This window comes from Scyliorhinus canicula, chromosome 6 (genome assembly GCF_902713615.1).
Source record: "Scyliorhinus canicula chromosome 6, sScyCan1.1, whole genome shotgun sequence".
Taxonomy (NCBI): domain Eukaryota; kingdom Metazoa; phylum Chordata; class Chondrichthyes; order Carcharhiniformes; family Scyliorhinidae; genus Scyliorhinus; species Scyliorhinus canicula.
The window spans coordinates 100298210-100442388 of NC_052151.1; the positions used below are offsets into that span (position 1 = coordinate 100298210).

The 144179-nt window shown below is 46.6% G+C and overlaps 2 protein-coding genes and 1 pseudogene across 5 annotated transcripts; 1 reads left to right on the forward strand and 2 right to left on the reverse strand.

Annotated features, from left to right (window-relative positions):
* Positions 1–1568: 1568 nt before the first annotated feature.
* Positions 1569–61122, forward strand: tpd52l1 (tpd52 like 1). 4 transcript variants are annotated; one of them, XM_038799735.1, is made up of 8 exons: positions 1569–1782; positions 35758–35858; positions 38458–38606; positions 44139–44240; positions 45686–45718; positions 53190–53228; positions 54783–54843; positions 60276–61122. In XM_038799735.1, the coding sequence occupies exons 1-8, from the start codon at positions 1764–1766 to the stop codon at positions 60399–60401; spliced, it is 630 nt and encodes a 209-aa protein (XP_038655663.1). In that variant the 5' UTR covers positions 1569–1763; the 3' UTR covers positions 60402–61122. The 4 variants fall into 4 exon arrangements, with proteins under 4 accessions (XP_038655663.1, XP_038655665.1, XP_038655664.1 ...); XM_038799737.1 differs by lacking the exon at positions 53190–53228; XM_038799736.1 differs by lacking the exon at positions 45686–45718.
* Positions 61123–67846: 6724 nt separating this feature from the next.
* Positions 67847–69632, reverse strand: LOC119967343 (annotated as a pseudogene).
* Positions 69633–69755: 123 nt separating this feature from the next.
* On the reverse strand, positions 69756–89821 carry hddc2 (HD domain containing 2). Its single transcript, XM_038799740.1, has 6 exons — positions 89673–89821; positions 80385–80506; positions 78719–78821; positions 75802–75870; positions 71653–71791; positions 69756–71116 (listed from the first exon to the last, which is right to left on the reverse strand). The coding sequence occupies exons 1-6, from the start codon at positions 89742–89744 to the stop codon at positions 70971–70973; spliced, it is 651 nt and encodes a 216-aa protein (XP_038655668.1). The 5' UTR covers positions 89745–89821; the 3' UTR covers positions 69756–70970.
* Positions 89822–144179: the final 54358 nt, after the last annotated feature.

The following is a 144179-nucleotide window of genomic DNA, read 5'->3' on the forward strand; positions in this document are numbered from 1 at the left end:
CGGGTGCTCCGGTTTCCTCTCACAGTCCAAAGATGTGCGGGTTAGGTGGATTGGCCATGTTAAATTGCCCGTAGTGTCCTAAAAAAAGTAAAGTTAATGGGGGGGGGGGGTTGTTGGGTTACGTTACGGGTATAGGGTGGATACGTGGGTTTGAGTAGGGTGATCATGGCTCGGCACAACATCGAGGGCCGAAGGGCCTGTTCTGTGCTGTACTGTTCTATGTTCTATAACACAATTTCTGTCTCTGTAAATAGTTACGGGCCAGTGGCCAGCCGCCGTTCGAGAGGAGTGTAGTACCATATCACTAGTCATACTACCAGTAAGCTATCCCACCCGCACGGACTGTCAGTCATGGCTGGACGGCCGAGCAGCCCCCCCCCCCCCCATCAACAGGGGGTGAATGTGGTAGTATGACTAGAGGTACTACGGTACCTGGGAGTGCTGAGCCACCATTGGTGGAGAAGGCTCGCTGCTCATTGGCCCAGTGGTTTGTATTTCATTGATCAGAATGTGAGGTAGCTCCGCCCAGTGAGGCAGAGTATAAGAGCCCATGTTTCCCAGCAGCCGGCCTTTTCTGTACTCGAGCTGCTGGAGAAACATCTTGTTGATTAAAGCCTTCAATTCGGACTACATCCTCGTTTCAGTAGTTATTGATTGCGCATCATAAATAAACTTTTTTAAATTACCATTCATCAAATTGATTGAAAGATTTTTATTCAGCAAAAGATGTAAAGGGTTATGGAAGGAAGATGGGCAGATGGAGTTGAGAACAGATCAGTCATGATCCAATTGAATGGCAGAACAGGTTCAGAGTACGAATCAAAAACCGAAAATACTGGACCATCTTAACAGGTCTGAGAGAACTAACGTTTTGAAACTAGATGACTCTGTCAAAGCTCGAGAGAACTGGAAGGTTCAGATTTATACTGGGGGGGGAGTGATGGGGCTGGATAGAGGGCCAGCAAGAGATGGAGATAGACAAGGATGGGGAGGACAGAAGATAAAATGAATATAAATGGCGGTGATTAAGGCTAAGAAGGGTGCCAATAGTGGCACATCAAAATATTAAAACGTGTGAATGGCAGAACAAAGATGAGCAGAACAAAGAGTACAAATGGTCTATTCCTTGTTCCTATATTCCCATCTCAATTATGACCCATGTCAAGAATTGCAGTTACCTGCGTCAACCGCCCAGTGTCGTCGCTGGTGTGTCCATTCAGCGTGCTAGTCCTCCAACCGGCAGCGGCGCTGCCGTGTCCATTCAGAGTGTTAGTCCTCCAACCGGCAGCGGCGCTGCTGCGTCGAATGAGAGTGCAAGTCCTCCAACCGGCAGCGGCGCTGCAGTGTCCATTCAGCGTGCTAGTCCTCCAACCGGCAGCAGTGTCCGTTCAAAGTGCTAGTCCTCCAACCGGCAGCGGCGCTGCTGTGACAACGCAGAGTGCCGGTCCTCCAACCGGCAGTGGCGCTGCTGTGACAACGCAGAGTGCCGGTCCTCCAACCGGCAGTGGCGCTGCTGTGACAACGCAGAATGCCGGTCCTCCAACTGGCAGCGGCGCTGCTGTGACAACGCAGAATGCCGGTCCTCCAACTGGCAGCGGCGCTGCTGCGTCGAATGAAAGTGCGAGTCCTCCAACCGGTGCTGAGAATGAGAATACTCCGACGCTGAACGCTGAAGCTTTGCTGGGACGGAGCGCGGTCTGTTGTGAAGAAGTCTGGTCGAAGCGGGGAAGTAGGATCCGTTCCTCTAACAGGGAGGGAGGCTGATGGAGCCCGTTGAGCATGGTAAGGGTGTGTGTGTGTGTGTCGAAGCTGAATCCCTTCTCGATGGGCCCCCAGAAGTTAGCAGGGACGAGGAGAGAAGAACGAGGTTAAAAGTCTCAAACTGACATGATCATGACATAATCCGTTAAATTCTCCAATTTTAAAAAAATCTTCCCAAAGCCTCTTGTTGCAGTGGACATGTTTTTTGGACAGGGTTTCCAGCTGAGCTGGTTGTGTCACCTCAGCATTAACTCAGGTTGTTCAGCAACTAAAGGTGATGTCTGAGTAAGGTTGTGCATCTCAAAACACCATTAATCTGGAGTCGCTACTCAATTTAAGATTGATCAGTTTTCAATTTGGAGTTGGTTGCATTCATTGCACAGACTTGTACCCCATGGTGGATCGCCACCAATATTAAACTAAACTGGGTCTTGCTGTTGTACCAGGGCTATGTGTTGCCTTGGAGTTACAGATTTCTCGTGTGCCTGTTTTCCCTCCCCACGCCAAGTATTAACGGCTTGGACATAGATGAGTACTGAATCGACTGCTTTAAATCCATGACAGATGTTTGGAAGAATGGGAAATGTAGCACCAGACGTAAGCACCTAATTCAAGGTTACCTTCTTCCTCCACTCCAGAGGCACTTTGGGGGGGGGGGGCAGAAAAACTTGAACTTGGTGTTTTCAAAAGAAGGATCTTGTATTTGGAAATTATCTGAAGCTAGTCACTCCTCTTCAAGGAAAAATATTATAAATGTACCCTATACAAGGCATGACTTCCTCACAACTTCCCTTTAATTTCTTTTGACTTATTTAAGTAACATATCTAGGAACGTATATTTCCAGTGACACTGTGCCCACAATAAATTCTGTTCTTGAGATGAGGGGGGTGCTTAGTGTTCGGCAACAGAACAGTTTTTCAACTTTACATCCCAATATTAAAACTGAACATCTCCTGAAGTGTTTGGGAATCGGTGTGGTTCAGATCAGAAGAGGCAAAACATTTTTGGCTGCCTCAACCTTGTGCCTTAACTCCAACCTCAAAAGAAATGTCAGCAGTATCGCAATCAGCTGCCACTATCCAAGCATGACTGTAAATTGCTTATGTAAATATAGTGCAATTGTTTACATAAATCTAGCAGGAGACTTAGGTGGAAAAATAAAGAGTCTTTTGGTTTAAACACAAGTCTGGCTCCTGGTTGTCTGCCAGTACATTTAAAACATGTGTAATTACTGGTCTAAATATGGTAATCACAAGAAAGGACTGATTCTTGTATTTTCTTGAGTGTATCAACTGCACTTCTAAAATTTGAAAAACAGATTATTTTTTTCTGTTTTAATGTTTAAATTCATTTCTGTTTCTCGTTACTATTTATGTTTCAGTTACAGTGCAATAAACAATAAATGTATTCTTTCCTGTATTACGTGCAAAAACAAATGGGGACATCTTCTAAAAGTTCACAAGAAGTTTCTGCTTCAGTATATTTCTTTGTTCAGTGGATCATTTGGCCTCACAATTTTGCTGATGTGCATGGGTTCAGCTGCTGGGTTTTTAATTTTGAAATTCTATTCATAGAATTTAAAGCGAAGGAGGAGGCTATTTGACCCATCATGTCTACTAGCTCTCCATAAGAGCAACTCGCCCCATTTTGTTTCCCCCATAGCCCTGCAATTTATTTCTGTTCAGATAATTATCAAATTCCCTTTTGGAATTCCCCATTGAATCTGCCTCCAACACACTCTCAGGTAATGCATACAAAAGCTTTTCATCATGCCATTGCTTCTTTGGTCAGTCCTCAGATTCTCAATTCTTTCCTCCAGTGGGAACAGTTTCATCCAGATCTACTCTGTATGGACCCCACATGTTTTTGGATAGCGCTATCAAATCTCTCAACCTGCTCTTCTCCAAGGAAAAGGCTTCTCCAATCTATCTACATGACTGAAATTCCTCAGCCCTGGAACCATTCTCGTGAATCTTTTCTGAATCCTCTCTTAATTCTTTCAAATCCTTCCTAAAGTGTGGGGCCCAGAACTGGACACAGAACTCCAGTTGAGGCTGAACCAGTGTTTTGTGCAGGTTTATTGTACCTTCACTGCTTTTCAACTCTATATCCTGTCTATAAAGCATGGAATCCCATATGCTTTATTAACTGCTGTCGCAACCTGCCCTGCCACCTTCAATGATGTGCACATAAAGTTCCAAGTCCCTTTTGCTCCTGCACTCTCATTAGAATAGAACCCTTTATATTTTATATTGCCTTTCTTTCTTCCGACCAAATTGAAACACTTCACATTTTTCTGCATGAATTTTTATCTGCTGGGCAGCACGGTGGTTAGCACTGGTGCCTCTTGGCGCCGAGAACCCAGCCCTGGGTCACGGTCCATGTGGAGTTTGCACGTTCTCCAACTCAAAAAGAAGTGCAGGGAAGGTGGATTGACCATGCTAAATTGCCCCTTAATTGGGGGGGGGGGGGTGGGGGGAATCACAGATATCTGCCTATTTCACCAATCTGTCTCTGTCCTCTTGAAGCTTATCGATTTCCTCCTCACAGTTCACATCCTTCCAAATTATTTATTGTCTGCAAATTTTGAAATTGTTTTTAATATAGCAGGAAAAGGACGGGGCCTAACACAACTCCGAGGAGGCCCACTATGTACCTTCTTCCAATATGAAAATAACCATTCACCACTAGTATCAGGTTCCTGTCACTGAGCCAATTTTGTATATATGCTTCGACTGTTCCTTTTATTCCATGTGCTCTAACTTTGCTCACAAGCCGATTATATGACACTCGATTAAATGCTTTTTGGAAGTCCATGTACACCATATCAATTACGTTACCTTCATCAATCCTCTCTGTGACCTCTTCAAAAAAAACTCCAGCAAGTTAGCTCAACACATTTCTCACGGTGACTGCTAATTTTATCCCAGGTTATCATTTTTAAAAACCTTCCTTGACACCAAGGTTAAAATATTTGGCCTGCAGTTACTGGGTTTATCCTTGTACCCTTTATTGTACCAAAGTGTAATATTTACAGTCCTCCAGTCTTCTGGATGTTCCTTTGTACTAAGGAGGCATGGAAGATTGTAGTCAGTGCCTCTGCAATTTCCGCCCTTACTTCTCTCTGTATTCTTGGATGCGTTTCATCTGATGCTGGTTGAAGGAGGGGGGGGGTTCAGCGATGGTACCTCTTAAAGCTGAATCATTAGCATGCCATTAGAAAAGTTTTACATAAGTTATTTTATTAAGGATTGAGATGAACTATAGGACTGAGTAATCATTATTAACCATTAAACATGTATTTTTAGGACATAGCAGTAATAAGTAGTCAAATGGGATTTAGGATAGCTAACTTGATCAAAAGGACATTCCTTCTGACATCTTGGCCGGGATTCTCCCGCAATTGGAGGGACGGCCCGACGCGGGCGGCAGGAGCGGCGTGGACCACATGGGCGTCGGGCCACCTGGAAGTTGTGGAATCCTCCGCACTTCCGGGGGCTAGGCCGGCGCCGGCGGGGTTGATGCCGCGCCAACCGGTGGCGAAGGGGCGGTGTGAGTTGGCGCATGCGCAGAACCGCCGCCGTGTTTCCTGCGCATGTGCAGGGGGTTTCTTCTCCGTTCCAGCCTTGGCGGAGCCTTACAGAGGCCGACGCGGAGGGAAAGAGTGCCCCCACGGCACAGGCCCACCCGCAGATTCCCCCCCCCCCAGTGATTCTCAGACCCGGTGGGGGATCGGAGAATCCCGCCCAATTGTCTTTGTGAAATAATTCAAGGTGCTGGTTCTGTTGTTCTGCATCTCACAGCAGCACAGGCTGCACACAGCTGTCAGGATGAGGATCAATCATGTGCTACTTGCAATTCTATTGGGTGAAGTTTAAACACTGCGTGCGATTCTATTGGATAAGTTTAAAAGTAGCAACTTCAGGGATTGGATCGCGTCCAACTTGGGTGGGCTATTGATTTTTGAACATTGTATAAGTACTGTGTTCTGGTCTTTGTTCGGCAGAAAAGGTCTTGGCCGATATCCAGTCTGTTCTCCGTGTATACGTAACAAGCTTGTTTAAATAAGCCATCTATATCCAAGTTGTCATATTTGTTCCTCTCTGTACTGAGCTGAGCCACAGGGAATAACTCCACGTGGAAGCTGACTCAATACACAGGTCTTGAAACCGCTTCTACATCACTGGTGACTTATCAACTTTTAGTGCAGCCACCCTATCTAATACCTCTTTTGTCCATCCATTGTTTCAAGCACCTCACCTTTCTCAATGACTTAAGCAGCTTCTTCATGGTAAAGCCAGATGCAAAATATTATTCAGCACTTCAGCCATGTTCCCTGCCTCCATGCGTAAATCCCCTTTGTGGGCCCACCCCTCCTTTTACAGTTCTCTTACTATTTATATGCCAATAGAATATTTTTAAGTTCTTGTCTCTGTTAGCTACCAGTCTTTTCTCATATGCTTCGTTTCTTACATTTCTTATGTTAAGTCATAAATAATTAAAAATATCTGCATGATCGAATGGCTTGCAGATTGTTAACTTCACAGTGCTCAGCAAAGGTTTATACCAACAAAAAGGAAGGAAAGAGGGAAAATCGACCGTGGATATCTAAGGAAATAAGGGAGAGTATCAAATTGAAGGAAAAAGAATATAAAGTGGCAAAGATTGGTGGGAGACTAGAGGACTGGGAAATCTTTAGGGGGCAACAGAAAGCTACTAAAAAAGCTATAAAGAAGAGTAAGATAGAGTATGAGAGTAAACTTGCTCAGAATATAAAAACAGATAGTAAAAGTTTCTACAAATATATAAAACAAAAAAAGAGTGGCTAAGGTAAATATTGGTCCTTTAGAGGATGAGAAGGGAGTTTTAATAATGGGGGATGAGGAAATGGCTGAGGAACTGAACAGGTTTTTTGGGTCGGTCCTCACAGTGGAAGACACAAATAATATGCCAGTGACTGATAGAAATTAGGCTATGACAGGTGAGGACCTTGAGAGGATTGTTATCACTAAGGAGGTAGTGATGGGCAAGCTAATGGGGTTAAAGGTAGACAAGTCTCCTGGCCCTGATGGAATGCATCCCAGAGTGCTAAAAGAGGTGGCTAGGGAAATTGCAGATGCACTGGTGATAATTTACCAAAATTCACTAGACTCTGGGGTGGTCCCGGTGGATTGGAAATTAGCAAAGGTGACACTACTGTTTTAAAAAGGAGGTAGGCAGAGAGCGGGTAATTATAGGCCAGTGAGCTTAACTTTGGTAGTAGGGAAGATGCTGGAATCTATCAACAAGGAAGAAATAGCGAGGCATCTGAATAGAACTTGTCCCATTGGGCAGACGCAGCATGGGTTCATAAAAGGCAGGTCGTGCCTAACTAATTTAGTGGAATTTTTTGAGGACATTACCAGAGTGGTAAATAACGGGGAGCCAATGGATGTGGTATATCTGGATTTCCAGAAAGCCTTTGACAAGGTGCCACACAAAAGGTTGCTGCATAAGATAAAGATGCATGGCATTAAGGGTAAAGTAGTAGCATGGATAGAGGATTGGTTAATTAATAGAAAGCAAAGAGTGGGGATTAATGGGTGTTTCTCAGGTTGGCCATCAGTAGCTAGTTGTGTCCCTCAGGGATCAGTGTTGGGCCCACAATTGTTCACAATTTACATAGATGATTTGGAGTTGGGGACCAAGGGAAATGTGTCCAAGTTTGCAGATGACACTAAGATGAGTGGTAAAGCAAAAAGTGCAGAGGATCCTGGAAGTCTGCAGAGGGATTTGGATAGGTTAAGTGAATGGGCTAGGGTCTGGCAGATGGAATACAATGTTGACAAATGTGAGGTTATCCATTTTGGTAGGATTAACAGCAAAAGGGATTATTATTTAAATGATAAATATTAAAGCATGCTGCTGTGCAGAGAGACCTGAGTGTGCTAGTGCATGAGTCGCAAAATGTTGGTTTACAGATGCAACAGGTGATTAAGAAGGCAAATGGAATTTTGTCCTTCATTGCTAGAGGGATGGAGTTTAAGATTAGGAAGATTAGGGAGGTTATGCTGCAATTGCATAAGGTGTTGGTGAGGCCACACCTGGAGTATTGTGTTCAGTTTTGGTCTCCTAACTTGAGAAAGGACGTACTGGCACTGGAGGGTGTGCAGAGGCGATTCACTAGGTTAATCCCAGAGCTGAAGGGGTTGGATTATGAGGAGAGGTTGAGTAGACTGGGACTGTACTCGTTAGAATTTAGAAGGATGAGGGGGGATCTTATAGAAACATTAAAATTGTGAAGGGAATAGATAGAACAGATGCGGGCAGGTTGTTTCAACTGGCGGGTGAAAGCAGAACTAGGGGACATAGCCTCAAAATAAGGGGAAGTAGATTTAGGTCTGAGTTTAGGAGGAACTTCTTCACCAAAAGGGTTGTGAATCTATATAATTCCTTGCCCAGTGAAGCAGTAGAGGGTCCTCCATTAAATGTTTTTAAGATAAAGATAGATAGTTTTTTGAAGAATAAAGGGATTAAGGGTTATGGTGTTCAGGCCGGAAAGTGGAGCTGAGTCCACAAAAGATCAGCCATGATCTCATTGAATGGCGGAGCAGGCTCGAAGGGCCAAATGGCCTACTCCTGTTCCTAGTTCTTATGTTCAGTTTGTTTTGACTTCAGTGCTGAGGCAAGGAAATTATTAGAATAATACTACATACCAATACATTGTATTTACAACCTAACAGGGCCATGCCTTTATGTTCCTCATGAACGTCCTTCAACCTTTCTTCATCTGACCCCATCCTTCCTGTATTTATTTAGCTTCCCCTTAAATACTCTTAAGTTTGCTGTCTCCTTATGATTCCATGCTGAAATAGCTACTGGTAATAGTTTTTTATTTGTGGCTTCTAGTTATTCTTGTAAGGTGTTGGATACTGCTCAGTAGGTTTTTATGAAGTCTTTGTAGTCTTAATAGGTTAACTGTATGTATTTATTAACTACAATAACCATGTATGTATATATAGTAAAGGGTGCAAGTTAGGAGCTATCTCCATGCTTGCTTCTACACACAGCCTTGTTCAACATTACACTGATCCCTGGATGCAGGTCACATGTTGTCTTGCATCACTGTGTGGGAGTGCTGTACTCAGCTCCACATTAACCCTATGCAAACCCCACCTCCTCCTTATCGGTTTTATATCCTTCTAGTGTCTGAATACCTCATAATTCACCATGGCCAGGGTAGCATCTTCTTTGACAAAGACGTATGTAAAGTATTCATTTAATACTTCCACAATGCCCCTACCTTCATGTGTAAATCCTCGCTTTGGTCCCTCATCAGCCCTACTTCTCTTTACCACCCGTTATTATTTATATACCTGTAGGAGACTTTGGGATTCCTTTTTATATTAGCAGTCAGTCTACTCTCTTTTCCCTTTTTCACTTCCTCTCCGAACCTTCTATGTTCAGCCTGGTTCACCATTGTGTTGTCATGAGCACACTTTTTATTTGCCATCTTATTCTCCATCTCTTTTGTCTTTCATGAACTCTGGGTTTGTTTGCCCACCTTTCCCTTTTGTGGGAATATATCTTGACTGTCTGAATTACCTATTCTTTGAAGGCAGTTACCATTTTTCCTGCCAACCTTTGGTTCCAATTCATTTGGCCCAGATCTGTTCTTACCCCATAATGTTTAGTTATGACATGTTACTTTGTTTAACTCCAGCAAGGTGACCTGTCGATATGGTGACTCATTGTTTTGTATTATTCTGCAATGACAATTTGTACAGATTTAATTATATGAATCTGATATTAAGTGTTGTCCTCTGTGTTCATTCGTTATCTGATAAATAAAACTATTTAAAGCTTCATTGTGGCAATGCCTAAACATAAATGTCATAGGATCAAATTATTGTAGTGATTGGTGTTATTCAACAGAGAAGCTATCTTCAGATCTTAATTTATTACAACCACCTCCTTACATTGTGCTAGAAAACTTGCACCCTATTAAAATTACTATTTAAAAGAACTTCTCATGTTTTATTATAGCTTGCCGAAAGCATCTGACATTACATCTGTTGCAATCGAACTATTACCTGCATTTTCTGCACCTCTTAGGAACAAACAGACTTACTTTTCTCATTCTGTCTTCGAGGCACCACACAACAGCTGGAAGATGTTGTGACAGGACAAGTTGCAGGGGTGGGGGAAGCTAGAAATTGCAACCTCTTGCAGTTTAGAAGAAGGAAATCATGCAAGTCTTGGGGAGGAAAGCAACAGAGGAAGCTACAACTATATAAATAGTAAAGGGTGGTAAAAGAGGTAGGGCTGATTAGGGACCAAAGCGAGGATTTACACATGAAGATGATGAAATAAGATACGTCAACTGCTTGTTTATCATGGCATACAGTTTAATTTCATATTCCATCCTATGTTAATTTTAGATCCTGGCTCTAGGTCACTGTCCGTGTGGAGTTTGCACATTCTCCCCGTGTTTGCGTGGGTTTCGCCCCCTCAACCCAAAGATGTGCAGGCTAGGGAGATTGGCCACGCTAAATTGCCCCTTAATTGGAAAAAATGAATTGGGTGCTCTAAATTTATTAAATTAAAAAAAATTACTGTCACAAGTAGGCTCACATTAACACTGCAATGAAGTTATTCTGAAAATTCCCCTGGTCGCCACACTCCAACGCCTGTTCGGGTACACAGAGGGAGAATTCAGAATGTCCAAATTATCTAACAGTGGTTAGCACTGCTGTCTCATGGCGCCGAGGTCCCTGGTTTGATCCCGGCTCTGGGTCACTGTCTGTGTGGAGTTTGCATATTCTCCCCGTGTTTGCATGGGTTTCACATCCACAACCAAAGATGTGCAGGATAGGTGGATTGGGCACGTTAAATTGCCCCTTGGTGATCAAGGGTGTGCTGGTTCGGTGGGGTTACAGGGATAGAGTGGGGGAATGGGCTACGGTCAGGTGCTTTTTTTTGGAGGATTGGTGCAACTTCGATGGGCCAAATGTCCTCCTTCTGCACTGTAAGTATTCCATGTGCTATGTATCCTTTTTTGGTTCAAAATAAATAACATCCTGCTTGCTTACATTGAAATCCATCTGCCATAGTTTTGCTCATTCACCTAGTGTATCAATGTCACTTTGTAATTTTATGCCGTCATCTACACCGTCTACAATTCCACGAACTTTGTGTCATCAGCAAATTTGCATCTGTGCCTTTCTTGCCATTATCCAAGTTGCTAATGAACAATTGAGGCCTGAACAAAGATCCCTATAGGACACCACTGGATTCAGAGGTTTACAGCATGAAAACAGTCCCTTCGGTCCAACTTGTCCATGATGCCCAGTTTTTACCACTAAGCTAGTCCCAATTTCCCGCCTTTGGCCCATATCCCTCTATACCCAGCTTTCCCATATAACTGTCAAAATGCTTTTTAAAAGACAAAATTGTACCTGCCTCCATTTCTGCCTCTGGCAGCTCGTTTCAGACACTTACCACCCTCTGTGTGAATAAATTGCCCCTCTGGACCTTTTGTAGCTCTCCCCTCTCATCTTAAACGTACGCCCTCTGGTTTTAGATTCCCCTACCTTTGGGAAAAGATGTTGACTATCTACCTTATCTATGCCCCTCATTATTTTATCGACCACTAAAAGACCACCCCTCAGCCTCCTACGTTCCTGGGAAAAAAGTCCCAAACTATCCAGCCTCTCCTTATAACTCAAACCATCAAGTCCAGGTAGCGTCCTGGTGAATCTTTTCCGCATTCTTTCTAGTTTAATAATATCCTTTCTTTAATAGGGTGGCCAGACCTGTACGCAATTTTCCACGTGTGGCCTTATTAATATCTTGTACAACTTAGCAAGACGTCCCAACTCCTGTATTCAATGTTCTAACCAATGAAAGCAAGCATGCCGAATGCTTTCTTCACCAAACTGTCTACCTGTGACTCCACTTTCAAGGAACTGTGAACCTGTACTTCTAGATCTCTTTCTTCTATAAACTCTCCCCAACTCCCTACCATTAACTGAACACGTCCTGCTCCGATTCGATCCACCCAAATGCATCACCTCAAATTTATCTAAATTAAACTCCATCTGCCATTCAATGGCCCAATTGATCAAGATCCCATTGCAATCCTAGATAACCGTCTTCACTCCACTATACCACCAATCTTGGTGTCACGTGCAAACTTACTAACCATGCCTCCTAAATTCTCATCCAAATCATTAATATAAATAACAAATAAAGCGGACCCAACACTGAATCCTGAGGCACACCCGCTGGTCACAGGCCTCCAGTTTGTAAAACAACCCTCCAGAACCACCCTTTGTCTTCTGTCGTCAAGCCAATTTTGTATCCAATTGGCTACCTCACCCTGGATCTTGTGAAATTTAACCTTATGCAACAACTTACCATGCGGTACCTTGTCAAAGGCCTTGCTAAAGTCCATGTAGACCATGTTGACTCCACTGCCCTCATCTACTTTCTTGGTTACCCATTCAAAAAACAAAATCAAATTCATGAGACATGATTTTCCACTCAGAAAGCCATGTTGACTGTCTCTAATCAGCCCTTGCCTCTCTAAATGCCTGTAGATCCTGTTTCTCAGAATACCTTCTAACAACTTACTCACCACAGACGTTAGGCTCACCGGTCTGTAGTTCCCAGGCTTTTCCCTACGGCCCTTCTTAAATAAAGACACAACATTTGCTACCCTCCAATATTCAGGCACCTCACCTGTGCTGGTCGATGTTTCAAATATCTCTGCTAGTGGACCCGCAATTTCCTCCCTAGCCTCCCACAGCGTCCTGGGATACATTTAATCAGATCCCGGGGATTTATCTACCTTGATATGCTTTAAGACTTCCAGCACCACCTTCTCTGTAATATGTACACATCTTAAGACATCACTATTTATTTCCTCAAGTTCCCTAACATCCATTCCTTTCTCAACAGAAAATACCAATGAGAAATATTCATTTAGGATTTCCCCCATCTCTTGTGGAACCACACATAGATGACCTTGCAGATCCTAAATGGCCCTACTCTTTCCCTTGTTACTCTTTTGCCCATTATGTATTTGTAGAAATGTTTTGGATTCTCCTTTGCCTTATATGCCAAAGCTATCTCATGTCCCCTTTTTGCCCTCCTGATTTCTCTCTTAATTCTACTCCAACAACCTCTATACTCTTCAAGGGATCCACTTGATCCCAGCTGCCGATGCATGTCATATGCCTCCTTTTTGGCCAAGGCCTCAATATCCCGAGTCATCCAGGGTTCCTTACTTCTACCAGTCTTGCCCTTCATTCTAAAAGGAATGTGCTTACCCTGAATCCTGGTTAACACTTTTGAAAGCTTCCCACTCACCAGCCACCCCGTTGCCCGCCAACAGACTCCCCCAATGAAGTTTTGAAAGTTCCTGTCTAATACCATCAAAATTGGCCTTCCCCCAATTTAGAATTTTAAAACTTTTGGGCCAGACCTATCATTCTCCACAGCAATCTTAAAACTAATGGAAGTATGGTCACTGGTCCCAAAGTGATCCCTCACTATCACTTCTGTCACCTGCCCTTCCTTATTTCCCACGTGGATGTCAAGTTTTGCCCCCTCGCTAGTTGGACCATCCACATACTGAATGAGAAATTTCTCCTGATTGCACTCAACAAATTTCTCTCCATCCAAACCCCTAATGCTTTGTTGGGAAAGTTAAAGTCCCCAACTATTAACACCTTAATTTTCTTGCAGCTATCTATAATCTCCTTACATGTTTGCTCCTCAATTTCCAGCTGACTATTTGGGGGCCTATAGTACAGTCCTATCAAAGTGATCTCTCCATTCTTATTTTTCAGTTCTACCCATATAGACTCAGTGGGCGAACGCTCGGATATATCCCCTCTCAGTACTGCTGTGATATTCTCTCTAATCAAAAATGCAACTCCCCCTCCTCTCTTATCGCCTTTTATATCTTTCCTATAGCATCTGTACCCTGGAACATTGAGCTACCGGTCCTGCACTCCACTTAGCCATATTGCAGCAATAGCTATAATATCCCAGTCCTATGTACCCATCTGTGCATGAGTTCATCTGCCTTGTCCGTCAGGCCTCTTGCATTGAAAAAATGCAATTTAATCTAGACGTCCCTTGCTCTCTGCCCTGCTTTCTCAGACCATCTGTCCGGTCATGATTTGTACACTCTCCCTGTGCTTTATTTCTCTTAGCCTTACTGGACCCATTCACTGAGTTCTCTACTGTCAACTGAGTTCTCTACTGATTTTTGACTTTGGTTTCTCTGCTTTTCACCTTTTTCCCTTACTGCCTTATTTTCTGTCCCCACTTTACTTCCCTCCGACCTCCTGTGTTGGTTCCCATCCCCCTGCCACATTAGTTTAAACTCTCCCCAACAACACTAGCAAACACTCCTCCTATGATATTGGTTCCAGTCCTGTCCAGGTGTAGACCGTCTGGTAATGGTCTCATCTCCCCCAGAACTGGTTCCAGTGTCCCATAAATTTGATTCCCTCCTTCTTGCAATATCTCTGAAGCCACGTGTTCATCTTATCTATCCTGACATTCCTACTCTGACTTGAAAGTGGCACTGGTAGAAATGCTGAGATTACTATCTTTGAGGTCCTACTTTTTAGTTTAACTCCTAACTCCCTAAATTCAACTTGTAGGACCTCATCACATTTTGTACCTACACCGTTGGTGCCATTATGCACCACAACAGCTGGCTGTTCACCCTCCCCCTCCAGAATGCCCTGCAGCTACTTCCTTGACCCTTGCACCAGGGAGGCAACATACCATCCTGGACTCTCCTTTGCGTCCACAGAAATTCCTGTCTATTCTGCTTACCATTGCGTCCCCTATCACTATAGCTCTGCCACTCTTTTTCCTGCCCTCCTGTGCAGCAGAGCCAGCCAAGGTGCCATGAACCTGGCTGTTGCCACCTTCCCCTAGTGACCAATATCCCCCAACGGTATCCAAAATGGTATATCTGTTTTGGAGGGAGATGACCGCACGGGACCCCTGCACTGTCTTCCTACTCTTCCGCTGCTGATCACCCATTTCCTATCTCCCTCAGTAATTTTTAACATGTGACCAATTCACTGAATGTGCTATCCACAACTTCCTCAGCATCATAGATGCTCCAAAGTGAATCCATTCGCAGCTCCAGAGCCATCAAGTGGTCTAACGGGATTGCAGTGGGGCTCACTTCTTGCACATGAAGGAGCCAGGGACACCGGATGGGTCCCTGAATTCCCACATCGCACAAGAGGAACAAGACAAGGGTCTGAGATCTCCTGCCATGACATAATCCTTAAGTTAATTTACAACAATAACTACAATGCCAAGAGAACAAAGAAAATAAAAACTACTTACCAGTCGCCAGTCAATCAATTACCTACTGGTCGAAGTGACTGAGTTGACGTTCCCGGAATTTTTCCACAATCGTGCTTGTCCTGGGCGAAGAATGCTTTATGTTTTCTTTGGACCTCTTTAATCGTCTTATCTGTACTAATGGCTTGCGGATCAAACCAATAGTCGCCTACTGAGCAGATTTTATGTTCGTAGTCTCCCAGTGTGAGCGTGGCGGGGGCTCTTGCTGTTCTGGCCATTTTCCATACACACTTATTCACGGGATCAAAGGAAAGGTTGTGTGAGCTCATGAAGTCGATTCCTAAAATGTGCTCTGCTGTTTGGGGCAAGTCCACTAAAACAGCGGGGTGCTTGGTGTTTATGTTTCCAATTTGAATATCTACGGGTATCCCTGCTGTACATGTCCTGTAAATCCACTAAGAGTGATGGTGTCTGTCGTGGGCCATTTGTCGCGCTGAAACATTGTGGAGGAGTTTAAAGTGGTGCGGGACCCTCATGTGTCCCAAAGGAACTCTACTCGGTGTTCCCGGACTGTGCCTGACTACTGGTCTGCTTGATTTGTCCCAGTGTGTGTTGCAGACCCAAGTTGGGGAATCCGAACACCGTCAATCTGTGCTATCAATCGCTGCATTATCTGATCGGGCGCTAATGTATGGGCCTAACATTGTTCCTAGGTGGGGCGTTCGATTGCTGGTCCCGTTGCTGGTTCGGGGGACATTGCATTCGCAGGCGTAATGCCCCTTTTGTCCACAATTATAGCAACCTCATGGTGCCTGTGCTCTGGGGTACTGACCTTCATTTCTGCCCTCATTTACCCTTGCGGGTCCTGAGTAGTCCTGACTGGGTTCATATTCGCTTCTGCCTTCTCCTGATCTGCCTTTCTATGTAGGGATTTTCCCAAGCTCTGGAGAGTCACTTTAAAACCCAAACTTCATTATGTGTGGCGTCTGCAGGGTCGTAATTTACACAGGCTTTTTGACCTGCTTCTGTGGCGTTGGAGACTAAAGTATGAGCCCATTTAGTTGTGTTGTCGTTATCTAAGTTTGTGTGGTTCAATTCCACAAATACCGCTTTAAAATGGATCCAAAGGCGTCCTGCGTATGCAGTCGGATGCTCTTCCTTCTTTTGTCTACATCGGTTCATACCTTCTATGGGATCTCCTCTGTTGTATCCAATTGCGTCTAAAATAGCTGCCTTCGTCTCCTGGAGGCTACCTCCTCCTACATTCTGGGGTTCTGGTAAAGCTGAGCTAACGGATGGGTCAAGGCGGCACATGACTATAAACTTAACTTCCTCCGGTTCGTCTAGACCGTACATAACTGTTTGCTGTCGTACTCTCTCAAAGAAATTATGCGGGTCTGCTGTGGGTTCAAATGGTTCAAATTTGGCGCAGGCATCTCTCAATTGGGTGATGATTAGTGGGGTGGTGTAAACAAAATCGGGCTCCTCGCGGTCCGGTGACGTGCGCTGTGTGGTTAGATAGAGATAGAGAAATACAGCACAGAACAGGCCCTTCGGCCCACGATGTTGCGCCAAACCTTTGTCCTAGGTTAATCAAAGAATTTTGGACAATTTTTCATGGCCAATCCACCCAACCTGCACATCTTTGGACTGTGGGAGGAAACCGGAGTACCCGGAGGAAACCCACGCAGTCACGGGGAGGATGTGCAGACTCCACACAGACAGTGACCCAAGTCGAAATCGAACTTGGGACCCTGGAGCTGTGAAGCAATTGTGCTATCCACAATGCTACCGTGCTGCCCTGAATGGATGTCCCTATAGGAGTGCTGCCCTTAAGAAGTTAACCTACACTCCATTATTCTACCCTAATCCATGTACCTATCCAATAGCCGCTTGAAGGTCCCTAACGTTTCCGACTCAACTACTTCCACAGGCAGTGCATTCCATGCCCCCACTACTCTCTGGGTAAAGAACCTACCTCTGACATCCCCTCTATATCTTCCACCATTTATCTTAAATTTATGTCCCCTTGTAATGGTGTGTTCCACCCGGGGAAAAGGTCTCTGACTGTCTACTCTATCTATTCCCCTAATCATCTTATAAACCTCTATCAAGTTGCCCCTCATCCTTCTCCGTTCTAATGAGTAAAGGCCTAGCACCCTCAACCTTTCCTCGTATGACCTACTCTCCATTCCAGGCAACATCCTGGTAAATCTCCTTTGCACCTTTTCCAAAGCTTCCACATCCTTCCTAAAATGAGGCGACCAGAACTGCACACAGTACTCCAAATGTGGCCTGACCAAGGTTTTGTACAGCTGCATCATCACCTCACGGCTCTTAAATTCAATCCCTCTGCTAATGAACGCTAGCACACCATAGGCCTTCTTCACAGCTCTATCCACTTGAGTGGCAACTTTCAAAGATCTATGAACATAGACCCCAAGATCTCTTTGCTCCTCCACATTGCCAAGAACCCTACCGTTAACCCTGTATTCCGCATTCATATTTGTCCTTCCAAAATGGACAACCTCACGCTTGTCAGGGTTAAACTCCATCTGCCACTTCTCAGCCCAGCTCTGCATTCTATCTATGTCTCTTTGAAGCCGACAACAGCCCTCCTCACTATCCACAACTCCACCAATCTTCGTATCATCTGCAAATTTACTGACCCACCCTTCAACTCCCTCATCCAAGTCGTTAATGAAAATCACAAACAGCAGAGGACCCAGAACTGATCCCTGTGGTACACCAGTGATAACTGGGCTCCAGGCTGAATATTTGCCATGGTGACTGGATTCATGGGGGTGTGTGCTGCCTATGCAGTCGGTGGTGCGGATGCTTTCCTTTTTGGGGCCTTGGGGGGCTCTATTCTGATTTTCTGTATCCTTCACATATCTATGGGCGATTTCATTTAGTTCTTGCCAACTGGGGCCATTCTCCTGATCTAAATTCGGTCCAAAGGTTTCTCTGAAGCTGTTTTGCACTGAAAGCAGTGACTCTGACTATTATTTGTTGCCTCATTTGGCGTGATCTACTGTACTCTGTTCTGTTGTGGAACTATGGAGCGCTCGTAAAGCTGCCTTCAAATCTGCGCATTGTTTCTTTAGCTATTTTACCTGCTGTTCCGTCTCTTCTACCAAAATTGCGCGCTGTGTATCTTGGTAGGCCTTATCGTACTGGGTCTGAAAGCTGCTAAGGTGAACTATACAAGATTGGTGTGCCCATTTGACATCAGCCATCTCTTTATCTTTAGCTGCCAACTGTTCCCGGAGTTGCTCATTAATTTTCTCACATTCACTAAAGTTTCCCTCATTCTTCTCCTCTTTCTCAACTAGCTGCCTGCGGAGCGTCCTCACGACCTCTTCTGTGCCTCGCAATTGTGCCAAACAGGACGCAATTGCCATCGGCTTACGAACTTTCACTGCATTCTTTTTATGTACCTCGGTTATGTTGCCCACCAGTTTTGTCCTATGCTTCCTGGACCTGACTCTTCATTTGAACAAAACTCAGACCAAAGGGGCCATCCTTTCCCCATCAAATACTTTCTCAATTCCTCTTCCCATATGGGGCACTGCTCTGCTCTACTGGTCGCTGTGACCTTGGGTTCCTGCGGGTTCATTAGGCGTTCCATTGCCTTTGCTGCTATTGCTTCTATTATCTCTCTTCCTACCGTTAATTTGGGACAGGGGGAATAAGGCGGCGATTTGAACAGCGGGTATGGCCCAGGCTATTTTCCAGTTCACAATACTCCCGATACTTTTACGCAACTAAATCTAACTAAATCTTATAGCCCTGTTAGTACGCATGCAAGTTAATACACACTTCCGAATCTTGGAGATTTGATCGATACGGGCCTTACACTTGAAAATGAAAAAATGAAAATCGCTTATTGTCACGAGTAGGCTTCAATGAAGTTACTGTGAAAAGCCCCTAGTCGCCACATTCCGGCGCCTGTCCGGGGAGGCTGGTACGGGAATCGAACCGTGCTGCTGGCCTGCTTGGTCTGCTTTAAAAGCCAGCGAGTTAGCCTGGTGAGCTAAACCAGCCACTTGTGGTTTCTTTCACTTTTCTCAATTGGGTTTCCAATTTGTGGGTTCTCTCGGAGTGACAGAATAACTTCTAGGTCGAGTCCCGTCAGATGTCGCCAATAATGTTGCCAGTTTGCACCGGAGACGCCAATAATGTTGCTCTTTTTAACTGGATATTGATATGACCGTTATTAATGATGATATTGCTTTTCAGAGTCGCCAGGTATTAAATGATACCACCACAAGGTTTTACCGGATATCGATCAAAGACCAAACAACCAGTTAGTTAGTTCAAGTTTAATGATAGTTTATTTACACACAAGAATTATTTCGACATGCAACATAAAACACTACAAGCTAAATTACACCTAACACTACAACAATCTGTACTTAACGTCAGGCACCCGGCTTTATGCAGAGGAACAAGGCCTTTGTTCGGATCTTGCGTGGCTGGGTCTGAAGAAGTGTACCCAATTATTTTTTCCAATTAAGGGGCAATTTAGTGTGGCCAATCCACCTATCCTGCACATCTTTTGGGTTGTGGGGGCGAAACCCACGCAGACACAGGGAGAATGTGGGTTCTGAAGAAGTGACTTTGTTTCTGCTGGGCTCATCCGTCTGGTAGCGATCGTTGGTCTTGAACTTGTCTTCTGGTTGTGATGTTGCATTTGGTTTTAGGCGTAGGTCGGGGCCAAAAGACACCGAGCGCCGGGACCAAGAGAGACTGAACACATGGTAGTGTCTCTCTTTATCTTTCTGGGGTTTCGTGCTCTTTGTGGCAGTCCTTAGCTTTGGACCCAATAATTCAGCAGACTTCGATTACTACCTTCGATTTTGGCCAATAAAGGGGCGGGTGCCTTGATGGTGGGGCATGTCCTCAGTGGTCATTGACCTTGGCTTTTTGGGCTCCCTGAGCAAAGGGAGTGGCCCCGATCAGTCTGTTTCTAAATCTGTTACCTGAGAACAGGTCTTTTGTTCTGGGGAAATGGGCCATTAGAATGCAAAGTAGCTGGGGGTTTCGATAGCGTCTAGTTATCTGAGTTGCCAATATACATAAGCTCTGAGCGTCTGAGTCCTGGGTTGACCATATTTCCCATGGTCCTTTGTAGGTGGCCATATTTCCCAGGATCCTTTGTAAGTGGCCATCCTAGATGGCTATACACTGTGAAGCACTGTGCTATCGTGCTGCCCATCTGCATATTACATAAATATTATTTTCTTCAATGTTCATATATCCCACTAGTTTGTTCCCTTCGTCCTTAACTACTGTCATGAAAATGTCTCTTTAAGAAATGTTTGGCTGCTCATGTTACTGCAGTGATGGCTCTGCTTTTTAGTTTCACTTGAGAAAAGCTTGGGTGTGTCTGTTTTTTTTGTTTTGTTTCAGTGTTGGAGCTGAAGCCAGACAAAGCAGGTGTACTGTTGTTCTCTCTGCCATGAAGGCTATCTCTTGAGCATTTGGTGAATTCAGAATTATAAATGTTCTCAGTAGTGACTAAAAGCAGACTGTAACATTTGGCAAAAACATTGCAGTTAACATTACCTGACAAAATGTGAAAAGGTGAGGTAATTATGGCGGTGGCTAAGCATTTAAAATTGCCTGAGATACAGTTTGACTCATTGAAAATGGCAAAAATTCAGTTACAACTTAAACAAATGGAACATGAGGAAGAATTAAAGCAGCTTGAATACGAAAGAGATGGAGAGCAAAAAGAGAGAAGAAAGAAGAAAAGAAAGAATAGCCCTAGCAGAACAAAAAAGAGAAAGGGAGATACAGATCAGGGAAAAAGATAGAGAGTTTCAATTTCAGAAAATGGCCATGAAACATGACAGTCAGTTAAACTTGGCAGGCATAAAGGGAAACGTACAGTTGGATGATACAGTAGTCCCCCTTTATAATGCGGGTGTTGGGGTCCAAGACCCCCACCCGCGTTGTAACCGAGCCCCGGATATCCATGATGGGGGTTTTAAATTTATTTTAAAATCTATGCTAGCGCTTCCCATTGTGAGTCTACGGGGGGCGGGGGGAGAGGTCAGACCCCCGTAGACTCACAATGGGAAGCGCTAGCATAGATTTTTAAATAAATTTAAAACCGCCATCGTGGATCCAATTAAAATTTCAGCGGCCGGCTCACTTTGATCCGGAGAGAAGCTGCTCTCAGTGAAATAATCAGCCGGCCGCTGAAATTGACACTGCCCGCTGCTCTCTCCCTCCAATCCAACTTTTAAGTTTTAATGTTTCTGATTGGAGGGAGAGAAGCAGCCGGCAGTGTCAATTTTTTTTTTCCTCCGGCTTGCCACATCCTCCCCCCACATCCTCCAACTAGACCCCTCTCCCCCCACACCCTCCGACTCGCCCCCTCTCCCCCCCCAACACCCTCCGGCTCGCCCCCTCTCTCCCCACACCCTCCGGCTCGCCCCCTCTCCCCCCACACCCTCCGGATCGCCCCCTCTCCCCCCACACCCTCCGGCTCGCCCCCTCTCCCCCCACACCCTCCGGCTCGCCCCCTCTACCCCCCCCAACACCCTCCGGCTCGCCCCCTCTCCCCCCCCCCCCCCCAACACCCTCCGCTCGCCCCCTCTCCCCCCACACCCTCCGGTTCGCCCCCACATCCTCCAACTAGACCCCTCTCCGCCCCACACCCTCCGGCTCGCCCCCTCTCCCCCAACACCCACTGGGCTCTGCCTCCTCCTCTCCCCTCCCCCCCACCCCACCCACCTCACCCTCCGGCTCGCCCCCTCCCCCCCCCTCTCCTCCCCCGTCCCCCACCTCACCCTCCGGCTCGCCCCCTCCCCCCCCCTCTCCTCCCCCGTCCCCCAACACCCGCAGGGCCCTCCTCTCTCCCCCAACACCCGCAGGGGGGTCTCCCCCACACCCGCAGGGGGGTCTCCCCCACACCCGCAGGGGGGTCTCCCCCACACCCGCAGGGGGGTCCCCCCACACCCGCAGGGGGTCCCCCACACCCGCAGGGGGGTCCCCCCACACCCGCCCCCACACCCGCAGGGGGGGTCCCCCCACACCCGCAGGGGGGGTCCCCCCACACCCGCCCCCCCTCCTCTCCCCCCCAACACCCGCCCCCCCTCCTCTCCCCCAACACCCGCCCCCCTCCTCTCCCCCCCCAACACCTGCCCCCCCTCCTCTTCCCCCCCCAACACCCGCCCCCCTCTTCTCCCCCAACACCCGCCCCCCTCTTCTCCCCCCCAACACCCGCCCCCCCTCTTCTCTCCCCCCCAACACCCGCCCCCCCTCTTCTCCCCCCCAACACCCGCCCCCCTCTTCTCCCCCCCAACACCCGCCCCCCCCTCTTCTCCCCCCCCAACACCCGCCCCCCCTCCTCTCCCCCCCCACACCCCCCCCCCCTCCTCTCCCCCCCAACACCCCCCCCCCCCCCTCTCCCCCCAACACCCCCCCCCCCCTCTTCTCCCCCCCAACCCCCGCCCCCCCTCTTCTCCCCCCCAACACCCGCCCCCCCTCTTCTCCCCCCCCAACACCCGCCCCCCCTCTTCTCCCCCCAACACCCCGCCCCCCTCTTCTCCCCCCCAACACCCCGCCCCCCTCTTCTCCCCCCCCAACACCCGCCCCCCCTCTTCTCCCCCCCCAACACCCGCCCCCCCTCTTCTCCCCCCCCAACACCCGCCCCCCTCTTCTCCCCCCCAACACCCGCCCCCCTCTTCTCCCCCCAACACCCCCCCCCCTCTTCTCCCCCCCAACACCCGCCCCCCCTCCTCCCCCCCCAACACCCGCCCCCCCCCCTCTCCCCCCCAACACCCTCCCCCCCTCTTCTCCCCCCAACACCCGCCCCCCCTCTTCTCCCCCCCAACACCCGCCCCCCCTCTCCCCCCCCAACACCCGCCCCCCCTCTTCTCCCCCCCAACACCCGCCCCCCTCTTCTCCCCCCCAACACCCGCCCCCCCTCTTCCTCCCCCCCAACACCCGCCCCCCCTCTTCTCCCCCCCCCAACACCCGCCCCCCTCTTCTCCCCCCCAACACCCGCCCCCCCTCCTCCCCCCCCAACACCCGCCCCCCCCAACACCCCCCCCCAACACCCGCCCCCCCCAACACCCGCCCCCCCCAACACCCGCCCACCCCTCTTCTCCCCCCCCCCCCAACACCCGCCCCCCTCTTCTCCCCCCCCCCCCCCAACACCCGCCCCCCCTCGGCAGTGTCAATTTCAGCGGCCAGCTGATTGTTTCAGTGAGAGCAGCTTCCCTCTCTGGATCAAAGTGAGCCGGCCGCTGAAATTGACACTGCCCGCTGCTCTCTCCCTCCAATCCAACTTTTAAGTTTTAATGTTTCTGATTGGAGGGAGAGAGCAGCCGGCTGTGTCAATTTCAGCGGCCGGCTCACTTTGATCCGGAGAGGGAAGCTGCTCTCACTGAAACAATCAGCTGGCCGCTGAAATTGACACTGCCGGCTGCTCTCTCCCTCCAATCGGAAACATTAAAACTTAAAAGTTGGATTGGAGGGAGAGAGCAGCCGGCAGTGTCAATTTCAGCGGCCGGCTGATTATTTCAGAGAGCAGCTTCCCTCTCCGGAGCCGGCCGCTGAAATTGACACAACTGACAGTTGGGGTCCATCAGCCCCCCCCCCCGCGGCATATCGCGAACCGCGGTATTGCGGAGCGCGGTATAACGGGGGACTACTGTAGTGATGAGGATAGTGAGAAAGAGAGTCATAGTCGAAGGCTTGGTGGACATCTATTTAAATATGTCCAAGCATCGCCAAGGTTTGATGAGAAGGAGGTGAAAGCCTTTTTCATTTCATTTGAGAAGGTAGCTAAACAAATGAAATGGCAACAGGACATGTGGGTATTACTGATTCAAACAAAGCTGGTAGGTAGGGCTAGTGAAGTGTTTGCATCACTACCGGAGGAGGTATCTGGGACGTATGAGGAGGTGAAAAAATCCATCTTGCATGCATATGAACTAGTGCCTTAAGCCTACAGACAAAGGTTTAGAAATTTAAGGAAAGAATTTGGTCAAACATACATGGAGTTTGAAAGGCTCAAACAGAGTAATTTTGATAGATGGATAAGGGCTTTGAAAATAGACCAAACGTATGATGCTCTCAGAGAAGTTATATTTTTGGAGGAGTTTAAAAAATTAAATTCCTGATGTAGTGAGAGCTCATGTGGGAGAGCAGAGGGTTAAAACTGTGAGATTGTCAGCCGAAATGGCAGATGATTATGAATTAGTTCATAAATCAAAGTTTGATTTCCGACATCAGTTTCAACCCGTGAAGGATAGAAACTTGTGACATGAGAAATACTGAAGTGGTACAGGTGATCTGATGGGTGATAATAAGGGGAGTGAGTGTACCTCAGACGAAAAAATAAATGCAGGAGGGTGGAAAAGAAATGAAAAGTTTCAAATATTTTCACAGCAATAAACTCGGCCATGTAAAGTCACAGTGTTGGTGGTTGAAGAAAAGCACTGGGAAGGCTGATGTGGTAAAACAGGATAATACAGTGGGGTTTGTTAAAGTGGTAAAGGAAAGTTCAAGTGAGTGAAGGAGGTGCAAAAGATTGTACAGCCTGATCAAGAAGTGATTGATAAGAAGGTGCCAGATCTCTTTAAAGAATTTACTTGCGTGAGTAAAGTTATTCATGTGTATCAGGAGGAGCAGGTAAAGAAGTCACAATTTTAAGAGATACGAGAGCTAGTCAATCTTTAATGGTAGAGGCTGAGGAATTATGTAGTTTGGGAAGAATATTGCCAGAAAAGATGGTAATATGTGGAATTCAGGGTGAGAGGAGTAAAGTTCCATTATATAAGGTATGGTTGGAAAGTCCAGTGAAGAGTGGTGAAGTGGTAGTAGGAGTAATAAAGAAACTATCTTGTCCAGGAATACAGTTTATCTTGGGTAATGATATAGCTGGATCGCAGGTGGAGTGATGCCTACTGTGGTTGATAAGCCAGTGAAAAATCAGACAACTGAAGTGTTGAAGGATGAATATCCTGGGATTTTTCTGGATTGTGTAGTAACAAGGTCGCAAAGTCACAGGTTAAGATAAGAGGAGAAATCAAAGAATGAAGATAAAGGTGAAGTGCACCTTTATCAGAAACAATTTTTGATCAGATGGTTGAAACATAACAAGAACAGGTGGAGGATGAGGCGGATATTTTTAGTTCAGGAAAAATTGCCGGAGTTACAACAGAAAGATGTAGAAATAAAACGGATGTTACGGATGTATCAGAAAGCATATAAGGAAGAGGAATCTGACTGTATACCAGAGTATTATTACCGTTAAAGTGATGTCTTGATGAGAAAATGGAGACGTTTACATATGTAGGCGGATGAAAAGTGGGCAGAAGTTCATCAAGTAGTATTGCCAGTAGGGTATAGAAAGGAAGTGTTGCGAGTTGCACATAAGGTACCAGTGGGAGGTCATTTGGGAATAAGGAAAACTCAAGCTAAAATCCCAAAACAGTTATATTGGCCTGGACTACATAAAGATGTAGTTAAATTTTGTCGAACATGTTACACACGTCAAGTGATAGGGGAATCTCAAGTAATGACAAAACCAGCACCCGTAATACCCATTCCAGCATTTGAAGAACTTTTACAAGGGCCCTAATTTATTGCGTAGGATCACTTCCTAAAACCCATCGTGGGAATCAATATCTTTTTTTTCGATAATGGATGTGTCTTCTAGGTCTCCAGAGGCCATTCCAGTACGTAATATTACAGCTAAAAAGATTGTGGAGGAGTTATTTAAATTCTTTACTAGATATGGACTACCCACAGAAATACAATCGGATCAGGGATCGAATTTTACCTCAAGGTTATTCAAAGAAGTTATGGATAGCTTAGGAATAAAACAATTTAAATCAACTGCGTACCACCATCCAGAATCGCAGGGAGTGTTAGAAAGGTGGCATCAGACATTAAAGACAATGTTGAGGGCTTATTGTCACGGTTATCCAGAGGATTGGGATAAAGGAATTCCATTCGTACTATTTGCAATTAGATATGCATATAATGAGTCAACCAAATTCAGTCCTTTTGAACTAATTTTTTGTCATGAGGTAAGAGGACCGCTTACATTGATTAAGGAAAAATTGGTGAGTGAGAAATCAGAACTTACATTATTGGATTACGTATCAAATTTTAGGGAATGATTAAATAGAGCAGGTGAATTGGCTGGGCAACATTTAAAAGTTGCACAAAATGTGATGAAACGGGTAGCGGACAAGAAATCCAAAGTTCGTAGTTTTGCCAATGGAGATAAAGTTTTAGTATTGTTATCAGTGGGAGGTGAACTCCATGATACCCTTTGGGGTTCTCTAAACCCTGGCCCATAACACTACTGTAACCCACCCATTTAATTAATAGACACTCCCCTTGAGCCCTTCTAGCATTTGAGATCATTTTCAATCATCCCATGTTGAGAATCTGCACTAAGAGGTGTTCCTCATGGATTTCCTATATCTAACAGCAACCTCTGATTGCCTGTTTGAGTAACAGACTACAGTGACTATGGTGCACTTAAAATCACCATATTGTTGGGTCAGTACGGCAATGTAGCAATTCCCATTATTATGGCCATGTATGTGGAAGGGAGCAAGTAAAATCAGGCAACCCTATTGCTGACACTGTTGCTAGGACTTGCCTAACACTGGTGAATGTGACCTCGCACTTCTCTATCCTGTCTTTAACAGCTTCTCACTGAAAGACCCTCCCCCGCTCCTTCACTGGATTTTAAATCAGGCCGACTATTGCTGCAAAATTGAAACTGTGTTTAACAGTGCCGCCTCCCAACGACTGGGACCTGGGTTCCACTCCAGCCTTGGGTGAACGTTTGTGGGGAGTTTGTACTTTCTCCCCGTGCATGCGTGGGTTTCCTTCCACAGCCCAAAGATGTGCAGAGTAGGTGTAGTGGCCATGGTCAATTGTCCCGTAGTGTCCAAGGATGTGTAGGTTAGGTGGGTATGTGGGGATAGAGTGAGGAGTGGGCCTGGGTAGGACGTTCTTTCAGAGGGTTGGTGCTGACCCGATAGGCCAAATGGCCTCTTTCTGACTGTTGTGAATCTATGATGTTAGGATTCTATGAAATAAATTCACAAATTCCTGAAGCTACTGCAAATCTTGTTCCACTTGCAGTTACCTGTAAAGTAAAACACAAAAGATCCATTCCGCTTGGGGCAAAGATGGTTAAGTAGTCTGAACATATCTGACAATTCAAACTTAAAATTCCTGTAAAAATTAAATACATCTTCAGCTGTTAACAGTAAAGGGTTAATTCGCTGCTGGTTTGAAAAGGGGTGGAGTAAAAGTTTTCAACTGGATGTCATTTCGTCACCACCCCTCTTTGTTTCTACCTAACCAGAAACACAATGAGGGACCACTTTCTTTAATATTCTCTATTTTACACCTTTTTTTTCAATCTCCGGTTTTTTTTTTCTGTCTTTCTTTCTCTTGATTAGAATAGGGATAAAGGGGTCTTTTTCAGGATGGCAGTCGGTGACTAATGGTGTGTCACAAGGTTGGTGCTAGGACCACAAGTTGCTGATGATTAAAAGAGATGCAAAGGGACAGGTAGTGTTGAGGAAGTGGGGGTGGGGGTGGGGGGGGGGGGGGGGTGCGCTGCAGAAGAACTTGGACAGGCTAGAAGAGTCGGCAAAGAAGTGACAGATGGAGTACATAGAACATAGAACAGTACAGCACAGAACAGGCCCTTTGGCCCTCAATGTTGTGCCGAGCCATGATCACCCTACTCAAACCCACGTATCCACCCTATACCCGTAACCCAACAACCCCCCCCCCTTAACCTTACTTATATTAGGACACTACGGGCAATTTAGCATGGCCAATCCACCTAACCCGCACATCTTTGGACTGTGGGAGGAAACCGGAGCACCCGGAGGAAACCCACGCACACAGGGGGAGGACGTGCAGACTCCACACAGACAGTGACCCAGCCGGGAATCGAACCTGGGACCCTGGAGCTGTGAAGCATTTATGCTAACCACCATGCTACCCTGCTGCCCAAACCTGCTACAATGTGGAGAAGTGTGAGGTTGTGCACTTTGGAGGGAGGAATGGGGGCATAGACTATTTTCTAAATGGGGAAATGCTTAGGAAATCAGAAGCATAAAGGGACTTGGGAGTCCTTGTTCAAGATTCTCTTACGGTTAACGTGCAGGTTCAGTTGGCAGTTAGGAAAGCAAATGCAATTTTAGCATTCATGTTGACAGGGCTAGAATACAAGAGGGAGGGGTATGCTTCTGAGGCTGTGAGAGGCTCAGTCAGACCCCATTTGGAGTATTGTGAGCAGTTTTGGGCCCCTTATCTAAGGAAGGATGTGCTGGCCTTGGAAAGGATTCAGAGGAGGTTCACAAGAAAGCTCCCTGGAATGAAAAGCTTGTCATATGAGGAACGGTTGAGGATTCTGGGTCTATATTTGTTGGAGTTTAGAAGGATGAGGGGGGATCTTATTGAAACGTACAGGATACTGCAAGGCCTGGATAGAGTGGACATCGAGAGAATATTTCCACTAGTAGGAAAATCTAGAACCAGAGAGCACAACCTCAGGCTGAAGGGACGGTCCCTTAAAGTTGAGATGAGGAGGAATTTCTTCAGCCAGAGGGTGGTGAATCTGTGGAACTCTTTGCCACAGAAGGCTGTGAAGGCTTGATCACCGTGTGTCTTATAAGACAGAGATAGATAAGTTCTTGAATAATATGGGATCCGGGGTTATGGGGACAAGGCAGGACAGTGAGGATGAAAAAAGTATCAGCCATGATTGAATGGCTTAGCAGACTCGATGGACTGAGTGGCCTAATTCTGCTCCGATATTTTATGGTTGTACAAGTCAGTTGTGTCTTTTATTGAACCTGACAAGTTTTAACACGAGATCAATCTAACACAGGATTGTCCATAGTCATTTTTGATATCCAAACTCCAATAAATCCTATTGAATTAAAAGTATCTCATTCTTGCTTATGTTAATTTGTATCCGGACTTAAATTCCCACATGTTTATCAAAAATACCCTGGAATCATGCCTCTGGCCAGAAAAACACGACTCCAGGCTTTGTCAGCTGTTTGACTGTCACTTAAACTAGGATCTTAAAGATTACAATTTGAGACAGAAAACATCAATGCTTGAAACAGATGTGCACTAATATCATTTATATACAAGCAGCGAAACATATCAAGTGCTTTAAAACACCAATAAGCAAAATGAATTAACTCAGAGTCCTTGTGATTCTGTTGTAAAGTTCCAGAGTGTCTGTAATTAAAAACTCCAGGCAAGGTTAATTGCCCAGAACACCAATATATAAACATTTTCATAAAACTTAAGAAACAAGCCGATTCCTCTGTTTGTAAAGTTTAAATAGTTAATCATCAGCCTTGTCTCGCTGCTGCAGATTCTTAAAGAGACAAAGGACTGCTAGCTCACACTTTTTTGGCTAAAATAATAAACAAGATACTCCATTCTGCTGTATGATACAACTTGAATTTGTTATTTGATCCTCTTCTATTTCGGCCGATCTCTAACAAATGATTCCAACGGCATCATCTATTCTTCGTTAAATTCAAATCTCAAAGACATTTTCACCCCAACACATTATGACCTACAAATCCCTTGTTCGCTAATGGGAGTGATGTGATAGCATAATAAAATTCTCACATTTGTTTCTAATTCCTCGAGAGTGGACTTAAAATTTCTGCTTTTTAACTGCTGTCATTGAGTTCCTGTAAATCGACAAGAAATCAATTTATATCGAGTAATTTAGACACATACGGTTCTGGGCAATTTAAAAACCAATAAATTGCCTGCTGAAATAGTTAACTTTTGTACTCCAATTTATTTTCCTATATCCTTTATTTTTCCTTCAAACCAACTTCAATTTTGTTACTGAACCAAATTTGAAAGAAATCTTACCATTTCATTTTTAACTTGTTTTGAAGAATTCACATTGGATCACAGCCAAACTGCAAGTTTATAATCTGACCTTGATTCAGAACAATGTATTTCATCTACAACCCAACTAATTCTTTATTTGATCAATTTTGTTATGGCATTTTTCTCTCCACAGTAGCAAAAGGCATTGGGCGCGATTCTCCGCTCCCCACGCGGCATGGGAGAATCGCGGGAGGGCCCCCTGACAAAATTCATGCCCCCCCCCCCCCCCCCCCCGCGATCCCCCCCGCCCCCGGCTCGGAAGAATCGCCGCTCGCCGTTTTTCACAACGAACGGCGATTCTCCGACACGGATGGGCCGAGCGGCCTGCCGTTCGCGGCCGTTTCACGACGGCGGCAAACATACCTGGTCGCTGCCGTCGTGAAACGGGAGTGAGAAGCCCGTTTGGGGCTTGTAGCTGGCCTAGTAAGGAAAGAGCACCACGACTGTGCTCGGGAGGGGACAGGCCCGCGATCGGTCCCCACCGATCGTCGGGCCGGCGTCCAAATTGGACGCACTAATTCCCCTCCACCGCCACACAAGATCAAGCCGCCACGTCTTGCGGGGCGGCGGAGGGGAAAGACGGCCACCGCGCATGCGCGGGTTCCTGCCGTCAGCGTCATGACGTCAGCCGCGCATGCGCGGGTTGGAGCCGGCCAACCTGCGCATGCGCAGCTGACGTCATTAGGCGGGCCTGCCGCGTCATTCTCGGTGCGTCGCCCCTGCGGCCGAGATTTACGGAGCGCTGCTCCTAGCCCCGCCAGGAGGGGAGAATAGGGGGCGAGGAGCGGCCTCCAAGGCTGTCGTGAAACTCGGCCGAGTTCACGATGGCCCTCCTGATTTTTCCCGGGAGCGGAGAATTCTGCCCATTGTTTCGACATTCCTTGTCTGAATATGTTCACGCAGTAATTTCAGTTGGTCCTTCATATTGGCCGTTTTCCCCCAGACTCTCTTAGTATCTTCCAAGGACCATTGTCCCTTGCAGGCACCATATTCTTTGCTCAATCTCGGTACAGGTTTTGCTGCTCTATACTTTTAATTGCCAAAGGATCTTATCTTCCGAGATGTCCGGCAGGGCTTGCCTGCCTTTGACGGTGGTAGGCAAGTGTTTGTTCTTTTCCTCTGCCATAATACCTATTCTTATTGGGGGTCTCGAGCTGTGGGGCGTTTTAGCCGGATAGGTATATTATACCACCAAATTTCAGGCGTCTGTTAAGGGCTTGAGCCGACTACTGGACCAGAGGGGTCCAAGGTCGTGTAAGAGGGTTACTGAGTCTAAACAACGGGCAAGGACTTTTTTCGAATAAAGAGGTGGCCTTGCCTCTGGGGGCTGATATGGGTCCAATGTCGAGATCTCCGGTTCTTTTTCCTCCAGCGACCCTGCTACCAGCGGCACGGTGTAGGATCTCTTATTTTCTAATAAGAGTCAAAATCTGGTAGTCGGTTTAGATTGAGTTTATTGCAAAACCAGTACAAATTCAGATGTAAAAACAAAAGCACAAAGAAGCAAAAGAAAAGGAACAAAGAAAAGAACCATACGCTTTCTTATGCACGATTTTGGGAACATCCCTTCTTTGTCTCCCATTGGCTTATTAATCCTGAGTTGTGACTCCTGATTGGCACTCCATCGCAACATTTTATTCCAGCATTTTGTACCATGCATTTACACTTGTATCTAGTTTGCTGGCTGCGCTTACATTGTTACATTGTTGTATTTGTGATTTGGATTCTGAAAAGCTGATGTGTCACTCTGAAGATTCCCATAGTATATTTTCCCACAGTTCAATATTTCCCCACAGTTGGTGTCTCGCCAAATTTCAAGCAGGTAGGCGAGACCACCTGATACCTTAAGTCCACCCGCTTTCAGCACCACAGCTGCTATTAGGGTTTTTGATTCATTTACAGGATGTGACATTGCTGCCTGTACCAGTATTTTTTGCCCATCCCAAAATGCCCTTGCGAAAGTGATAGTGAGCTGCCTTCTTGAATGCTGCAGTCCATGAAGGTGTGGGTATACTCAGTGTTGTTAGGGAGGGAGTTTCAGGATTTTGCGATCCTAGCATTCTTTCCCCCTCCATACAAACGACATGATTAATTTGTCCAGTGAATTAAAAAAGGCCTTGGGGATATAGATCGGGATTTATCTTAGTCGGAAGAGATACTTGGGCAGTACGTTCATTTTGATCGTCTGTATTATTCCCGCGATGGAGAGTGAGTGTGTGTTCCATCTCTGCAGGTCCTTTTTGACTTCCTCTGTCAGACTGGTCAGGTTCCATTTGTGGATTCCCATCCAGTCATGAGCGATTTGGAACCCCAGGTAGCGGAATTTGTGTTGGGCTTGTTTAAACGGCAGTCCCACCAGCGCTGCCCCTCCCCCTTGCGGGTTCACCGGGAAAAATCTCGCCTTTGCTCATATTGAGTTTGTAGCCCAAGAAGGCACAAAACTCTTTCAGGAGTGCGATGATTTGTTCCATGCTGCTTTGTGGGTCCAAGTTGTAGATGAGCAGTTCATCTGCATAGAGTGAGACTCTGTGCTCTCTGCCTCCTCTTTGGATCCCACTCCAGTTCTTTGCTGTTCTGAGCGCAATCGCTAATGTTTCAATCGCTAGGGCGAACAGCGGCGTGGCAGCGGGCATCCCTGCCTGGTGCCACTGTGCAGCTGGAAGTACTGGGAGCTGGTGTTGTTTGTCTGTACGCTCACCGTGGGAGCATTGTGCAGAAGCATCACCCATGAGCTTGATCCTGTTCCGAGCCCGAACAGCTCCAGTACCTCTATGAGGTACTTCCACTCAACTCTGTCAAAGGCCTTTTCTGCGTCCAGGGAGATGATCACCTCAAGTGCTCTCTCCCTCGATGGGGTCATGATCACATTTAGCTGGCGCCTGATGTTCGATGTTAGCTGTCTACCTTTGACAAAGCTGTTTGATCCTCTGCGCCCTCCTCTGGTACGAAGTCTTCCAGCCTTTTGGCTCAGATATTGGCCAATATTTTGGCGTCTATGTTTAGTAGCGAGATGGGTCTCTACGAACCGCATTCAGTCGGGTCTTTGTCTTTCTTGTGTATTAGCGAGATTGAGGCTTGTTCTAACGTGGATGGCAGCGTGTCCCTCGCCAGCGAGTCTGTGAACATCTCTTGCAGGCGCGGGGCCAATGCTGTCCCAAATCTTTTGTAGAAGTCCTCCGGGAACCCGTCTGGTCCCAGTGCCTTCCCCGCCTGCATGGAGTTTATACTTTCCATGATGTCTTTCAGTTCTAGCGGTGCTCCCAGACCCTGTTTTCTGTCCTCCCCCACGGTTGGCATGCCCAGTCCATCGAGGACCTGTTTCATCCCTGAGTCCACTGTTGGGGGCTCTGAGGTGTACAGTCCCGGTAGACGTTTTTGTTAACCTTGTCTGGGTCTGTTCTAGCATGCCTCTGTTGTCCCTAATTTGTACGATCTCTCTGGTGACTACCTGCTTTCTCAGCTGGTGCGCCAAATGGTGGCTGGCTTTGTCCCCGTGCCTTCTGCCTTGATCCCCTGGCTTGATAATGGCAGAGTGGGGGATACGCCGAGCCATGATGTTACAGATTGTAGATTAGTACAATTCTGCTGCTGCTGGTGGCCTATAGCGCCTCATGGTTGCCCATAGAATTTAAAGAAAATCTTCACTGTTGAATATTATGTGCAGCATTGAAAGTTTTTCGGAACCTTTTTTTCACTTCTAAAATTCATTTATCACTGCAGAAAATGTGAAAAATAGGTTCTGTACAGACTGCATTTGATACTTAAAGGTTAGTACACCTATCTCATAACAGACATGGTCCATGTAGGAGTGGTGCTGGTTCTATTAATCTGATGAATACAATTGTGTAGAACTTTGAGATAATGAATTTCCCTTCAGTACACATCCTTGAATTATAGACTGAACATTACTACTGTTACTTCAATCGTAATTGTAGTTTCAAAGCAAGGCTGCCAACCAATTTTTTGAAAAATATGATCAATCTTGTCATTAAAAATGTAATTGTGGTTAATCTGTGGTTTAATTGCTTTATATACCATAAAATCCTGTTTTTCTATTTCTGAATTCGTAGAAATCTTCTGTCCAGCTAACAATTAAGGGGCAATTTAGTGTGCCCAATCAATTTACCCTGCACATCTTTGGGTTGTGGGAGTGAGACCCACACAGATACGGGGAGAATGTACAAACTCCACGCAGACATTGACCCGGGGCTGGGATTGAACCCAGGTCCTCGGCAGCAGTGCTAACCATTGTCCCACCATGCCGCCACTAGTAATCGGCATATAATCTACATCCTCGCATTCATTTGTGATGGATATTAGTTCACAGTACCATAACGAGTTAGCAGCTAATTTTGCCGAGGCCTTGAAGTTACACATTTGAATGGTATTGAAAAGCCTTCTTTAAACAGGCTTGAATTAGAAATTCCACAGAGAACCCACGTGGAAAATATTCAAGATTCCAACTTTAATTAAAGCAACCACAAATCCTCAACCCGCCAGTAGATCCAGAGCACTAGTCAGATGCAGGAGGCCTGCAAAATAAATGGAAGCTCCAACTAGACCCAGACACAGGTCCTCATTCAGAATGCAACTGAGAACCTGTACCCGCTGAGGTCTGGCAGTGAGATTTCTACTCACCTCCAATATGAGCCATGTCATCTAGGCAGGTGAGGCAAGGGTATGGATTTCCCACACACTGTTGCCCAGCGATCTAAATCCTGGAATGAATCTGTATCAGTACCCTGATAATTATTTGTGTAGAAGTGTAACATTTATTCAATTAGATTTTTAAAATAATCTCCTATCTCTCCTAAGAGTGATAGTTTCAGCCCGGTAGCATAGGACAGCACTATGGTTTCACAGCACCAGGGTCCCAGGTTCAATTCCCGCATGGGTCACTGTCTGTGCGGAGTCTGCACGTTCTCCCAGTGTCTGCGTGAGTTTCCTCCAGGTGCTTCATTTTCCTCCTACAAGTCCCAAAAGACGTGCTGTTAGGTAATTTGGACATTCTGAATTCTCCCTCTGTGTACCCGAACAGGCGCTGGAATGTGGCGAGTAGAGGCTTTTCACAGTAACTTATTTGCAGTGCTAATGTAAGCCTACTTGTGACAATAAAGGTTATTTATAGGGGCTGGTTAACCTAACAAGCACGTCTTTCTGGACTTGTGGGAGAAAAGCAGAGCACCCGGAGGAAACCCACGCAGACACTGGGAGAATGTGCTGACTCCACAAGATAATGACCCAAGCTGGGAATCGAACCCAGGTCCCTGGTGTTGTGAAGCAACAGTGCTAACCACTGTGCTACTGTGCCGCCAGTTACTTCAAATGCAGTGGCTGGTTTAGCCCAGTGGGCTAAAGAGCTGGCTTGTAATGCAGAACAAGTCCAGCAGCGCGGGTTCAATTCCCGTACCGACCTTCCCAAACAGGCGCCGGTGTGTGGCGACTAGGGGCTTTTCACAGTAACTTCATTGAGGCCTACTTGTGACAATAAGCGATTATTATTATTATTACTATTATTATTATTCAGTGTTTAGCTCTATTTACAACTCTTCCAATAATGAGGCAATACATTCCAGTCTACAGCATGGCCTGTTCAGTACCAGTTAATTTTCAGATAGCTACTGACCTAGGTACTGAGTGATTCTTTAGCCCAAAAATGACCATGTAATTCAAATCCTGACCTTTGTCAGAAGATGGAAACAGGTTATAACAATATGCTTATATTTTCACAGACTCTCTTGAAACAAGGCGTTTTAGTGATCTGGATGCTGATGTTGACCTAGGCACACTCTCAGAGGAAGACAAAGAAGACCTTGGTGTGGAATTGGCCAAGGTAATCTTAGATTAATTGCATATTTGTGTGTATAAAAGTATTGTCATTACATTGTCATCTGTTTTGAGAAGACTAGTGATATAAATCAACTTTAGAGTATTTCAACAAAACTACAAGGTAATACTTATAATCATTTGGCATGGAGAGTAACCACCCTGAAACATGTTGGGGAAAATATCGAAAAGGACTTGTATTACCACATCTTTTCTTCATGAGAGTACTGGGTTATTAAAGTACATTGTGAACAATAACAAAATATTAAAAATAATCACCTTTAAATTCAATTGAATTTTTTAAATTATTCCATGAGATGTGGGCATCTCTGGCAGTGCCAGCATTTGTCCATCCCGAATTCCCCTTGAACTTAATGGGTTCTTGGGCCATTTCAGAGTCAACACGTTGCTGTGGATCACGTTGCCCAGGCTGATTAATTATGACATATTTCCTTTCCTAAAGGACAATAATGAACTTTTTAAAACAATCGATAGTTTCATGGTCACCTTGTGAGACTACCTTTATACTCCAGATTTGTTAATTGAATTTAAATTCCACCAGCTGCCATGATGAACAATCAAAACAAAATAAAATCATTAACTTTGAAATAACATTTATTTAAAATCTCTAGACTTTCCCAATGTGTTTAGAGTTTATCCAATGATGCGCTGAACCACATGGATTTGCAAGATGATGGGTTGGATTCCTAGTTTGTGCTTAGTTCCTTCACCTTTGCCTGGATGATTGTAAAAGCTATTTCAGGAGAGGTATTTGCCGATGATTCCACCGTATTCTGCTCGATTTGCAATGCTTCTGATGATGGGGTCCATACCAGCCTACTGCTGGACGTGGATAATATTCCAGCTCTGCCCAACAAGTGACAGATAGCATATGCAACATGCAAGTGCTAAGTAATGCTATAATCTCAAATGCAGAATGTTCAGTCATCTTGTGCTGACCTTGAATAGGATTACTTTCTCCACATCTTTTGCTACCCTTACTTTGAGGGTCATCATTGATCAGAAGCTTAACTGACCCAATCGTAGCAGCAATGTGAATATGTAGAGTGGTCTGTGATGAGTGGGTCACTATTTTGACACCGGGCATGTTGATGGAAGGGTTCACCATTCACCTGAATAATTGGAACTGCAGAAAGACTTGACAACATCCAGGACAGAGCAGTTTGCTTGATTAGTGTCTGCCTTTGGACTTGAACTTCATTTCATCTGTTACTGCCACACTGACTGCAGGATGCATGAACTTACAGGATGTACTCCATTCGACTGGAAACATTAACTGTTTTTCTCTCTCTACAGATGCTGCCAGACTTGCTGAGTTTTTCCAGCACTTTGTTTTTATTTTGGATCTCCAGAATCCACAATATTTTTCTTTTACTGCAGCAAGTCTACTTGGTTACTTGGACAGTATCTTCATCCCCTATTTCCCCAACTAATGAGGACAAGAGCAGCAATGTCATGAGAGCATTCTCATCTCCGTGTTCTCCCTTTCTCCCTGAACCAGGTCACACATAAACCAGAATTGGAAACTCATCACTGTTGCTTCAATGTCACTGTGCCAGCATCCAGAAATTCTCTATCTACCACCATTGTAGGAACAAATCACCAGAATGGTCGAAGGAAAACATAAGTTGCTCAGCACATTCAGTGATAGATAATAATTGTGGTATTCCAATATCTGGGGATTTTCACAGTAACTTCATTGCAGTGTTAATATAAGCCTATGTGTGACAATAATAAAGATTATTATACCACCCACGTCCTGAGAGAAAAATATTCTTAACCTGTATCATGATGCTGGCATTTTTTAATGTTTTTCCCCTCTGTGACAAGATTAAGCCACCCCTCCTCATCCTTCTTAACATGTCTGCAGCCTTTGGCATGGTTGACCACGCTATTCTCCTTTAATGCCTCTCCACTGTTGTCTAACTGCGTGGAATTCTACTTGTGTGGTTCCTTAGCTATCTAATTATATACAGGAATCTCTGCAATGGCTTCTCTTACCATTCCTGCATTTTTACCTCCAGGATCTATCCTTCACACCCTCTTCATTGTCATCCACCTGCTGCCTCTCAGTCACATCATCCAAAAACAGTGTTAGTATTTGCGTGTATGCTGACAATACTTGACGGTACCTCATCACCACTTCTCTCGACTTCTCCAAGGTTGCTAAATTATCTATTTGCTTATTCGGCAGCCAAAACTGGATAACAGAAATTTCCTCCAATGAAATATTGGGAGCAGAGGCCAGCAGATGAGAAGTATCAAACCAGGCTGTCTTTTCCTCCACAGGAATTGCATAGCCTGCCAAGAATTCCAGAAAGAAAAAATGATTTTATAACAATATTTTAAAAAGTCAAAATTGCAACTTAAACATTCACATGGCTCTGCGATAATGTTTGTGTGGTTAGAACTTATAGATTTGTAAACTGAGTGCATTCAGTACTGCTATAATTTCACGTAGTGACTTACCTGAGCAAGATACCCACTTGGCTAGAGGGTGGTTATGCTTTTAGATTGTAATATGTATTACTGAAATATCTATTTAGAATGTGTATGTGAAGAATTAAGTATGATTTTACTGTCAGCTAGAAGATGAAATCTCCACACTGCGACAAGTTCTGATTGCCAAGGAGAAGCATCTGGTTGAAATAAAGCAGAAGATGGGCATCACCCCACTGAATGAAATAAGAAACAACTTAAGCAAAGGCTGGCACGATATGCAGACTTCTGTGATGTAAGTCTTTGAGTGAATGAGTTTGCTGCAATTTCGTTGGACCATGTGTACTTTATTCCTGTTGTTGTATGCCGGTGCTTTGTTGTGATTGACCCAACTGTTTCTTTACTTAATACAAAATATACTTTTGAATGCTGGTTAATTTTTAATCGAACCGATAGAAGTACCTGTTTAAAAACTAAAATAAACAATTTCCCCATTATACTAATGGAGTAAATGATCTGGGGTTATCAAGATCAAAAGTTGAAAACTGCACATGTAGACATTGGCAAGGATTGAATTGGGCTGAGCTGCATTTGGATGCTTTGCAGTTACTCATCTATTTTCAAGCTTAGGCTGCCAGTATCCACAGAGCTTTATATCAGAATCAGAATAGGGAAACATTTATATTAATAAATAGTTTATTTAATAAGTACTAGCATGTTGAGTAAGTATTTCATAGGAAATCTGTTTGCCACGGAAGCAAAAGAAATTCGGTATGTCTGCATCGACTCTCACAAACTTGTACAGAGAGGATCCTATCCGGCATGACAGCTTGGTGTATGGCAATTGCTCGGCCCAAGATTGCAAGAAACTGCAGAGTGTGGTTTACTCAGCCCAACGCATCACACAAGCTTGCCACCCGCACAATGATTCTGTCTACACCTCCCGCTGCCTCAGGAAGGCAGACATCATTATCAGAGACCCCTCCCACCCAGGTTTTGCCTTCTTCCAGACCCGTCCATCAGGCAGAAGAGACAGAGGTCTGAAGACCCCCACATCCAGACATAGGAACAGCTTCTTCCCCACAGCTACAAGACTCCTCAACGACTCCCCCTCGGACTGATCAGTTCCCTGTAAGAACACTATTCACAACGTCCTATGCTGCTCTTGCTCATGTATTTGCTTTGTTTGGCCCTTGTTCCACACTGTAACCAATCACTGTTTGTCAATGTACCATTTGTCAATGTACCCTGTCGATTATTCTTTTTTTTGTCTACAGTGTACGTACTGTGCACGTTCTCTTGGCCGCAGAAAAACACTTTTCACTGTACTCCGGTACATGTGACAATAAATCAAATCAATAAATTTGAAGAACCTGGAAGAGCTCATGGCTGATAAAATGTAGACTGTACAAAACTCCAGACTACCTTTCTATGCTGTTTTCATTTTGGCCATTGTAAGTGGGTGGGGAAAAAATTACAACTTCAGCAAAAGAAATGTCCTTTTGAAGTCATTTTATACTGATAAAATAAATGCCACATACTGCGATTTAGATTTACCCGCTTTACTCTTTGCGCCATGAAAGAGCTTTTTTTCACCTTAATGTTTTATTCAAAATAGGTACAGGAATAGAAAAGTTCATCATAAAATCAACAACTGGATATAAAGATTAGCACTGTAGTGAAGCCTGAAATGTGCCCGCTCAATAATACAAACATTATCCTGAATTTCAGTTTCATATTGACTGGTTACAGTTATAACTTTCATGAAAGGAGCAATATGATGACAACAATGTTTAAAATCAGTGCCGTTTATGTTTCTAAAAGTAAATCATACTTGAATAGTTACCTTGATTGCACATCATGCTGATGAAATTTTAGTCATTGGATTTGAGTTGAGAGTTGACTATACAATAATAATAATAGCTTATTGTCACAAGTAGGCTTCAATGAAGTTACTGTGAAAAGCCCCTAGTCGCCACATTCCGGCGCCTGTTCGGGGAGGCCGGTACGGGAATTGAACCCGCGCTGCTGGCATTGTTCTGCATTGCAAGCCAGCTATTTAGCCCACTGTGCTAAACGAGCCCCAGTACAGTTATCAAGCCTTCACCTCAGAGGCAATAGGTCCAGTAGGAACAATCAATGATTGTCCTTATTAAATGCTCTGGTCTTGTTTGCATCCCTAATGTTAGATTACATTTGCAAGCATTGTACTCTGTATAAAAAATGATTAAATTGGAAAATACTTCCAATTTTCTTTTTGATCATGGAATGTGAGCATCGCTGGCAAGACTAGCATTTGTTGCCCATCTCTAATTACCCTTGAAACGATAGTGGTGAGCTGCTTTCCTGAACTGCAGTCTTTGGTTTGTAAGTACACCCACATGGCTGTTAGAAAGGGAGTTCCAAGACTTTGACCCAGCATGCTGAAGGAATGACGATATAGTTCCAAGTCAGGGCAGCATGTGTCTTGGAGGGGAATTTGCAGGTGGTGGTGTTTTCATGCATCTACTGCACTTGTCTTTCTAGGTGGTAAAGGTTACAGGTTTGGAAGAGACTGTGAAAGGAGACTCACCAAGTTGTTGCAGTTGAACTAATATGCGATGCACCCTGCTGACACTGTGCACTTATGATGGATGGAGGGAATGAATGTTTAAGGGTTTGGATGTGGTGCTGATCAAGTGGGCTGCTTTAACCTTGATGGTATCGATTTCATGAGTGTTGTTGGCGCTCCACTCATCCAAGCAAAGGAATCACACCCCTGACTTGCGCCTTGTAGATGGTGGACAGTCTTTCAGACATCAGGAACTCAGTTACTCATCACAGGATTTCTAGCTACGTTGTTTATATGGCTGGTTCAGTTAGATTTTTGGTGAATGGTAATTCACAGGATGTTGATAATGGGGGGATTCAGAGTTGGCAATGGGGAGATAGTTAGATTATCTCTTGTTGCCATGGCTCTAGTCTGGCACTTATGTGGCACAACTATTGCTTGCCACTTCTCAGCCTAAGCCTGATGTTGTCCAGGTCTTGCTCGATGCAGATGCAGACTGCTGCAATATTTGAAGAATTGCAAATGGTATTAAACACCAAAATCATCAGCGAACATTCTCACTTCTCATTGATGAAGTAGCTGAAGATGGTTGAACCTGCAGCATGTCTTGAGGCTGAGATGATTGGCCTCCAACTACCGCAACCATCTTCCTTTGTGCTAGGTATGATTCCAACCAGTGAAGAATTTCCCCCCCATTCCCATTGACTTCAATTTTACCACGTCTGCTCGATGCTACACTCGGTCAAGTGCTACCTTCATGTCAAGGGCAATGTTTTTCACCTGAACTCTTGAATTCAGCTCTTTTGACAATGTTTGGCTGTAATGGGATATGGAGCCAAGTGGCCCTTCCAAAACCCAAAGTGAGAATCGGTGATCAAGTAACTGGTGAGTAAGTGCTGCTTGTTAGTGCTGTCACTGACGCGTTCCACATCTTTGCTGATGATTGAGAGTAAACTAGTGGAACAGTAATTGGGCGCATTGGATTTGCCCAGCTTTTTGTTGACAGACACACCCTGGGACTATCCCTCATTGTTGTGTAAATGCAGTGTTGTAGCTATTGACTGATGGAGCTGTAGGTCAGTGGGCAATATCTCTTGTACTGCAAAGGAGTAAGACAGGAATTTACATGATGATTCTTTTTTTTTCGCCACTTTATGTCTCATTCTGGTATTGTTATGCTGGGTTGGTACATACTTTGGATTCACCTTCAATATTCTCTCAGATTCTTGGGTAATAGTCGCTCCCATAAGCACCGCTTATGTTCACAAGTCTTCTCAATATCAAGTCATGCAATAATGTAACTTGTGGGTAAAACAGGAGACTCCCTTGTCCTTGAATTTGGTAATGTGAATTTTGCATAGATTTCTTCAATCTTCTGGATAGCAGATTAGTTAACATTTTAGTGAGATGAAGTCCGATAGAAATTGTTTAGCTCCTTTACTTTGTGAGCAACTGAAAATGAACAGCAACAGTTCTAGCAGTTCATACTTCAGAAACCCAGGGTAATGGTCTGGGGACCCAGGTTCAAATCCCACCCTGGCAAATGATGAAATTTGAATTCAATAAAAATCTGGAAATAAATGTTTAATGATGACCACAAAACCATTGTTGATTGTTATAAAAACCCATCTGGTTCAATAATGTCCTTCAGAGAATGAAATCTGCTACTCTTGCCTTGTCGGGCCTACATGTGACTCCAGACCCACAGCACCCGGGTTGACTCTTGAATGCCATCTGAAATGGCCGAGCAAACCACTCAGTTCAAGGGCAATCAGGGATGAGCAATAAATGCTGGCCCAGCCAGTGATGTCCACATCCCCTGTACGAATAAATCAAAACTTCAAATTAACCTGCAGATCATCTCCATAAATGGTAAAAAATGCACCATTTTCTCCCAATTAGTGGGCTAAGTAACACTTGTTTTTGAACAACCATGTCACTAATTCAGGCCAAGGCTGAATTATTTTTAAGTTAGACTGCTGAGGCCATACCTGCCTATCTCTCTAGGCATGGAAAGATGGGCACACTCATCCCTAGATTTTAGTTTTTCTGGGATATTTATCACGATATTTAATCTGATTTCTGTATCTAGAGCATGTGACTGTCTTGTGAATTTAAGTCTTTGAAAGAAAGCTTTAACTTAAAAGCACATTTTAATATCAATTATGCTGAACTCCTCTACAAAGCTGAAATGTTGAAAATCCCTAAACACAACAATGATAAAATGGAATATTAAATATTCATTTACATTTGTTTGAATTCTGAAAATTTTGGTTTATCAACCCTATTTAGAATTGAATCTTATCGTTTTTCAGTATGGGCATTTAATGATGGGTAGCTGTTTTTATTACTTTTTTTCCAAAATAGTAAACCACCTGCACTTCATGTGGTGCCATATTCAGCCACACCTTGGGTTCATCCATAACACAGTATGAGTGTTATTTGTCCCTGCGTAACTCATTGTTGCCATGGAGAGGCATTCGCATGTGAGAAGGCATATTAATGTCAGTAAACTTGAGATGTAAGAGCAGAGAAAGGCAGATCAAGTTTAATAATTGATCCCTCAATAGTTTTGTGATTAGCTTACTGCTATGCTCTGGGTACTTTATTGATTTCATTAAAACATTTAAATTGTTGAGGATTTTTCCCCTCTACGTAATGACTGACCAATTGTCTTAAAAATTGTTTTACATTTTTGTAAGGCATGATTATCCACAATATAATTTAAAAAAAGAAACTAGCTGTGGGCTATAACAGTGCATAACTGTAACCAGGTTGTTGAATTTGGGATACGTTTCTGGCCTTTGCAGTGGGTGCAGATTCACTGCAATCATTCACAAGGAAGCTGGATGAGTTCTTGGCAGCACCTGATACTCTTGCATACATAAATTAAGTGGGATATTCGTAAATATATTTTATGGTCACTGTTGCGTCCTGGAGCTTGTTTAGGATTACTGGGAGATGCAGAGGAATTTTCCAGAATGATTTTTTTCCCACGTTGTTGTAGGTTTTTTAACATGTTTCTGCTTCTCCAGGAAATTACATTAACTGCTGGTGGGTGGGGGGCATTGGAGGATCGTTGTTGAGTAATTACATAGAAAAATCCTCAACAATTTAAATGTAGATGAATCAGCTAGATATTTTATGCCCTTTTTTCATATGTTCATTTGTAACATTCAAAGCTATATTCTTTGTTAAAACATAATTGTACAAAATTCTCACCACTCTTTCAGTAGGTACTCTTCAATGGCTAAATTGTTTAATTTATTTCGATAGCTACAAAAAAACACAGGAGACTCTCAATACCACGGGACAAAAGGCATCAGCTGCTTTGAATAATGTAAGCACTACACTTAACAAGAAACTAGGAGAGATGAAGTAAGTGAAAATGAATTCCGTTCTGACGTGGTAATTTTGAATGCAGTTTGTTATCAATACTTTTTCACTACACATACACTAGACCTGTTATTATTTCTACAACGTTCAGTTTTAAATGATTATTACAGAACCCATGCAACAAATACAAGTTTGTAAGATTCTTATGTTTTGAGATAGGCTCTTTAAGGTAAAATGGAGGAATGAAAGGTGCCATGTGACCTGCTCTGAATTCTATCTAACAACAAGCCTGAGTGGCTTAGTTGCTTTGAGGACAAAAGGGGCTCAAGTCAAGAGACTTGCTGAGAAGATGCCAGATATTCACATCTGTGGACAATGGCAAAGTACTGACTTTGGGTAGACTATTAGTCTCCAGGTCTCATGGAAGGGTTAAGGAGTTTCAGAGTTTGTACCAGTTATATGTTTAATTGTCTATTAAATTCCAATATAAAAATGAGTTGGAAGTCTAGAAGATAGCTAATTAATGTGTCTACGTGAATACAAGGTCCACGTGGTTCACGTTGTCAGGGAGATGGGATTCAAAAAAAACCATTGTATCATGTTGCAGGGTTTTCTAAGATATCACTCAGCTTGACAGAAATGAGTCTGTTTACAGGAATCTGAGAGAAAGAGTATAGAAAAATGGAAGTATCCAGTCCTGAAGTAGGGAAAAGGCTTTCCCTATTTTCCACAACGTAGAACGCAGGTGGGAATTTGTGCGGAGATTGAACCAGCCAGATTTGTGAGGATGTAAATGAAGATTTTCTTAGCTTGGGCTAGAGAGAAGGAATCTCCGATTTACCCCTCACAGTGAAAGTCAATTCTGAGATTTGAATTTACTGGCTGGGAAAGTAAAAAGGAAGCAGGCCATTGGGATTGGAGAATAGTTTTGGACTGGTTCTAGGAGAATAAAATGTCCGCTTAAGGGACAAGCTAAAATATAACCATGCTGGTGGATTTTTGGTCATTTTAAAATTTAAATGGGGAAACCTCTCTGTAGTTTAGAGTATAAGCTGCCTACAAAGATAGTGTTGGTCAATCTTGCTTTGAGTTTGTTTATTAAAACTTTTATAACTTGAAATTGTGTGACCTCTTCAGTCGATCGCTGGAATTAAGTACCTTTTTAAAAGTTGTCAGTCTCTGTGGGGATCAGAACAAATATCTTTTTTATCATGGGCTGGATTCTCCCTTTTCCCCCATCCAGACTTCTGGTTCAGCACGCCAGTGGGATGCTCCGTTTCGCCGGATGGTCAATGGGGTTTCCCATTGTGGGGCAGCCCCACGCCGCCGAGGAAACCACTGGGCTACCCTCGGGCTGCCGGCAAAATGGAGCATCCTGACGGTGGAGAATCCAGTCCCACATGTTTAGTAATGTATTATTCCACTGACTTGCTAGTGTATTATCTGTGCTGCTTGATATCTATAACTGACCAACTGTTTTGCTGTAGCTTATATTACTTCAGACGTCTACTCCCAAACAGGTGAGATTAAAATAGTTTTGATATTTGAGTGGTCTTTTAAGATACCAACATGGAACTGCATGTGTGACACATAATTCCACATTCTCATCCTGTTTAATGAACTAGTGCATATACAAAGGGTTTACCATGATATATTTCTTTCTGAATTATTTTATTTTTTGTATAGCAATCTAGCATACATCAAGTTATAACCTGAGTTCTAAATGTTGTTTTCATCCATCAATTTTGTACTGAGCCTTTTTTTTCACTAACTGTTGTGTAATAATCCAGTAACGTGATACATTAGAATGTGAGAATTGGAAGTGATTCGTGAGGAAAGGTGCACGGGATGTTAATGTTCCACACACTTTTTAATTTTCTTTTTGCAAATTTACTCGCATATCTGTTTTCCTATGGTCACTCACTTCCACAGATTCTCCTCCTCACTTCCCCAAACAAACACACCGACATATACAAAGATGTGGGGTGGGATTCTCCGACCCCCCGCCGGGCCGGCGTCAATCCCCCCCGCTGCCGTGTCCCGGATTCTCCCCCCCCGACATTCAGCGGGGGCGGGAATCGCGCTGCGCCGGTCGGCGGGCCTCCCGCAGCGATTCTCTGGCCCGCGATGGGCCGAGGTCCCGCCGCTGACAGGCCTCTCCCGCCGGCATGGATTAAACCACCTACCTGACCGGCGGGATTGGCGGCGTGGGCAGATGCCGGGGTCCTGGGGGGGGGGGGGGGGCGCGGGGTGATCTGACCCCGGAAGGTGCACCCACGGTGGCCTGGCCTGCGATCGGGGCCCACCGATCGGCGGGGGGGCATGTGCCGTGGGGGGCACTCTTTTTTTTCTTCCGCCTTCGCCATGATCTTCACCATGGAGGAGGCGGAAGAGACCCCTCCCCTGCGCATTCACCGGTATGACGTCAGCAGCCTCTGGCGCATGCGCGGACTTAAGCCGGCCCCGGCTGGCGTGGCGCCAAAAGCCATTCACGCCAGTCGGCGGAGTGGGAACCACTCCGGCGGGGGCCTAGCCCCTCAATGTGAGGGTTTGACCCCTAAAGGTGCGGAGACATCCGGACCTTTGGGGCAGCCCGACGCCGGAGTGGTTCACGTCGCTCCCAACACGCCGGGACCCCCCGCCCCGCCGGGTAGGGGAGAATCAGGGCCGTGGATTGAGGTATGGCTGTGTAATTCGAGTGACATGGTGGAGCGTTGAAAGTCGTGTCTCCACTCCACTCCACCTGCTGAAATTCTACGAGTAGCAGAGTTGGTGTCAGGAAGCTTGCCCGCCCTTCGGCCAGTTGATGCCCTTAAGTGACTCCTCCCACCAGAGCTGATATTTTACCAGTGGGGGGAGTTGACCAAGCCACGCAGCAAGGCCGCTAAGGAAATCCTAGTAGCCTGGCTACGAATCGTCTGGTGTGTGCCTCCTATTTGGGTGCCATGTGCCCAATGAAGCCCCTCCCACCAACAGTGATTGAGTCAGTTTTTTATGACTGCCCAGCCAAATAATTCTGACCCCCACCTCCCTTGCTGAGGCCAGTCATGGCTGTTAAGTCAGGTCAGGACTTAATGACCATGCAGAGGTGACCTCACCTGTGACCCACACATGAATTCTGACAGTGAAGGTTGGGGTAGGTACATCATCACAATTGAACCTAATCTTTTTTTTTAATTTAATGTACCCAATTATTTATTTCCAATTAAGAAAAATTTAGTGTGACCAATCCACCTACTCAGCACACCTTTTGGGTTGTGGGAGTGAGACCAACGCAGACACGAGGAGAATGTGCAAACTCCACATGGACAGTGACCCGGGGCCGGGATCGAACTCGGTGCGGTGAGACAGCGGTGCTAACCACTGTGCCACCGTGCCGCACAATTAACCTAATCTTAACCTCACCTAGAATCCGCAAAAGGGAAATTACATTTCCAGCACGGTTACTGATTACTGATGAGGAGTAGGAATTCAAACCCTTTCCTCTCCTGAACTTTGGTGAATCGTAGCATCGCAATTGCTGCACTAGGCTGTGATTATCCATATATCAGAAATCAAACTTGGAACGTTCCTAGTCTATAGGATTAATTACCAGATAAATTTTAAGAATCATCTTCCTGTCCCAATTAATTCAGGGTTGGTAAACCAGGCTATTTAAAATAGAAATATTAATTTAAAACTGAACACCCAGGTGGCAGTGTATGCTTATTGGAATGTTCCGAAACGATTCATACGTGGATCCCTTTCAAGTTATTCTTCTATTTGTGGAGATTCCTGGAGACTTGAAGTGAAAACAGCTGTTGGGAAAAGCAGCTTAAATCATGATAGCTGGAGAAAGTATTAACATACCTGTAAAAAGTGTAATTAGATTACCAGTATTACAGTGCTGAGATTCCCCATGATGAGATTGTAAAACCCCTGGTATATGCACTTTTATTACATCACAGTAATGACTGCATTTTGTGTTGCACTGTGACATTTTCCGCTCATGATGCGTTAGTGTAAGCTTTTTAAAGTATTAATTTTGAACATCCAGCTGTTTTTTTCATGTGCTTTTCTTTGCAGCTGTTTTACTGCTATCAGCTCTTTCGTATTTCTCTAATATATCTTCAAGTACATAGCAATGCTTGGGTCAAATGGTAAAAATAAATGGCAAAGTTTGCAGTAAACAGTTTTTTAAAAAACTGATGTAGCAACAATGTTGACACTTATTTTCATCTCTTGCCAAACAGTTCTGACCTGTTACAAATTCCCTGTTAAACCATCAAATCCCTCCAGTGCAGAATGTTCATGCAGAGGTATTTTCATGCATCCAATAAAAATATAGTGCAGTAATGCTGTGCATTTGGAGACTGATGAATGGTTCCTTCCGTCATAATAATATAAATAAAATAGAAAACAAAACCCTCAACCTCCATCGGTCTAATGAAAACAGCCCGGGTCTATTCAGCCTCTCTGCATAACTAAACCTCCTGTGCGACCACTCCAAAGTCTCCACTTCCTCCTGGTTGTGTGGCGACTAGAATTGTGCGTAATATTCTAAATGCGGCCTTACCAAGGTTCTATACAACTGCAGCATGACTTGTCAGTTTTTATACTCCATGCCCCATCCAATGTAGGCAAGCATTCCATATGGTTTCTTGACTACCTTGTCCATTTGTGTTGCCACTTTCAAAGATCTGTGGTCCCTTATGCCCTGATCAAGAGCTAGTCTTTACATGGCAGAGAGAACAACATTACACATTCTGTGATCTATAGGCAAGATCCTTTCCAAATATGAGTGGAGTCTCCAAATCTAAGATGATCATCGACTCGATAGAGAATTAACATTTGTTGAGTAGAAAGTGTTTACTATGAAAGAGAAAACCAAGCTTCTTGGAGGCAGTTTTAGCAATGAAGATGATTTGGAAGTGTTCAATCATGATCCCTTGCAGTCCGAGGCTAAAATTTCAGAGAAACCCGAAGGAGTTTTGACCTCACGACGTAGTGTGCATGCCCTCTGGCATGTACTCCTGAACCAAACTACCAGCTATGTGAATAGCTCCACTGTCTTGTGGATTCCTCAGGAGAGTTAAAGACTAAGGGAGTGAACTCTGAATGAAAATTTGGAGTGGAGCCAGAAGGCGGAATGATACATAAATATGTAATTTTCTGGCAACTCTTGCAGCCAAGCTCGTACTGATTGATTTCCTTTGTACTCAATTGGAGAAGTCAAAAGAGAGATTGTGATGTTTAGGCAGTCACCCGGCCCAAGAGAGGACATTCTAGTAATAATAATAATCTTTATTAGTGTCACAGGTAGGCTTACATTAACACTTGTCCTGTGAGTATCTTTAAGAAATGAGTGTTTTTATAGAATAACTGTAGTGGGTGTACCTTTAAGAATGGGTGTTTATTACTGCAGTGGTGTCCGAGTGTGGGTGGAGCTGGGCTGTCTGTCAGTTTTTATATTCACTTTGAGAAAAGCTTGGGTGTGTCTGTTTCAGTGTTGGAGCTGCAGTCAGCCACAGAATGTGTAATGTTGTTCTCTCTGCCATGTAAAGACTATCTCTTGATCATTTGGTGAATTCAGTTATAACTGTTCTCAGTTGCGAATTTAAACCTGATGTGCTTCTGTTAAAAGTTTTTTAAAAGTCTTATGGATGTTAAAAGGAAAGTAAGGATTGCTTAGTGTTGTATTCTTTGGGGGTTGTACTTGAATTAATGGTTGCTAAGATTTCACTATGTTTTAAAAAGGTTAACTTGAGTTCATAGAATAAACATTGTTTTGCTTTAAAAAATACTTTTCCCGGGCAGCACGGTGGCACAGTGGTTAGCATTGCTGCCTACGGCGCTGAGGACCCGGGTTCGAATCCCGGCCCTGGGTCACTGTTCGTGTGGAGTTTGCACATTCTCCCCGTGTCTGCGTGGGTTTCGCCCCCACAACCCATAAGATGTGCAGGTTAGGTGAATTGGCCACGCTAAAATTGCCCCTTAATTGGAAAAAATAATTGGGTACTCTAAATTAAAAAAAAAAAAATACTTTTCCATTTCTGCTGTACCACACCTGTAGAGTGGGCCTTGTGCTCCCCATACCACAATCTATTAAAAGTTGTGGGTCAGGTGAACTTCATGATACACTTTGGGGTTCTCTAAGCCCTGGCCCATAACACACTGAATGAAGTTACTGTGAAAATCCCCATGTCACACACTATGGCGCCTGTTTGGTACACGGAGGGAGAATTCAGAATGTCCAATTCACCTGACAAGTATGTCTTTCGGGACTTGTGGGAGAAAATATTTTGCCCCACGGACCATAAACCTATACCCCCTAATTGACTGACCCCTCCAGAACGAGTGCCTGCCCATCCATTCTATCCATACCCCTCATAATCTTGTAGACCTCCAACAGGTCGCCCCTCAACCTCCATAGGTCTAATGAAAACATCCCGAGTCTATTCAGCCTCTCTGCATAGCTAACACCATCCAGACCAAGCACCATACTGGTAAACCTCCTGTGCAACCTCTCCAAAGTCTCCATTTCCTTCTGATTGTGTGACGACTAGAATTGTGCGTAATATTCTAAATGCAGCCGTACCAAGGTTCTATACAACTGTAGCATGACTTGCCAGTTTTTATACTCCATGCCCCATCCAATGAAGGCAAGCTTTCCATATGCTTTCTTGACTACCTTGTTCACTTGTGTTGCCACTTTCAAAGATCTGTGGACCCTTATGCCCTGATCTCTCTGACTTTCTATATTCCTAAGAGTTTTGCCATTTATTTCTCCCCTATGATAGACCTACCAAAATGCATTCCCTCACATTTGTCCGCATTTGCCATTTCTCTGCCCAACTCTCCAGCCTATCTATGTCCTGCTGTATCCTCTGACAATTCTAAACACTACGTGCCACTTCACCAACCTTGGTGTCATCCGCAAACTTGTTAATCAGACCAGCTACATTTTCCTCCAAATCGTTCATGTATACTACAAGCAACAGAGGATCAATCAAAGAACAGTACAGCACAGGAACAGGCCCTTCAGCCCTCCAAACTTGTACCAGTAATGATACCACCTTCACCAAAACCCTCAACACTTCCTTGTGCTGTATCCTCTATACTCATCCTATCCATGTGTTTCTCAAGATGATAATTTTTATTGTCGCAAGTAGGCTTCCATTGCAATGAAGTTACTGTGAAAAGCCCTTAGTCGCCACATTTCGGCGGCTGTTCGGTTACACAGAGGGAGAATTCAATGTACAAATTGCCTAACAGCACGTCTTTCAGGACTTGAGAGGAAACCGGAGCACCCGGAGGAAACCCATGCGGACATGGGTAGAATGTGCAGATTCTGCAGACAGTGACCCAGCCGGGAATCGAACCTGGGACCCTGGAGCTGTGAAGCCACAGTGCTAACCACTGTGTTGCCCAAGATGCCTTTTGAAGTGGTGGGGGGTGCGAATATTTATGGTGGTGAATGGACTGCCAATCAAGTGGGTTGCTTTGTCCTGGATGGTGTTGAGTTTCTTGACTGTTGTTGGAGCTGCACTTAGCCAGCAAGTGGAGAGTATTCCAACACACTCCTGACTTGTGCCTTGTATTGATGGACAGGCTTTGGAGAGTCAGGAGACGAGTTACTCTCCACAGAATTCCCAGCCTCTGACCTCCATAATAGCTTATCTGACTAAATAGCCTTATAGTGTAAATGGTGCAACTTCAGCATATTATGTCATTGCTTAACAATTTGTTTAACAATTTCAAAGAAACTATTGAAAGCAGAATAAGTGTGGTGATTGTCCCTTTATGGGCAACACAGCAAAGGGCCATCTGACATGAGTGACCAATCGGGACTCAGATTGGGAAATCACCTTGGGGAGAGGAGTTCTCTTAGTCAGAATCATTCCAGAACTAGCAGCAGATATGCTCCACTCTTGTAAATCATTCATCATTCACTAATGAAGTCTCTAAAAGCGCATTGCTACAGTAAGTAAAGAAAATATCTATTACTTTTTCTAACTGGATATCTCCACCAATAGAGTGTCCCAGGCATTCACCTGATGAAGGAGTTGCGCTCCGAAAGCTAGTGATTCGCATCAAACCTGTTGGACTTTAACCTGGTGTTGTAAGACTTTTTACTGTGCTCACCCCAGTCCAATGCTGGCATCTCCACATCATAGCAATAAAAGGAGCACAAAATTAAAATGCGTCCTTGAGATACACTTGCCGATCATTGAGGAGGGTAGTCAATGATTTCAGTAAGGGCTATGTTCATGGATCAGGAGGCAGTTAGCAGAAACAACTTAATGTGTTAATGAATGAGGCAATACATTTTGGATGGTAAAATCAAAAATGGAAGTATACACTTAATGGAAAGATGCTGAAAAATATGCATGAACATGGAGACCCATATACTATAATTGCCAAACAGTATGTGCAGGTAGATAAAACCATTTGAAAGCCAATTACATTTTGGGATTTGTAAATAGAGATCCAGAGTTCAAGAATTAATAAGTAATAATAAATGTTAGGCCACAGATAAAATGTGTGTAGCTTTGTGTGCACCTATATTAAACAGATATTAAGAGGATAGCTTCATCAGAATGGGTAAATTATGGTTATGCGGAGACTATTTCAAAAAGAGCACAGCAGGCTAAGAAGAGATTTAGTAGACCTTTACAATTATGGACAGTTTAAGAATAAATAGAGAAAGACCTCTCTCTGGAAATTCTCTGGATGATTACCAATTTAAACAATGCATGCTACAGGGCTATAGGAAATGTGTGGGGCAGAGCAATTAATTTTGGATTGCTCCAGCACAGAGCAGGTACAGACAAGTAGCCTCCATTTACCTATGATACCAACTTATAATATTTTCTTGTCAATGTCTCTGCTTGTATTCCAAAATGTTCATAGTTTTATTTAATAAAAGTTTTAATTGTGACCTTTTTTCTCCACGTATTACTTGACTTAAGCACATTCAATGTTTTTTTTCTTTAATGCTTCCTGTGCCAGTTACCCTGTACAGCATTCAATTAGTATGCCAGCTATGAGGTAATGTGATGTGTGTTGACCGAACTGAGGCATAGCAAAGCTTTAGCTTTAAGATTTGTTTGAACTGCATTAATTAAAAAAACATTTATGATTTGGGGGAGAAACAAAATGTTTTTGAAACCTTCTCAAAGACTTGGGAACATTTTTTGTTTCAAATATGATAAACTTGTGAATGGAGGTGTTGATTTGTTTAAATCCTGTGCTGGTTTGCTAGAGATGTCTACTTATCAATCATAGTAGATTAAATCAGATCCATAGAATCCCTACAGTGTAGAAGGAAGCCATTCGGCCCATCAAGTCTTCACTGACCTTTTGAAAGAGCAACCTAGCTACACCCATTCCCCCATCATAACCCCACCCAAACTGCACACCTTTGGATACTGAGGGACCATTATTTTTAGCACAGTCAATCCACCTAACCTGCACAATTTTGGACTGTGGGAAGAAGCCGGTGCACCAGAAGAAACCCATGCAGACACGGGAGAACGTACAAACTCCACACAAGTCAGCTAAGGCTGGAACTGAATCACGGTCCCTGGTGTTGTCAGGGAGCAGTGCTAACCACTGTGCCATCATGTCGATCAGTGCTAGCATTAAACTTTGTAAAATTTTAAGATTTATTGTCCCCCGTTTAACATCAATTGCTGCTTAAAAATCAAAACGTTAGAGTTGTGATTATCTCCAACGGTCTTCACGTTTATCGGAATAATTTTACTTTAATAATAAAATTATGGCCAGGCAACTGATTTGGAGGAATTATATTGGGTCTAACCCCCACATCCCCAAAGAAGTGCAGGGTAGGTCGATTGGCCATGTTAAATTACCTCTTAATTGGAAAACAAAATTGGGTACTCTAAATTTATTTTTTAAAAATTGGAGGAATTACTTGGCTCAGTGATGTCAGTGAAGTGATTAATATTTGGAGCCATACATTATGCATTTTAACTTCATTAATTCTGACAAACAGAATGTAATAAATGCCAGGGTTTCTAATGGTTCCCATTTGCCAATTATGAACATTGCAAGTTCAGGAAGCCCATTTAACCTAATCCCAGCTTTTTAGTTGGCTCGAAAAGGCACTTTCCATTTAGGATGGATGCAGACACATTAAGACGAGAAAATAAGGCTTTGATTTCTCCAAACTGCCTTTCAATTTGTTATGTTTTCAAAATACCTTTAACTTTGTAAATTTTATTATTTGCATCTGTATTTTGAAAACGCGTAGGCTCTATCAATTGAGTGTAATGTGCACTTCTTCAATAATCAGCAACTTACTTTCAGCCATTGGAAAGTTTTTCTTGGCTTGAAAAGTCAACATGGAAGTTCATTGACAGTGAAGTCAACATTTTGTTTGAAGTGGAACAGCTAATCAATGTTGCTTTTCCTGCCAAAATAAATTGGAAACACATAGACTTATTTACGTAAAATGTGATTTATTAGTAAAACTGTTGATATTTATAAGCCTGTGCCAAAATGTGTGAGCCATTCACCTTAACTCTATTAAGTAAATAAAACTGCAGAACACAAATCATTCAGTGTTTCTTGTTGCCACAGAAATTCTCCTACGTTCAAGTCCTTTGAAGAGCGAGTGGAAACTACAGTTACCAGCCTGAAGGTAACATTTTTGTTGTCATAATGTGATGGTGGAATGTGTCAGCACTGCCCTACCTCATTTTTAAAAAAAATATTTTTATTGGCATTTTTCAGATTTTGCAGAATTACATAGTGCACCTGATATTTGTGATGTTTCTTATTTAAAATTTTTTACATACATTCTGTCCGTCTGCTCCACCGTCCTGTCCGTCTCCGCCCCAGTAGTCTGTTTCTTCCCTGGCACCAACTTTGGCATGGATGTCATGGTACTGTGCTCCGCCCCTCTCTTCAGTTTTTCCTGCTCCCTCCCCTCCTCCCTTGTTAGTTACCTCCTCTCCATTGTGTAGGTTATTCTCTGCTCTCCTCCGTCCCGTCCCCCACTCTTTATCGAGTCACTGTTGGATTCAAACACATCTTGGAACAGGCTGATGAATAGCTCCATGCTTTGTGGAAGCCCTCATCCGACCCTCAGATGATGTACTTGATCTTCTCCAGGTGGAGAAATTCCAACAGGTCTGCCAGCCAGTCTGCAGCTGTGGGTGGTGCAGCTGGTCGCCAGTCGAGCAGGATTCTCCGGGATGCAATTAAGGAAGCAAAAGCCAGGGTGTCGGCCCTCTTCCCCATATGTAGTTCTGGCTGGTCTGATACCCCGAAGACTGCCAGTCTCCAGCACGGCTCCACCTCACCCCCACAAACTTGGTCATTGCCTCGAAGAAGGCTATCCAGAGTCCGACCAGCCTGGGGCAGGCCCAGAACATGTGGGCATGGTTGGCGCGGTCTCCGTGGCACTGTTCGCATTTATCCTCCACCTCTGGGAAGAACCTGTTCATTTGGGTTCTGGTTAGGTGCGCTCTGTGCAGGAGGAGGTGGAGTTGGTCCTACTCAGTGCTTCGTTCCAGAGTCCTCAACCCACTTTCATCCCGAGTTTGTCCTCCCATTTCTACCTACCTCTGTCCAGTAGTGTCCTTGCCTTTTCCAATCGTCCATAGATGCCCCCACAGTTCCCCCTCTCCTTACTGTCCATGTTTATTTGTTCTTCTAGTAAAGTGCCTCTCGGGGCCTTAGGGTATCTCACTGTCTTCTTGCGGAGAACGTGTTTGATTTGAAGTTGCTGGAGCTCCAAATCTTCTGTCAGTTCGTCCAGGGTTGTGAGTCTGTCCCCTATGTAAAAGTCCCTGACTACATTTGTAAGTATATCATGTGTAAAACCCAATAAAAAAATATATATTTTTTAAATTCCAGACTGCTAGCGTCCCCCCGTCCTGTCTCCATTTTTTGAAGGTGCCGATGAGCATGGTGGGAATTTGTGGTTGCTGCAGATGGGGACCATGGAGGACATCTCGGTTAAACCAAAATGCTGCCTCATTTGGTTCCAGGTCCTACCAACTGGGCAGGATGTGTATTTTGCTGGGGCAATGGGAATGTTGCTGTGGCGGGGACCCAGAGGGTCGTTCCCTTGCAGGAGGACTCCTCCAGCCTCATCCATTCCATGTTGGGTTCTCTTTTCCATCCCCTCACCCTCTCAGCTGTGGCAGCCCAGTGGTAGTATTGCAGATTCGGCAGGGCAAGGCTATCCATATTTTTTCTCCTTTGCAGTGTCATCTTGGAGTTCCTTGGGTTCTACCCCCCCCCCCCCCCCCCCCCCCCCCCCCCGGCCCACCACCACCACACATACACACACACCCACAAACACCATGATCATTTTGTGTATCCCTTGGAAAAATGGCACGGGGATGAAGATCGGTATGAATCTGAACAGGAAGAGGAACCTCGGCATCTTGATCGTTTGCTCCCACCCCACCAGGGAAAGCGGGAATGCATCCCAGCTCTGTAGGTCCTTTTAAACTTCCTCTGCCTGACTAGTCAGATTCCACTTGGCCATGGGCTATCTGGATGCCCAGGAAGCGGAATTTGTTTTTGGCTAGTTTGAATGGTAGTTCCCCCCCCCACTCCCGCCCAAGCTCTGTCCCTTCCCTGCTCGGGTTCACTGGGAATGCCTCGCTCTTGCCCAGTTTGAGTTTGTAGCTCGAGAAGGCCTCAAACTTCTCCAGGATCTTCATGATTACTTTCAGGCCGTTCTGTGGGTCCGAGATGTAGAGGAGCAGGTCATCCGCACAGAGTGAAATTCTGTGCTCTCTGCCTCCTCTTTGGATGCCCTTCCAGCCTTTCGCGTCTCGCAGGCGATCGACAGGAGTTTGATTGCCAGGGCGAACAAGAGTGGAGACAGTGGGCATCCCTGCCTTGAGCAGGTGGTGTTGTTCCGAGCCCTCGACTTGGGGGGGGGGGGGGGGGGGGGGGGGTTGTACAGGAGTTTGTACAGGAGTTTCACCTGTGGAGTGAACCCTGTCCCTTGTCCAAACCACTCCAATAACTGAGGTACTTCTATTCAACTCTGTTGAAGGCTTTTTCTGCGTCCAGAGAGTTGATGACCTCTAATGTTCTCTCCCTTGATGAGGTCATTATTACTTTCATCAGCCCCTGATGTTGCAGTTAGCTGTTTACCCTTGACAAAGCCCGGCTGCTCCTCTGCAACCATCTCTGGTACGTAGTTCTCAAGTCTCTTAGCCAGGAGCTTTGCGAGTATCTTCACGTCTACATTAAACAGCAAAATGGGTCGAGGTGATCTGCATTCCGTAGAAAGACGGAGGTTGAGGGATGACCTGATAGAGGTCTACAAGATTATGAGGGGCATGGATAGAGTGGATGGGCAGGCACTCTTTCCCAGGGTGAAAGGGTCAGTCACCAGGGGGCATAGGTTTAAGGTCCGTGGGGCAAAGTTTAGAGAGGTGTGAGGCAGGTTTTTACGCAAACGGTGGTGAGTGCCTGGAACGCGTTGCCAGGGGAGGTTGTGGAAGCAGATACATTAACAGCGTTCAAAAGGCATCTTGACAAACACATGAGTTTGGAGGGATATGGGATTAGAAAGTGTTCAAGGTTTTGGCAAAGGTTGGAATCATGACCGGTACAGGCTTGGAGGGCTGAAGGGCCTGTTTCTGTGCTGTGTTATTCTTTGGGTTTCTCTTTTGGGTACCAGTGATATCATGGCCTGCATTAGCTTTGGAGACAGGGTGCCCCTCACTCGCGATTGTGTAAACATAGCCCATAGGTGTGAGGACAGGGCTGGTGCGAATGGGTCCGCCAGTAACCCATTGGATCCCAGCCCCTTCCCCGCATGCATGAAGTTGATGCTCTCCATGATCTCATCCAGTCCTATTGGTGGTTCCAACTTCCCTCGCCTATTGTCCCCCACAACTGGCATGTCCAGTTTATCAAGGAAACTTTTCATCCCCGCATCCCTGTCAGGGGGTTCCGAGGTTTACAGTCCTCGATAGAAGGTCTCAAATGCTTGGTTGACTTTTTTTGCTTTGGCTACCAGTCCACCTCTGCTGTCCTTCACCTGCGCTATCTCGCTTGTGGCTGCCTGCTTTCTCAGCTGGTGAGCCAGTAGGCAGCTCCCCTTTTCTCCATGTTCGTAGAAGGTCTCCCATGTCTGGTGAAATTGGCGCACTGCCTTCCTGGTGGATAGCAGGTTAAAGTCCATTTGTAGCCTTTTCCTCTCTACCAGAAGCTCTATGGTCGGGGCCTTGGAGTACTTTCTGTCGACCTCCAGGATGGAGTTGATCAGTTGTTGCCTAGTCACCCCCTCTTCCCTGTCTCCACGTGCCTTGTAGACTTTAATCTCTCCCCTAATCATCTCCTTCAGTGCCTCCCAGAGCGTGGAAGGTGAGATCTCCCCATTCTGATTGTTAGTGGTGTACTTGCCTATGGCCTGTGATGTTTCCTGGCGGAAGACCGTATCAGCCAAAAGGTTCATGCCCAACTTCCGTGTGGAGCGCGGGCATGGCCCGTCTCCAACCTCACATCCGTGTAATGTGGAGCATGGTCGGAGGTGACTATTGCGGAGTATTCCACCCTTACTATTTCTGGAAGCACCGATTTCCCCACTGCAGAGAAGTCAATCCGTATGTATACTTTGTGCACCGGCGAAAAGAACACAAAATCCTTCTGATCGGAGTGTAGGAACGGCCATGCGTCCACTGCCCACATTTGCTTCATGAATTCTTTGAGTTCTCTAGCCATGTCTATCTTTTTCCCATCATGGGGCTCGATCGGGCTGTCAATGGGTCCTGTACACAGTGGAAATCGCCCCCCCCCCCCCCCTCCCCATGATCAGTAGCTCCGGCTGCCGATATGCGGCAGGCGGCCCCGCGCAACATTGGGGACCCACACAGAAGCCCCGACAATATAGGCCCCCTCCAGATCGCGCGCGCCCGCCAATCGGTGGCCCCCGATTGCGAGCCTGGCTGTCCTGGAGGCCCCCCCCCCCCCCATCCCCCCCATGACGGATCCCCCCGCACCCCCACCAGGGCAGCCACGAACTGGATCCACAGCCGCCACTCCGAGCTCCCACCGGGTGAAACCATGAGTGAACCACGCCGGCAGGAACTCAGCACACGCGCAACTGGCGCCGATGTTCCGGTTGCGGGAAGGCGTCGGACCCGATCGTGGGTCTGACACCCCATTCTCTGCCCCTGCGCCGAGCGCGATTTCGGCGCGGAGAATCTCACCCCTTGTCTTTGGCATAGACAATCCACCAACAGAATGGGAGATTAACCTTAATGTTATGTAAAAAGACAATCTGCTCTGCAGCAAGTAGTTTTGTTCTAATAAACATCAAAATATATTGATCCACCTATTTTTTAAATGGTGTTTCACAGTAGTATTGTCCACAAGAGATGAAATGACTTAGTGTTAATATCCGTTCTCTTGCATGAACATCGGCAGAGGGTGCCTGTTAAACAGCTTTTAGGCACTTAACTACACAGTGCCAAAGTATCACTAATTTTTGGAGTGGTGCTTTTTAAAAAAATTAAGATGTTTGAGACTTGTCATTTATATAAACATTTTTCTTACATTTAAACCTTACTGTGCAATAGACATGAAGCAATAAAGCTGGAGGAAACCTTATACTCAACAAATTAAATAATAGATTGCTAAATCGGGATTCTTGAGACTATTCTGAATTCTTGATGTTCCCCTCAAGTCTAAGATTGCATAGTTAGTCATGTGCAAGTCTTAAGCTACCGTTAACCAATATATGCTGCTTTTATAGCCAGTACGATTAGTATTCCTGACCACTTCGTATTGTCAATCATTTACATTGGTCTTTTATCTGTCCACAGTATAATTATCACCCCAAGCTGGTCTCCTTTTTAGCTACTTACTATTGGAATTTCCTTTTCCTTGTAGATGATGTAGTTATTCCTTTTTGGATGTATTGTTTCTCTAGAATTGTTTAAAAAATAGTTCCTGATCAAGTAAGTTAACCGATATTATGTTTAAATATTCAGATTGATCAAAAATGCGTTGCTGCAATATGAAGATTATTGAGCATCATAACCTCTGATACTGTGGATTTTTCTTAATGCTTTCAATATTGTTGTGTCTGTTTAGTGTAAAGTTGGTGTGCCTACCCACAGCAGTGGAAGTTTTGAAGATGTGCTGAACTCTACTGTCAATGCCAGTGTTCAGGAATCAACTTCAGGAAATCATCCAACTGAGGACTTTGGAGTTTTTTAAATCTTTCCTCTAATACTGTAAAATATAAATGTATAAATCTTGGTGTTACCATATTTTATTTAAAATTCTGTTAAAACTGTCTCTCCTGAGTATACCGCGGAAGGCAACCTGAAATATTCAAAACTAAATTGTGGGAAGAAATTTTGTGCATTTTATCAACAGAAAATTGTTTTGTAGACTGTTATTCTTTGACATATATTGCTATATGTTACTATATTTATAAAGAGCTTATTCTGAAGTTTTATTTTGAGTTTCAGCTCTACTTGCATTGCAACAGAGTTTGTTGAGTTGCCTGTTTTAAGAAATGTTTTATAAACCACTGTCCTGAAGACTTAATGTACTGTATTCTAGTTTGAGGTTGAAAAAAAAGATAAATCATTTCTTGATACCACCTCTGTATGCAACTTTTTGATGATGGTGATGATGGTCATGAAGTGAAATGGTATAAAATTAGTTATTTAGAAATAGATATTTACAATATTGGTCAAATGGACCTCACAATCATCATGTTCTGTTCAAATAATTTGGCATTGTGTTTGATATAAATTGGAAGCATTTTTAAGATACTGTATGTATGATAAACCAGAATATATGATATTTTGAATGTCACATTAGCTTCACTTCTCAATTAATAATGTTAAAGCTCTATGCAGATTTCTTTTTATGGGGAGACCCAGGATGGACGTTAGTTTATGCAGAAATACAGATGAATTTCTCAGCACTTACGATTTATTCTGTGGTCTAGCTTCTTAGTTGGAAACTCACCAGGTGAAATTCAAAAGGGAAGCAATCAAGTCATAGATATTTACAGCATGGAAACAGGCCCTTCGGCCCAGCTTGTCCATGCCGCCCAGTTTCTATCACTAAACTAATCTCACTTGCCCACATTTAACCCATAACCCTCTATTCCCATCCTGCCCAGGTAACTGTCTAACTGCTTTTCAAAGGATAAAATTGGACCCACCTCTACCACTGCCTCTGGCAGGTGCTCACCACCCTCTGTGTGAAGAAATTTCCCATGTGTCTCTTTTGTATCTCTCCACTCTCACCATAAACCAATGCCCTCTAATTCTAGACTCCTCTACCTTTGGGAAAGGATGTCAACTATCTACCTTATCTATGTTCATTATTTTATAGACTTTATTGCCTTGAAAAAAAACACCAAAATTAAAGTAATTCTAAAGATGCTATAACTGAAATATTTTTATTTATACTGCATATAAATATTATGATTGATTTGAAATCTCCAAATCTCAGCTAGTGTCATTATTCCAAAATACATCATTAACATTGTCAAAATAGATTCAACTTCCCACCCTGCAAAATGAATGTGTTTGGAGAATTTTAATTTATCAACTGTGAGTTAAATATGTTTATATGTGTTGACTATAAGTTAATTCTTTCAGTACTGTGTCGCGGGGGAGCAAATTAGAATCATATAATCATAGAATTACAGGCCATTCATCCCGAGTCTGCACTGGCCCTTGAAAAGAGCACCCTACTTAAGCCCATGCCTCCTCCCCATCCCTGTACCCCAGTAACCCCACTTAATCTTTTTTGGACACTAAGGGCAATTTATCATGGCCAATCCACCTAACCTGCACATCTTTGGACTGTGAGAGGAAACCGGACCACCCGGACGAAACCCACACAGACACGGGGAGAACGTGCAGACTCCACACAGACAGTGACCCAAGCCGGAATCAAACCTGGGACCCTGGAGCAGTGAAGAAACTGTGCTAACCCATGTGCTGCTGCGCTATTTATTGATAATTAATATGTTAATCCCATGTGTTAGCTCTGGCTCACTTGACAACGTACTTGTTTCTCAATTACAAGGTTTTGGATTCAAGTCCCACTTTAGTTCAGTACTGAAGCAGTAAAATGAAAAGAAAATACTGCGGATGCTGGAAATCTGAAATCTGGATAAACTCTTGGCACTGGGTAAAATTTCAGTACTGTGTGCCAGGGGGCAGAAAGGGAAGGTTAGCCCTATCTGTACTTTTAGGAGAAAAGGAGGATGATCTAAAACTTTTGAGCATCTTTTATGGCTCAAAACCAGTCCAAAGAATTTGTGATTATTTCCCCTGCTTTTATTTTTTTTTAAATTTTAAAATATAAATTTAGAGTATCCAATTCTTGATTGAGTCTGAAGAGATAGGAGAGGTCTTGAACGAGTACTTTTCTTCAGTATTTACAAATGAGAGGGGCCATATTGTCGGAGAGGACAGTGTGAAACAGACTGGTAAACTCAAGGAGATACTTGTTAGGAAGGAAGATGTGTTGGGCATTTTGAAAAACTTGAGGATGGACAAGTCCCCCGGGCCTGACAGGATATATCCAAGGATTCTATGGGAAGCAAGAGATGAAATTGCAGAGCCGTTGGCAATGATCTTTTTGTCCTCACTGTCAACAGGGGTGGTACCAGGGGATTGGAGAGTGGCGAATGTCGTGCCCCTGTTCAAAAAAGGGAATAGGGATAACCCTGGGAATTACAGGCCAGTTAGTCTTACTTCAGTGGTAGGCAAAGTAATGGAAAGGGTACTGAGGGATAGGATTTCTGAGCATCTGGAACGACACTGCTTGATTAGGGATAGTCAGCATGGATTTGTGAGGGGTGGGTCTTGCCTTACAAGTCTTATTGAATTCTTTGAGGAGGTGACCAAGCATGTGGATGAAGGTAAAGCAGTGGATGTAGTGTACATGGATTTTAGTAAGGTATTTGATAAGGTTCCCCATGGTAGGCTTATGCAGAAAGTAAGGAGGCATGGGATAGTGGGAAATTTGGCCAGTTGGATAACGAACTGGCTAACCAATAGCAGTCAGAGAGTGGTGGTGGATGACAAATATTCAGCCTGGAGCCCAGTTACCAGTGGTGTACCGCAGGAATCAGTTCTGGGTCCACTGCTGTTTGTGATTTACATTAATGACTTGGATGAGGGAGTTGAAGGGTGGGTCAGTAAATCTGCAGATGATACGAAGATTGGTGGAGTTGTGGATAGTGAGGAGGGCTGTTGTCGGCTGCAAAGAGGCATAGATAGGATGCAGAGCTGGGCTGAGAAGTGGCAGATGGAGTTTAACCCTGAAAAGTGTGAGGTTGTCCATTTTGGAAAGACAAATATGAATGCGGAATACAGGGTTAATGGTAGGGTTCTTGGCAATGTGGAGGAGCAGAGAGATCTTGGGGTCTATGTTCATAAATCTTTGAAAGTTGCCACTCAAGTGGATAGAGCTGTGAAGAAGGCCCATGGTGTGCTAGCGTTCATTAGCAGAGAGATTGAATTTAAGACCCGTGACGTGATGATGCAGCTGTTCAAAACATTGGTACGGCCACATTTGGAGTACTGTATGCAGTTCTGATTGCCTCATTTTAGGAAGGATGTGGAAGCTTTGGAAAAGGTGCAAAGGAGATTTACCAGGATGTTTCCTGGAATGGAGAGTAGGAGTTACGAGGAAAGGTTGAGGGTGCTGAGCCTTTTCTCATTAGAACGGAGAAGGATGAGGGGCAACTTGATAGAGGTTTATAAGATGATCAGGGGAATAGATAGAGTGGACAGTCAGAGACTTTTTCCCCGGGTAAAACAAACCATTACAAGGGGACATAAATTTAAGGTGAATGGTGGAAGATAATAGGGGGGATGTCAGAGGTAGGTTCTTTACCCAGAGAGTAGTGGGGGCATGGAATGCACTGCTTGTGGAAGTAGATGAGTCGGAAACATTAGGGACCTTCAAGCGGCTATTGGATAGGTACATGGATTATGGTAGAATAATGGAGTGTAGATTAATTTGTTCTTAAGGGCAGCACGGTAGCATTGTGGATAGCACAATTGCTTCACAGCTCCAGGGTCCCAAGTTTGATTCCGGCTTGGGTCACTGTCTGTGCGGAGTCTGCACATCCTCCCCGTGTGTGCGTGGGTTTCCTCCCACAGTCCAAAGATGTGCAGGTTAGGTGGATTGGCCATGATAAATTGCCCTTAGTATCGTTGGGTGGGGTTACTGGGTTAGAGGGATAGGGTAGAAGTGTGGACTTAATTAGGGTGCCCTTTTTAAGGGCCGGTGCAGACCTGATGGGGTTGAATGGCCACCTTCTGCACTGTAAATTCTATGATTCTAACAGGACTAGACAGGATAGATGGGGGGAAACGATGTTCATGATAGTGGGGGTGTCCAGAACTAGGGGTCACAGTTTAAAGGTATGGGCTAGACCATTTAGGACTGAGATAAGGAGAAATTCCATCACCTAGAGAATAGTGATCCTGTGGAATTCTCTACTGCAGAAAGCAGTTGAGACCAAAATATTATTGGCTGGATTCTCCGTAGCCCGACACTGCAATCATGACTGGCGATTGAGTGGAGAATGGATTCTGACGCTGGAATCGGGGCCAGTGCCGGTCTGCCATGCTCCTCCCTTCCTAACCGGCATCTTCGTGGCATGTGCCACTTCAACGGCATTGCTGCCCCATCCGTGATGCTCCACCCCTGATGGGCCGAGTTCCCGACTGCGTAGGCCACGTGTGGTCCCAGCGGGATCCCGGCGTGCCAGTTGCAGATCGTGTCCAGTGCAGACACACTTGGTCGGGATCCGTGCCGCTGGCTGGGAAAGGCTTCTGCTAGGGCTGGGAGGTGGGCTGTGGGGTTGTGGTTGGCGGGTTAGGGTTAGCGCATGGGCAGTGCCATGTCTTACGGCGTGACTGGTGCAGGTGTCAGCCCACCGCATGGGGGTCCTGGCCATTCTCCAACCCTTTCCGGCACGAACCACGGGAGTTTCACGCGGCGCCAGTGCTAGCCCCTCACCGGAATCGGTGAGGGGTTCTCGCCGACTTTCCTATCGTGAACCTCCTGCGGATTCTCCGTTCGTGCCAGCACTTAGCCTTAGAAATGGAGAATCCCACCCTGTATGTTTTCAAAGAGTTAGAAGTAGCTCTTGGGTGAAATGGATCAAAGGATTTTTGGCAATGGGGGTGGGGAGGGGGAGCGCAGGAACAAGTTATTGAGTTGCATGATGAGCCTTGATCATGATGATTGGTGCAGCAGGCTCAAAGGGCCAAATAGCCTACACCTATTTTCTATGAAACCTTTTTGAATTTAACTAGTTAACAAAACTGAATAACTATTCACCTGCTTATGTTAGTTAAGTATTTTATGGGCCAGGATTTAGAGAACCCCAAAGTGTATCATGGAGTTCACCTGACCCACAACTTTTAATAGATTGTGGTATGGGAAGCACATGGCCCACTTTACAGGTGTGGTACAGCAGAAATGGAAAAGTATTTTTAAAAGCAAAACAATGTTTATTCTATGAACTCAAGTTAACCTTTTTAAAACATGCAGTGAACATCTTAGCAACCATTAATTCAAATACAGCCCCCAAAGAATACAACACTAAGTAATCCTTAATAACTTCCCAAACAGCATTCAGAAGACAAAAGAAACACCTTTTAACAGAAGCACATCAGGTTTACATTCACTACTGAAAACATTTATAATTTTGAGCTTCCCAAAAGTCTTTCAATTGTGATAACTCAGATGTTTTGAGTTTCTGTGTAAGCAAGCAGAAACTATTTGTATTTTGACTGATGTAAAGACTGGGATAAACCATTGCTGCTATCCTACTGCTACCTATTTATTTTTTTATTAGTTTATCAGAGTTACAAAGCCAGAACTCGGGGCAAACCCCTAATCCAGCTCCTTGCCTGCTCCAAAATCCAATTCAAATTGATTCCAATTCATGGTCCCCACAAGAGACATACCAAATCCAGGCTTTACACCTGACCTCACGCTCATCTTAGCTGGAGCAGTTTGTCGCTATCTGTGATGGCCCCTCAAGTCTGAAGTCAACGCGGAAACAAATAGGTACAATTAAATATTTCTGGTACCTGCACAAGCCTGTATGATTGCACATATAGTCTTTTTCTTCCTGAATCTGGCTGGTTGCAGCAAATGAACACTGGAGGAAAACCATTGTGCCAAAATTTTGCTGTCGGTGATATGACAATGAAGTGGTAACCACATTGAAATATACAGTTCTGTATATTGTATTCTGTCATTTTAATGACGAGAAAGCTTACTTTATAGTATCAGTGAAAATGTACTTACTTTTATCTACAAACACATATATTTCAAATTAAGTTAAAGACAGAATGATCAGTTGAATTTACAGAAGTATAGACTTCATGCACTTGCTGAAAATGTATTTATTACATGTATATTTCATAAGCCATTATATACTGCACAATGTTAACATGGTTCAGTGTTAACTTTCAGCTCTCAAGTCAAAAGGTTACTGGTTCAAGATTCTCTAGGACTAGGGCATACCATGTCACCGAATATTTATTTTAAAAAAGAGACATGTATTTATATAGCATCATTCATGACTTGAGGAATGCCCCAAAATATCTGAGCCAATGAAATAGGTTTGAAGTGTAATTACTATTTTAATGTAGGAAATGTGGCACAAATTTGCCCATGGCATGGTACCACAAACAACAATGTGATCATGACTGATAACCTAGTTTAGTGATTTTTTTTTTCAAATGTAAAACCATTTTACGGTTTGAAGTACATCAAGTTTTTGAATACAAGTGTGCACACATTTGACAGTGAAGAAAAGAAAGTACTTGAACTACCAAACGGTAATTGTTGTACAGCCCATTCAAAGTATTTGCAAATGCAAAACCATAATTTGATTTGATCTATTGTCACATGTACCGAAGTACAGTGAAAAGTATTTTTCTGCGGCTGAGGGAACATACATAGAACATACATGGTAGACAAAAAGAATAATCAACAGGGTACATTGACAAATGGTGCATTGACAAACATCAATTGGTTACACTGCGGAACATGAGGCCAAACAATGCAAATACATGAGCAAGAGAGCATAGCGCACCGTGAATAGTGTTCTTACAGGGAGCAGACCAGTCCGAGGGGGAGTCATTGAGGAGTCTTGTAGATGTGGGGAAGCTGTTCCTGTCTGGTTGTGCGGTTCTTCAGACTTCTGTACCTTCTGCCTGATGGCAGGGTCTGGAAGAAGGCAATGCCTGGGTGGGAGGGGTCTCTGATAATGCTGTCTGCTTTCCTGAGGCAGGGGGAGGTGTAGACAGAATCAATGCGGGGGTGGCAAGTTTGTCTGATGCATTGGGCTGAGTTCACCACACTCTGCAGTTTCTTGCGATCTTGGACCGAGCAGCTGCCATACCAGCTGTGATGCAGCCAGATAGTATGCTCTCTATGGAACATCTGTCGACATTTGTGAGAGTTGATGCAGGAATGCTGAATTTCTTTAGCTTCCGTAGGAAGTAGAGACGTTGTTGGGCTTTCATGACTGTTGCATCAACGGCAGTGGACCAGGACAGACTGTTGGTGATGGTGACCCCCAGGAACTTCAAGCTGCCGGCCATCTCTACTTCGGAGCCATTGATGCAAGGTGGGGGGGGGGTCGTGCTACGCTTCTTGAAGTCGATGATAAGTTCCTCGGTCTTTCCGACATTTAGAGGGTGGTTGTTTTTGGTACACCATGCAACCAAGTGATTTATTTCCCTTCTGCAGTCTGATTTAATTTCTATTAAAATTAATTATGTTACATTTTAAATCAGCAAGAACACAGTTCTACAGACTTGACATTTTGGAGGTTGAACTAAGTTGATGAAGCCAAAATAATGGCACTAATATTTTAAACAATAACCACCCATTATTCTAAACACATGGGTTTCTTAAACTTGGTGAGATTTATCCAAATTGCTGAGTTATTTGAAATATTCAAAAGCCCTTTCAACAGTATTTACTGTTTCAGTATTGGTTCCATGCTTTTCTTTGAGCATTTTGAGTTCGTCTTCCTTTTTCTTTATATCCATCTTTTGGAAAGCCTTGTTTGCATTGTAGTATAAAACTACAAGGTATCTGTTCCACACAATGAATCCAGATAACAAGCATTCTCGGCATCAAAATTATCTCCATGCACTACATATGCAGTTCTTCTTGTCTCTGATGTGTTTCCTACTCTGATTTGCCTGATTGGTCCATTTTCCCCAAATATTTCATACATTTCTTTTGCAGTTATTTTGCACGGCAAGTTTCTTAAATACAATATACTTCTGGAGGCAAACAAATGTTCTCCCATTTTGTAGCTTGCATCGCCATCCTAGTTTAGTGATGTTGGTCAAAGGGTAAATATTGGTCAGGACACCAGGGGAACTACCCTACTATTCAAAATAATGTCATGTGATTGTTTACATCCATCTGGAAGAGCAGACAGGGCCTTGGTTTGATGTCATATGGACGTCAATTTCTTCAACAGTGCAGCATTCCTTCAATACTGTACAGGATTATCAGCTTAAATTTTTGAGCTCAAGTCTGAAGTGGGATGTAGTGCCACTGAGCGAGTGCAGAAATGTTGGTCCAATGATCTTTTCACAAAGGCAGCATTTTTCCATAGAAAGTGTAAAATGTTTGCAATGTGATAGCCAACTTTTAAATTCACCTGGTTATGTGGGGCTGTGTCCTATTAATTTGCTGCCATAAAAATAAGTGACTACACGTCAAAGGCCAGTGGCACTGAGGTACTTTGTAATATCTGGAGGACATGTTGATGCACTATATTATACCTTATTTGTTTTGCAATTGGAACAATGCAGCTCTACGCAATTGTTTGGGTCGGTCCGAATTAAGCCAGCAAATAAGGGAATGATGTGTACGCAAATAAGGGAAGGATGTGTACAACTTACCTGGTTGAATTATTTCCATTCACTGTGGTTCCATAGGCATCTGGAGCTTTCACTACTACTTTAGAGCAGAGTTTGATCTTATACTTGTTAGACAATTACAGTATTCCTTGTGCAATTTCCAAAACTCATTAGATTGTGGTCTGGATGTAGGAGCCCCACCTAGTTGATGTTTCCGTCCCTAGCTCAGCAACTCCATGTTAGTTGTGGTAAGGTGCAAGTAAAAGTTGTCTTAAAACTACTGGGACTGTGACTGAGCCCCTGACCACCTATTTCTATTGAACTGGTAATCAGCTAATCATTCTATAAGCGGGGGCCGTTCGTTCAGTTGGCTGGACAGCTGTTTTGCGAGTGATGCCAGCAGCTTGGGTTCAATTCCCGAGCTGAGGTTATTCTTAAGGACCCGCTTTCTCAACCTTGCCCCTTGGCTGAAGTGTAGTGACCCTCAGGCTAAATCACCACCAGTCAGCCCTCTCTCAAAAAGGGAGAGTGCAGCCTATGGTCCTCTGGGACTTTGACGACTTGCATTATTTCAATACAAGTTGAGAGTCTGCTGCATTTTATTAAGCACCATCAGAAACGTAAGTTAAACTGAAGCAGTCAGTTTTTAAAAGAAAAACAAGATGATTGAAGCTGAAATTCACAGGGTTTTATTGTAGCAGTTTATAGAGCCGTCTGATATTTAACATTGAGAAAGAGATTGCTCAAAATTTTGGTTGTTACCTTAAGGGTCCCTTAAAAGAAGTTAAGGCAGCGGAGTTTGGGCAGCGTACTCTGGCGGCTAGAGGAATGACTGAAATAAATGAAAGAGGTAGTTATATATAGTGGAGGATTGGAATATGGGTGAGATCTTCCTGCACATCTCTTATCCACTGAAGTCAGCTTTCAGACGATGGGCAGAGTACACTGACCAAAACAAAAGAGACTAACTAACCAGTTCTTTTTAAATAGATTTAGAGTACCCAATTCATTTTTTGCAATTAAAGGGCAATTTAGCGTGGCCAATCCATCTAGCCTGCACATCTTTGAGTTGTGGGGGAGAAACCCTTGCAAACATAGGGAAAATGTGCAAACTCCACACAGACAGTGACCCAGGGTCGGGATCGAACCTTGGACCTCAGTGCTGTGAGGCAGCAGTGCTGACCACTGCGCCATGTTGCCCACTAACCAGTTCTTTAAAAGAACTTGTACGGTAACAAACTTGCTTTCAGAGCAGATTTTAGCAGTGGAACCGTAAAGGTCTTGCTCAAAGTTACTGCTTTCACCATGAAAACCTTCAAACAATTACGGTTTTGTTGTTCATAGCCCTGTAAATACTCAAGTATTCTATATGTATAGTTTATTAAATTGTTAAATGACATTAATGTTCTCCTAGCAACCATTATGTTTAGGTAAAACAGCTATTGGGGCAATTTTCAAATGTTAGCTTCCCCAGTGAAAACTTATGCTCATTGTCAGATCCCATCTCCATTTCTCAAGTTCAAATAGGTAGAAGCCATTCAAAAAACACATTTTTGTGAGCCTCATACTGCAGCCCACCAGGTAGATCCCTCTTTTTACAAATAATTTGTCAGAGTCACAAATTTTCAATCCCCTACATTCCTATATTCCAAGCAAGGCCCAAATCCAATTTAGACCACATGAAGAAGGGTCTGTACTCGTACCAGCCTATTTCACCTGTAAAGAGATTGAGCGTTTTCTTGGTTGGAAAAAGTAGCCTTGAAACTTAAAATTTTCACTTTTGTCTAAGGAAATACATTCTCCACATGCTGGAAGTCACAACGTTTGCTTAAAATGAAGATTGATACAATTTAAAAAACACATTTATCTTTTAATCCATAATGCTGTCCTAGAGTTTTGTGCTTTGAGGCAATATGTTCGGCTCAGTCTTCCGAGAAGACGGTGTGTCTGAGATGCTAGGTTTTGTTTGTATGGAGTTTCTTTCTGCATTTAAAGTTGCTACCAGTTGAAGAATTTCAGGGTGATGAAATTTTCCTGTAAGATACAAGGTCATATTAATACAAGTAGCAACAATAAAAAAAAACACGACTTATCAAGCTAGTTATATAATGATTTTCTTTTAAACATGACTTAGAATATGGTATGATAATCCCATTTATTTAGCAGAACATCACCCAAAACTGTATTCACTTACGAATAGTACAGTGAATGTTCCTCCTTTGCACACGTCACAATATTAGTCTGGGAAGACACTCGCCTTCAATAAGTGTTCGACGAGGTAGGGAATGAGAATTAAGTTTTCCTTCCAGGTTTGAAGAACAATGCTTCAGTGGCTACAGGTTCAGGCATTCAGTTCACAATATGTTTGAATGGGTTGAGCTACCTTAAGTGCTTTCAACCATAACTTGAAAATATGTGCCATTAAATTGTGCAATTAACTGTCTGCATTTCCACATAGGGAACAACTATATGGCTTAAAAATATATTGTGTAATCATATTTTAAAAAATAATGAGGGGTTGCATCACTCACTTATTGCCTCACTTAAAATAGGACAAGAATAACATTAACCTTTTGTTGAATCGTAAAACTCCTGCAGTCGACCAGGCTTTTGTTCCAGCTGTTCATATTCAAAAGCTTGCATAATCATTTCAAACCGATCCAGTTCTTTCACGTATTTGGCTTCAGCACTTGACTGATTTTCATATTCCTAGAGAAAGTTATATTCAAATAAAAATACTTTCCCCTACTTGCAGACTGATAATATTGCATAGCATAGCAAAGGTAAGAGGGCATATATCCATGGATGAAATTTTCCATAATGTCTCACGTGACAAGTCATTTTATAACGAGCATGAGCACAAAATCTGGGATATATTGCTGTGTACAAGTCCACAATTCATCACAACAACTAACTGCTGTTCATTTAATTCTGTGGATCTGTTGCTAATGGTTAAGCAATCTTGGCATCACCTTTTTTTCTCTACTTTGCCCTAAACTTAATTCCTTTAAGTAGCAGTACTGGCATATGACATCAGCCTTGATTTAAGCCCCACTCGTGACTTGAGCACAATCTCGGCTGACGTTTCAGCGCAGAACTGAGGGAGTTATAAACTGGCAGGTGCACTGTTTTCTGGATGAGACCTTAAACTGAAATCCTTTCTGCCCTCAAGTGGATGTAAAAGATCCCAAAAGCATTGAGTTTTTTCAATATATTGGTCAATCTTTATCCTGCAAATAACAGATCTGGTATTTATCTCATTGCAATTTTAGATTTTGACACCAGTTTCCTATATCAGGGCAGGGACTACACTTCCAACAGCTATGAAATGCTTTGAGATGTACTGAACTTGAAAGGTGTTCTCATAGGCAGACCTTTTTCTCTCCATACACACTGGCAGTACTCCAATTTATTTCCTAAATGTCCAATCATTACGTGGGAGGTAGTGAATAACAACAGGCTATTGAATGGTGAAGCACATCCAGCTCAATCAATGCTGTCCTCATCAAGGGCGGCACGTGTCGCAGTGGTTAGCTCTGCTGTCTATGGCGCTGAGGACCCGAATTCGAATCCCGGCCCTGGGTCACTATCCATGTGGAGTTTGCACATTCTCCCATGTTCGCGTGGGTTTCACCCCCAGAACCCAAAAAGATGTGCAGGTATGGTGGATTGGCCGTATCTTTATTTAAAACAGTAAAAAAATATATACAAGGCCAAATGGTACAAACACTCAGTACCAACGTACGGGGAGGGTGGGTAGGATACTCTGATTATTAAAACAGTGCACAACATAATTGTACAAGAAAAAACAAAAACAAATGGTACAAGCACTAAATTTTGTGCTGGAGAAACCAGATACCCTCCCCTCTGTACCAACAGAAGGGAAAGGAAGGGTGTGTGGTGGGGGGAGAGGGGAAAGGAGTGTGGTAGGGAAGGGGGGCACAATAGGACACTGCCTGAACTATCTACAGAGGCAGAAAAGCAAAAGAACCTTCAATTATGAGATGCCAGATTCCGGGGGTCCTCCAGAAGGGGTGAGGGGCGATTGAGCCCTGCACCCCATTGCAGTGAACCTCCGCTCCTGACATTAGACGGATGACAGCCTTCGGACAGTCGCTCTACGTGCCTGAATCCTCCACTACACTGAGTTCAGCAGGAGACACAAACCGACCAACCAACCCAGGGCCTGCCTTGATCTCGCCACCAGGATCATCGACAGGCAGGATCTCGGGAACCCGGGCCAGTGGGAGGCGGTCATCCAGATGCCTGCTCCACCCCCACGGCCTGGTCACCAAAAGACCCTGAAAATAACTCTGGAAACAGGTCCAGGATGGTGGCAGAGGTGCCCGGAGACAGCGGTTGGGGCAGAGGGTCTTCCAAACTATAACCCGCTAAGAGCCTCGGAAGCGGGGGTTATCGCTGTTCCCCTCCCCTGAGAAATTGAACAAGTCCGGGGTGCCAAATTGCACTGGGTGGAACGGGCCTGCCAGGATCCCATCCAACCCTGAAGCACCCTGTTCGGGGGGGGGGGGGGGGGCAGCGGCAGCTCACTATCCCGCTGCCTCTTCTTTTGGGGACTGGGCGTGACATCTACGGGAATGAATCTGGAGTGATGCAGGGAGAGGATGACATACTGGGGAGACCTCCATCTCGAGAGGCTCCTCCAGGATGACTCCTTGTCCCTCAATGCTTCTCTCCAGAATTTGTGGCTGGGACAGAGCACCCTCTGGTTCACTACCGCCACCCACAGGGCCCTGCGCAGAAGTGTCGTCGGGCCCGACATCTGATGGCGAAATGTCACCGGGCATGACGGTGTTGCTGAGTGATGGTGGGGTGTAACGGCTGCACCCGAGTCAGTAGCCAGGGGCACTGGGTCAGTCAGGTTCAGAAGGATCCAAACCTAACCGCTGATGAATCACCCTGTTGGGCTTCTTCTCAGCCTTCCGGCCACGCAGGTGCCCCCTCACCTCCACACCAGCAGCCGAGATGTCAGTAGGCGCCAGCATGGCTTCCTCCACATGGGGGGGGGGGGTTAGTTGCAAGGCCAGTGGAAGTAGAGGGGGTGGCGGCACCCATGCTAAATTGCACCTTAATTTGTAAAAAAAAAAGAATTGGGTACTCTTTTTAAAAATATATATTTTTAAATCCTGTTCTCATTTCCAACCAACATGTTTATTTTCAAGGGATGCAGAATTATGTTCAGTACAAGCTGCAAAATGATGATTCAGTCTCTAGCCTATGGGCTCCAAGGTGAGTTCAGTGTCATCAGACACACCTTTACCACACCTCTGTCCCTGCTGGCAGTTCTCACATCCCAACATCGCTCCATCTCACCCGTCAGAATATTTGGTCCTTCATGAATAAAGCCTTTGCCATCTATGATCTCATCAAGTATAATATATGACAATTAACTGCTGACAGCAAACTGTCTTATGGAAGGCAAATATTTCTCCCTCACTGAAGTTTCCCCATGCGACCATATGAGGCATTGACTACTGCCCCACCTAAGCTATTCTAATAATAAAAATAATCTTTATTATTGTCACAAGTAGGCTTACATTAACACTGCAATTAAGTTCCTGTGAAAAGCCCCAAGTCGCCATAGTACGGCACCTGTTCGTGTACCCAGGCCTAATTATCCCATCTCAGTCGCAATCCACTACTACAAAATCCATTTCTATTGCATCCTCCACCTTAAATTCCAGGAGATTGAGATTTCTCAACTCTAAAATCAATATCATCTGGCAGTGTCCCTGCCAGTTTTTTCCTCTCCTGATTCCCAAGCTCCCCACTAACCCATCCCTGAATGCCTCTCCCATCTTTCCCACTTTATCCTTTCAAATATGCACCTCCTCCCAAGATAACCTCCTACTCGAATTATCCCTTCCTCACTTCACTATTGATCGCTCAGCTACCTCTCCTGGTTCTCATAATGGTGACATTAAAAGTTCCATTTCCTCCAACATAATCCCCCTCTGCATCTTCACCGCCAACCCGCTTCTAACACACCCCCAGCCCATTAAATGAAAATCCTTAATTAATCAGTCCTCTAAATCTATGGGCCCGTTTCTCTTGTCCCTTCAACTCTTAAGGTCTTCTGTACACTGTTGCCCATCATGCCTGTAACCACACACATACCCCCCAGCCTCCCCTCATAAGTATCCCTGTTGAAAAAGATGAAAATCGCTTATTGTCACGAGTAGGCTTCAATGAAGTTGCTGTGAAAAGCCCCTAGTCGCCACATTCCGGCACCTGTACGGGGAGGCTGGTACGGGAATCGAACCGTGCTGCTGGCCTGCTTGGTCTGCTTTAAAAGCCAGCAGTTTAGCTGAGTGAGCTAAACTAGCCCCTAACTATATAACTATGTTAACTATAGAATCAAAACAGTAGAATACAGATCAGAAGAGGCAATGATCCAACTTTGTAGTGCTATAGTCAAACCGCACCTTTAATACCTGGTCCAGCTCTGATCATTAAGAAATGAGAGACAAATGGTGTTAAAGTGTGAAATACTCCAGTAAGCCAGAGTTCCAGGCCCAAGGAATCTCCATTTGATGCATTTACATTGATATGGGCCAGGTTAAAGGCACCCTCTGGTTGATAGGATATATAAGATTTACTAAGATTAATTTAAAAAGAAAATCATACCAAAGGAAGCCATTTTCTTCACTGCGCCCATTATAAAGTCATAATTATAAAAACTATTTTATTTTACTCACCTCCCAGAGCCCCAGTACCTCTTTGCCTACATCATCACTTAACAGTCCAATTAAATGTTTCATAGCTTCCTGCAAGAAAGGAGAACATTTTTAAAATCAGGGTCCATTTGCCAAAGAAAACAATAAACTGTGTTCTTCAGCACAAGGCAGAGTGTTGACATTTTCCCTTTTGGAATGGTGTTTTTAAAAAATTATTCTTTCATGATATATGGGTGATATGTTGCCAATCCCTAACTGCCCTTGAACTCAGTGGCTTTTTAGGCCATTCCCGAGGGCAGTTAAGGGTCAACCACATTGCTGTGGGTCTGGAGACACAAGTAATAAGGATGTCAGGTTTCATTCCTGAAAGGACTTTAGTGAACCAGGTGGGCTTTTGCTACAATCAATGATAGTTGTCATGGTCGCAATTACTGAGACTAACTTTATATTCCAGGTTAACTAATTGAATTCAAATTCCACCAGCTGTCATGGGCCTTTGGATGACAGGTCCAATGATAATACCGCTATGCCTCCAAATCTCCAGCACTTTTTGTTTTAGAATGCACTATGTTTACAGGTGGCGATTTCTCTTCATTTTCTCGCCTGCTGTATCTGTGTGGGTCTCTGTTGTGTTCTTTCACCCTGTTGGTGACTGGTTTGTTTCTCTGCTCTCCCTTTCTGTCTTCCATCTTTACTAAACAATGCCCATTTATATTTTACTATTGTTTGGGGGCACACGGAGAAGGCTGATAGGACAAAAACAAAATACTTCAGATACTGGAAATTTGAAGTAAAAGCAGAAAATACTGGAAATATTCAGGTCAAGCAGCATCTTTGGACAGAAGCAAGAGTTAATGTTTCATGTCCGTGACTTCAGAACTGAGAAAAGTTATAAATGCATTAGGTTTTGAGCAAGCGAAAGAGGGAAAGGGAGAAAGAAGAATAAAAGGGAAGGTCTGTAATATGGTGGAGGGCAGGACAGATTAAATGACAAGGTTCTCTGATTTAAAAGCCAAAGGGAATGGCAATGGGACAAGTAAAGAAATTATAGATGTGTCTTGACGAGGTGTGAATGGCAGGATAGCAGTAGTCTGAACGCAAAGTAAAGGAATTAAGAAACAAGAAAAAAGCAAACAAAAAAAAGGAGGCAGAGGTTATGATTAAAATGTTGAACTCGATGTTCAATTCAGAAGGCTGCAAAGTGCAACGTTGAAATACGAGGTGCTGTTCCTTGTGCTAGTGTTGAGTTTCATTAGAACACTACAGCGGGCCAAGGACAGAACGGTCACTGTGGGATCAAGATGAAGAATGAAAGCGACAAGCATCAGGAGGCTCAGGGTCGTGCTCAGGAACTGAACAGAGGTGTTCCGCAAAGCAATCTCCTGGTCTGCAATTGGTGTTCCCAATGTAGGAATGCCCCATCGTGAACAGCAAATACAGTATATTAAATTGAAAGTAGTATAGTGTCTCACTTGGAAGGAGTGTTTGGGGCCTTGGATTTTAAGAGAGGAGGTAAAAGGGCAGATGGTGCATTAGCTGTGTTTGCATGGAAAGGCGTCATAGGAAAGGGAAGGGACATTGGGGTTTACTGCTGAATGGACCAGGGTGTTACAGAGGGAACAGTGCCTTTGGAAAGCTGAAAAATATGTTTGGTGATATTATTGAACTGGAGGTAGTGGAAATGGCAGAGGACGATCTGTGGGATATGGAGGCTGGTGGGATGGAAGAGGGGGACAAACAGAAACTGTTAATAGTTCAGGAAGGTGGGGTAAGAACAGAAATAAGGTGGTGGGCTCTATCAACCATGATAGGGGAGCAGAGTAATCCTTGGTTGAGGGAAAAGAGATGACAAGTTATAAGTACTAGTATGGAAAAGTGCATCGTCAGACAGATGTAAGGAAGGTGGAGAAAGTGAGAGAATGGCTAGTATCCTTACAAGATGCATGTTGTAAGGAAATGTAGACAAGGTAGATGTGGAAGTCCGTGGGCTTGTAGTGAATATTAGGTCCTATAGAATCCCTGCAGTGCAGAAGAAGGCACCAACTCTACCAAGATCACCCTACCTAGGCCCACTCCCTTGCCCTGTCCCTGTGAGGGGAAGCTATGTGGCTCAGTTTGGAGTTGGGGTGGGGGGGGTGGGGCACTAAAAATGGCAAAAGACAACAGGAACAAGCAGGAAAGATACAGGTGTTTGAGTCTTGGATGGCTGAGGTACTTAAATTACCATTTGATAGGGTAGAGAAAATCGCCTTGGATGTGTTTTGTTTAGGCAACATCCAACAGCTTTCCTCCCACCCCGAATGTCTATCTCAACAGCACTCCACTCATCAAGCCTGCTCCATGCTCCCACATTCTATATTATCGCAGTAAAGGCATACCATCAGATGGCAGTTACAATTATTGGACAATTTTAAAAACTGAACTTCAATCGATTTCATATGCGAATAGTTTTCATTGCTGGCATAATCACACCACCCCCGGGGCGTGAAGGGAATTGATTCTTCATTCACCACATACTTTGCCCCAAGAACCTGTATCTTCCCTGCTTGCTCCTGTTACCTTTTCTCATTTTTAGCAAACCCCCCCCCCCCCCTACTCCAAACTGAGATACATAGTTTCCCCATACATTTCACCAGAGAAAATCTCCTTCGATGCATTTTTTTCAGGCAACATCCAACAGTTTTGCTCCCAGCCCCCGGGTCCACCTCAGCACTCCCACGCCCAGCAAGCCTGTTCCATGCTTCCACTTTCTGCATCTGTTTACATGCTCCAACACTATCTTCCCACCACCATCAGGCTTGGTTATTCTTCTGGTCGGTACGCTCACAACCCAGGATTTCCGTATACCAGTACTCCTGGATCCCAGCAATCTTCCCAGACCCACACTCAATACGCGGTCCCTACAATAAGGAATCCACCTGAGAAACTCAGAACCTACTTCTTCTCGCCTGTGCTTTTCCTCTTTACTGATCTTGTCTGCTGGTGCTATATCACCTACAATGCATTCCGCCATATCGTGAACCAACGCTAATTTTATGCATCTGCAAAGGAAAAGCATATTGTCTTAATTAGAATAGAGAGGAAGAGAAGAAACGCTTTGCCACCTAAATAAAGCATCAAGCAAACTGCAAATATTCACAAATTCCTCTTTATGGTCCTCAATGCAAGTTAGACTTCATAAAATTACAGAAGTATAACATAACTTCTTAGCAAGAACATTAATTATTCACAATTTCCATTGTAAAGTCTCAGTTTTAGTTTTTAAACTAGTATTCTTGTAAAAGACTCCTCTGTAAAACCCTGGCTGTCTGAGATAGGCATCACTAACATCAGGAAAGACACAATCCTCCGAGCACAGCTGCCACTGGTCATTTTGTACACAAATGACGAGAGCCGTTTTTATCTTCACACACCAATCACTGCTACATTTGACTGCATTCTAGCTATTTAGGAGCCTGTTTTTATGAAAAAGCGGCATCCTCACCTTATTTGTCTTCAGGATAATTATGGCTCAGTAGTGGTTAGAACTCAACAAAGACAATACCACCCTGTTTCATAAATATTGGTTAGCAGTAGCTGGGCGTGCAGTTTACCAACATGCAAAAACACTGGGCAAAATCCTCCCATTCTGAGACTAAGTGCTGTGGTTGGGTAGGAACATGAAGTGCTTCCCATGGCAGAGGCTGGCAGGAAGACGTCTGGCCCCGACTTAATTAATTATGCAACCATGTGTTTTGCGGCGTATTCAGTGGCAGGGCAGGCCTGGATGACGTATAGTCTACCGTCGTGCCTGGGTGCCATATTGAAACCGTGCCCAACATCACAGATTGAAGAACAAAAGGTGGACCAAAGATGCATTTCCAAGAACAAGAACAAAATTGAGACTAGAAGATGGACTCCCTCCAGGACACCAAATCTGGAAGGCCCACCTGCAGATGCACCCCGACCCACTGCTGTGGTGTTCAAGGGTCCAGGGTTGCCTTTGGCCTCCATCCTGATCTCCGGACGTAGACCCAGCATTGTTCAGGTGAGTCCCGAAAGCAGCATGCCATATTGTTCTAAATGCATTTCACACCAATATATTTTATATCTGGCATCATGGAGTCAGGCGCGGTTGGGGTGGGGTCGGGCCTTCATCTGCAACCTATTAACAGGATACAAATGAGGTTCACGCTGGCCTCTGGCACGTTTTCCGACCCACCATGGTAGGCACCAGCAGAACATTCCGCTGTAAATTCACACCAACAAGAAAGTGATTTCTGGGCCTGCTACCATTTTCTCCACCAAGCCCACCATCAAACCTGTCAGCAAAGGCCTGGGAGAATTGCACCCACTGTCATAAGACTGAATGGTTCGTGAAAAGATGGAAAATACAATGTTCTAATCTCAATTCAAAAATCTTTTAATGTCTTAAAAACTGATCTAATTTTGCTGTTATTTATGCCAGGTAAAGCATAAATAAATGGTTTAAGCATTGCTGGTTTGATAAAAACGGAAAACTGCAGAATATTAACTAACAAATAAACTTTAAAAAAACTTTGTACAGGTATTTCATTCTGTTTAATTAAATTACACATTGAGGACAAGTTTCTGATATACTAGACCTGTCTTTGTTGAGTTTTTGATCTTCAGTTAACAGTGCCATAACAGCCATCCTGTACATGTGATCAGAAACGCTCTCTGGCCCTTCCACATTTCTATACACCCAACCTGTTCGTGGAACTCTCTATAAAAACAAAATCAGACAATTATACACTTTAAGACTCCTAATGCACTTTATTACATTATATTAATTCACATTCTGAAGACATCTATATATATTACTCAAAGGGTAATACTGGGAGATTCCTTGCAGTAAACACCTTAAAGTTCTGTAAAGGTGTATAGGTAGAGCCCCAATGACCAGCTTTTGCCAGGTTTTCGCTGGAGGGGGGGAGGGGTTCCCATTCATGAAATGAAATGAAAATCGCTTGTCACAAGTAGGCTTCAAATGAAGTTACTGTGAAAAGCCGCTAGTCGCCAAATTCTGGCGCCTGTTCGGGGAGGCCGGTACGGGAATTGAACTGTACTGCTGGCCTGCCTGGGTCTGCTTTCAAAGCCAGCGATTTAGCCCAGTTTGCTAAACCAGTTCATCCACTGTAACTTCCGCTGAGGAGCTACAGAAATCCTGGCAACAGTGTATATTTCACTCTCATGGCGGGGCTGCGATTTTCTTCATTGATCTTCAGTTAAGAATGCCAAAACCCCTCCTGTGCTTGCGGAAACTTGCTACCAATATGTTGTTTTTAATTTACAATTAACGGTTACCCATGAACAGAAATTAGAATGACATTTAAACCTACTAGTCTCAATAATCAACAATTTAGTACAGCCTTCAGCAAAATTTCCATACCACCCGTACCTCCTCATCTTTGCAGTGTACTTTGAAACCACCTGAAAATTTCAGATAAAAATGTAACCTTTTAAAATGTTCCACAAATCTGACTGTTCCCTTGAATATTTTAAATTAACATTCCATTATAACTAGTATTTGGATGGCTCTAAAACATAATTGTGTATTTCCCAGCATGCAAATAGAGATTTGCTTGACCCAAGTGATGATGCCAGTTGTATGTTACTGTAAGCAGATACAGACTTAGAGTTCTACAGCACAGAAAGAGGCCCTTAGCCTATCCCATCCGCACCGGCCATCAAACACCAAACTATTCTAATCCCATTTTCCAGTACTTGGCCCATAGTCTTGTATGCTATGGCATTTCAAGTACTCATCGAAATACTTTTTAAATGTTGTGAGAGTTCCCGCCTCTATCACCATTTAAAGCAGTGAGTTCCTGATTCCAACCACCCTCTGGGTGAAAAGGTTTTCCCTCACATCTCCTCTAAACCTCCTGCCTATTACCATAAATCTACACCCCCTGGTTATTGACCCCTGCACGAAAAAGAAAAATACCTTCCTATCCACCCTATTTATGCCCCTCATAATTTATACATCTCAATCAGATCCCCCTCAGCCTTTTCTGCTCCAGGGAAAACAGAAGAACATTAAAACTAGGAGCAAGCGTAGGCCATCTGGCCCCTCAAGCCTGCTCCACCATTCAGTAAGATCATGGCTGATCTATTTGTGCACTCAGATCACCACATCCCTTAATTCCTTTACTGTTCAAAAATCTATCTATCTTTGCCTTAAAAACATCCAACGAGGTAGCCTCAACTGCTTCACTGGGCAGGGATTCCACAGATTCACAATCCTTTGGGTGAAGAAGGTCCTCCTCAATCTAGTCCTAAATCTGCTTCCCGTTATTTTGAGGCAATGCTCCTTAGTTCTATCTTAACTATTCCCTTCACGATTTTATGTTTCTATCAGATTCCCTTCTCCCATTCTTCTTAATTCCAATGAGTATAGTCCCAGCCTACAACCCCAGCCTATCCAGTCTCTCTTGACAGCTGAAACACTCCTGCCTAAGCAACATTCTGGTAAATTTCCCCTGCACCGTCCCCAGTGTAATAATTTCCTTTCTATAGTGTGGTGACGAGAACTGCACACAGAACTGCAGTTGTGGCTTAACCAGTGTTTTATATATCTCCAGCATAACCTTCTTGCTCTTATTTTCAATGCCTTGGTTAATAAACGCAAGAATCCCATAAGCCTTCTTAACCACCTTATCTGCCTGCCCTGCTGTCTTCAGAGATCTGTGAACATGAAAGTCCCTTTGATCATCTGTACTTCCCCAGGTCTGACCATTCATTGTATGTTGCCTTGCTTTAGTCCTCCTAAAATGCTTTAACTCACATTTTTCATGGTCTTCTGCCCATCTATATCACCCTCCAACCTAAAGCCTTGCTCCTTACTATTTACCACTTCACCAATATTTGTCTCATCTACAAATCTCTAGTGATCTCACTCTTCTTATTTTTCAGTTCTACCCATATAGACTCAGTGGTCGAACCCTTGGATGTATCCTCTCTCTGTATTGCCGTGATGTTGTCCCTCATCAAACTAATGGAATTATGGTCACTGGTTATCCCTCACAAACACTTCCGTCGCCTGCCCGCCCCTTCCTTATTCCCCAAGAGGTGGTCAAGTTTTGCCTCCTCTCAGGCAGCACGGTGGCACAGTTGTTAGCACCGCTGTCTCACGACGCCAAGGTCCCAGGTTCGATCCCAGCTTTGGGTCACTGTCCATGTTGGGTTTGCACATTCTCCCTGTGTGTGCGTGGGTTTTCCCCCCACAATCCAAAAGATGTAGGTAGGTGGATTGGCTATACTAAATTGCCCCTTAATTGGTAGCACAGCAGCACAGTGGTTAGCACTGTGCATTCAAAGCTCCAGGGTTCCAGGTTCAATTCCTGGCTGGGTCACTGTCTGTGCAGAGTCTGCACGTTCTCCGTGTCTGTGTGGGTTTCCTCTGGGTGCTCCAGTTTCCTCCCAAAAGACGTGCTGTTAGGTAATTTGGACATTCTGAATTCTACCTGTGTACCCGAACAGGTGCCGGAATGAGGCAACTAGGGGCTTTTCACAGTAACCTCATTGCAATGTAAGCCTAGTTGTGACAATAAAGATTATTTACATTTTTTTTAATGAATTGGGTACTCTAAATTCAAAAAAAAGTTTATGGTCCTCAATGCAAGTTAGACTTCATAAAATTACAGAAGTATAACATAACTTCTTAGCAAGAACATTAATTATTCACAATTTCCATTGTAAAGTCTCAGTTTTAGTTTTAAAACTAGTATTCTTGTAAAAGACTCCTCTGTAAAACCCTGGCTGTCTGAGATAGGCATCACTAACATCAGGAAAGACACAATCCTCCGAGCACAGCTGCCACTGGTCATTTTGTACACAAATGACGAGAGCCGTTTTTATCTTCACACACCAATCACTGCTACATTTGACTGCATTCTAGCTATTTAGGAGCCTGTTTTTATGAAAAAGCGGCATCCTCACCTTATTTGTCTTCAGGATAATTATGGCTCAGTAGTGGTTAGAACTCAACAAAGACAATACCACCCTGTTTCATAAATATTGGTTAGCAGTAGCTGGGCGTGCAGTTTACCAACATGCAAAAACACTGGGCAAAATCCTCCCATTCTGAGACTAAGTGCTGTGGTTGGGTAGGAACATGAAGTGCTTCCCATGGCAGAGGCTGGCAGGAAGACGTCTGGCCCCGACTTAATTAATTATGCAACCATGTGTTTTGCGGCGTATTCAGTGGCAGGGCAGGCCTGGATGACGTATAGTCTACTCTAAATTCAAAAAAAAGTTTTGCCCCTCTCTAGTCAGGCCATCCACATATTGAATGAGGATTTCTTCCTGGATACACTGGACACATTTCTCTCCATCCAAACCTCTAGTGCTATGGCTGTCCAAGTTAATGTTGGAGATGCCAGCGTTGGACTGGGGGTGAGCACAGTAAGAAGTCTTACTACACCAGGTTAAAGTCCAACAGGTTTGTTTCAAATCACTAGCTTTCGGAGCACTGCTCCTTTCTCAGGTAAATGAACAGGTGGGTTCCAGAAACATATATAAATATAAAGTCAAAGATGCAATACGATACTTTGAATGCAAGTCTTTTGTAGTTAATTAAGTCTACAGGTCCAGAAGGAGCAGGTCCAGAATCACAGTACCCCTCTCTCCAGTTGCTCCATCTAGACCTGGAGACTTAATTAACTGCAAAGACTTGCATTCAAAGCATTGTACTGCATCTTTGACTTTGTCTATATATATATATATATATGTTTCTGGAACCCACCTCTTCATTCACCTGAGGAAAGAGCAGTGCTCCGAAAGCTAGTGATCTGAAACAAACCTGTTGGACTTTAATCTGGTGTTGTAAGACTTCTCATCAAGTTAATGTTGGGAAAGTTAAAGTCCCCTACTATTACCACCCTATTTTTCCGGCAGCCACCTGTAATCTCTTTACATACCTGTATTTGTTTCTCGATTTCCCACCGACTATTTGGGGGCCTACAGTACAGTCCCATAAAAGTGATCTCACCTTTCTTATTTATCAGTTCAACCCATATAGACTCAGTGGGCGAACCTTGGATATATCCTCTCTCTGTACTGCCGTGATCTTGTCCCTCATCAAAAAAGCAACTCCCCCCCCCCCCCCCCCCTCCCCTCCTATCTCCTGGTCTATCTTTCTTATCGCATCTCTACCCCGGAACATTGAGCTGCCAGTCCTGACCCCCCTTTAACCAATGTTGTGGCCTTCACCTCTCTGTTTGTCCAGCGAAGAATTTTATTGCAATGGCGGTCGGCAACGCCACCGGGGGGTGGAGGCCTGGAGAGGTGATCTATCTGATTTCCTCTGGTTGGAAAAAATATAGTATGAATGAGGGGTTCCAAGGGAGGGCTTTGAAAGATGGTGGGGACTGTTCGTGGCTACGTTTGAAGAGCTGTGGAGGGCACGGGGTGAAAAAGGGGGAAAATTTGTAGAGATGGTAAAGCTGTGAATTGGGGAGTTTGTTTCACGGATTATCTATGTTTTGTATCGGTTTCAATAATTTTGGAATAAAATCATAGAATTTACAGTGCAGAAGGTGGCCATTCGGCCCATCAAGTCTGCACCGGCCCTTACAAAGTGCACCCTACTCAAGCCCACGTATCCACCCTATCCCTGTAACCCCCACTTAAACGTTTTGGACACGAAGGGCAATTTAGCATGGCCAATCCACCTAACCTGCACATCTTTGGACTGTGGGAGGAACCTGAGCACCCAGAGGAAACCCACGCAGACACGGGGAGAACGTGCAGACGCCACACAGACAGTGACCCAAGCCGGGAATTGAACCTGGGACCCTGGAACTGTGAAACAACTGTGCTACCGTGCTGCACATTTCTTTAAAAAAGGATTCACTCCCTAAAACTAGATCCAGCACCACCCCCTCCCTTGTAGGACTTTCTATGTATTGGTATAAAGAGCTCTCCTGGGTGCATTTTAAGGATTCCGTCCCCCCTAAGGCTTTCGCACTTTGACTATCCCAGTTAATAGTAGAGAAGTTGAAATCCCCTACAATTTTTACCTGATTTTTCTTACAATTCTCTGAGATTAGCCTACATACCTGCCCTTCTATCTCTCCCTGACTGTTTGGGTGCCTACAGCACACACCCAGCAATGTGATTGTCCCCTTTTTGTTACTAGGTTCTACCCATACTGCTTCATTTGAGGAACCTACTAAGACATAAGACTGAGCACTACCGTGATGTTCTCCCGAATTAATAATGCAATTCCTCCCCCTTATACCTCCCCCTCTATCATATGTGAAACTTCTATACCCTGGGACATTCAGCTCTTCCAGCCCTTCTTTCAACCAAGTACCTGTGAATGCAATGTCACAATTCCATGTGCTGATCAACACTGAGTTCATCAGTCTTACCCATCAGTCTCCTTGCATTGAAATAAAGGCTGTTTAGCCTACCAATCCTCCTGGTTTAGCACAGGACTAAATCGCTGGCTTTGAAAGCAGACTAAGGCAGACCAGAAGCACGGTTCAATTCCCATAGCAGCCTCCCCGAACAGGCGCCAGAATGTGGTGACTAGGGGCTTTTCACAGTAACTTTATTTGAAGCCTACTTGTGACAAAAGCAATTTTCATTTCATTTTCTAAATTTCATGTGCCTCATCATACCCCTGTCTGCTCTGCCCACTGGGCTTGCCTGGTTTATCCTCTATATTTTACTCCATCTTCTCACCCACTGTACGTTACTGTGGATTCCATCCCCCTTCCAAAGCGTTTAAACCCTTTCCAGTAGCATGAACAATCCTTCCTGTTAGGGTATTTGTCCCCCTCCATGGCAGGTGCACCCCACCATGCTTATACAGGTCTCATCTGCCCCAGAAGCGATCCCAATGATCCAAAGCTCTCCCTCCTGCACCATCCCTCTAGCCACAAATTTATCTGACGTATCCTCTTATTTATCTAGTCACTCGCCTGTGGCACAGGAAATAATCCCGATTCTTAACCTTCTGCCTAACTCCGTAAATTCCCGTTGCAGGACCTCATCCCTCTTTTTACCTATGTCATTTGTACCAATGTGTACTGTGACCTCTGTCTGACCCCTCATCCTCTCTCTCTCTCTCTCTCCCCCTCCTCCTCCCCTCCACCCAAAAAAAAAGTGGTCATCCCTCCAACAGTATCCAAAACTGTACATCTGTTTTGCAAGGGAAAAGCCACAGGGGATTCCTGCACTGCCTAGCTGTGTCTGGTGGTGACTCATTCCTTTCCTGCCTATGGAGTCTGAACCTGTGGTGTGACCACCTCTCTGTAATTGCTATCCACGACACCTCTCCACCTCACGGATGCTCCACTGTGTCCTCAAATGCTGCTCCAACTTAGAAACATGGGCTTCCAGGAGCTGCAGCTGGAGACACTTCCCGTACACATTCCTGGGAACTGGAAACGTTCCTGGTCTCCCACATGCAGCAAGCAGAGCAGACCATAACCTGAAATTCTGTTGCCATATCTTATCCCTTTAATTAAATTAATCCTGATATCAAATAATATTAACTAGTATCCACTGTTTAATAATTGCACCATTGGTGAGATTATCCATTAGTCAAAGGACTAACTACTTCAAAATGGGAACAAGTATGGATAAGAGTATAGAGTGTTCAACCAATGGATTTGTTGTATATAACAATTGCATAGTCAGAAATCTGCATTGCAAATGATTTTAACGATATTCATCAAATTTTAAGAGCCAAAACATAAAGTTTTAAAATCTGGCTTGGCATTAAATAAAAACATCATTATTATAATTCCCCAAGGAACGCAAAGAGCAACCGTTTGATGTATATCACAGCAGCATCAAGGAAACTACTGTCGTTCCCCAAGTAATAGTTTATTTTTATTAAAGACTGCTGCAGTATTTCCTCTCATTTGAAGTGCCTCCAGCTGGACAGATCAGGGAAAATTAATGTTTATTAATTCATTCACGTACACTGAATTTATTACAACTGAGACGTTTATGAAGTTATTTGAAAGAGGAACTAAATTTTTTTAGTAAATACAGATTAACAAAGTATTTTCAGAGATGGAGGGACCATAAATGAGGCAACATAGATTAAATGAAAGAGTTAGAAACAAAAAAAAGGGAAAAGCATTTTTACATTGATTGTTGAGACTGTGGAATGCATATCCTGTGTTTTTGAAGAGACCACATCAAAATTAACAATAGTTGAGATAGGTTGTTGAAAGAAAGGGAGATAATGGGATATGATAACAAGGAGGCACATGCAATTAAGGCTACAGCTCATGTAAACAAAGTAAAGACAGCTTCCATGTAAATAGGATCTTTCATTGCTCTAGGATATTCCAATGCACTTTACAGCCATTGAAGTACATTTGAAGTAATGGGCGGCACAGTAGCATAGCACCAGGAACCTGGGTTCGGTTCCCAGCGTGGGTTTCCTCCGGGTGCTCTCGTTTCCTCACACAAGTCTCAAAAGACATGCTTGTTAGGTGAATTGGACATTCTGAATTCTCCCCAAGTGTACCTGAACAGGTGCCAGTGTGTGGCGACTAGGGGATTTTCACAGTAACCTCACTGCAGTGTTGCAAGCCTACTTGTGACACTAATAAAGATTATTTTAAGTGTAGTTGCTGCTGAGGAAAAGTGGCAGCCAATCTTTTGTTAATTTTGATGTGATCTCTGCTTCAACAGCAATCCCATAACAGCAATGAAATCTATAGCTAGATTTTTTTTTTAAATAGTTGGTGGTTCAGGGATAAATCTCCTGCTCTTCAAATAGTGCCACATGATCCAGCCGAAAGGACGGGGTCTCACTTTAACATCTAATCCTACTGACAGCACTTCCAACAGTGCAACATTCCCTCAGTACTGTACTACTGGAATCTCAGTCCAAAATTCTTTGTCTTCAAATTTATGATGTGGAAATGCCGGCGTTGGACTGGGGTGAGCACAGTAAGAAGTCTTACAACACCAGGTTAAAGTCCAACAGGTTTGATTCAAACACGAGCTTTCGGAGCACAGCTCCTTCCTCAGGTGAATGGCAAGGTATGCTCCAGAAACATTTATATAGACAAAGTCAGAGATGCTGGACAATGCTTGGAATGCAGACAATCAAATCATTACAGATCCAGGGAGAGGGATAATCACAGGTTAAAGAGGTGTGAATTGTCTCAAGCCAGAACAGTTGGTAGGATTTTGCAAGTCAAATTTATGGATGAGGGCTTTGAACCTACCATGTGAAGGAACTACCACTGGGACAAAGCTGGCACCTTGCAGAGAACCAACACCAAAACACAATTAGAAAATTTAGTACAGAAAAGGGCCATTCAACCTGTAACTCTCCAAATCACTTGAATTAATGTTTCAGTTAGATAAAAGTAAGGTCTCATCTGTTCTTTCAGTGTTTGTAAAAGGTCCCATGGCACTGTTTCAATGAAGAACATTGGAGGTATCCCTGGTGTCCTGGCCACTATTTATCAGTCAAGTCAAAATCATAAAAGCAAGATTGCCGTTTACGGGAGAATGGCGGAGCAGACCAGATGGGCCGAATGGCCTATTTCTGCTCCTGTGCCTTCTGGTCTAACGTTGACTGCGCTTCCATTGTCTGTTAGGGGCTTTGGGACGTCCTGAGGAGGCGAGTTACTATCAAACTGTAAGTCTATATTGAAAGGAAGCCAGCGATGGACAGGGTCTGTGGTGATGACATGACAGAGCGAGCAGCCAGGAACTCGAGCTCAATGAAGCAGAGTTCCTTTTTGGAACGTTATGTGGCCCAGGGAAACTATGTGTTCCAAGACGTTCCTGCCGGTTACGTCTGTGCGCTGCAATCGGAGCAACATGCAATGGAAACAATCCAATGGTATGCACGTTTGTACATTGTGCTTTTTTTTTTGTTGCAGGGCGCCAGCCCCTCTCACCTTCAACTGTCCCATACAGTGCATGAACTGAAGCAAGTTCTTCACATTTCCCAGCCCCGTGCAACCGGCCATCGCTTCTGAGACGGAACTGACGTCACACTAGGCGGGCGGGGGGCTGTTTGAGTTTGTTTCACTTGATGAGTTTAAACAGGTGACAGATATCATGCAAACTGCGGTAGAAAACCAAACGGCTTGATTGAAGATTGAAAATGTTGGTTCCAAAAATTATGAGCAAATACATCCCATGTCAGGGCAGCATGGTGGCACAGTGGTTAGCATTGCTGCCTCATGGTGCCTTGGTCCCAGGTTCAAACTGGGTCACTGTGAGGAGTTTGCACATTCTCCCCGTGTTTGCGTGGGTTTCACCCCCACAACCCAAAGATGTGCAGGTTAGGTGGATTGGCCACACTAAATTGCCCCTTAATTGGGAGAAATAAATTGGGTACTCTAAATTTATAAAAAAAGAAAAAAAAATACGTCCCATGTCAATACAGGTATGTTAATACCAGCTGCACGTTATTTGCATTGGGTATTTTTAAACAGCTTCTGTGAATACAGCTCAGAGAATCAGGTCAAACGGGATGGCCAACAAAAGCCAAAGGGGATACCGGAGGTGGGGAGCAATAGGATTCCGTAAGAAATGGAACAGGGGTAGGCCATTCAGCCCTTCGAGCCTGCTCCCCTATTGAATAAGATCATGGCTGATCTAACACTCATTGAGCCCACTTTAAAGTCTCTCTGTAACCCTTAATTCCCCAATTGATTAAAAACCTATTGATCTCAACACTGAAAATGTTCAAGGGCTACAACTATGTTGTGAACTGTTTTAATAATCAGTATCCGCCCCGCCCTGTACATTGGTACAGAGGGGAGGTACCCTGTTTCTGCAATGCAAAATTAGTGTTTGTACTGTTTGGCCTTGTACAAATGTAATGGTTAACTGTTTTTAATAAAAATATGAAAATGTTCAACGGCTGGATCTCCACAGCTTCCTGGGGTAAAAGAATTTCAAAGATTGACCACTCTTTGTGAGTAGAAATTCTTCCTCAAATATGTCCAAAATATGAGCCCCCTTTGTTGCAGTGTTAATGTAAGCTTACTTGTGACTAATAAATATTAGATTTTTGTTATTATTACCTGTAACTGGTACTAATACTATAAACCTGTTTCTATTCGTCTGTAACTAGAACTAAAATCCCACACTGTATGCCACAAGATGTGGTCAGACTCACCAGTTCATGACACTTATAGTATGGCCCATCTCCTTATCTTGTTGAGCCCAGGCTGTGTAAAGGTAGCAACTTGAACCTCAGTCAGAGAATATCTGTACTTGGAGATCACACGTCAAAACTGGATAGCACAAACCAATCTGAACTGAACTGAAAGACTGCACAAAGGGCATCAAGCTTGGTGTTTGGGAAAGTTTGTGCAGGTTATATTGTCTTAAACTCAGCTAAGCACAACATTTCTAATCAGCTAATATAGCAGCAAAATACCTGAACTGCAGATGCCTGAAATCAAAAAATGCTGGAAATATTCACTCTGATGAAAGGTCATCGACTTAAACTATTAACTCTGTTTCTCACTGCACTAATTTTCTGTTTTCATTTCTAAACAGCTCGCCATGGGCCCAGATTCATTATAGCTATGCTTTGTTTAGCACTCCTATTATTCCCCAAAAAAGGTGTGCTATACGACAATCACGTTTCCATAAGAAAGCACATAATAAGGGTGGGTTATGTTCCTGACATGTCATTTTTAGACTAAAAAACCTATTTTTCTGTATCAGTTTATTGTATGTTGTACAGACGATTTAGCAAAAATTAGTGATCCAATTTTCAATGAAGATTAAATTAGGGAAAATGATGAACCAGTAATGCACAATCTTCCACAGAACAATGTTTTGGTGGTGTCATCGCTAAATGCAGTAGCATGCTTCTTAACATATGAACAATGATAACTGAACGGGGTTCCTGCTATAACCATGTTAAAACAAAGATGAAGGTCATGGCCAGCAACGCTATTCGTGTGCGTTCCCTACTTTCTAAACTGCTTTAAATCAAAAACGTGTTCTTCGAATGCACTTTAAATGGGGAATGGGGAATCTTTAAGGGAGAATTTTCATAGAATCACAGTAGAGCAGGAGGCCATTTCATAGCATGTGCATGTGCAGTGCTGGCCATCTCTCCATTACCCCAGATCATTTTACATTCCATTTCAACTACTCATCCCACTCTCTTTCCTGTTATGTTTTAGTCCAGCTCAATGGCCACATGTTATTAAGCACCTCATGCTCTAATTCAAAAACCTAAACGTCTCCTCTATTGGTTCTTCCAATCAGCATCTTCAATCTTTGAACCCCTTCTTCCCTATTCACCCACCAGTAGAAACAATCTTTCACAGAACAATGTTTTGGTGGTGTCATCGCTAAATGCAGTAGCATGCTTCTTAACATATGAACAAAGATAACTGAACGGGGTTCCTGCTATAACCATGTTAAAACAAAGATGAAGGTCATGGCCAGCAGCGCTATTCGTGTGCGTTCCCTACTTTCTAAACTGCTTTAAATCAAAAACGTGTTCTTCGAATGCACTTTAAATGGGGAATCTTTAAGGGAGAATTTTCATAGAATCACAGTAGAGCAGGAGGCCATTTCATAGCATGTGCATGTGCAGTGCTGGCCATCTCTCCATTACCCCAGATCATTTTACATTCCGTTTCAACTACTCATCCCACTCTCTTTCCTGTTATGTTTTAGTCCAGCTCAATGGCCACATGTTATTAAGCACCTCATGCTCTAATTCAAAAACCTAAACGTCTCCTCTATTGGTTCTTCCAATCAGCGTCTTCAATCTTTGAACCCCTTCTTCCCTATTCACCCACCAGTAGAAACAATCTTTCACTTCTCACCAACAGTAAAGTCCCTGTATTATTATCTTACCGGTATTATTTCCCCCCTCACCCGAGTCCCAATCCCCTGAACTTAGTCCTTAGTCTTTTCTAAAGCAATACAAAAGCAAAATACTGTGGATGCTGGAAATCTGAAATAAAAACAAAAAATGCTCAGGCAGCATCTGTGGAGTGAAACAGAGTTGAACATTGCTGAAAAAGAGACATGGTGTTGAAGCTTTTCATTTTGCATTTTGTGGTGAATGTAATTCACACTGTATTGTATTGTATAGTATTATGTCCTTGTGGGCTCTGTCTGTGAGCCGTTAGGGGGAGCTCTGCCCATAGGGGGAGATGAGGAGCTTGTACAGGGCTCCACCCTTGGCTCCGCCCATGGCCCCTCCCACTACCGGAAGTATAAAGTGCTGCAGCTGTGTGAGCCTGCCCTCAGTTCTTCTGGTCGCAGGCAGGCTCAGTTGTAAGACTATTAAAACCCCAGTTCACTTCCAATCATGTTCCAAGTGAATTGATGGTCACATCAATTTAATAGTCTTAGAAAACTTGAAGAAAACTACTATGGAATCAGCCCTCAAACCTGATCAACTAGAACTCGACCCGCAGGCTGCAGAGGCGAAGGAAATCTTCCTACACTGGCTTTGGTGTTTCAAGGCCTACCTGGCTGAATCGAGCACCTCCGAGACTACAGAGGAGCAGAAACTCAGCCTACTGCACGCACGGGTGAGCCATCGCATCTCTACGCAACTCAATTGTACCACCTCCTATACTGAGGCCCTTCCTAGGCTCGACTGATTGTACGTGCGGCTGATAAACAAGGTCTACGTGCGGCACATTTTCACTAGCCGCTGCCAGCGCCCCGCAGAGTTGCTAGAGGACTTCCTGCGCGATTTAAAAGCCCTTGCTCTGGACTGCAACTTTCAGGCTGTAACGGCCTCCTAGCATATGGAACTCACTGTCCGTGATGTATATGTTGCGGGGCTCCGGTCTAACTATGTGCGCCAGCGACTACTCGAGAAAGGGGCCCAGAATTTGGAGGACACGGTAGAGCTAGCAACTACTATGGAGGTCGCGTTCCGCAGTCTAAACTCATTCCCCGCGGACCAAGCGACCCCATCGTGGACCCCTGACCAGCGACTTCCCCAGGCCTGCGCCGCGCGGCCACACACTCACTATGGAGCGCCAGCGTGCCATTTATGTGGCCAGCCCCAACACCCACGGCAGCACTGCCCGGCCCACAACGCGACCTGCAGCAGCTGCAGTCGCAAAAGACATTATGCCCGGGTATGCCTGGCAAAATCGAAACCCTCTAACTCCCCCGCAGTCCAGAGCACTCGCCTCCCCAACTCGCAGGCCCGCAGACCCCGTAATGCTGCAGCGTGTCTGCCGACTCCGCCCGACATGTGCGACTCATGGGGGCCACCATCTTGGCAATCCTCCCCCATGCAGCCGGCCATGTGCGAGTCATGGGAGCCGTCATCTTGGATGCCATCTTCCTCGCCGCCCGCCACGTGTGATGCACGGGGACGGCCATCTTGGGCGCCATCTTCTTCATCACCCGCCACGTGCGATCAACGGGGGCCGCCATCCTGGCCATCAACCGAAGTTCACCTCGACGACTACAACCTCCGCGGACAGTCATCACGGGGCCACTCCAGCAATGCTGATCAAGCCGCCGACTACCCGCAACTCAACGCAGTCACGTTGGATCAGTCGCGTCCGAAGCACCTCCAGAGCTCGATGATGTCCGTTCAAATCAATGGGTACAGGACACCGTGCCTCTTCGACTCCGGGAGCACCGAGAGCTTCGTACATCCTGACCTGGTAAGACGCTGTTCGCTCCCTATCTTCCCTGCACGGCAAACTATCTCCCTCACCTCGGGCTCGCACTCGGTCCACATACAAGGGCGCACCATCGCGACCCTAACGATTCAGGGTGCCAGCTACTCTAATTTCCAGCTGTACTTACTCCCCGACCTCTGCGCCCCACTCTTACTCGGGCTCGATTTCCAATGTAATCTCAAGAGCCTCACACTCAGCTTCGGCGGACCCCTACCTCCACTCACTATATGCAGCTTAGCGACTCTAAAAATCAACCCCCCTCCACTCTTCGCTAATTTAACGGCTAACTGTAAACCAGTAGCCATTCGCAGCAGGCGGTACAGCCTGCAGGATAGAGTATTCATCAGAGCCGAAGTCCAGCGGCTCCTACATGAGGGAGTCATAGAGGCCAGTAACAGTTCCTGGAGAGCTCAGGTGGTGGTCGTCAAGACCGGGGAAAAGTTCCGGATGGTGGTTGATTATTGCCAAACCATTAACCGGTTCACGCACCTCGATGCGTACCCCATCCCCAGAATTGCAGACATGGTCAACCAGATCGCCCAGTACCGCATATTCTCCACAGTGGATCTGAAGTCTGCTTACCACCAGCTCCCAATCTGCCCGGAGGACCGCCACTACACGGCGTTCGAGGCAGATTGCCACCTCTTCCATTTCCTCCGGGTCCCCTTTGGCGTAACAAATGGGGTCTTGGTGTTCCAACGAACAATTGACCGAATGGTGGACCAGTACGGGCTGCGGGCCACGTTTCCATACTTGGACAATGTCACCATCTGCGGCCATGATCAGCAGGTGATGCCAACATCAGTGGATGCCAACATCCACCGATTTCTCCAAACCGCCCAGAAACTCAATCTCACCTACAATAAGGAGAAATGCGTTTTCCGCACTACCAGACTAGCCATCCTCGGCTATGTCATGGAAAACGGACTCCTGGGCCCCGACCCGGACTCCCTCTCCCTCATGGTCCCAGGGTCCTCAAGAGGTGCCTGGGATTCTTTTCTTATTACGCCCAGTGGGTCCCCCAGTATGCGGAAAAAGCCCGCCCACTATTTAAGACCACACTCTTCCCACTGTCAGTAGAGACCCGCCGGGCCTTCAACTGCATCAAGGAAGACATCGCCAAAGCCGCCATGCGGGCGGTGAATGAATCCGTCCCCTTTCAGGTGGAGAGCGACGCCTTAGAGGTAGGTCGCTCTCGCCGCCAATCTGAATCAGGCAGGGAGACCAGTCGCCTTCTTCTCCCGAACCTACTCCGCTTCGGAACTTCGACACTCCTCAGTCGAAAAAGAAGCTCACGCCATTGTAGAAGCCATACAGCACTGGGGGCACTACCTTGCAGGTAGGAGGTTTACCCTCATCACCGACCAAAGATCGGTTGCCTTGATGTTCGACTACTCGCAAAGGGGCAAAATAAAAAAACGATAAAATCTTGAGGTGGAGGATCGAACTCTCCACCTATAATTATGATATCATATATCGACCGGGGAAGCTCAACAAGCCCCCAGGTGCCCTGTCCCGCGGCACATCTGCCAGCGCACAAGACGACCGCCTGAAGGCTATCCTCTGCCACCCGGGGGTCACCCGGCTCGCCCACAAATCTACCTTTCTCCACCGAGGAGGTAAAAGCCATCACCAGGGATTGCCCGATCTGCGCGGAGTGCAAACCGCACTTCTATAGACCAGACAAGGCCCACCTGGTAAAGGCTTCCCGGCCCTTTGAACGCCTGAGCATCGATTTCAAAGGGCCACTCCCCTCGGCCAATCGAAATATGTACTTTCTCAACGTATTCGACGAATTCTCCCACTTCCCCTTTGCCATCCCGTGCCCCGATATGACCTCCCACACAGTCATCAGAGCCCTGCACAGTGTCTTCACCCTGTTCGGTTTCCCCAGCTACGTACACAGCGACAGGGGTTCGTCCTTCATGAGCGACGAGCTGCGTCAGTACCTGCTCGACAAGGGCATCGCCTCGAGCAGGACTATCAGCTACAACCCCAGGGGGAACGGGCAGGTGGAGAAGGAGAACGCGACGGTCTGGAAGACCGCCCTACTGACCCTCAGGTCCAGGAATCTCCCGACCTCCCACTGGCAGGAGGTCCTCCCCGACGCGCTCCATGCAATTAGGTCCCTCCTATGCACTGCCACCAACCAGACCCCTCACGAACGATTATTTGTTTTCCCTAGGGGCACTACCACGGGGGCTTCGTGCCCATCCTGGTTGAGGACACCGGGCCCGGTTCTCCCCCGGAAGCACGTCCGGACACACATAACGGACGTGCTAGTAGAGAGGGTGCTACTGCTTCACTCAAACACCCACTACACCTTTATTGTTTACCCCAACGGCCGTCAGGATACCGTTTCCCTCCGGGACCTGGCGCCTGCAGGATCCACCACTATCACCACCACCGCCGGGGTACTCCTCACACTACACCCCACCCAACCCCCCACCCCCTGCGCCCCAGCACCTATAGGTTTCCTGCCCATGCCCCGCGCCCCCGCACCTATTAGTTTCCTGCGCCCCCCCTTCACCCGTCGCACCGGTCAGGAAAGAAGCTTGGACCAAAACACCCCCAGAGTCCACCCTCATACCCACACCGACCGTCAAAACCCAGCCACCCGAAGAGGCTGCAACCCCGGTGCTCCGCCGATCCCAAAGGACGACTCGGCCAATGGACCGGCTCAACCTGTAGACCCGTCACCCCCACCGGACTTAATTTTTTTAAAGGGGGTGAATGTGGTGAACGTAATTCACACTGTATTGTATTGTATAGTATTATGTCCTTGTGGGCTCTGCCTGTGAGCCGTTGCGCGGCTCTGCCCATAGTGGGAGATGAGGAGCTTGTACAGTGCTTCACCCGTTGCTCTGCCTATGGCCCCTCCCACTACCAGAAGTATAACGTGCTGCAGCCGTGTGAGCCTGCCCTCAGTTCTTCTGGTCGCAGGCAGGCTCAGTTGTAAGACTATTAAAACCACAGTTTACTTCCAGTCGGGTTCCGAGTGAATTGATGGTCACATCACATTTATCGGGACAGCGGGAAGACTGCTAAAGGGAATGACAATTTATACTGCATGAAAAAGGGGTGCTAATTGGTTGTCAAGTTGGCTGTGATTGTTCGAAAAGATGGCATGACAAATGCATTAGCTATTGTCCTTCATGTTTATGTTTATTTGAAAAAGGTACGGTGCCTGGACATATTCCTGTGTGAAGGGAGGACAGGCCCCTGCAAATGAATATATGAAGCTTCAAACAAGTGTAAATCCACTTGCACCAAAGATTTTTAAAAAAAAATAATTTTTATTGAAATTTTTACAAAATATAAACATCTCAGCTCTATTAACAAAACAACCGTGGTAACACCCCAAGAACAATACCCACCCAACTTCAAAAGCAACTACAAACAAAAGAAAAAAACCAAAAGAACACCCAAACAACAAAAGGGAAAGAGATAACACCCGCCACATTCCCACAAACCCATGTACACGGTTCTCCCTCCCACCGATCCAAACCCCCCCCCGGGTTGCTGCTGCTCCCGGCCTATTTCCCTACCGTTCGCCAAGAAGTCCAGGAAAGGCTGCCACCGCCTAAAGAACCCTTGTACTGATCCCCTCAGGGCAAATTTCACCTTCTCCAATTTAATGAACCCCGCCATATCATTGATCCAGGCCTCCACGCTTGGGGGCCTCGCATCCTTCCATTGGAGCAAGATCCTCCGCCGGGCTAATAGGGATGCAAAGGCCAGAACACCGGCCTCTTTCGCCTCCTGCACTCCCGGCTCCACTGCAACCGCAAAAATTGCAAGTCCCCAGCCTGGCTTGACCCTGGATCCCACCACCCTTGACACTGTCCTTCCTACCCCCTTCCAAAACTCCCCCAACGCTGGGCATGCTCAAAACATATGGGCGTGGTTCTCTGGGCTCACCGAGCACCTAGCACACCTGTCCTCGCCCCCGAAAAACCTACTCATCCTCGTCCCAGTCATATAGGCCCTATGCAGCACCTTGAACTGTATGAGGCTAAGCCTCGCACAGGAAGCGGAGGAATTCACTCTCTCCAGGGCATCCGCCCACGTCCCCTCCTCAATCTCGTCACCCAGCTCCTCTTCCCATTTACCCTTCAGTTCCTCCACCGAGGCCTCATCTACCTCCTGCATCACCCGATATATGTCCGAAATCCTCCCTCCTCCAACCCACACCCCCGAGAGCAACCGATCCCGCACCCCTCGTGGGGGCAGCAAGGGGAACCCCTCCACCTGCTGCCTGGCAAACGCCCTCACCTGGATGTACCTAAACATGTTCCCCGGGGGGATCCCAAACTTCCCCTCTAACTCCCCCAAGCTCGTGAACCTCCCCTCCACAAACAGGTCCCTCAACCTCCTAACCCCTACCCTGTGCCAGCCCAGAAATCCGCAATCAATGCTCCCTGGGACAAACCGATGGTTCCCCCGTATCGGGGCCTCCATCGAGGCCCCCACTTCTCCCCTATGCCGTCTCCATTGCCCCCAAAGTTTGAGGGTAGCCGCCACCACCGGGCTCGTGGTATACCTCGTTGGAGGGAGCGGCAACGGCACCGTTACCAGCGCCTCCAGGCTCGTGCCCACACATGACGCCACCTCCATCCTCTTCCATGCTCCCCCTTCCTCGTCCATTACCCACTTACGCACCATCGCTGCGTTGGCAGCCCAATAGTACCCACAGAGGTTGGGCAACGTCAGCCGCCCCCTATCCCTGCCCCATTCCAGGAACACTCTTCTCAGCCTCAGAGTCCCATGCGCCCACACAAATCCCGTGATACTCCTGTTGACCCTCCTAAAAAAGGCCTTCGGGATAAGGATGGGGAGGCACTGGAATAGGAACAAAAACCTTGGGAGCACCGTCATCTTAACGGACTGCACCCTCCCTGCCAGTGACAGCGGTAACATATCCCACCTCTTAAACTCCTCCTCCATCTGCTCCACCAACCTTGTGAGGTTGAGCTTGTGCAGGGCCCCCCAGCTCCCAGCCACCTGGACCGCTAGGTACCTGAAGCTCTTCCCTGCCTGCTTCAGTGGGAGCCTACCAATCCCCTCCTCTTGATCCCCCGGATGCACCACAAACAACTCACTCTTGCCCAGGTTCAACTTATACCCAGAGAAACCCCCGAATTCACTAAGAATCCTCATCACCTCCGGCATCCCCCCCACCGGGTCCGCCACATACAGCAACAGGGTCGTCCGCATATAGCGACACTCGATGCTTCTCCCCACCCCGCACCAGGCCCCTCCAGTTCCCTGACTCCCTCAATACCATGGCCAGGGGCTCAATCGCCAACACGAAGAGCAAGGGGGACAGGGGGCACCCCTGTCTCGTCCCCCGGTACAGCCGAAAGTACTCCGACCTCCTCCTATTTGTGGCTACACTCGCCATCGGGGCCTCGTAGAGCAGCCTCACCCAGCGGATAAACCCCTCCCCAAACCCAAACCTCTCCAACACTTCCCACAAATACTCCCACTCAACCCTATCAAAGGCCTTCTCCGCATCCAATGCCACCACAATCTCCGCCTCCCCTTCCATGGCCGGCATCATAATGACATTCAGGAGCCTTCGCACGTTCGTGTTCAACTGCCTTCCCTTCACAAACCCCATCTGGTCCTCATGAATGACCCCGGGCATGCAATCCTCTATTCTAGTGGCCAGGATCTTTGCCAGCAGCTTAGCATCGGTGTTTAGCAGCAAAATCGGCCTATATGACCCGCACTGCTGAGGGTCCTTGTCCCGCTTCAGGATCAAAGAAATCAGCGCCCGTGACATAGTTGGGGGCAAAGCCCCCCCCCCCCTCCCTTGCCTTGTTAAAGGTCCGGACCAACAGGGGGCCCAACAGGGCCAAATACCTTTTATAAAATTCCGCCGGAAACCCGTCCGGCCCCGGCGCCTTCCCCGACTGCATGCTCCCTATCCCTTTGGCCACCTCTTCCAGCTCGATCGGCGCCCCCAGTCCCTCCACCTGCTCCTCCTCCACCCTCGGAAATCGCAGCTTGTCCAAGAAGCGCCCCATTCCACCCCCCTCCACCGGGGGTTCCGACCGGTACAGTTCCCCATAGAAGTCTCTGAAGACCCCATTAACATCTACTCCCCTCCGCACCACCTTCCCAGCCTTATCCGTCACTCCCCCAATCTCCCTGGCCGCGTCCCGCTTTCGGAGCTGGTGTGCCAGCATCCTGCTCGCCTTCTCCCCATATTCATACACCACCCACTGTGCTTTCCTCCACTGAGCTTCCGCCTTTCTGGTAGTCAATAGGTCGAATCTGGCCTGAAGGCTATGCCTCTCCCCCAGCAATCCCTCCTCTGGAGCCTCCGCATATCTCCTATCCACCCGCACCATCTCCCCTATCAGTCTCTCCCTCTCACTCTGCTCCCCCCTCTCTCTATGGATTCGGATGGAGATCAATTCCCCCCTCATCACCGCCTTCAATGCGTCCCAGACCGTCCCCACTCGGACCTCCCCGTTGTCATTGGCCTCAAGGTACCTCTCGATACACCCCCGAACCCTCTCGGCCACCTCCTCATCTGATAGCAGCCCCACCTCCAAGCGCCAGAGCGGACGTTGGTCCCTCTCTTCCCCCAGCCCGAGGTCCACCCAGTGCGGGGCATGATCCAAAATGGCAATGGCGGAGTATTCCACACCCTCCACCCTCGAAACCAACCCCCTGCTCAGGACAAAAAAATCAATCCTCGAGTAGGCCTTATGTACGTGGGAGAAAAACGAGTATTCCCTGGCCCTTGGCCTCGCAAACCTCCAGGGATCCACCCCCCCCCCCCCCCCCCCCCCCCCATCTGGTCCATAAATCCCCTCAACACCTTAGCTGCTGCCGGCCTCCTACCCGTTCGGGACTTGGATCGATCCAATGGGGGATCCAGTACCGTGTTGAAGTCCCCCCCCCCCCCATGATCAGGCCCCCCACCTCCAGGTCCGGAATGCGGCCCAACATACGCCGCATAAACCCCGCATCGTCCCAATTTGGGGCGTAAACATTCACCAACACCACCCGCTCCCCCTGCAGCTTACCACTCACCATCACATATCTCCCGCCACTGTCAGCCACCACATTTAACGCCTCAAACGACACCTTCTTCCCCACCAGGATCGCCACCCCCCTACTCTTCTCATTCAGCCCTGAGTGAAATACTTGGCCCACCCATCCCTTCCTCAGCCGAACCTGGTCCGCCACTCTCAGGTGTGTCTCCTGGAGCATGGCCACATCCGCCTTCAGCCCCTTGAGGGCCGCAAATACCCGGGCCCGTTTGACCAGCCCATTCAGCCCCCTCACATTCCAGGTTATCAGCCGGATCAGAGGGCTCCCTGCCCCTCTCCCCTGCCGATTAGCCATACCCCATCCCTTGCCCACCACCGGCCAACGTCCCCCGCTCTGCCAGTTTCCCACGGCGGCAACTCCCCCCCTCCAGCCCCCCCTGCGTCCTCCAGCTCCTTCCTGACTGTTTCAGCAGCAACCCGGTACCCCCCCCCCCAAGGCTAGGACCCCTCCCAGCCGCGCCCCTCCCTCCATAGCACTCCCGTGAGCCAGCTAACTTCTGCTGACCCCGGCGACTCCCGCCCTACCTCAGACTCCTCTCCACGTGGGACTACCCCTCCTCCATCGTGCCCGTCAACGAGTCCTCCCCCCGCTCTTGCACGGGAAAAGAAAACAGCCAGCAACGACCCGCGCTTCTCAGCCCCGAGCTTCTCAGCCCCGACCCCGCCCCACCATCTCCCAGCGCGGGAAACCCGCAGAAAGCCCGCGCTTTCACCCTGCCCGGCCCCGCCTCCTCCAGGGCTACTCCCATTGTCAGTCCCCCCCACCAGCTCCTCGAACTCTCCGTTTACCCCCCTGCCCGAACCCGTCCACCAGACCTGTGATGATCGGAATACCTTGCCCCTTTAAGAGGCTTGTGATGATCGGAATACCTTGCCCCTTTAAGAGGCTTGGAACCCTGGGGGACTCCGCCTCTGGCTACGCCCCCTGGGAAACAGTACTTAAGATGAGACTCCATTTTGCGAGGACACTTCTCATGGAGGCTGCCATTGTGCACTGCTTATTAAAGCCTTTGATTACTGACCTAACTTTCGCGTCGTAATTGAGAGTGCCTCAAGACCCCTACAGAAAAACCCATATAGAAAAGGCAAATCGACATCACCCCACCCACCCTAAGGCCAACCCACATCTTACAATAAACCAAGCAAATACAAATACAGTATTATACAGCATCCCCCATCTTAGACCCTCAGTTTGAGTCCAATTTCTCAGCCTGCACAAAGGCCCACGCCTCCTCCGGGGACTCAAAATAGTGGTGCCGATCCTTATAGGTGACCCACAGATGCGCCGGCTGCAACATGCCGAACTTCACACTCCGTCTGTGGAGCACCGCCTTCGTCCGGTTAAACCCGGCCCTCCGCCTCGCCACCTCCGCACTCCAGTCCTGGAAGATCCGCACCTCCGTGTTCTCCCACTTGCTGCTCCGCTCCTTCTTGGCCCACCGGAGCACACACTGACGATCCACAAACCGATGAAACTGCACCAACACCGCCCGCGGCGGCTCGTTCGTCTTGGGTCTCCTAGCCAGAATTCTGTGGGCCCCCTCTAACTCCAGGGGCCTCTGGAAGGACCCAGCCCCCATCAGCGAGTTTAACATAACCGCCACATAGGCCGCTAGGTCTGACCCCTCCAGCCCCTCCGTGAGGCCCAGGATCCGCAAATTCTTCCTCCTCGACCGGTTGTCCAGCTCCTCGAACCGCTTCTGCCATCTTTTATGGAGCGCCTCGTGCATCTCCACCTTCCCCGCCACGGCCACGACCTCATCCTCCCTTTCGGAGGCCTGCTGCTGCAGCTCCCGGATCGCAGCCCCCTGGGCTGTCTGGGTCTCCATCAGCTCCCTGTTGGTTACCTTCAGCGACTCCAGCAGCTCCAACTTAAGCTCCTGGAAGCAGCGCAGCAGAGTCGCCTGCTGCTCCTGAGCCCACTGCCTCAGCTCCTCAAGGCCTCCGCTGGCCGCCATTTTGTCTTCCTTCCCCTGCTTTTTCAGGGGTACTTTCTCTGGTTTTCTCCTTACCCCACTCCTGGTCCGGACCATAGGACCGTTGGGGTCGACGCCTGTCCTCTTCCCACGTCAGGATTTGCCGACACAGCTCCGTTGGGGGTCCTGAAAAGAGCCCCAAAGTCCGTTTTCAGCGGGAGTTGCCGAATGTGCGGCTTAGCTCCTCATTGCCGCCACCGGAAGTGAGCGCACCAAAGAATTAATGTACCAATCTGATTGAGAAGACCTTTCTGACGACCTGCTGAGTAACTCCAGCATTTTCTTCTACCGTAATTTCTTCTCCCTGAGGCGGCACAGTGGTGTAGTGGTTAGCACTGCTGCCTCACAGCGCCGAGGACCTGGATTCACTGTCCATGCGGAGTTTTCACATTCTCCCAGTATCTGCTTGGGCCTCATCCCCACCTCCCAAAGATGTGCAGGGTAGGTGGGTTGGCCATGCTAAATTGCCCCTTAATTGGAAAAAAATGAATTGGGTACTTTAAATTTATAGAAGAAAATTGTATGTTTAGACACCCAAGCTCTCTCTGTTCCAACACTTCTTTAAAATGATACCATTTAGTTTACATTCTCTCCTAAGTGTATCATTTCACACTTCTCTGCAATTAATTTTATCAGAAAAGGCACTGCAGCAACTCACCAAGACTCCTTCGAGAGCACCTTCAAAACCTTCTGCCACCTCGAAGCACAAGGGCAGCAGATTCATGGAAATGCCACCACTTTGCATGTTTTCTTCCAAGTTCCACACCATCCTGACTTGGAAATATATCACCGTTCTTTCACTGTCATTGGGTCAAAATCCTGGAACTTCCATCCTAAAAGCACTGTGGGTGTACATACACCACAGGAACTGCAGCGGTCAGGAAGGCAACTCACCATCACCTTCTCAAGGACAATTGGGGATGGGCAATAAGTGCTGGCCCAGCCATTGATCACCACATCCCATGGACAATGAACAAAAACTATCATGTGCTTGTCAATTTCTCCAGTCTATATCCTGAAATCTATCCTATTCATTGTTCACTAGTTTTGTGCCATCTGCAAACTTTGAGATAATGCCCTTCATACTCAAATCCAGGACATTAGGCTACATCAAAAGGAGCAGTAATTGTAATACCATCCCCGAGGGAATACCACTGAATATTTACCCCCGCCTGAAAAACAACGATTCACCATCACTCTCTGTTTTTATCCCTTAACCAACTCCACAAAACCACTACCCTTTCAATCACATGGACTTTAATTTTACTTGTCTGTGATGTGATGATTTGCCAAAACCCTTTCAAAATTCATAGCATAACATCAACAACACTCCCTTTATCAACCCTCTCCATTACTTCAAAGAACTCAATCAAATATGTCAAAAACAATTTACCTTTAAAAAATCTGTGCTGGCTTTCATTCATTTTTCATACTTTTCCAGAAGCCAATTTATTTTATTGCAGATTATTGTCAGCACTCACCACACATTATAGAAGGAAACCTTGGCAAAAGAAGAGAATACTCCTTGCATTAAATTAACTAGGCTTTTCAGATGTATAACAGAACAATTTCTGGGCAAAAGTATCCTTCTGGAAAGCATTCAGTAAAGTGATCAGAACAAAAATAATTGACTGAATGAACAAGGTGAAACTATTAATTTCTTGGTGACTACTCAAAGTATGTATGCTAGTTACCAGGGTGCAACGGTTCAGCCAAATCTCCCAAATTCAGTAAAATAAATCAGTTAAATTTAAGCACTACTTTTGATGCCTTGATTTATCAGCAGTTTTATTGTCCTAGATGATTTAATTATATGCCACAAATTGACTTATGAATATAAAAGTATTTGGATTTAATCAAAATGGACTACTGTGTTACAGCCTGATTGCATCTTGTTTTCTCTTCAGAGAGGTGAATTTTGAGATACTGCTTCAGAATTGTTTCAGTGCATTCTTTTGTTCTAACAAAAATATGTTTGATATCGAGTGGGAGCCTTTAAAATATCAATTAAATGTTATGGTCATATATTGTGGTGAGAGAGAGGACCCATGTGGTGAGGTGAGTGATGGAGGCCAGACTGCCAGGAAGAAAGTTAAGAGGAAGCAGTGAGACTGGAAGAAGATGGATGACTGACAGAAGGAGATGAATAAGGGTGATCAACCAGTATTGTGGCGACCCCAAGTAAATTGGGAGAAGCTGTAAGATTGATTGATTTGATTGATTGATTTGATTTATTGTCACATGTACCGACGTACAGTGAAAAGTATTTTTCTGCAGCCGAGGGAACGTACACAGTACGTACATAGTAGACAAAAAGAATAATCAACAGAGAACATTGACAAATGGTACATCTACAAACAGTGATTGGTTACAGTGCAGAACAAAGGGCCAAACAAAGCAAATACATGATCAAGAGCAGCATAGGGCGTCGTGAATAGTGTTCTTACAGGGAACAGATCAGTCCGAGGGGAAGTCGTTGAGGAGTCTTGTAGCTGTGGGGAAGAAGCTGTTCCTATGTCTGGATGTGCGGGTCTTCAGACTTCTGTACCTTCTGCCTGATGGAAGGGTCTGGGAGAAGGCAATGCCTGGGTGGGAGGGGTCTCTGATAATGCTATCTGCCTTCCTGAGGCAGCGAGAGGTGTATACAAAATCAATGTGTGGTGGCAGGTTTGTGTGATGCGTTGGGCTGAGCTCACCACACTCTGCAGTTTCTTGCGATCTTGATCCGAGCAGTTGCCATACCAAGCTGTGATGCAGCTGGACTGGATGCTCTCTACCACACATCTGTGGACGTTTATGAGAGTCGATACAGACATGCCAAATTTCTTAAGCTTCCGTAGGAAGTAGAGACGTTGTTGGGCTTTCTTGACTGTTGCATCATCGCGAGTGGACCAGAACAGACTGTTGGGGATGGTGACCCCCCAGGAACATAAAGCTATCGACCATCTCCACTTCGGAGCCATTGATACAGACGGGAGTGTGTGTCATGTTACACTTCCTGAAGTCGATGATCAGTTCCTTGGTCTTTCCGACATTTAGAGACAAGTTGTTTTCGGTACATCATGCAATCAAGTGATTTATCTCCCTCCTGTGGTCTGATTCGTCATTGTTTGAGATACGGCCCACCACAGTCTTATCATCCGCAAACCTATAGATTGAGATGGAGTTAAATCTTGCCACACAGTCATGTATGTATAGGGAGCACAGTAGAGGACTGAGCACACATCCTTGTGGCGCCCCGGTGTTGAGGACTAATGTGGAGGAGGTGCTGTTACCTTTCCTGACAGATTGTGGTCTGTTGGCGAAATTAAATGAAAATCGCTTATTGTCACGAGTAGGCTTCAATGAAGTTACTGTGAAAAGCCCCTAGTCACCACATTCCGGCGCCTGTCCGGGGAGGCTGATGCGGGAATCGAACCGTGCTGCTGGCCTGCTTGGTCTGCTTTTTTAAAAGCCAGCAATTTAGCCCAGTGAGCTAAACCAGCCCCTAAACCAGCCCCTGAACGTGTGATATTTCAGAAAAATAGGTCTCTTTGCATCAGCTGTGGACCGGTTGCGGTGATAGGCAAACTGCAGTGGATCGAGACCATCTGGGAGGCTGGCAGTGATCCGTCTCTTGGCTAGCCGCTCGAAGCATTTCATGATAACAGACGTCAGGGCCACCGGTCGGTAGTCGTTGAGGCAGGCTACCTTGTTCTTCTTTGGTACTGGTATTATGGTGGTCTTCTTGAAGGAGGTGGGGACCTCAGAGCGGAGGAGTGAGGTGTTGAAGATATCTGTCAATACACTTGCCAGCTGGTCTGCACAGGCTCTGAGTGTTCGCCCAGGGACTCAGTCGGGGCCCGTCGCTTTCCGCGGATTCACTTTCAAGAAGGCAGCTTTTACCACTGAGGCTGTAATAGTGGATATGGGTGTGTCCAGGGCTGTTGGGGCGGGTGGTACTGATGCATTGGCTGACTGCTCAAAGCGGGCACAGAACTTGTTCAGATCATCGGGTAGGGATGCTCCAGCCCCAGATATTCCGCCTGGCCTTGTGATCTTGTGTAGGCCCTGCCATAGTCATCGTGGGTTAATGTCGTTGGCCTGGGACTCTAGTTTGATATGGTACTGTCTTTTTGCATCTCTAATGGCTTTCCGTATGTTGTACCTGGATTTCTTATATAGGTCAGGGTCTTCAGACTTGAATGCCTCCATCCGGGACTTCAGCAGGGAGTGAACCTTTTGGTTGAGCCAGGGTTTCCGATTGGGGAATACCCGTATTGTCTTCTTTGGTATGCAATCCTCGACACACTTACTGATGAAGTCTGTGACGGTGTTTGCTTACTCGTCCAGCTTAGCTGCCGCGGCCTTGAATATGGACCAGTCCACAGACTCCAAGCAGTCGCGGAGGATGTCCTCAGATTCCTCGGACCAGTACTGCATGGTTTCCTTGACCGGCTCAGCACGCTTGAATTGCTGTAAGCAGAAGGGGAAAATAATGTTTTACCCAGTGCTGAACCCTGTAAATAGGGTTGGATTTACAGCCGAAAATCGGGCGAACCGCTGCAACTTTAATATAAAATACAGCATGGTACCACTGGGTCAGCAATCTGTCGTTATCCCGCCAGTTCCCGATAGTTCAGAAGGCAAAAGTGAGCGGACGCCGAGATTGGAAACCTGCTCAGCATTAAAACTAAAGTTAGCAATTGAGCTTGTTGAAGAGGCAAGTGACTGCGATTTTATATTGCCCACCCCATTTCTCAGTCACTGCTTGGAAAAAAAGTTAAGTGTGATTTAAAGCAGGTATGCAGCCCATGGATGGGTGAACGTACCTGCGAACGGAACTTTGGCTGCATCTAGCAGCAGCATCTGCTGCTCAAGGTGGCAGCATTTGGCTGTTCGTGAACTTTATTTCTTCAGTTTTTATAAGCTGACATTCTAAATAAGGAAAGAGTCAGAGGCCAAGGCTTGGAAACAGGGCTATCTTGGAGAGTGAGGAATCCAGAAGAGGAACCAATTTTCACTGTGTCCAATGGGGATTGTGCACTCTGGAGGAGGAATGTGAAGGAGGCAGAGGATGCCAACTGTCTAGGGGTAGATGTCCCTGCAGGCCAGGCAGGTGAAAGATCTGTACAAGGGCCAGAAAAAGCAGACAACAGCAGCCGGCCTGTGGTAGGAGGAGAAGGATACTATCCTGCACAGAGAGTGTACAGGGAAAGGGTGAATTATCTTTAGCTGTCAGAGTGCCAGTAGCTTCACAAACTGCATCTCTCCAGGCGATGTAATATACTTGGACTTTCAGAAAGCGTTAGACAAAGTCCCGCATAAGATTATTGTGTAAAACTAAAGCGCATGGGATTGGGGGAAGTGAATTGAGGTGGATAGAAAATTGGTTGGCAGAAAGGAAACAAAGAGTAGGAATTAACGGGTCCTTTTCAAATTGGCAGGCAATAACTAGTGGAGTGCCACAGGGATCGGTGCTGGGACCCCAGCTATTCACAATAGATATTAATGACTTGGACGAGGGAACAAAATGTAACATCTCAAAGTTTGCAGATGATACCAATTTGGGTGGGATGGTGAACTGTGGCGAGGATGCAGAGATCATTCAGCATGATCTGGGTGACTGGGCAAATCAATGGCAGATGCAGTATAATTGGGATAAATATGAGGTTATTCACTTTGGAAGCAAAAACAAGAAGGCAGATTACTACCTGAATGGTGTAAATTGGGAGAGGGTAGTGTGCAGCAGGACCTGGGTGTCCGTGTGCACCAGTCGCTGACGGTAAGCATACAGGTGCAGCAGGCGGTAAAGAAGGCAAATGATATGTTGGCCTTCATTGTGAGAGGTTTCGAGTACGGGAGCAGGGATGTGTTGTTGCAATTATACAGGGCCTTGGTGAGGCCACACTGAAAACTGTTTTGGTCTCCTTTTCTGAGGATGGATGTTCTTGCTCTCAAGGGTGTGCAGTGAAGGTTTACCAGGCTGATCCCAGGGATGGCGGGACTGACGTATGAGGAGAGATTGACTAGATCAGGATTGTTTCTGCTGGAGTTCAGACGAATGAGTGGGGATTTCATAGAGTCTTATAAAATTCTAACAGGACTAGATAGAGTGGATGCAGGCAGGATCTTCCTGATGGAGAGTGTGTCCAGAACCAGGGTTCACAGTCTGAAGATTTGGGATAGACCATTTAGGACAGAGATGAGGAGGCATTTCTTCACCCAAAGAGTGGTGAGCCTGAGGAATTAATTATCACAGGAAGTAGTTGACGCTAAAACATTGAATACATTCAAGAGGTGGCTGAATATGGCACATGTGGCAAATGGGATTAAGGATTATGGGGAGAAAGCAGGATTATGCTATTGAGTTGGGCAATCAGCCATGATCGTGCCAAATGGCGAGCAGGCTCGAAGGGCTGAATAGCCTCCTCCTGCTCCTATCTTCTATGTATGTTTCTATGTGACAGCAACCTGTCATTTGCTGGCTGGGGAGATTGGTTTAAAATACATTGGTGGCCATTGTATACCTGACGCTCTCAAGATAACTATAAGCATAAACATTTATACATTGATAAACCATATGCCATTTTGTGGCATAACTCAAGCTTCAGCTTACCATTGCATGAAGGTCGTCACGTGTGCAATGTTTAGGTGTGCAAATGACTTTGTTCTCCACCACTGAAGATGTTAGTTAGGCTGTGAGAGTGTAGAGCTCCTTGTGTAGTGTTAGATTCTCAAAAGTTCAAGTTGTGATAGATTGCACACATGCGCCCTTCAAAGTTCCATCGGGCCAACTCGGGGTATTTGTCAATTCTAAAGGTTTTTATTCCATTCATGTCCAAGTCGTGTGCAGTTAACTATGTGCCCACTATCCTGGCAGTGTGGGTATCGTGGAGAAATGGTTCATGAGAAATCCACAGACAGAGGCTAATGAGAGTTATAATGAGAGCCACACATCTACAGGGTCATCATTGAACAGATCATGAGCAAACCGTCTTGTCTGATGACTGGCCTCAGGGTGAGTCTGAGGACAATCAAGAAGTTATTTTCACAATGTGGCGCTGTCTGTTGCCTGCGCCCCACCATTTAGCTTGGCCACAGCAAGAGATGGTGAGGATTTAATGTAGAAAGTGCTGGAAATGGTTATGTGGTGTTTCAGGCTTTGTGGCGGGATAAAGTTAAAGGGTAGAATATGACTTTTTTCGCAACACATTTTTCAGAAGGGGAATAGGGCAGGTGCTCCGATGTTATTTCCTCTGAGGAAGCGTCCTGAATAAGAAACTGCTGACACAATAGTGCACAGGATGGAGAAGCCTGTTCTCACACTGCTGTTGCTGCTGCTGCTCCGCTGACTCAGTGTCAGCTCTGGTTGCTGCCTTCTTCCCACACTGATTGCGACCAACACGGATTTCTCTTGAAGCTGCCACTAACCAATTGCCAGCATTTGACATTGACTGACGTCTGGTTCATAGCCTAATCCTGCCAGACCACCTTTCCTAAAGGTCTGATTGGGAGTGCAGACCCTCTCCCCTTCCAGCACTAATTGACCATTCTACCCACCAGGCGATTGGTTGGTGATGTTTGATTCACCATGCTGAAATGGTGGGGGTGGGAGGACCACGGACTCCCTGCCTCCTCCCTCGCCCCGCTGGAAACAGCAAAATCCAGCCCATAATATCTGGATGAGATATTAAAGTACAAGCAGTACATTGGTTCATTGTAAATGTTCTTGTTTTATTCAGCATCACATAACAGCCTAATCAGTTTCATCTAGAATTTTAAGATCCTGAGCATGTGTTTATCTGACTGTTGGTTGTTGAGCACTTTAGTATATTTTGTGGAAACAGTAACTTCAGTGTTCTGATGTTGGCTCACAGAGGGGGGTTCTAATATTTTCTTTGCCTGACAGCACATGCCAAAATCCAAGATGCCCTCTGCAAAAATAAAGGCATGTTGTGAGGAAAATTTCTTGATGCATTGTTTGTATGTAACCTTGTTTACTCAAAAAAGTCGATCCATGAATAGAGCTGATTATCTCTTGTTGGGTGATTGATTTACTCTACCATATGAACAAAGCCAATTGTCTCTTGATGGGTGATTGATAGGGCAGGTCCAGACATGTCCAGGCAACTTGTCTTGAGTTTCACTGTATTCAAACTTGGCCACGTTCAAATTCCCATCAGGCTGTTTGCTGGAGGTGGCTGTGGCTTGGTTTAAAATGCCCAATTTTTAATTTAACGTGTCCAATTTTACCGGCCCTAAATTCCAGGCAGTTCCATATTACCACACGTTATTCAAGGCCTAGTCCTGCTCCCTATCCCTCTCCGCCTCTCCATGGGGAGGGAAAAGAAAATAGAGGATGACGTACCATCAATTGAACGCGAGACGAGTTGCTGAACAAAAGTATGGCTTTAATTTACTAGATGTTAAGCCCTGCGGTCGATTACAGTAGAAGGACGACCGCCGGGAGTACTGGGTATTTATACCCCGCCCTGGAGGCGGGGTTAACTCAGCCTCTCGACCAATCGGGGAGCCGTCACATGACTGGTCTTAACCAACCGGTCGAGAGGCACATGACCGACCAGGGCCAATGGTAAGCCGGTGTTCTGCACCAATGGCAGGCAGCTATGCTAATCATACCACCACATTCATCCCTTGTGGAGAAAGAAGCCGGTGGGGGGGGGGGGGGGGGTGTCAACGAGAGCTGGGGGGGGGGGGGTGGAGAACTGGTGGTATGAGTAGTAAGGAGAAAAAAAAAAGTATCCTTGGCTTCACACTGGCCCAGACATTTAGCAACAGTACATAGTGTCCATACAAGGTCCATGGTGGTGTTGAAGTTAAATGGACTCGATCAGTCTTTTCGTTGCCCGTGGCGTCCTGGCAGACCGCCGCAGGGGAGTTGGTGACGTTGGTTCAGCCGATGGTAGTGGTTCAGCTGATGTCCTGGACTCCGGGAGCGGTGGTCCTTGAACTGTCTCCGTACCCCGGGCTGGTGTTGGAGACGCCATGGATGGGGAAAGGGTGGCCTGGGTGGGGCGCTGGGGGAAAAGGGGCGGGGGGGGGGGTCTGTGGTGAAGGGGGGAAGGCCGTACGTCGGCGGGTGCCAGGTCCCGGAGGGAGACCGTGTCCTGCCGACCGTCGGGGTACTCCACGTACGCATACTGCGGGTTAGCGTGGAGTCACTGAACTTGTTCCACCAACGGGTCGGACTTGTGCACCCGCACATGCTTCCGGAGCAAGATGGGTCTGGGGGCGGCCAGCCACGTCGGGAGAGGGGATCCGGAGGACGACTTCCTGGGGAAAACAAGAGGGCGTTCATAAGGTGTTTGATTAGTTGTTGTACAGAGGAGGGAGCGGATGGAATGTAGGGCATCGGGGATAACCTCTTGCCATCGGGAAATAGGGAGATCTCTGGACCGGAGGGCCAGTAGGATGGTCTTCCAGATGGTACTATTCTCCCGCTCGACCTATCTGTTACCCCGGGGGTTATAGCTGGTCGTCCTGCTAGAGGCAATGCCCCTGCTGAGCAGGAATTGACGCAGCTCGACACTTATAAAGGAGGACCCCCGATCGCTATGTATGTACGCGGGGTAGCCGAACAGGGAGAAGATGGAGAGGAGGGCCTTAATGACGGTCGATGTGGTCATGTCGGGGCAGGAATGGCTAAGGGGAAGCGGGAGTATTCATGGATCACCGTCAGGAAGTAAATGTTGCGGTTGCTAGAGGGAAGGGGCCCCTTGAAGTCTATGCTGAGACGTTCAAAGGGGCGGGATGCTTTGATCAGATGCGCGTGCTCGGGGCGGTAGAAGTGCGGTTTGCACTCTGCGCAGATGTGGCAGTCACGGGTTACTGTCCTGACTTCCTCGATGGAGTAGGGCAGGTTGCGGGTCTTTGTGAAATGATAGAAACGGGTCACCCCTGGATGGCAGAGGTCCGCGTTGTTGCACGTTTTACTATGGGCGTAAAACGCGTTTATTGGAGTGTATTAACACGCCTCCGAGTTCGACGTGTGCTTAACACTACTAGGCTCTGTTCTATGTAATTATTTAGCTCTGGAGTCGCCAGTTGCCGTATAGGCAACGTCACAAGTATTCCAAGGTCAAGTTCAAAGTAATAAAGACGATACACCGATTAGTAAAGTTCAAACGATCAATATTTATTATACAGTTATAATAAATACTCATGCACACACTAAGAGACTAAGCTATAACTAAACTTAAGCAAACAGAATACTTATCTAACAGGAACAGGCAAGGTCAGAGAACGAGGCCTTCGTCCTGGTCTGGCACTGCAGCCTTCAGCAAGCGTTCTGGTACTTGGGAGTCTAGTGGGCTTGGATCGCGTAGCGAGCGTTGAACTTACGGTTTCGGCGGCTGGTGCTCAACGGCTGGAGTCAGGATGCAAGATGTCAGTCAGAGCCGGAGCACGGGTTTAACAGACCGGGCTCTGTGGGGAATTTGCTTTTATACCCCTCTCTAATGTCCTTGCCCCCTTCTAGGCGGGCTCTACCTTTCGGTACCGATTGGAACGTTTCCAAACGGCTACCTTCGAAATCCTCCAATGCGGGGCTTCCCTCGATGTTGGGGGGTGGTTTCGATATTCGTTACTCTGGTGCCATCCTGTCTGCTCCACCAATTAAGTGCTACATTGAGATGGAAATGTTGCCATTGTGTGTGCCTGGATCTGGGCCGCCTCATCAGAATGTTAAGCGCTTTGCCATTAACACCTTTGGCTTGGAGATCTGCACCTGGCCAGAAAACTGGTTTGCTGCTTGCAAAATGCTAATTAGTTGAGAGCAGGCTGTCTGTCCTCACTAAACAGGCTTTCCCTGCTGTCTTCCATTTTAGTTTGGCTCAGTGTCCATTTTGCGTGGCCAGCATGGCTACATTCCCTCCTTGTGATCCTCACAATCATACTATTGTGAAGGATCACCTATGTACTTTGCCTTCCTTGTGTTCTGACCTCTTGCCAGTTCCTGTTCTACTCTATCTTAAACTATGGGAAGAAGAAAAAAAATTTTAACTAACATTTCTACTTGGCCCTATGTCAAAGGGACATGCATTACTACAACTGGGAACCTCTACCTATCACTATTAACCTTAACCTTAACTTAACATTTCATCACTCTAAAATCTTAACCATTCACACCACAACATCACACTTCCCAACTCGGCAGTCGAGTATGGAACAATATAATACATGGCTGAATTTTTATTTACAGAGTGTTGTAATCAGTGAGGGGTTGAGGGGTTTGGTGGAATCCGAAGATGGGGGATTGAACTCTATAGATGGGTGAGGTGCTGGAACGAGAGGCTCTCCTCTTCCATTTCCTCAACCTGAGGGTCTGCACTAGTATGATGAGGATCGCGATCACCAACAGTGATTCGATTATATAGGACATGGAGTACCACGTCATGAATTTAGTACACCAGGTCTGAACCTCGCTGATCAGAGCTGAGCACTGGGGGTTTGCTGTAATTGAAACATTTACGGTGGGGGTTGTGGGGGAAACGTGTCTTGTTTCCACACATATACATATGACATTAAACAGTAATAAGTGGGCTTCCATCATTTTGCTGTTCTTCTTCTTTCTCTTCCTTCTTCCTCCGGTATTGACAATCCTGGCTTCGACCTCTGTCTCGTCCTTTGAAACCTTTGGGATCAAGCACAGTATCTGTCAATACACAGTTTAAGACCTTTACTTGTTAGTGCATCTGTCTTTCAAAACCCAATTGACCCTTTAAAATGACTGGCTAAGTCACACCCTGTGACTCCCCTCATTTTTTTTTTTCAAAAAGCGAATTTAAAGACCAGCATACACCTAACAATCCTTCCTTCTGCGAGCCGTCTCGCAGGCTTTGCTGATTTACCATCCGAATGTTCCCGGATGTAAATAGCATGTGGGATGGCGGCCGAAGGGCTACCTAACGTAAAATGAAAACAAACTTTGAAATAAACATCCGAATGAGTTGCGTATGGGCCGCGACGGGTACGAGTTGGATGGGATCCCCGGGTAGGGCGTGCTGTGCCATACCCGAGCTTGGCTGACCAAGGGTTGGTTCTCAGACAGGGCGGGTCCTCAGTGCCGTTTGTCCACTGCCTGAGTAACCTGGAAAGAAACGGGTACGAATGTGTTGACCATGACTTGCAGCCTCTATTTCGCCGAATAGAGGGGCACCTAAAAAAAACCAAGGGAGCCAAGATGCTCCAACTGAGGACATCACTGAAGTTCTCAGAGATATCTGCAGATAAACTATTTGGCGTGTGGCCTTACAACTTTGGAAAAGATCTCCAATCAAACCGAAGTTCTCAAAGGTATCTGCGGACAAGCTAACGTGTATGTGAGGTGGTCACAATCTTTTCAGCTGAAAAGAAGATGTCCATCCTCCAGCTGAACAATGTACAATCCTGAGACAAACAAACATAAAACGAAGACAAACATACGTGCAGGTTCCATCAGAAAGGACATCGTTTCCCTCAAACGATTCCTATTTTACATCATCTGGACACCTCACTTTGATTCTGCCTCTGTGAACAGGGTCACAAAGGGGTTGCCGTGTCGGGAGTCAGACACCGTGTCGTCCTGCTCTCCCGGATCCCACACCCTTGTGTGGATCAGGCATGAAACTTTGGAATTGTGTGACCGGGGGTCACTCTCGTCATTGCGGACAAGTCTGTATGAGTTGTCCCTGTGCCATTGTGTAGTGTCGAGTGTGTTGTCGGGGTAGTCGGGGTCGGGTGGTGGTTCTGGGTTTTTAAGGTAAGTGACTTCCATGGGGTCACTGGAGTCGGGGTCGTAGTTGGTGCAGTGTGGGCTGTATGGCTGTGTGCTGTCGCTGTCTTCAGAGTCAGTGTCAGTCCTGCTGTCTCTGCTGTGGCAGCTTGTGGGCGTGTCGGGGCGTGGTCTGTAGTGGTCTGTGGGCGGAGTCGTGTGCGAGTCCGTGGATGAACTGGTCTGTGAGGGGGATGGTGGAAAAGTGTCTCTGGTGGGCGGGGTGAAGTGTTCTGCTGCATCCAGCAGGACATGGTGAGCATGGTTGGCCTGTGTTCCATATGCCTTTAACTGGTTTATATGGAACCACGCGGTCTTCCCATTAGGATACTTTATTCTGTAAACGGAGGGGCTAATTTTGTCCGAAATTGAGTAGGGACCGGAATATTTTGGAGCCAAAAAACTGCTGGGGTTATAAACAGATAACATTACCTGTTGCCCAACCTGGAATTCTGTGGTGTGTACGGTCTTATTGAAACAGGCAGTACGTTGCTGTCGGCGTTTCCCTAGCTGGACTGCGGCTGCGAGCTGTGCAGACCTCACAGTCTCAACTAGATCTTTAACTGCCTTTTCGTGTGTGAGGGCCGTCACTTCGGGGCTTGTCATGTCCAGTCCTAAAAGGAATTCTGTACCTTTCATAGGGCGTCCGGTCATGAGTGTGTGTGGTGTGTATCCTGTGGATGTGGAGACAGTGTTCCTTATGAACATAAGTGCAAAGGGGAGCACTGAATCCCATGTGGAATTATTCTCTTGAACCATTTTCCTAAGGGTAGTTTTTAGGGTCCGATTCATGCGCTCCACAATCCCGCTGGACTGTGGATGATACGCAATATGGAAGTTCTGTTTGATTCCGAATATTGTCAGGACGTTCCTCATGACCCGTCCTGTAAAGTGAGATCCCTGGTCCGAATCGATACTTCGGGGTAAACCCCATCTCGTGAAGATGTGGTGGGTCAGGATCTTTGCAGCTGTCTTAGCTGTGTTTGTTCGTGAGGGAAATGCCTCTACCCATTTGGTAAAGGTATCTATCACCACCAGAACGTATTTATAGCCATTCCTACAAGGGGGCAATGGACCTATAAAGTCGATCTGGAGGTTGGTCCAAGGGCCGTTAACTGGGCGAGTATGCCGAAGTTGTGCTTTCTTAGAATACCTCTCCGGGTTATTCTGAGCACAAATCAGGCAATTCTCTATGTAATGTGTGACATCAGTCCTGAGATTAGGCCACCAACAGAGTTGCCTGAGGTGCCTCGTTGTTGCATCAATTCCCTGATGCCCGTGTCCGTCATGGAACAAGGCAATCATCTGATTCCTGTCCTGCTTCGGGACCACATAAAGTTGGTCCTTAATGATCACACCCTCATGTGTGGTCAGTGTGTGTTTAAAGTGCTCGTACGCAGGCACAAAGTTTCCCTTGAAAACCTCCCTGAGGTCTCCGTCCTGTTTCTGTGCTGCTACGAGATCTTTAACCTCTGTTTGTGAGACTTGTACTGCGCTCACAGGGGCGCTAGCTGGTGCGCTAGCTGGGGGGGTCCATAAGTGTCCTCTCCTGGAACCTGCCTTAGCCAATGCGTCGGCTTTTACATTCCCAGGGGGTGATGACCTATGGTGGCTGCGAACTTTTATTATGCCAAAGGTCCTATCCTTTGCTTTCTCTAGGATATGCTGGAGTAAGGGGGCTGATGGAAGGGGTTTTCCGTCTGCGGAGACAAAACCTCGTGTCCTCCACAGGGGCAGAAAATCTGTTAGGCTATTGCATACATATAAGCTGTCTGAATATATGTCTGCTGGGCTGGGGAATCGGGGTGGTCCACTATATACGCTATGGCTGCTAGCTCTGCTGCCTGCGCGCCTAAGTGACCTGGTAACTTAAGAGCTATCTCTTCGAGAGCGCGCCCCTGCGCGTCCTCTACATAGATGCCGCATCCTGTGATACGTTCACCATTTAAAACTGTGGAGGAACCGTCTACATAAATCCTCAAGGGTCCACACGTGTCTGTGGGCTGGGGGCTTTGTTTTGGGTTCCCTATCTTCCTGGGGGGTGTTTTTGCTAAAAAGGGTCCTGTGTTATGCAGGGGAGCTACAATTTCACAGTCATGGGGCTGTCCGGGGTATTGGAGGTTGTCTGCTAAGTATGTGTGTGTGCGTGTCCGTTTTACTGTAATGTCCCGTCCTTGTAAAAGTAGGGTCCACCTAGCTGCCCTAATCTGGCTAACTGAACCGTCCTTCAGTCGACCGTCTAGTAGTAGCTGTGTGGGTGTGTGTTCGGTTAGAATGGTGATGGGGTTTAGTCCGGTTATGTATGAAAAATACTGTACTGCCCAGAAGACAGCAAGGAGGTGCCTCTCACAGGCTGAAAATCCTTGTTCTACCGGGTCTAACAGTCGGGAGGCATAAGCCACTGGTCTTAGCTGCTCGTGCCGTTCCTGAAGCAACACGGCCGAGAGGGTCAGATCGGTGCTCGCTACCTCGATTGCGAAAGGGGAAAGTGGGTCGGGGACTAGCAGCGCGGGTGCTGCACTAAGGGCTCGTTTTAACTCTTCCACAGCGCCTGTATGCTGCGGAAGCCATTCCCAGGGGGCTCCTTTCTTAAGGAGGTCTGAAAGTGGGGCGGCTTTTGTCGCGAATCCGTCTATGTGGTTCCGACAATAGCCAACCAGTCCTAAAAACGACCGGAGGGCTGAAACATTCTGGGGAAGGGGCAATTTGACGATCGAATCAATTCTTTTGAATTCGATCTCGCGTTTGCCGTGCGTGATGACTGATCCCAAATACATCACTTTACTTTCCAATATTTGGGCCTTTTTCGGGTTAACTTTACAGCCAATTTCAGTTAAGAGTTCCAGGAGTTTGGCCAGAAGCGAAATGTGCTCTGCCTTTGTGTCTGTCTGCAGTAGTAGGTCGTCTACATACTGTACCAGACATTCGGGTCGGGAAAATTTTTCTAATCCACTTGCCAGCTGTCGGTGGAAAATGGAGGGTGAATTGTGGAATCCTTGTGGGAGGCATGTCCACGTGTACTGCTGAGTTTTAAAAGTGAATGCGAATTTGTATTGGCACGCTTTTGCCAATGGTATGGACCAGAATCCGTTACTGATATCCAATACCGTGAAGTACTTGGCGTTGAGACCCTGCTTGAGCATGGTCTCGGGACTAGTAGCTACCGTTGGGGCTACTGCGGGGGTTACTTTGTTGAGTTCCCGATAATCGATGGTCAGACGCCATGATCCATCGGGCTTCCTCACTGGCCAAATAGGGGCATTGTTGGTGGAGGCTACCGTTCTCAGTACACCTTGGTCCAACAAGCTACCTATAACTTTTTCTATTTCCACCTCTGCCTCGAGGGGAAATCTATATTGCTTTTGCGGTCGGGGGTCCTGTCCGGTAACATGAACTTGTCCAGTCATTCTGCCACAGTCATGACGGTGACTTGCAAATGCTGTCCTGTGTTTGTTTAGTAGGGCCTTAATTTGTCGGTCGGTGTGGAGTGTAGTCAGGTCGAATGAGTACTCTCCCACTGCGCTAATCCGATTAGCGTAGTCTCCTACTGTGAGGGTGGCTGGTGCTCTGTCTGATCTCGCCATTCGCCAGACACACTGGTTCACTGGGTCGAACGACAAGCTATGAGCGTTCATAAAATCTATCCCCAGGATGTGCTCTGCTGTCCGGGGAAGATTTACTAGAACTACGGGGTGCCTTGTGCTAATGTTCCCTAGCTGAATTGCTATGGGTGCTGTAATGTGCCCCTGCTGCGAGTGTCCGGTGAACCCGCTAAGTGTGATGGTGGAGGTGGTCGGCCACGTGTCTGAGTGTGCCGTGGTTGTGGAGTTAATGGTGGTGCGGGATCCTCCTGTGTCCCACAGTAACTCTATGGGCTTCCCTTTGACTTTTGCTGTGACTACGGGCCTCCCTGATGAGTCCCATAGTGTGTCACAGACCCAAGTGGGGGAGCCCGAACACCGTCAGTTCGTCTCGTCCACATTGGTGGGTCCTGACTGTACTGCTACATTGTGGATGGGTTTTGCCTTACTGCGGTTCAGAGTGCCTGTCTGCTGGCCTCTCTGAGATCGCTGGGGTGCTTGGCATTCTTTTGCCCAATGCCCTAACTGTCCACAGTTATAGCATTCCTGTCCTTTCTGTTGTGGGCTGCTCTTGCCTTCATTTACCCATGCGGGCTTCTGGTGCTCTCTGACTGCTTGAATATCTGCAGCAGCCTGAGCTTCTTCTGGGGATCTAACTTTGCCTTTTGCCTGAAGCGATTGCTCCCAAGCGCGGGACAATCTTTTCAGGACCCATTTTTCGTTATGGGCCTCTTCTGAGGGGTCGTAGCTATTGCAAGCGCTCTGTCCTGCTTCTGTTGCGTGTGAGATAATTGTGCGCGTCCACTTAACCATGTTTTCGCGGGTTAAATGCGCTCTATCTAGCTGTCCGAAAACTGCGCTGAAATGAATCCACAGCCTTCCTGCGAATGCTGTGGGGTGTTCGGATCTCTTCTGCCTGCACTTATTCAATCCTTCTACGGGGTCACCTCTATTGTACCCGATGGCATCTAAAATGGCGGTGTGCATCTCCTCTAGGCTGCCTCCTGCCACGTTCTGTGGGTCGGGGAGGGCTGCTACTACACTCTGGTCTAAACTCAGCACGGTGAGCTTAACCTGCTCTCTCTCATCCAGGCCGTACATGGTAGCCTGCTGCTTTACTTTAGCGAAAAACTGGTGGGGGTCTGCGGTGGGGAGGAACGGAGTGATCTTTTCACAAGCGTCCCTTAGCTGGGTTACTGTTAAAGGGGTGGTGTAAGTTATGTCTGGGGCGCCTTCGGATTCGGCTTTTCTCTGCGTGGTTACGGGATTCATGGGTGCGGTTATGGTCTGAGCTGTGGGGGGTTGGGGTGCCTGTCGTTTCTGCTGAGCTGCGGGCGCACATGTTCCCTGAACATAACGCTGCGCTGTCTCACTTAATTCCTGCCAATCTGGGGCATTTTCCCCATCTAACTGTGCTCCAAAGGTGCTTTGGAAGCCATTCTGCACCGAAAGCAGAGATTGCAATTCCGCAATCTGTTTCCTGCATTTCGTGTGGTCAACTGTGCTTTGTCTTTGTTCGGTCGTTGCAGCATGGAGTGCTCTCAAAGCTGCTTTGAGATCGGAACATTGCCTCTGCAATGCCTCCACCTGCTTTTCCGATTCCTGTCTTATCAGAACGGCACGTTGCACGTCCTGATAGGCTTTCTCATACTGGGTCTGGGAACTGCTCAGATGAGCTAGACAAGACTGGTGAGCCCTCTTGGCATCATCCACCTCTCTATCCTTCTCTGCCAACTTCCCTTTTAATTCCAGGTTTTCTTTCTCGACGTCCCTGACATCGACCTTACTCATCCTATTCCTCTCTTCTAAATCTGTCCGGAGCGTCCTGATGACCTCCTCTGCGCCTCGCAACTGTGCCAAACAGGACACAATCGCCATCGGCTTGCGTGCTTTACTTAGATTCCTTTTGTGTATTTGAGAGAGGTTCTCCCACCAAGTATGACCTATACTCCCGGGACCTGTCTCCTCATTTGCACAAAACTCTTTCCAAAGGGGCCATCCCTTTCCTTGTAAATATTTGCGGAGTTCCAGCTCCCACGTGGGACACTGGCCTACTCTGCTACTGCTGCTGGTCACTGCGACCACAAACTTTGTTGGATCCATCAGACGTTCCATTGCCTGCATGGCCATTTCCTCTGACTCTCTTTTTATAATTTGGAACAGGGGGTTGCTGGGGTGGTGTTTCGAGAAAAGGGTACGGCTTACGCTATTTTCCGATCACAAAACTACCGAAAGTTTGTCGCAACAAAAAGCTTTCAGTTTTACCTTACAGCCCTGTTAGTACGCATGCACTAAACACACTTCCGAATTACGCTTATTATTTTGAACACCTTGAATACTTGTGATCTATTTCTTTCTCTGCAATTTGGAGTTCTAATTCAAATTTCAGGGTCCTGGACACTGTGGTGTTTCCACTTACAACAGGGTCCTGGCGGATGTCGCCACTAAATGTTGCACGTTTTACTATGGGCGTAAAACGCGTTTATTGGAGTGTATTAACACGCCTCCGAGTTCGACGTGTGCTTAACACTACTAGGCTCTGTTCTATGTAATTATTTAGCTCTGGAGTCGCCAGTTGCCGTATAGGCAACGTCACAAGTATTCCAAGGTCAAGTTCAAAGTAATAAAGACGATACACCGATTAGTAAAGTTCAAACGATCAATATTTATTATACAGTTATAATAAATACTCATGCACACACTAAGAGACTAAGCTATAACTAAACTTAAGCAAACAGAATACTTATCTAACAGGAACAGGCAAGGTCAGAGAACGAGGCCTTCGTCCTGGTCTGGCACTGCAGCCTTCAGCAAGCGTTCTGGTACTTGGGAGTCTAGTGGGCTTGGATCGCGTAGCGAGCGTTGAACTTACGGTTTCGGCGGCTGGTGCTCAACGGCTGGAGTCAGGATGCAAGATGTCAGTCAGAGCCGGAGCACGGTTTAACAGACCGGGCTCTGTGGGGAATTTGCTTTTATACCCCTCTCTAATGTCCTTGCCCCCTTCTAGGCGGGCTCTACCTTTCGGTACCGATTGGAACGTTTCCAAACGGCTACCTTCGAAATCCTCCAATGCGGGGCTTCCCTCGATGTTGGGGGGTGGTTTCGATATTCGTTACTCTGGTGCCATCCTGTCTGCTCCACCAATTAAGTGCTACATTGAGATGGAAATGTTGCCATTGTGTGTGCCTGGATCTGGGCCGCCTCATCAGAATGTTAAGCGCTTTGCCATTAACACCTTTGGCTTGGAGATCTGCACCTGGCCAGAAAACTGGTTTGCTGCTTGCAAAATGCTAATTAGTTGAGAGCAGGCTGTCTGTCCTCACTAAACAGGCTTTCCCTGCTGTCTTCCATTTTAGTTTGGCTCAGTGTCCATTTTGCGTGGCCAGCATGGCTACAGCGTGGAGGGAGCGGAGGCGGTCTATCTGCGCGTTGGCGCAGGTACCGTGGGACAGGGCATCAGGAGGCTCATTGAGCTTCCCAGGATGATACAAGATATCATAGCTGTACGTGGACAGCTCGATCCGCCACTGCAAGATCTTGTCGTTCTTAATCTTGCCCCTCTGTGCATTATCGAACATGAAGGCTACTGACCGTTGGTCTGTGAGGAGGGTAAACCTCCTGCCGGCCAAATAGTGCCTCCAATGTCGCACAGCTTCGACTATGGCCTGGGCTTCCTTTTCCACTGAGGAGTGGCGGAGTTCGGAAGCCTGGAGGGTTCTGGAGAAGAAGGCCACGGGTCTGCCTGCTTGGCTCAGGGTGGCCGCCAGAGCTACTTCTGATGCGTCGCTCTCGACCTGGAAGGGGATGGACTCGTCGATGGCGCGCATCGTGGCCTTTGCGATGTCCGCTTTGATGCGGCTAAAGGCCTGGCAGGCCTCTGTCGACGGCGGGAAGGTCGTGGACTGAATGAGGGGACGGGCCTTGTCGGCGTAATTGGGAACCCATTGGGCGTAGTAAGCGAAGAAACCCAGGCAGCGTTTGAGGGATTTGAGGGTATTGGGGAGAGGGAGTTCCATCAGGGGGCGCATGCGTTCGGGGTCGGGGCCTATCACTCCGTTACGCACTATGTAGCCGAGGATGGCTAGACGGTCGGTGCTAAACACGCACTTATCCTTATTGTAAGTTAGGTTAAGGAGTTTTGGGGTTTGGAGGAATTTACGGAGGTTGGTGTCATGGTCCTGCTGGTCGTGGCCGCAGATGGTGACATTATCGCAATACGGGAAGGTAGCCCGTAATCCGTACTTGTCGACCATTCGGTCCATCTCCCGTTGGAAGACCGAGACCCCATTTGGGACACCGCATGGAACCCTGAGGAAGCGGTAGAGGCGCCCATCTGCCTCGAACGCGGTGTACGTGCGGTCACTCGCGTGGATGGGGAGCTGGTGATAAGCGGACTTGAGGTCCACCGTGGAGAAGACTTTGTATTTTGCAATCTCGTTTACCATGGCGGAAATACGGGGGAGAGGATACGCGTCCAGTTGCGTAAACCGGTTGATGGTCTGACTGTAGTCGATGACCATCTGGTTTTTCACCCCAGTCCGGACCACCAGCACTTGGACTCGCCAGGGACTGTTGCTGGCCTCGATGACCCCTTCCTTCAGCAACCTATGGACCTCAGACCTGATGAAGGTCCGGTCCTGGGCGCTGTACCGTCTGCTCCGGGTCGCAACGGGTTTACAATCGGGGGTGAGATTAGCAAACAAGGAGGGGGGGTCTACTTTGAGGGACGCGAGGCTGCAGACAGTGAGGGAGGTTATGGAGCCGCCGAATTGGAAGGTCAAGCTCTGCAGGTTGCACAGGAAGTCCAGTCCTAGGAGTGCCGGTGCGCAAAGGTCGGGGAGGATAAGGAGTTTATAATTTTTTAAAACCTTCCCCTGGACCGTGAGGTCTGCGATGCAGCACCCGGTGATGCGGACGGAGTGCAAACCTGAGGCTAACCCGATTTTGTGTTTTACAGGGTGGACAGGGAGCGCGCAGCGTCTTACCGTGTCAGGGTGTACGAAGCTTTCCGTGCTCCCGGAGGCCAGCATGCAGTCCGTCTCATGCCCGTTGAGGTGGATTTGCGTCGTCGTCTTTGCGAGCGTGCGTGGACATGACTGGTCGAGCTGAATGGCCGCGAGCCGTGGAGAAGATCCATAGTCGTCATCGTCGGCCGAGTAGGTGGTGGCAGGACCTTGTGTGCCAGTCCAGGAACGCGGCGCCCAGGATCCGCACGTGGTGTCGGGGCCCCAAGATGGCAGCACCCAGGACCCGCTCGTGGGGTCGGGGCCCAAGATGGCGGCGCCCGCAGGACCCTCGTGGTTTCTGGGGTTGGGGTTAGCGGTGCCGGTGGGCCGATCGGAGCGGCTGAGAGCTGGGGCAGAGAGGCGCGCAGGCCGGACGCAGGGGCCCGGGTTGGGGGGGGGGGAGATTGACGCGGTGCGCTGGAAGGGCCCAGATGGGCCCGGAGGAGGAGATCCCCGGTCGCTGCGCGGCACAGCAGCGACCGATTTAGCCTGGCAGACCATCACAAAATGGCCCTTCTTCCTGCAGCTCTTACAAAGGGCGGAGCAGGCCGGGCAGCGTGGGCGGGGTGTTTGGCAAGCCCACAGAAATAGCAGCGGGGCCCCGCGGACTTGTCGGGGTGTCCCGCGGCGCAGGCCTGAGGGAGGTCGGGAGCGGCGGATGGCGGTGGGGAAGCGTGCCAGGAGGCCCAGGGCGCTGCAGCGCGGCTGGGGACATAGGCGTGGGTGTTTAAGTCGGCGACCTCCAGGGAGGTGGAGAGAGTCCGTGCCTCAGTTAGGCTGAGATCGTCTTTTCCAGCATCCACTGGCGGATTGCGGCGGACTGCATCCCAGCCACGTAAGCATCTCTAATTTAAAGTTCCATGTGCTCAGTGGCTGAAACTTGGAGGCAGGAGCAATTCCTCCCCAGGACAGCGAGGGCCCAGTAAAAATCATCTAAGGACTCACCAGGGAACTGTTGTCTGGTAGCCAGCAGATGTTGGGCGTACACTCGGTTTACCGGCTTAAGAAATTGTCCTTTTAGCGTATCCATGGCCACGTCATATTCCTTTTCTTCCTCTATCATCGCGTAGGCCGCCATGCCCACACTGGAATGGAGAATATGATGTTTCTGTGCCATGGTGGGGGGCTGCTTGGGGTCGCCAGATAGCTATCGAAACACGCCAGCCAATGCTTGAAGATTGCCGATGCGTTCGGAGTTTGCGGGCTGATGCGGAGGCAGTCGGGCTTGATCCGGAGCTCCATCTTCAAATTTCTAGTATATTAAATTGATGTACCATCAATTGAACGCGAGATGAGTTGCTGAACAAAAGTATGGCTTTAATATACTAGATGTTAAGCCCTGCGGTCGATTACAGTAGAAGGACGACCGCCGAGAGTACTGGGTATTTATACCCCGCCCTGGAGGCGGGGTTAACTCAGCCTCTCAACCAATCGGGGAGCTGTCACATGACTGGTCTCAACCAACCGGTCGAGAGGCACATGACCGACCAGGGCCAATGGTAAGCCAGTGTTCTGCACCAATGGCAGGCAGCTATGCTAATCATACCACCACAGAGGATTACTTGGGAAAGATGGGAGAAGGCTCAAGTGGGGCATAAATGCAGTAGTGAACTGGTTGAGCTGAATGTCCTGCTTCTGTGCTGTATATCCCTTGTAATCCTATGAACTGCACTTCCTCCCTTTAAAACACTTCTGAAAACCTACCGCTTTGACCATGCTTTCGGTCATCTAATCTAATAGCTCCTTTTTGGCTTGGTGTCATACTTTGTTTGATATTGCTCCTGTGGAGCACCTTGGGACATTTTATTACATTAAATTCTCTATAAATTGAAGTTGTTGTTTTGATTCTGCAGAGTGAGTTGAAGTACTGGGTGGCAGGGCACGGCAACACAGAGAATTTCTTACTCTTTTTGAAATTGCAGCTGCTGTATATAATTCCCTGTTCCTCTCATTTTAAATAAAAGAGACCTGGTTTTCTGAAATATCACACGTTCACTCACTTGATACATGAAGGTCAACCGGACAAGGAGTGTGCCAGAAAAATATGGAGGCTGAAATAACCGCAGGAATCAAATATAAGAATTAAATCGGCTTGGGGACCATGAGACTTGAATTAGTCCCCGTTGTCTAGATCAGGGTTCTTCAAACCCAGGGTTGCGACCCGCGGGTGGATCGCTGGTGGGTGTCGGGAGGGTCGTGGAGCGATCGGTCCTGGCGTGTGTGTGAGGGGTGAGAATGGTGGGTCGCGATGCTGGCAGTCAACACCAGTTCACTGGCTTCCACAAGTACTTCAATGCCTAGACCATCACCATGAGGGGATTAATTTGATAGCTACATACAGGAATTGCAGCAGTTTGTTTGTTCTTGAAACTGAGATCCAAGAAGGTACCAGCAGGAAAACAAATTATGTGTGGTTCTCCCCTGGGGCAGGACAAGAGGAATTTAAGCAGCAGCATGTGAAATTTATGTGAATGTTTGTAACCTCTGCAATTGTGTCACTATATGGTATCTTAAACGTTACCATAAGACATAGAAGCATAATTAGGCCCTCAGTCCATCAGGTTTGCTCCACCATTCAATCATAGAACATAGAACAGTCCAGCACAGAACAGGCCCTTCAATAGCTGGAAACTCCCAACAGTAAGTTTTTTAAAAATTTACTCCCCTTAAAATATCATGGCTGATATTTTTCTCATCCTCATTCTCCTGCCTTCTCCCCATAACCCCTGATCCCCTTATTGATCAAGAACGTATCTATCTCTGTCTTAAAGGCACTCAGTGAATTGGCCTCTACAGCCTTCTCTGTGTTGCCGTGCCCTGCCACCCAGTACTCCACAGATTCACCACCTCCTATCTGAAGAAATTCCTCGTCATCTCTGTTTTTTAGAATGGTCCCTTTAGTCTGAAATTGTGTCCTCTGCTTCTAGTTTTTCTGACAAGTGGAAACATCTTCTCCACGTCCACTCTATACAGGCCTCACAGTATCCTGTAAGTTTCCATAAGATCCCCCCGATCCTTCTAAACTCCCAAAAAGTACAGACCTAGAGTCCTCAACCGTTCCTCATACAACAAGCTCTTCATTCCAGGGATCATTCTTGTGAACCTCCTCTGGACCCTTTCCAAGGCCAGCACATATCCTTCCTTAGATACAGGGCCCAAAACTGCTCACAATACTCCAAATGGGGTCTGATCAGAGCCTTGTACAGCCTTAGAAGTACACCTGTGGTCTTGTATTCTAGCCCTCTCAACATGAATGCTAACATAGCATTTGCCTTCCTAACTGCCAACTGAACCTGCATGTTAACCTTAAGAGAAGTGTGAACAAGGACTCCCAAGTCCCTTTGTACTTCTGATTTCCTAAGCATCTCCCCATTTAGAAAATAGTCGATGCCTCTCCTTCCAAATTGCATAACCTCACACTTTTCCACATTTTATTTCATCTGCCACTTCTTTGCCCACTCTCCTAGCCTGTCTAAATCCTTCTGCAGACCCATGCTGCCTCAATACTACCTGTCCCTCTTCAGATCTTTGCATCCTCTCCAAACTTAGCAACAGTGCCTTCAGTTCCTTCTTCCAGTAGATTCCAAGATGGCGCCGGAGCATGGCGACTCTCTGCGAACTCTCTCCTTGTCCCTTTTCTTTGATCTCCGATCAGCGTTCTGACCTAATAAAACTATTTTCGTCTTCTATAATTAAGAACAATGTTCTTCGATGTTTTCTTACAGATCTGAGGATCCTTCGAACCTCGAGGACCGGACCCAATGACCCGACACGGCCCCACAGGCATCCCACGCACACCGCCGCCGCTCTCGTCCAGCAACCGACCCCGGACCGGAGCCCCCTCAAGCAGCGACCGCCCGCAGACCAAAGCCCCCTCGAGCAGCAACCGCCCACAGACCAAAGCCTCCTCGAGCAGCGACCGCCCGCAGACAGGAGCCCTCCCGAGCAGCGACCGCCCGCCCAACGAAACTGTTGTGTGCTCTGCTTCACCAAGACATGGCTCACTCCGGCCACACCAGACTGCGCCATTCACCTGAAGGTTTTTACCCTTCCATCAGGCAAAAGGTACCGAAGTCTGAAGACCCGCACATCCAGAAATAGGAGCAGCTTCTTCCCCACAGCTACAAGACTTCTCAATGACTCTCCCTCGAACTGATCTGTTTCCTGTAAGAACACTATTCACGACGCCCTATACTGCTCTTGCTCATGTATTTGCTTTGTTTGACCCCTTGATCCGCATTGTAACTAATCGATGTTTGTCAATGAACCATTTGTCAATGTACCTTATTGATTATTCTTTTTGTCTACCACGTATGTTCTATGTATGTTCCCTCGGTCGCAGAAAAATACTTTTCACTGTACTTCGGTACATGCAGAGCCGGCCCTAGGGTTGCTGGCGCCCCGGGCAAGCTGAACTTCGGCGCCCTTGGGGGGTGGGGGGCCGGGGCCGAGGGGGGGCGGGGCCGAGGGGGGCGGGGGGGGGCCGAGGTGCGGGGGGGGCCGAGGGGGGGGCGAGGCCGAGCGGGCCAAGGGGGGGGAGCGGGCCGAGGGGGCCAGGGGCAGGGCCGAGGGGGGGGGCGAGGGGGGGCGGGGACGGGGGGGGCGGGCCCGAGGCCGAGCGGGCCGAGGGGGGGAGCGGGCCGAGGGGGCCGGGGGCGGGGCCGGGGGGGCGGACGGGGGGGGGGGCGGACGGAGGGGGACGGAGGGGGGGCGACGGGGGGGGAGGCGGGCGGCGGACGGAGGGGGGGGGTCGGAGGGGGGGGCGGAAGGGGCCGCCCTGGGGGAGGGCGGCCACCGCGCATGCGCTGGTTGGCACCGGCCCAACTGCGCATGCGCGGGACCCGAGTCTCTGGCGCCCCCTAGCACATGGCGCCCAGGGCGACTGCCCGAGTTGCCGGTACCTTGGGCCGGCCCTGGGTACATGTGACAATAAATCAAATCAAATTAAGGTTTTGCATTTGCAAATACCTTTAATGGGCTGTACAACCAGTACCGTTTGGTAGTTCAAGTACTTTCTTTTCTTCACTGTCAAATGTGTGCACACTTGTATTCAAAAACTTGTTGATGTACTTCAAACTGTAAAATGGTTTTACATATGAAAAAAAACATCACTAAACTAGGTTATTTTGTCATGATCACATTGTTGTTTGTGGTACCATGCCATGTGCATTTTAATCGTTCCCTAAAATCTGACACGTAATCCAATAATGTAATTTCCGATTTCTCACTCACCAATTTCTCCTTAATCAATTTAAGTGGCCCTCTTACCTCATGACCAAAAATTAGTTCACAAGAACTGAATTTGGTTGACACATTAGGTGCATCCCTAATTGCAAACAGTACGAATGGAATTCCTTTATGCCAACCCTTTGGATAATCGTGACAATAAGCCCTCAATATTGTCTTTAATGTCTGATGCCACCTTTCTAATGTTCCCTGCGATTCTGAATGGTACGCAGTTGATTTAAATTATTTTATTCCAAAGCTATCCATAACTTCTTTGAATAACCTTGAGGTAAAAGTTGATCCTTGATCCGATTGTATTTCTGTGGGTCGTCCATATCTAGTAAAGAATTGAAGTAACTCCGCCACAATCTTTTTAGCTGTAATATTACGTACTGGAATGGCCTCTGGAAACCTAATAGACACATCCATTATAGTCAAAAGAAATTGATTCTCACTTTTCGTTTTAGGAAGCGGTCCGACGCAATCATTTAGGGCCCTTGTGAAAGGTTCCTCAAATGCTGGAATGGGTATTAAGGGCATTGGTTTTATCACTGCTTGTGGTTTCCCTATCACTTGACATCTGTGACATGATTGACAAAATTTAACTTAATCTTTATGTAGTCCAGTCCAATAAAAATGCTTTTGGATTTTAGCTTGAGTCTTCCTTATTCCCAAATGACCTCCCATTGGTACCACATGTGCAACTTGTAACACCTCCTTTCTATACCCTACCGGTAATACTACTTGATGAACTTCTGCCCACTTTTCATCCGCCTGCATATGTAAAGGTCTCCATTTTCTCATCACTTTTATGGTAATAACACTCTGGTATGATGCCTCTTCTGTGTATGCTTTCCTTTACAGCCGTTTTATTTCTACATCTTTCTGTTGTAAGTCCGCCAATTTTCCTGAACTAAAAATATCCACCTCATCCTCCACCTCTTCTTTTCCAACCATCTGATCAAAAATCATCTCTGATAATTACACTTCACCTTTATCCTCACTCTCTGATTTCTCCTGTTGACTTAACCTGTGACTTTGCGACTTTGTTACTCCACAATTCGGAAAAGTCCCAGGATATTCGTCCTTCAACACTTCAGTTGTCTGATTTTCCATTGGCTTATCCACCACAGTCGGCATCACTCCCACCTGCGATCCAGCTATATTATTACCCAAGATAAACTGTATTCCTGAACAAGATAGTTTCTCTATTACTCCTACTACCACTTCACCACTCTTCACTGGACTTTCCAATCTTACCTTATATAATGGAACACTACTCTTCTCACCCTGAATTCCACATATTACCACCTTTTCTTGCAACATTCTTCCCAAACTACATAACTCCTCATCTCTTACCATTAAAGATTGACTAGCTCCCGTATCTCTTAAAATTGTGAATTCTTTACCTGCTCTTCCTGATACACAGGTAAACTTTACCCACACAAGTAAATTCTTTAAAGAGATCTGGCACCTTCTTACAATCACCTCTTGATCAGGCTGTACAATCTTTTGCCCCTCCTTCGCTTCACTTGGGCTTTCCTTTACCACTTTAACAAACCCCACTGTCTTATCCTGTTTTACCACATCAGCCTTCCCACTGCTTTACTTCAACCACCAACACTGTGACTTTACATGGTCTAGTTTATTACAGTGAAAACATTTGAAACTTTCCATTTCTTTTCCACCCTCCTGGATTTCTTTTTTAATCTGAGGTGCACTCTCCTTATTATCTCCCATCAGATCACCTTTGCCTCTCCCACTTGAGTATTTCTCATGTCCCCAGTTTTTATCCCTCACAGGCTGAAACTGAGGTTGGAAACCAAGCTTTGATTTATGAACTAATTCATAATCATCTGCCATTTCTGCTGCTGACCTCGCAGTTTTAACCCTCTGCTCTTTCACATGAGTTCTCACTATATCAGGAATTAAATTTTTAAACTCCTCCAAAAGTATAATTTCTCCAAGAGCTTCATAGGTTCGGTCTGTTTTCAAAGCCCTTTTCCACCTATCAAAATTACTTTGTTTGATCCTTTCAAACTCCAAGTATGTTTGACCAAATTCTTTCCTTATATTTCTAAACCTTTGTCTGTAGGCTTCAGGCACTAGTTCATATGCACCTAAGATGGATTTGTTCACCTCCTCATACGTCTCAGATACCGCCTCCGGTAGTGATGCAAACAATTCACTCGCCCTACAGCTTTGTTTGACTCTGTAATACCCACATGTCCTGTGGCCATTTCATTTGTTTAGCTACCTTCTCAAATGAAATGAAAAAGGCTTCTACCTCCTTCTCATCAAACCTTGGCAATGCTTGGACATATTTAAATAGATCCCCACCAAGTCTTCGACTATGATGCTCTTTCTCACTATCGTCATCACTATCCTCCATCTGTACGTTTCCTTTTATGTCCGCCAATTTTAACTGACTGTCATGTTTCATGGCCATTTTCCGAAGTTCAAACTCTCTTTTTTTTCCCACTCTCTCTCTTTCTCTTTGTGCTGCTGGAGCTATTCTTTCTGTTTTCCTGTCTTCTCTCTCTTTTACTTTTTCCTCTCTATCTCTTTCGTTTTCAAGCTGCTTTAATTCTTTCTGATGTTAAATTTGTTTAATTTGTAACTGAAATTTTTCCATTTCCAATGAGTCAGACTGTATCTCAGGCAATTTTAAATCCTTAGCCACCACCATAATTACCTCATCTTTTCGCATTTTGTCAGGTAATGTTAACTGCAATGTTTTTGCCAAATCTAACAGTCTGCTTTTAGTCTCTGTCCATAAGTTATTGCGTGTGACCGTCTCCACCCCCAAAAACCTCAGAGCCTCTGAAAGAGCCATTGTCCACAACACACTTCCTATTTAAACTGAAATACCACACCTGAAAAGCAACCACAATATGCTCACCCCTCACTGACTTTAAGTTCACAAAGCCAATCCAATAGATATACTTTTATCCCCCTCGAGCCCCCAATTTGTTATGGGCCAGGGTTTACAGAACCCCCAAAATGTATCATGGAATTCACCTGACCCACAACTTTTAATAGATTGTGGTGTGGGGAGCACATGGCCCACTCTACAGGTGTGGTGCAGCAGACATCTAACAGTAATTTTTAAAGCAAAACAATGTTTATTCTATGAACTTAGTTAAATTTTTTTTAAACATACAGTGAACATCTTAGCAACCATCAATACAAATACAACCTCTCCCCTGGGGTTAGAGGGGGGCGTGAATTGGAAGGAAGCCTTTGCCGAGGTGGTGAGGGAGCAGCTGCAGGCATTCAAGGCAGAGTTAAAAGCAGACGCAGAGGCCGCAGCACAGGCAGCAGCGACCAGGGCCATGTCAGGGGTGCAGCAGGTTCTGACCAGATTGGAGAAGAAAGTGGATGCCCAAGGGAAGATACTGGAAGCCCAAGGGAAGATACTGGAAGCCCAGGGGGCAACCATTAAAGAGCTGGAGAAGGCAGCGACTGACGCGAGCGACCGGGTCATATCCCTGGAGAGGGGAATGGTGAAACTGAGTGCAACACAGGGGAGCCTGAAGGGCAGGGTAGACGACCAGGAGATCAGCTCGAGAAGGCAAAATATCAAGATAGTGGGCCTGCCAGAGGGGATAGAGGGTAGAAGTCCCACAACATTCGTGGCTGCGATGCTGGGCTCCTTAGTGGGGCGGGAAACTTTTCCCACCCCACCGGAAATGGACAGAGCTCATCGGTCACTGCGCCCGAAGCCCAAGGAAGGGGAAAAACCGAGAGCAGTTATAGCCAGACTGCACCGGTACCGGGATAGGGAGACAATCCTGCGCTGGGCCAAGGAGAATAGAGCCTGCAATTGGGACGGGCACGCCATCCGAATCTACGAGGATTTTGGAGCGGACATAGCTAAGAGACGGGCGGAGTTCAACAGAGCGAAAGCAGCTCTCTATAAGAACAAAGTACGTTTTGGTATGCTGTACCCAGCAAAACTCTGGGTCACATACCAACACAAGGAATATTTCTTTACAGCCCCTGCCGAGGCGAATAGATTCGTCGAGGAGCACGGGCTGGAAAAACGCCATGGGAAGTAGGGACGAGGGGCCCATGGCAAGGAGACACGTCATGCCGACGGGGGGGTGGGGAGGGGCGAGGCAAAGCCAGCCCCCTCCCCCCTGGCAGAAACACCCAGAACGGAAAACAACCCAATGCCCTAGGGCCCGCTCCAGGTGGGAGGCCAGGCCCCGGCACGAGGGAACGGGAGTACTGGAGAGGGGAGAGGGGAAGCGGGACAGCAACCTCCGGGAGGGGAGCCACCGTGCTAGCAGGAAAGCTAGCGAAGGGGGCGCGCAACAGAGCAGGGCCGCAGCGCACCCCCAACAGGGGGGAAGGCGCCAGGCAGGGGAGGGGGGGGATCACCCATCAAAGGTGGGAGAGCAAATGGGGACAGGAATGGGGGAGAGAGGGGCAATGGAGGGGTACACAGGGGTATCCCCGAAAGGGATAGAGCGGGGGGGGGGGGCACCCGGGGGGCGAGAGACCAGGGAGGGGAAACGCAGGGACGAAGGGACAAAAGAGGCCAGTAAGGGAATAGGGCCACAAAGTGCCACAGACAAGGGCTCGAAACAGGGAACTGCTGCAAGCACCCACCCAGTACGGTCTGTGGGTGAAGGGGCCCCCCGGAGTGCAGGGGACTACCCGCGTGGCGGACACAAAGTGGACGGCCATGGCGGGTGTCCCCGGGACAAGGGGGAACCCCGGAGCGCAGGGACCCGACCGCATGGGGAGAGCAGTGATAGTGGACATCCTGGACGGCCCCCTAACATAGGGAAACCCCAGAGGGCAGGGGCGCGTCCACCGGACAAATATGGTTAACCCCACAGGAGCAAGGGGGCAGAAGCCCCCCACCAGAATAGTCACCTGGAACGTAAGGGGACTTAACGGCCCAGTGAAGAGATCTAGAGTCCTCACCCACCTTAGAAACATGAGGGCCGACATAGTCTTCCTCCAAGAGACGCACTTGAGGGAGCGGGACCAACTGCGGGTAAGAAAGGGCTGGGTGGGACAAACCTATCATTCCTGTTATGGGGCAAGGGCCAGGGGGGTGGCGATCCTGATTGGCAAGAGGACAATGTTTAGGGCGACAAAGACGGTTACGGACCCAGGGGGACGGTATGTCATGGTCAGCGGGGCCCTGGATGGGGCGCCGGTAGTTCTAGTTAACGTGTACGCACCCAACTGGGACGACACGAGCTTCATCCAAAAGACCATGGCAGAAATCCCGGACATAGCGACGCACCGACTAATCATGGGGGGGGACTTCAACTGTGTACAGGACCCAACGACGGACAGATCAAACCCCAGAACGGGGAAAACCTCAAACATGGCAAGGGAACTCAGCCACTATATGGAGCAGATGGGAGCAGTAGACCCCTGGAGATTCGCCCACCCGGGGGAGAAAGAATTCTCTTTCTTCTCCCCAGTACACAACGTGTACACCAGAATTGACTTCTTTGTGGTGGGGGAAAACGGTGCTTCCAGAGATAGACAAGGTGGAATACTCCGCAATTGTGATATCAGACCACGCTCCACACTACATGGATGTGCGGCTAGAGACGGGAAGGGCCCAGCGCCCCAAATGGAGGTTGGACGGTGCCTTACTAGCTGACAAGGCCTTCAGCGAAAGGATAGCGCAGGCCATAGCGGAGTACACTGAGATCAACCAAAACGGGGAGGTCTCACCCTCCACGTTCTGGGAAGCGCTTAAGGCCGTACTAAGAGGGGAAATCATAGCCTACAAAGCGCAAAGAGATAGGGAGGAAAGGGTGGCTAGGCAGAAGCTGGTCGACTCCATACTGGAGGTAGACCATAAATACTCCAAGGCCCCGACTGTAGAACTCCTGGCGGAGAGAAAAGAATTACAAAGGAACTTTGACCTGCTCTCCACCAGGAAAGCAGTACACCAACTCCGCCAGGCACGCGGGGCCCTATACGAACACGGAGACAAAGCCAGCCGCCTGTTGGCCCACCAGCTGAGAAAGCAGGCAGCCAGCAGAGAAATCGCGCAAATCAGAGATACCAGAGGCACGTTGGAAACAGAACCAGAGAAGATTAACAAAACCTTCAAGGCCTTCTACCAAGAGCTGTACACCTCAGAGCCCCCAACGGGGAAGGCTGGGATGAACCGGTTTCTTGACGGACTGAACATACCAGTTGTGGGAGAGGGCAGAAAACGGGATCTGGAAGCACCACTAGCACTGGGAGAGATCATGGACAGCATTAGCTCCATGCAGGCGGGGAAGGCGCCGGGACCGGACGGATTCCCGGCGGACTTCTACAAAAAATTTGCGACAGCGCTGGCCCCGCACATGCGGGAGATGTTCACAGACTCGCTAGCTAGGGGCACGTTGCCACCCACGTTAGCACAGGCCTCAATCTCGCTGATACCTAAGAAAGACAAAGACCCAACGGAATGTGGGTCATACAGACCCATATCTCTGCTGAACGCAGACGCCAAAATACTGGCCAAAATCCTAGCCAAAAGGCTAGAAGACTGTGTACCTGAGGTGGTCACAGAGGACCAGACGGGCTTTGTCAAAGGTAGACAGCTGACCGCGAACATCAGGCGCCTGCTGAACGTGATAATGACCCCCTCCGGGGAGAGAACACAAGAGGTGATCGTCTCCCTGGACGCAGAAAAGGCCTTCGACAGAGTCGAATGGAAATACCTCATAGAGGTACTGGAGCGGTTCGGGCTTGGAACAGGGTTCACCGCTTGGGTAAAGCTCCTGTACAACGCTCCCATGGCGAGTGTACAGACCAACAATACCAACTCCCAATACTTCCAGCTGCACAGGGGCACCAGACAAGGATGCCCACTGTCCCCGCTGCTGTTCGCACTAGCAATCGAACCGCTAGCAATCGCGCTCAGGGCAGCAAAAAATTGGAGGGGGATCCGAAGGGGAGGTAGAGAGCACAGAGTCTCACTCTATGCGGATGATCTGCTCCTCTATATCTCGGACCCACAAAGCAGCATGGACGGGATCATCGCGCTCCTGAAAGAGTTTGGAGCCTTCTCGGGCTACAAACTCAACATGAGCAAAAGTGAGATCTTCCCATTACACCCGCAAGGGGGGGGGGGGGCAGCACTAAAGGGGCTGCCGTTCAAACAAGCCCGACATAAATTCCGCTACCTGGGGATCCAAATAGCCCATGACTGGAAAGGGATCCACAAATGGAACCTCACCAGCCTGACGGAGGAAGTTAAAAAGGACCTGCAAAGATGGAACACACTCCCGCTCTCCCTCGCGGGGAGAGTTCAGACGATCAAAATGAACGTACTGCCCAGGTTCCTCTTCCTGTTTAGATCCATTCCGATCTACATCCCCAAGGCCTTTTTCAAAGCGCTGGACAAACTCATCATGGCGTTCGTATGGGGGGGTAAAAATGCTAGGATCCCAAAGAAGGTCTTACAAAAAACAAAAACCAGGGGAGGGTTAGCCCTCCCGAATCTACAACTCTACCACTGGGCAGCAACAGCCGAGCGAGTAAGGGGATGGATCCAGGAGCCAGAAGCTGAGTGGGTGCGTGCGGAGGAGGCCTCCTGCATGGGAACCTCCCTCCGGGCCCTCGCCACGGCAGCACTCCCATCCCCACCCAAAAAACACTCCAGCAGCCCAGTGGTGACAGCCACCCTCCAATCCTGGAACCAACTGCGGCAGCAACTTGGCCTGACCAAAATGTCGAACAGGGCTCCCATCTGCAACAACCATAGGTTCAAACCAGCACTGACCGACGCCACCTTCAAAAGGTGGAGGCAGGACGGGGGGACACTGACAGTCAGGGACCTGTACACGGACGACAGGATCGCAACACTGGACGAACTGACAGAGAAATTTCAGCTAGCTGGGGGGAACGAGCTACGGTACCTGCAGCTCAAAAACTTCCTACGAAAGGAGACAAGGACGTACCCACAACCGCCACGACAGACACTACTGGAAGACCTACTGGACGCAAGTATCCTAGAGAAAGGGAACTGTAGTGACATGTATGACCGACTGGTAGATAGGGACGACACCGTACTGGACGCAACAAGGAGGAAATGGGAGGACGACCTGGGGATGGAGATCGGGTGGGGACTCTGGAGCGAAGCACTGCATAGGGTCAACTCCACCTCCACGTGCGCAAGGCTCAGCCTGACGCAACTAAAAGTGGTACATAGAGCCCACTTAACAAGAACCCGTATGAGTAGGTTCTTCCCGGAGGTGGAAGACAGATGTGAACGGTGCCAAAGAGGCCCGGCCAACCACGCCCACATGTTCTGGTCCTGCCCCAGACTCGTGGAGTACTGGACAGCCTTCTTCGAGGTAATGTCCAAAGTGGTGGGAGTGAGGGTGGAGCCATGCCCGATAGTGGCGGTCTTCGGGGTTTCAGAACAGCCAGATCTATTCCTGGGGAGGAGGGCGGATGCCCTTGCCTTTGCCTCCCTGATCGCCCGCCGTAGAATCCTGTTTGGCTGGCGGTCAGCAGCACCGCCCAGAGCTGCGGACTGGCTGTCCGACCTCTCGGAATCTCTCCAAATGGAGAAAATCAAATTTGCCATCCGAGGGTCGGACGACGGCTTCCACAGAACGTGGGAGCCATTCATGCGACTGTTCCGGGACCTATTTGTGGCCAATGTACAAGAGGAAGAATAGTCGGGGGAAGGTAGCGGGAGGGGGGGGGGGGCTACAGGTTCGTTACGGGGGTTCGATGGCTAGCTAAGGCCCAAAACCAAGCTAAATAAACATGTTGAGGGGGGGGGGGGGGGGGGGGCGCAGTTACTACTACGAAGATGCTTACCTGTAAATATGTGTGTTAATTTTTGCGTGTTTGTTTTTGTTTGTTTTTTTTTCTCTCTCCTAACAATTTGTAATTTGTTCAATATAAAATACGAAAACTGAATAAAAACATTTATAAAAAAAAATCAATACAAATACAACCTCCAAAGAATACACTCGATAGATAACCCTTAATAAATTCCCAAACAACATCCGGAAGACAAAAGACCATTTTTAACACAGAGGCCAGGTTTACATTCACTATTGAGAACAGTTATCACTCTGAATTCACCAAATGATCAAGAGATAGTCTTTGCATGGCAGAGAGAACAACATTTCTCTGCCATGGGGTACGGGCCTCTGGCACGGAGTCTGTCCCTGTTGCTCAGAAGGGAAGGGGGGAAAGGAGTAGAACATTAGTAATTGCGGACTCAATAGTCAGGGCACAGATAGGAGATTTTGTGGGAGCGAGAGAGACTCACGTTTGGTATGTTGCCTCCCAGGTGCAAGGGTACGTGATGTCTCGGATCGTGTTTTCCGGGTCCTTAAGGGGGAGGGGGAGCAGCCCCAAGTCGTAGTCCACATTGGCACTAACGACATAGGTAGGAAAGGGGACAAGGATGTCAGGCAGGCCTTTAGGGAGCTAGGATGGAAGCTCAGAGCGAGAACAAACAGAGTTGTTATCTCTGGGTTGTTGCCCGTGCCACGTGATAGTGAGATGAGGAATAGGGAGAGAGAGCAATTAAACACGTGGCTACAGGGATGGTGCAGGCGGGAGGGATTCAGATTTCTGGATAACTGGGGCTCTTTCTGGGGAAGGTGGGACCTCTATAGACAGGATGGTCTACATCTGAACCTGAGGGGCACCAATATCCTGGGGGGGAGATTTGTTAGTGCTCTTTGGCGGGGGGTTTAAACTAATTCAGCAGGGGCATGGGAACCTGGATTGTAGTTTTGGGGTACGGGAGATTGAGAGTATAGAGGTCAGGAGCACAGATTTGACTTTGCAGGAGGGTGCCAGTGTTCAGGTAGGTGGTTTGAAGTGTGTCTACTTCAATGCCAGGAGTATACGAAATAAGGTAGGGCAACTGGCAGCATGGGTTGGTACCTGGGACTTCGATGTTGTGGCCATTTCAGAGACATGGATAGAGCAGGGACAGGAATGGTTGTTGCAGGTTCCGGGGTTTAGGTGTTTTAGTAAGCTCAGAGAAGGGGGCAAAAGAGGGGGAGGTGTGGCGCTGCTAATCAAGGACAGTATTACGGTGGCGGAAAGGATGCTAGATGGGGACTCTTCTTCTGAGGTAGTATGGGCTGAGGTTAGAAACAGGAAAGGAGAGGTCACCCTGTTGGGAGTTTTCTATAGGCCACCTAATAGTTCTAGGGATGTAGAGGAAAGGATGGCGAAGATGATTCTGGAAAAGAGCGAAAGTAACAGGGTAGTTGTTATGGGAGACTTTAACTTTCCAAATATTGACTGGAAAAGATATAGTTCGAGTACATTAGATGGGTCATTCTTTGTACAATGTGTGCAGGAGGGTTTCCTGACACAATATGTTGACAGGCCAACAAGAGGCGAGGCCACATTGGATTTGGTTTTGGGTAATGAACCAGGCCAGGTGTTAGATCTGGAGGTAGGTGAGCACTTTGGAAACAGTGACCACAATTCGGTGACCTTTACGTTAGTGATGGAAAGGGATAAGTATACCCCGCAGGGCAAGAGTTATAGCTGGGGGAAGGGCAATTATGATGCCATTAGACATGACTTAGGATGATTTGGTTGGAGAAGTAGGCTGCAAGGGTTGGGCACACTGGATATGTGGAGCTTGTTCAAGGAACAGCTATTGCATGTTCTTGATAAGTACGTACCAGTCAGGCAGGGAGGAAGGGGTCGAGCGAGGGAACCGTGGTTTACCAAAGAAGTGGAATCTCTTGTTAAGAGGAAGAAGGAGGCCTATGTGAAGATGAGGCGTGAAGTTTCAGTTGGGGCGCTTGATATTTACAAGGAAGCGAGGAAGGGTCTAAAGAGAGAGCTGAGATGAGCAAGGAGGGGACATGAGAAGTCTTTGGCAGGTAGGATCAAGGAAAACCCAAAAGCTTTCTATAGGTATGTCAGGAATAAAAGAATGACTAGGGTAAGAGTAGGGCCAGTCAAGGACAGTGGTGGGAAGTTGTGTGTGGAGGCTGAGGAGATAAGCGAGATACTAAATGAATACTTTTCGTCAGTATTCACTCAAGAAAAAGATAATATTGTGGAGGAGAATGCTGAGACCCAGGCTATTAGAATAGATGGCATTGAGGTGCGTAGGCAATTCTGGACAAGGTGAAAATAGATAAGTCCCCGGGGCCAGATGGGATTTATCCTAGGATTCTCTGGGAAGCCAGGGAAGAGATTGCTGAGCCTTTGGCTTTGATTTTTAGGTCATCATTGGCTACAGGAATAGTGCCAGAGGACTGGAGGATAGCAAATGTGGTCTCTTTGTTCAAGAAGGGGAGTAGAGATTACCCCGGTAACTATAGGCCGGTGAGCCTAACGTCTGTGGTGGGTAAAGTCTTGGAGAGGATTATAAAAGATACGATTTATAATCATCTAGATAGGAATAATATGATTAGGGACAGTCAGCATGGTTTTGTGAAGGGTAGGTCATGCCTCACAAACCTTATCGAGTTCTTTGAGAAGGTGACTGAACAGGTAGACGAGGGTAGAGCAGTTGATGTGGTGTATATGGATTTCAGTAAAGCGTTTGATAAGGTTCCCCACGGTCGGCTATTGCAGAAAATACGAAGGCTGGGGATTGAGGGTGATTTAGAGATGTGGATCAGAAATTGGCTAGTTGAAAGAAGACAGAGAGTGGTAGTTGATGGGAAATGTTCAGAATGGAGTTCAGTTACGAGTGGCGTACCACAAGGATCTGTTCTGGGGCCGTTGCTGTTTGTCATTTTTATAAATGACCTAGAGGAGAGCGCAGAAGGATGGGTGAGTAAATTTGCAGACGACACTAAAGTCGGTGGAGTTGTAGACAGTGCGGAAGGATGTTGCAGGTTACAGAGGGACATAGATAAGCTGCAGAGCTGGGCTGAGAGGTGGCAAATGGAGTTTAATGTGGAGAAGTGTGAGGTGATTCACTTTGGAAAGAATAACAGAAATGCGGAATATTTGGCTAATGGTAAAATTCTTGGTAGTGTGGATGAGCAGAGGGATCTCGGTGTCCATGTACATAGATCCCTGAAAGTTGCCACCCAGGTTGATAGGGTTGTGAAGAAGGCTTATGGTGTGTTGGCCTTTATTGGTAGAGGGATTGAGTTCCGGAGCCATGAGGTCATGTTGCAGTTGTACAAAACTCTAGTACGGCCGCATTTGGAGTATTGCGTACAGTTCTGGTCGCCTCATTATAGGAAGGACGTGGAAGCTTTGGAACGGGTGCAGAGGAGATTTACCAGGATGTTGCCTGGTATGGAGGGAAAATCTTATGAGGAAAGGCTGATGGACTTGAGGTTGTTTTCGTTAGAGAGAAGAAGGTTAAGAGGTGACTTAATAGAGGCATACAAAATGATCAGAGGGTTAGATAGGGTGGACAGCGAGAGCCTTCTCCCGCGGATGGAGGTGGCTAGCACGAGGGGACATAGCCTTAATTGAGGGGTAATAGATATAGGACAGAGGTCAGAGGTGGGTTTTTTACGCAAAGAGTGGTGAGGCCGTGGAATGCCCTACCTGCAACAGTAGTGAACACGCCAACATTGAGGGCATTTAAAAATTTATTGGATAAGCATATGGATGATGAGGGCATAGTGTAGGTTAGATGGCCTTTAGATTTTTTCCATGTCGGTGCAACATCGAGGGCCGAAGGGCCTGTACTGCGCTGTATCGTTCTATGTTCTATGTTCTATTACACCTTCTTTTGGTTGGCTGCAGCTCTAACACTGAAACAAAACCAAAAAACACAGATACCCCCAAGCTTTTCTCAAAGTGAAACTGAAAGCTGACAGACAGCCCAGCTCCACCCACACTCTGACATCACTGCAGTAATAAACACCCATTTCGTAAAGGTATTCCCACTATAGGTATACTATAAAAAACACCCATTTCTTAAAGGTACTCTCACATGACACTCTGGACACAATGAAAGGAGTTGTGAAGTGATAACAGGCTGGCCAGGCAGTCTGAGAGCAGTTCCGCATCTTCCCAGTGAAACCACTGCCCTGCTCCATACAGGAAGGTGGATGATGTGGCTTCAGTAGACAGCTCTCACGGTGGGACTTCTGCGCTGGGGGTCTTTAATCCTGGGGAAGACCCACCCCTTTCTATATTAAGTGCCTGAGATGCTAACCTCCAGCTGTCCGGTATGTGTCGTCCAAAGCCTATGTGTTGCATAGTCCTGCATGGAAGAAAATTCCGTTCTCTGGAGTTAGTGTTGCCTGTTTGACTGCACCCAGCTGTCAACAAAGATATCAACTTCCTTTTAAGAGCGACAGCCTTCCTAGTTTCAAACCCCAAAGAAGTTCTCTGCTAACAGTAAAACCACGCATAAAGTACAATTCAGGAGGCAGAACTGTCGGATCTGATGAGGTCAGCCTTCTGCTCAACCAAGGCAGGTGTTCTTGGGAATGCTGACTGCAGGTCATTTATCAACTTTCCCATGGACACGACTCTTAAGTTTAAACAAAGTGCAGGGCAGCGCTGAGGACCCGGGTGGGTCACTGTCTGCGTGAAGTTTGCACATTCTCCCTCTGTCTGTGTGGGTTTCACCCCACAACCCAAAAATGTGCAGGTTAGGTGGATTGGCCACGCTAAAATTGCCCCCTAATTGGAAAAAAATAAATAATTGGGTGCTCTAAATTTATAAAGGAAATAAAAGTTTAAACAAAGTGCTACCATTTGATATTCTAAACAGTGAGTTGCATATGTGGTTCCAATATTTGTCAAATATTGGTGCTTCCTCTTGTTTCTAGTTTATTTGTGCCTTCTTAAACTTAATCTACTATCACTTTGAAAATCTGTTCCAGAGAGAGGCATATGATGGCAGAGTATTGGTTCTTGGAGGATTGATGTTTGAGATGGGGATGGCCATACAGGAATCCTGTATTACTTTCCTGAGCCTTTTACTGTTCCTGATGGTCACCTATTCCCTTTCTGTCTGTGCAATCCTCACCTGTGGTGTGACCACTCATTAAATGTGCTGTCCAAGACTTCCTCAGCATTGCAGATGCTCCACAGTGAGTCCCCCCGTAGCTCCAGATCCAAATCTGGTTAGCTAGAAGTTGCATTTGGACACACCTTATGCACAAATGATCATCAAGGGTGCTGGATGAGTCCCTAATTTTGCTCATTGTGCAGGAGGAGCATATCACTGGTCTGAGGTCTCCT

Bases quoted from the DNA above. Each gene is read 5' to 3' on its own strand.
- hddc2 (XM_038799740.1), bottom strand. From the start codon at position 89,744: ATGGCCGGTTGCACGGGGCTGGGAAATGTGAAGAACTTGCTTCAGTTC. The intron at 80,507-89,672 runs GTGAGAGGGGCT...TTGTTTTTATAG, and splicing joins ACTGTATGGGACAGTTGAAG to AGAGTTCCACGAACAGGTTG. The intron at 75,871-78,718 runs GTAGGTTCTGAG...CCTTTCTTGCAG, and splicing joins AAAAGCACAGGCGAGAAGAA to GAAGCTATGAAACATTTAAT.
- tpd52l1 (XM_038799735.1), top strand. The intron at 35,859-38,457 runs GTAATCTTAGAT...TTTTACTGTCAG, and splicing joins TTGGTGTGGAATTGGCCAAG to CTAGAAGATGAAATCTCCAC. The intron at 45,719-53,189 runs GTGAGATTAAAA...TTCCTGTGCCAG, and splicing joins AGACGTCTACTCCCAAACAG to TTACCCTGTACAGCATTCAA.